This window comes from Rattus rattus, chromosome 11 (assembly GCF_011064425.1).
Source record: "Rattus rattus isolate New Zealand chromosome 11, Rrattus_CSIRO_v1, whole genome shotgun sequence".
NCBI lineage: Eukaryota > Metazoa > Chordata > Mammalia > Rodentia > Muridae > Rattus > Rattus rattus.
The window spans coordinates 73,104,181-73,233,602 of record NC_046164.1 but is presented as its reverse complement, the minus strand read 5'-3'; the positions used below and the strand labels follow the sequence as shown (position 1 = coordinate 73,233,602).

The following is a 129,422-nucleotide window of genomic DNA, read 5'->3' as shown; positions in this document are numbered from 1 at the left end:
TCCCACGGAGGCCACAAGGGAGTGACAGATCCCCCTAGACCTGGAGTTGCAAGCAGTTGTGAGCCACCATTTGAGTCCTAGGATCCAAACCTGAGTCCTCTGCAAGAGCAGCAACTGCTGCCAACAGCCGAGTCCAGTAGTCTCTCCAGGCTCAGCTTTTGTGGGATAGAGATCAATGACTAGGTCTGTGACTATCACCCCCTCCCCAAACCTCTTAGCACCCCTTCCTCCAAAACCCCCAGAAACCTCAGCTTCAAATTGGCTGGGGTTCTTCTGTCTTCTTGAGCTTGGGACTTGCTCCCTGGAGTACACTGAGTGCTCTGTCCCTTCTCGGGGCCGTGGAGAGAACACCAGTGTGTTTGTGTAAGCCACCTTAGAGGGGCTCATCTTACCCTGGGGCACAGAAGCAGTTGCTTAGAGTCCTGTCTCTCAGGTCGTCTTGAGTGTCCTTACACACATGTCCAGGGCCTGCAGCTTGCACTCTGGGGGTGCCAGCAACTGGGACGCTCCAAAGCCCTTCGCTTGAGGAGGCCAAGGAGATGGGGTTACTTAAGCTGCAGAAGGAGGGGGATGCACCACTAGGAAATGGGGGCAGGCTTGGAGAGAGCAGCTGCAGGGCAGGGGTGTGCTGGGCCTGATGAGAGGTCAGGCTGCAGGGTAGGGGTGTGCTGGGCTTGAGGGGAGGCCAGGCTGCAGAGCAGAGCAGGGATATGCAGGACCTAAGGGGTGGTCCATGTACAGAGTAGGGATGCTGTGATGGTTTGAATGAGAATGGTCCCTAAGGATTTCTCTCTCTCTCTCTCTCTCTCTCTCTCTCTCTCTCTCTCTCTCTCTCTCTCTCTCTCTCTCTCTCTCTCTCAGCTTGCTGTCTGTGGGTCAGGATATAAAACTCTCAGCTACTGTTCCTGCACCCTGCACCATGTCTGTCTGCTTCCCACCATGATGATCACGGGTTAACCCTCTAAAACTGTAAGCAGGCCCCCCCAGTTAAATGCTCTGTTCTATAAGACTTGCCTTGGTCGTGGAATTTCATCGCAGCAATAGAATCGTGACTAACACAGATGTGTGGGGCCTGAGAGGAAGCCCGGCTTCACGGCAGAGGAGGACTGAACCTCCCTCCACAAGTCTAAAATGGAATCTCCTGGCTAGAAAGCAGGAAGGTGCTGTGGATTTTGAGAGTGGAAGAAGATATGCTGACCCTGAGGTGTCTGAACTGTGTGGAGGAAGCTAGACCCTGGTTGGGGAGGGAAATGGGGGCTGAGCATGGAGCGAGAGGAAGATGAAGGGTCGGGGATGTGGGGAAGGTGCACTGAATAAAGGATGGAGAGTGACGGGATGGGCTGGGATTGCTACATTGTGGGTGGGGCAAACAGAAAGCAGATGGTGGACTTGGACGGTGCTGGCAGAGGTGTTGGCAAGCTGGGGTTTAAACCTCCCCCATGTCTCCCGGAGCTGGGAAGGAACGAGAGCCAGCTTTGGGAGACATCAGCTTTGTGCGTGACTCAATGAATGATTGACTTGGTCAGTGTACCTAGGACCCCTGCTCAGACCCAGGAGCATTCTCAGCTAATTGCTGGGATGGCTGCTACTCCAAGCCATCACGAAGCCCTCCCCGATAGGGGTACAGAACTCAGCCAGGGTGGGGCAGCCACAGGCCTCCCTGCCCTTCCTCTTCAGACCAACCTCTGCCCTCTCTGTGGGTAACCTCAGCGCCTGCCTCAGACCAGCTCCCCTTCTGCTTCAGGAAGCTGGGGGTGCCTGTCTTTCTGTGGGTACCACCTCCCTCCTACAGCTTCCCAGTAGCCCAGGTCAAGGAAAGCCCCCTTCTCCTCTGTGGTCAGGGCAGCTGTGGGGATGTTGGGATGGGCAGAGTGGATCTCCCGTTGGCTCCTGAACAACTATTCTCCATCCTCTCTGGCCTGAGGGCTGGGCCTATCCCTTGCTTCTTGCTAAACGCGTTGTGTTTATAAAAAAATAAAGGGAGGAAGAGGGATATGTTCTATGGAGGTGTGGGAAAGGGGGTGCCTCGGCGGGCCCATGCTCCGGTATCCATTCCCCCTGAGGGATCAGTCACTCGACGGGACAGTAAAGAATAAAGTTTATTCAGAACATGGGGAGGGGAGTTAAGAGGGTAGTAGGGCAGAGAAAGAGAGAGCGAGAGTAAAGAAGAGTAGAGAAGGAGAGGCTGGCCATGAGCTCCTGGGGAGAAAGGGGGAAGAGAATGGGGAATGAGGGGACAAAGGGGGAAGAGGGGAAGAGCAAGAGAGGAGCGAGAGAGAACAAGAGAGTGAGGAGGGGGCAAGCAGCCCATTTTATAGTCTCAGGTATACCTGGCTGTTGCCAGGTAACCGTGGGGGTGGAGCTTAGACAGAATGCTAACAGAGCTCCTATTGTGCATTGGTGTGCTAGGCTAGGACCAAGTGAAGGCAGGTGAGGTCTCTGTCCTCTGTCACCTCAGGCCTTTGGAGAAAGTACTCAGGGATGCAAACATCACGGAGAGAAGGCTTCCACATGAACTAGCTTTGAAGAAACGCACAACCGACTTGGTGGCCCTGGGAAGGAAAAAAAAAAATCTAAGCTTTTGCTTTTGAAATTTATTTTCTCTTTAACTGTGTGGGTGGGTGTGTAAGTGCAGGTGTCTGTGGGGCCAGAGGCGTTGGGTCCCTCTCTAGCTGGAGATATGGGCAGTGCAGACATGGTTGCTGGGAACCCAACTGGGGTCCTCGCCAAGATGCTCATAACCTTGGAGCCATCACTCCAGCCCTATGCCCTTGAGCTGACAGCTGTAAAGAACTAAGGTTAGTTTAGCAAACGAAGAGACCAGAACAGCGTTCAAGATAGCAGGGATTTGGGCTGGAGAGATGGCTCAGTGGTCAAGAACACTGACTGCTCCTCCAGAGGTCCTGAGTTCAATTCCCAGCAACCACATGGTGGCTCACAACCGCATGTAATGGGATCTGATGCTCTCTTCTGGTGTGTCTGAAGACAGCGACAGTGTACTCATATAATAAATATAATAATAACAGAAAAAATTTTTAAAAAGAGTTAGCAGGAATTGCATAGGCAAAGACTATATCATGGGAGGGAGCCCTAGGACAGCCGGTGGGGATAGTGGATCTCCCCAGTGCAGGACTTGACCAATAGGCAGCCGTCCTCCATGACTACAGGCCCCACATCTGGTTGTACCTTTGCACAAGTATTCTCTGAGCTTGTGTCAGTCTGGGGTTTGTGATTAAGCACAACCCTTTACTTGCTCACCTCTGACCCTTAAATACTGGGGGCCTTTGCCCTAGCTGTCCCCATCATACCTACACGTCATTCAGACCACACTGAGGACGTCACCTCTCCAGACACTTGCCTGACCACTCACACGGCCTGATCCTCTCTGTCGGTGTTACATCATCCCCTTCGTTTGCCCGGTTCATGCAACCTCATAGGCTCCTGTTGGTTCCTTTGTTTGTCTGCTGTCTGTCTGCCCCTTGCCCCGGAGCTCGTTGTCTCTAGGGACTCTTGTGATTGTCTCCCAAGATACATGGGGAAGAAATAGGACCAGAAAGACACCTTGTCTAGGGGCCCAAGGGGCTTGAATTTTAACCTTGCCAGCCCACAACTACTTGCTGTGGAACCAGCACTAGACTCTCAGGCATCAAAGCTGCAGCCTCAGATACGTAACTGAGTCCCACGGCAATCCTGTCGTGTCCCCTATTTCAGGAAGTGGGGGAGACAGGGACTGTTCCCTTCATGTTCATGACTCTTTCTAGTAATGCTGGAGGTCAAACCTGGAACCTTACTCCTACTGGGCAAGTACTCCACCACTGAGCTACATACTAATTTACTACATGGCTAAGGCATACTAAAGGCCGAGCTCAAAGTCTCACCCACATGACTGTTCAAACATGAGCGGAATGAGGATGGCACCAGTGAACAAGCCAAGGTGGTCTCAACCTCACACAGAACTGTAGGCAGCTGAGGAAAGATAGGAGTGGGAGACGAGATCTTTCCCCGGGAAGAGCGCACCAACTGGTCGACCAGTGTCAAACAGTCAGCCCTGAAAACATACACACAAGTAACATTATACAGACTCAACACGTATGTACATATACACACAACGGGTTCGTTAAAAAAGAAGCCGTGAATTTGGAGGAAGGAGAGGGGGCGTATGTGGGAGAGGCTGAGGGGAGAAATGTAAGTAAATTACAAACTCAAAAAGAAAAAGAAAAAGGGAATTCCTTGGCTTTTGTTCATACCTCCCCTGCCTTTGGCCTATAGGCATGTCCCTCTCCCAAGGAAGGCTCTGTAGGCCTGGAGGGGCCCCTGTTTCCTGGGCCTCCAGAATAAACGCTAATGCAAACACAGCAGGAAGCAGGTTAACCCACATCAAGTCATAAGCTCTGCCTTGTGCATTGCACAGATGAGATTGGGGTTCTGGGACCCTGAATTTGCCTACTGTCTTACAGACAAACCTGAAAGGAGAACTGGCTATATCGGCCTGGCTATACACTGCCAAACACTGTGTCCTGTGTGCTGTGTCTTCTTGACCTGCCACAGAGCCAGCAGGGTGTTGGTGGCAGGGGTGTGGCTGTGAATCATTCCAAGAACACTGACAGCACTTACTGCGATCCAAGCACCAAGCAGACCTGTGCCCTCTGCTCCTACACACACGACGGTAGTACACCTGGCTTGGGCACATGACCAGCCAGCATAGGAACACACCCTATTCCCACATACGTGATCACAAAAAACACATTTCTAAGTGTCCCTTTCAAAACTAACATTTAGGCTTCAAGACGAGGCCAGAAAAATACACAACACATATTAGCACACACAAACTTATCAACACACACAGACAGACAGACACACACACGCATACATACACATACACACATACACACACACGCACACAGACTCATCATAAGCACATACACACACATTCACACACACACATACACACACTTGCACACAGACTCATCATAAGCACACACACATACACACACTCACACACGCCCACACATATGCACACACAGACTCATCATAAGCACACACACACACTCTCTCTCACACACACACACACACACACACACACACACACATACACACATTCACACAGACTCATCATAAGAGCTCTCCCTCTCTCCCCCCACCCAGGATAAAGTTACACCATCAAGTTGAAATTACCTGATATTTCCACTAATGTATTTGAAATGTGTCTTATTTATGACAGTTTAAGATTTATTTTTATTATTTTAAATTGTGTGTATGCGTAGGTCTGTGTCTCCAGAGGCCAGAGGAGTCCAGCCCCTGGAGCTGGAATTACACCTGCTGTGGGTGTTGGGAATTGAACTTGAGTTCTCTGGAAAACCAGTATCTGCTCTTGACTGTCTATCTTTCTTCGCCCTGTTACGACTTCCACATGGCATTTATAGCGACGTAAGTCTGCGTTCCCAGTCCACGCTCTCTCATGTTCATCTTGCAACACCTTTGAGACAAGAACTGCATTTCTGTGCTGGTTGTTCTGCTACCCAACATGGCGCTCTGAAAATAACCAACGCTTTACCAGAGGAGTCGCCTGGATAGACACATTGCTCTCTGGTGTTCCTAGTGGGTTGCAGTGAGCTCTTCCCTGCGTTCTCTCAGATTTCCCGTGGCTTGGTCAACGTCCGTTTGTTTATCCTGGCCTGCTTATTTAAGGACCCTGTTTGGTAAACTCTTTCCGCTTGGTTTAAGGCATCTATTCCATTTGTGTCCTTTGGAAGGCTGGGTTTGCTTTTTGTTTGCTTGTTTCTGGATCTCCAAGGCATCCTTGAATGCTGACTGATTTGTTTTTGCCTTCTGTTCACATTCAAACCTTTGAAGACATTTTGGGTTGTATTTTGGTAGTATTTGATTTACCACCATTTGGCCTTCGTTTCCTAAGACTCTTCAAATACCAAATTTTGCATTTTTCTGTGGCCTCCACCGGTGGCAACCTTGGTGACTTTAACTTAGGAACATATGAGCTCCATCACAAAGACACCGAAGACAAGAAACTCAAATTCCCTCCAGCCAGACAGGGCAAAGGAAATGGCCTTATGGGAAACCCAACAAACCTCATTCCTGGGTCCAAGGGAACCTTGGTTACGCATCTGGGGATACACACTTAAGACACGATCGCCCCATGTCTTGAACGCCCTTGCAAATCTGTGCAGTGCTACCCTGAGACCCAGTGGCTGGGAAGGGGTGAGGGCCGATGGCCATGCCAGTGAATGCAGAGAGAGTTGGCCCGCAAAGCAGCACCTTAGAAACAGCAGCTTCCGTGGCTCTCCTCGCCTGAGGCTTCCCGCCTGCCTCCTGTGCTGTCTGGGAAGCCAACACCGTACACAGGGAGGACTCCACTTGCTTCCTCCCTCACAGAGTTCTGGATGAGAGGTTGACTTCTCTCACTTTTGAGGTCAAAATATGTAAGTGTAAGCTCCATGTGTTTCTACTTTATACGAGGTTTTTAAAAAAGGTAGCTGGGGAAATGGCTATACGGGGCTGGCCAGTATCGCCAGGTCTAGATTAAGGAACCAAAACCTGGATGGATACTGGGCAGCGGATGGTGCCTAACCCAAAAACCTGCGTTTCTTTCATTTCTTTTCTCTGCTTTTTCTTTCATAGGTAAATACAGTCATGAGGAATATGATTTACCCTCGATGTAAATGAAGTGTGTGTGTGTGTCTGTATACACACACACACATATATATATATATGTATACACTCACAGTTTGGCTTAGGAAAACCATTTTCATCAGTAAAGGCATCTCCCTCTGGGCTGTTTAGCTTTTAAATGAGGAAGTGATCTTATCTTAAGCCTGCATGACAAATGCCATCGTTTGATCTTTTATTCTACTATCTTAGTTTGGTTTCTATTGCTGTGAGAAAACACAGGGACCGAAAACAACTTGAGAGGAGGGAAGGGTTTCTTCAGCTTATACTCCACACTCCATCACTAGGGGGAAGTCAAGCCAGGAACTCCAGACAGGGGCTGATGCAGAGGCCATGGAAGGGTGCTACTTACTGTCTTGCTCCCCCATGGCTTGCTCAGTTTGCTTTCTTACAGAACCCAGGACCACCAGCCCAGAAGTGACCCCATTTGTCAATGGATGACTTTCCCAGCTGTGTCAAGCTGGCAAAAAACTGAGGGCACAGCTGCCCACTTTTTCTCACAACTGGGAGAAATGTTGGGGCACATTGTGTGAAGATGGGGCTCTGTAATTCAATTGTTAATTCTGCACTGGCAGAGAGCTAAGTGCTAGCAGGGCCTGGTATTGTTATGTCTATGGCCCATCAACTGTATCATATTTTGTAAATATCTGTTTCTTCCTCACCTGCCTGAGGCAATGTAGAATTATATCTGATTGGCTTTAATAAAGAGCTGACAAGCAGTAGTTGGCAGAAAATGGAAGACCTAATATCCAGACAAAGATAGGGACTCAGGGAGAAAAATGGAGACACAGGAGAAGGAGCCAGCAGACAGGAAGGTGAACAGAGGAGAGAGGTAGACCCCACCACGTGGCGGGGCGCAGAGCTCGGATCAGAGTAGTCAGGACACCGCTCGGCAAAAGGCCTAAGCTTTAAAATATCCCTAAGTCTCTGTACTGTTATTTACATTGGTGATGGGTCTGAGAAAGTCCTGTTATAGAACCCAGGTCCCCTGGAAGAGCAGCCAGGACTCGTCTGTCACAAATGAGCCACACCCAGCCCGCTTCTCAGGTTTAAAGATACGGGGATAGAGCCTGCTGTTTTAAATGCGTGCCCTGAACTCCGTGTAATGTCATGTGTGCTTAGGATAGTCGTCTCCATGTACTGCATGCGAAAAACAATTTAACAAACTCTGACCACCTCATTTTTTTTTTCTTTTTCTTTTTTTCGGAGCTGGGGACCGAACCCAGGGCCTTGCGTTTGCTAGGCAAGCGCTCTACCACTGAGCTAAATCCCCAACCCCTGACCACTTCATTTTTAAAAACTCGTTTTTATTTGTGTGCCAAATTATTTTTACTTTTGGCGTTTCTAGTTAAAATATACATGCGAAGAGTCGAGGCCTGTATTTCGAAACCCCACACCTTTAATCCCAGCATTCCCAAGACAGAGGCAGGGGGATCTCTGAGTTAGAGGCCAGCCCGGTCTATAACATGAATTCCAGGACAGCCAGAACTACACGAAGAAACCCTGTCTCAAACAACAAATGACTGAAAATCAAAAATCAAAGTCTGGTCAAGACCCGGGTGTGATTCCCAGCGCCCACACGGTAGCTCACTACCATCTGTAACTTCAGTTCCCAGGGATCTGACACCTCTTCTGGCCTCCGCAGGTACCAGGCAAAAGTGGTGCACAGACATATTTGCAGGCAAAACACTCCCACACATAAAATCAACACAACAAGCATAATAAAAATTTAAAGGCCTGATGCTCTGAACTTCTTAAAATCTGTCAAAACGATGTCATTGAGTCTATTAAGCGTTTTATAAAACCTTAAAATTCTAATTATTTATATAAAACATTCGTTAGTCACAGAATAAAGATTTTATTTATTTATTTTTATTGGATTTTTAAAATTTACGTTTTGTTATTCCCTTTCCCGGTTTCCCATCCGTAGGCCCCCTATAGGCTCCCCCTCTCGGATAAATATTTTATTAATCTATAAAATTTAGCATTATACGTGTGTCTGTGTCTGCATCTGTGTGTGTCTAGAGAGAGAGATAAAGGCCACATTCCAAAACAGGTTCTAACTGCATTAATTTAAAACTTCAATTTCATTTGTATATTAGTCATAGATTCTCTCTCTCTCTCTCTCTCTCTCTCTCTCTCTCTCACACACACACACACACACACACACACACACACACACACACCACCACCACTTAATTTTGCCTGCCTCTGCCTCCTGAATGCTGGGATTAAAGGAGTGTGCCACCACTGCCCAGCCAAAATATTCTTTTGTTTGTTTTGTTTTGTTTTTCAAAACAAGGTTTCTCAATATAACCAGCCCCGGCTGTCCTGGGCTTGCTTTGTAGATCGGGCTGGCTTTGAACTCACAGAGGTCCTTCTGCCTCTGCCTCCCGAGTGCTGGGATTAAAGGTGTGCACCACACACCCTGCTGCCAAAATATTCTTAATATAAAACAGTCACATGGCAGGGTTTTATTATGTGGATTACATGAAAATAAATAGTGGATATATTGATCAGAATATAGTGTATAAAAATTTATTTTTAATAAAAAGTTTTTAAATGAATATATGTTTTAAATGTTTGCTGAAGATCTTTCTGTTGCTTCCTTTTTACAGTGAGGCTTACAGGAGATAATGGTTTCATCAAACGAGAACATGAAAAATCTTGGCCTTCGGTTTTTCAAAATTTGTCTTCCGGCCAGGTGGTGGTGGTGGTGCATACACCTTTAATCCCAGCACTTGGAAGGCAGAGCCAGGCAGATCTCCGAGTTTGAGGCCAGCCTGTTGTACGGAGTGAATTCCAAGACAGCTAGGGCTAAAAAAAAGAAAAAATGAAAGAAAGAAAGAAAAGAGAAAAGAAAAGGAAGAAAGGAAAGAAAGGAAACTGTACAACCAAACACAGTCTGTCTTCTGCACGGTTATGTACGTGTACTGTCCATATGCACTTATATTTTACACCATTTACTTGATGCGAGATTGACATACGAGTGCCCAAGTTTCCTTTCGGCTCATAGCGAACCACACGTTTTGAAGAGAAAGTTCCAGCTACCACCTTTGGTCACATGTCCAGTATGCCACTCAAAAGTACAAAATTACGGCAAGGTCTAAGAGGAGCTGCTTAATTAAGGTAACCGCCTAGACTAAAGAAATAGAGCTGGTGAATGGGATAATTTAAAAACTAAATTAAAAATTCATATTAAAGCTGGGCATAGCGGCATGTGCCATTTATCCCACCACTCAGGGGCAGAGGCAGGAGGATCTGTGAGTTTGAAGCTCGTCTGGTTTACAGAGTGGGTTCCAGACCACTGAAGACTGCACAGGGACACCTTGTCTCAAAACCAACTCTAATAACGCTTGTGATGTTTTATATTTTAAGGGCTCTGTTTCTTAATTAAATTAATATCTAAGATGTCCTATGATGCAGCTAGCAAAGATTAAAATGTGAATTAAATAATATGTATACTTCGCTAATAGAAATGAAGTGTTTAATCTTCCCGTTTCCATTTCTCATCGTGAAAATAATAAAAAGATGGCGGACGGTGGTGGTGCATATACAAATTCCAGTACTTGAGAGACAGAGATAGAAACTCTCCATGAGTTCAAGGCCACCCTGGTCTATAGAGTGAGTTCCAGGACAGTCAGAGCTACATGTATACATACATACATACATACATACATACATACATACATATACATACATACATACGAAAATTTGGTTGCTGGGCAGTGATGGTTCATGCCTGTAATCCCAGCACCCTGGAGGCAGAGCCAGGTGGATCTCTGAGTTTGAACCCAACCTGGTCTGCAGAGAAAGTTTCAGGACAGCCAGGGCTACATAGAGAAACCCTATATCAAATCAACCAATCAATCAATCAATCAATCAAATCTGGTAATGCCTGCAAGGACTACAAAATCCTGATTTCTAACAGTTCTAATTTCATTTCTATTAATGTTATTAATATTTCATAACATAAAGAGGAAGTTATTTTCTAAAGCTTGATGGAATTCTATATTGTTACCTAATTTCTTTTGTAATGTGGCTTTCTATTTCCTTTTGCAAACTAAATCTACTAGTACCAATGTCATCAAACAGATAGTATTTGCAGATAAGAGCCCAATACTGTATGTATTAAAAAAAAAAAAAAACAGGCTTCCCTAGACTTATAGCCAGCCACACCACATGAGGTCATAGCTATAACCCAAAACGGACAAAGGAAAAACTAAATTGAAAGACAAACAACTCGTTTAAATTCTCCAGTCATACATAAGACAGCCATACAGTACACACTGACTGTCGATATGGGGGAATGCATCCACCTAGCTTTTATTAAATGTGTAAATTTGGGGGTGGAGATGGCTCAGTTATTAAAAAGCACTGACTGCTCTTCCAGAGGTCTTGGGTTCAATTCCCAGCAACCAATGGTGGCTCACAACCATCTCTATCTGTAGTCTCAGGTGCTCCTGTACTCTCTTCTAGCTCGCATCTACACATGCAGATAAAACACCATATACATAAAATAAGTAAAACTTTTTTAAAAGACATAAAGTTTGGTTGTTTAAAATGTATGTTTCCAAGGTTGGGAAGATGGATCAGTAGTTAAGAATACTTACTGTTGGGCTAGAGAGATGGCTCAGTGGTTAAGAGCCCCGACTGCTCTTCCAGAGGTCCTGAGTTCAATTCCCAGCAACCACAGGGTGGCTCACAACCATCTGTAAAGAGATCTGATGCCCTCTTTTGGTGTGTCTGAAGACAGCTACAGTGTACTTATATACAATAAATAAATAAATCTTAAAATAAAATAAAAAAAAGAATACTTACTGTTCTCGCAAAAGATTTGGGTTTGGTTCCCAGCACCTGTATTCTCTCTTCACAGTCTACAACTTCAGTCCCGGGGAATCTGACAACTTCTGGCCCCCACTAGCACAGCACTCACGTGTGCAAAGCCACACACACACACACACACACACACACACACACACACACACACTCAGAGAGAGAGAGAGAGAAATAAAATCTTTTAAAGCGGGGGACAGGTGGCATGTGTCTGTAATCCCCCACGCTGGGCGGGAAAAGTCACACAGATAGATCTCTGGGTCTTCCTGGGCAGCGACCCTAGCGAACACAGCTCCAGGTTCAGACTGACAAGCTCAAGCAAAAGGTGAGCTGTGATTGAGGAAGATACTTGGTATCCACTAGCAGCCTCCGCAGGGTGCTGTGGCAACTTCCTCAGAACGGAAACGCTCCTCAGGAGACCGGAAGCTCAAGGGGTAAACAAAAGCTCATAGGTCAAGGAGACTAAAAACTTGAGTCTGGGGGATCTCTCCCAAGTAAAGAACAGAGTACTTCCGGAGAAGGGCTGCCGGCTGACTACACCCTGCTGTAACCCGCCCTGTTACAGCTGTCAGCGTGCTGAGTGGGCTTTTCAGAGATTCTGCTTCTTCGGGGCCATCCCTGCTCCATAAGCCCTCACCAACATATATAACATAACAGGCCATTAACAATTAACAATTGGGGCTGGGGATTTAGCTCAGCGGTAGAGCGCTTGCCTAGCGAGTGCAAGGCCCTGGGTTCGGTCCCCAGCTCCGGGAAAAAAAAAAAAAAATCAACGTGGACTTGGACTTTAGCCTGTCCTGGGCTCACTTTCTGGGATGAATTGTGACCAGGAAAAGCCTATCACACCACACACACACACACACACACACACACACACACACACACACACACACAGCTAAGAAAAAGGAGATACCCCATGTGTCATGTGACTGCTTTTCCTCAATGATGCTCAAACCCCTAGCCCAGCTTACAGAAGTGACATCTTTGTCCTGGCCACCTTGAGACCAGAAAGGCCACAAAACCCTCTCCCATAAAAAAAAAGACTGACACCGGCTTTAGAAACAAGGCAAATTTTAAATATGTTAGCAAAATATTAACATTAAATATACATTATAAATAGACCTTATAAATATAAAACAGATTAAAAATGATAAAAAAAAATAAGACAATAAATTAGTCATGTTCTTCCAAGTAGTTGCTCACCAGAGTCTTCAAGAGGACTGGTTCAGCCTGTGAAAAATTCCACAACACACCACCAGAGGGAGCACCAAGCAGCAAGGACTCAAGATGGGGCTACCAGGCACTGGGAGATCTCCCATAAGCCCACCCCACGACCGTTTGCACCATAGGTTCCCATTTACAGACTTTGATGTCCACCCTATGTCAGAGACCAGCTGACAGGAGGAAGGGGGGCATTACATAAGGACCCACACACACAACACTGCTGACATTCATACATTATATATATATATATACATATATATATATATATAATATATATATATAATATATATATAAAGTCTTGTTCACAGTCACACAGAGAATTAGGGAACAAACTAGGCTCTGAGCTCTCTTCCTTTAAACTTCCAGATCAGTGCTCCTTCTAGGACACCCTGCCCCCACTGCAACTGCCACCAATGAGGTCACCCAGATGTCCAGGTATCTGGCCGGAGTGGGACGGAGGCATGAGAGAGAGAGAGAGAGCATCAGACCAGACCTCTCTTTGGAACCCAGCCACAGGGAAAGGAGGAAGTCTGGAGGCAACGGCTTCAAGTCATAAGAGGAAAGGACCAAACATCCTGAGGGGTTCAGCCCGGGTGGTGAATCAGCTTGTGTCATCAGACCCCTGAATCGATGGAAAGCCTCTGGTCACACGTGGCCTGACCCAGCCACCCCACTGGGACTGGAGGCTTGGAGTGGGATCACCACGACCTGACTATCCTTGTGGTCCAGAGTGGTAGTAGGGGGCACTCAACGTCACCCTTTAAAGTGCTCTTCCGCGTGGCCCTGATCACAGGAGTAGCTTTGAAAGCCTCTACGAGGCGGCATCCCGTCTCAACAGACTACGCTGTCTGTCAGTGTGTCTTTAGGTCACCGGGGCACCAGGGACCTGAGCATGGCGCTCTGGCTGCTCCGGGAGGGTCTGATTCTGCGGTCTCCCTTGAGCCAGGCCCAGAGTGGGCTGTGTCTCCGGCTGCGCCTGGAGCCATCCCCCCACTCTTCGAAGACTCTCCCCACTGAGCCCATGAAGCGATGGTAGCCCGAGAGGAAGCGGCAGCTGTCTATCTTGATCTGAAAGATGCCTGAGGCTGTGGTAGTGGGTCGTGAGGCCCCAGAGTCTGCCTGTGTGGGCTCAGGGATCTCCAGGGGTGGGTGGAGCAGCCGAGCCATGCAGTAAACATTGTTCCTGATGCCTTGGATGTTCTGCCTGGCCCTCTCCAGCTCTGGAAAATCCTGAATCTTGGGAAATTGCTGTCTGAAAGCACCCAGTTGGTGCCAGACTCTGCCCAGCGTGGCGTGCACGGTGCTCAGGAAGTCAGGCTTAATCAGCTGCCGGAGCATGTCCTCACTGGGGAAGGCCACAGGGTGCTCCGTGCAGGCAGCTCTCAGGGAGAGCGTGTTCAGGTTTTGGTGGAGGATCTGAGGAAGGAAGAGATCGAGGAGTGCATGACAGAACCCCCCACAACACACACACACACACACACACACACACACACACACACACACACACACACACAGAGAAACCTGCCTTCGCTGCCTTTGAAATGTGAGCTCTTGTTTGATCTTCCCAGCAAAGAAATGAAAAACCAGGAGAGATGGGCTCAGCGGTTAGGAGCACTGGCTGCTCTTCCAGAGGTCCTGAGTTCAAATCCCAGCAACTACATGGTGGCTCATAATCATCTGTAATGAGATCTGATGCCCTATTCTGGTGTATCTGAGGACAGCTACAGTGTACTCATATATAATAAATAAATACATCTTTTAAAAAAGAGAGAGAGGGTCCCTAGGTGTGGGTGTGATGGAGGCTACAGGAGCTCTGACAGGCTCACTCCCTGAGAACAAAGTGCCAAACCTTCCAGACACTTAAGGAATGGAGATGGGAATCGAGCAGCTCCACCGTCCCTAGAATAACTCAGTTTCCCCTCCTGCCCCTTCCTGGTCCTCCATGTGCTCACTCTCACTAGTCCCAAGATTCTCTGAGGTTCAAGTGCCCTGAGGGCTGAAGCTTACATAGGGCTCCAAGAGCGATGCCGTGTTCCCCGTGATGTTCGCCTGACTCTTCAACTGGCTGAGGAGCTTCGGGGAAGAGCTGGAGCAGCCACGCTTGGCCCATGACATGTTCAGGAACAGGAGCGCAAGGGCCAAACCTAGGGCAGAGAAGGGCTCCGTTACCTGGCTGGTGGTAGGTACAGTCCCTTACGTACGCCCAGGGGAGAAGCTGGGCATGCAGTAGGCGCTGGGTTTGCATAGGGGCACTCACTGGGGCCACCACCTTCCACCACAAGCCAAACAAGGTGAGGGAGATGATGATGGCTGCAATGACCCAGCAGCTCTTAAGACAGAAGTTGGGTGTTAGCCCGCAGCATCCCTGTCCTGACCTTAGGGCATACGGGACAAACAAGATGAGTCCTCTATGGGATGTCTAGTTTCATACAAGGGTTAGTTCTGTGCTAAGACGGACACGGAAGTCCCTGACTCCCGCATAGACTTTAACATTCCCTGTAGGCAGAATAGAGTGGACCAGGAGGCTGGCCTGAGGTGCAGCCCCAGGGTAGCAGATCACCTGAGCTTTGTTCCTTGAGCCAGAAAAGGCACCTCTCCACTCACAGGGCAAGCTAGTGCTGACACCCATTCTACTGAAAGGCAAGCTAGGTGCAAGAAAAAAATCCTGCCCAGGTCACACATGCCCAGCACTACACACACACACACACACACACACACACACACACACACACACACACACACACACACACACACACACACACACACACACACACACAGGGAGGGATACTGGGAGCCCATGAGAAGGTTGTGGGGGTGAGGGCAGACAGACTAGCATAGCAAAGTTCCAGCTCGCCAGCCCCCACCCTCACAGGCACCGGCAACCACGTGGTCGGAAGGGGCCTGTGGCGCAATGGCCCGGAAGGCTGTGACACCATCCTTCCCTTCCTACAAACCAACCAGCCCCCTGGGGAGGGCCAGGAGCCCAGGCGTGCCAACCACAAGTCCCCTCCCCATCTTCCCCAGGTGTCTGCAGCCACACTACGGGTGAGGGCACACAGTGAGCGCGTAACAGGTGCACGTGGACCAGTGCGCGTAGGGGTGTTGCCACAGACCTGGGTGAAGCCCTGCGGTACCTGCCCTGTTCACTGGGGGTTCTGGTCCGCAGGTGAGCCTTCCTATGTTACTGGGAGGGAGGACCCTCGCCACATTGATGGCCTGTCCCCCTGTGGGTGTGGCTGTGTGTGCGGTGGGATGATCGAAGGACCTCTGACTTGGTTGGCTTTCCATCTACCCCAGACCCTGAGAATTGAATCAGAGCAAGAAGGCCCCATCCCAGCACTTGCTCCTTTCCTCACAGATCTGGAACTTCCTTTTCTGCTCATCCCCTACCTGCCTCAGGCTTCTCCAGCTTCTTCTCACTCTTTCTCCTCTTCTCTCGTGCCCTGGTCCCCTCCATGGTCTCTCTCTCTCTCTCTCTCATCTCCTCTGCAAACCTCCCAGAAGTACCCCATCTCCACCTGTGGGTGAGCTGGGGCCTCAGTTCCTGACCCCTGACCTTCTAGTTTTCTCTCTCATCGAATCCTTCATTTGATGCCAGGTCTGCTGCTCCCAAGGGCAGAGGGTGCCCACAGCAGCCACTTGGCACAGCTGTGCCCTGGGATGGCAGAAAGGAAGGAAGTACTTACTAAGCAGTGTTCTCGGTGGAAGCTGAGCCCGCATGCTGGGTCCTGGTGATTCGGCCCGTGCCTCTCAGGGGTGACACGGCTTGGCTGGGTGTCCTGCGGGCTGGCAGCCACTTTATGCCCGACGGGGCGATTGGCCAACACCTCGTGAGGTGGGTGGGGAGGGGGAGGGGGGAGGGCAGGCCTTCTGGGAACATGACCCCAAAAACCAAAGTCTCCCCAGGCGGCCAATGGGCGCCAGGCGCCATGACATGCCCGCTCCTCCTCCCGTTTTCTTCGAATTCGTTCTTCGAGGTCAGCCCCACGCCCAAAAATGATGTAAACCGCAGCCTCAGCCTTCTTGGGGTGAGCAGGCAGCATGGGGGTCCGTGTCATCTTCAGGGGCCAGTCCAGGAGTAAGAGAAGAAGTTGCAAGGTAGGCCACCCTTGGTCCAGGAACCACTAACCTCATAGGACACCGAGGTTTAGGACTAAAGGGAGCCAGACATCTTCCTCGTTGAGTGCCCTTCCCACCCTCTCGCTTGGGCTGTCGGGACATCTGTGAGCGGAAACCACCAGGCTCTGGGCACAGAGCCAGACTCGGGCCCCAAGATTGTGGCTCTAATCCCAGGGCAGCATCTTTTAACCCAACTCATTCCCACCGTCTTCATTAACTGCCCCCTACCAGCCTTCCCAATCCCAGGTTCCCTCTCTCTAGACAGAATTCTTTAGGGCACTTGGAGCAAGAGAAATTGGTGACCAGGTTTCAAAGCTTCTGACATGCTGTGTCATCTGAAGCACGTCATTCAGCCACTTTGAGCCTCCTCACCTTTGAAACAGAGAGAGAAAAGCATTCCTCGGTTTACCTTACAAGGTCACCCCCAACATGGACATATAAGGCAAAAAAGCCTTTGAGGAAAAAAGAAAAGACAACTTGAATTCCAAGTACTAGTGTTCCGGGGGACGGGATGGAGGGGGGCGGGGGAGACGGGGAAGCTGTGAGCTCAGAGGGGAAGCTGGAGGGGTGGGGGTGCTGTGACAGTTGGACACAAGGTTTCACTTTCTCTGAAAGATAGCGATCCCTCACGGGTGGGTCCTCTGCTTCTCAGCACTGACTGGATGTGCTGACTTGTGGCCCCGGAGAAAGTGTCTCCGAGTCGATCTACTGCTTTACTGTGGTAAACTGAGGTCCAGGCTGACCCAGATCCACAGGCCATGTTTGGAAGCACAGCATGTCTGCCAAGCTAGAATTTGCCAAGCATCCTTAGGTTGTAACCTCAGGAACCAGAGGTACCGCCTCTTGGTCCTCATATATTCATTCAACAAACCTCTTCTCTGCCCCCAACTCCCTGTCCAGGAGGCGACTGTGGCCTCATCCGCCCATTCTCTGCACCCAGCAGAGTGTTCCCCTTGTTAGCAACCCACCAGTGCAGCCTGGTCTAGATCCTCCTCCTGAGGTTCATTTCCTCCTCCTGAATTCCTCACCTCTGCCCACCCCAGGGTGCTGTTCCCTAGGGCCCTGGCCAGGGATCCTTCTGCATTTCAGGTCCCTGATGTCATCCTGGGGCAGTCCCTATACCCCTACCCTCAAGCCCTCACTATGACAAGGAGACAGAGAGAAGCTCCGAGTAACTCTGGACCTGGCTGGAGAGTCCTACACAGTGCTGTGCTGGACCAATATGTTGGCAAGAGGACATATTCTCCTCTCTTCTCTTCTTCTTCTTCTTCTTCTTCTTCTTCTTCTTCTTCTTCTTCTTCTTCTTCTTCTTCTTCTTCTTCTTCTTCTTCTTCTTCTTCTTCTTCTTCTTCTTCTTCTTCTTCTTCTTCTTCTCCTCCTCCTCCTTCTCCTTCTCCTTCTCCTCTCTCTCCTTCTCCTTCTCCTCTCCTCCTTCTCCTTCTCCTTCTCCTTCTCCTTCTCCTTCTTCTTCTTCTTCTTCTTCTTCTTCACCTCAGCGGTTCCTCCTTCCCTCCCACGGACCATACACTACCTCCTCTGTTTAAAACAGAGCTTCAAAGGGGTGCGTTGGCCTGCTGGAGGCCACCTGCACAGTTGAGAGGGTGTTCAGAGCTGGGTGGGGTGGTACACATTTACAATCCCTATTTCTCTAGCGGCTGAGACAGGATTGTGCATCAGAGGCCAGCCTGGGAGAGACAAGGAGACCCGATCTCAAACAAAATCAGAAGCTGGGCATACAGTCCCAGCACTTGGGAGACGTGGCAGATCACTCTCTACAAGTTCCAGGCCAGCAGGGAGACTCTGTCTCAAATAAATAAATAAATAAATTTAATTAAATAAAGTCAAAGGGGCTGTCCTTATCCACCTAGGCCAGCGCCTAGCCTCCGAGCTTAATGCCCTGAGGGTGTCCTACTCCCGGAGAGGAGGAAGGAAGATCTTTGCCTTTATTTACCCGGTGTTTAAAGGCACATCTTAGCTCCAGGCCGAGTGTCGTGCTGTACAGGCTACTGGGACTAAGGTCATCAAGAGCAGGGCCTGTGTGCATATTTATTTCCTGGAACTGTCAAAACGGCAGGCAACAGACCCACAAGGGACTGATTGAGGGAGGAGGGAGGGGGTCCTCTTCCCAAAGATACCAAAATCTATGAAACCTCAGACCCTTCTAAAAACAGTGTAGTGTATGCATGGACCCTCCACAGGGCCTCCTGTAGACAGAACCCTTCGCTAGATGACGTATAATCTCCAGCTCATGGCAAATGCTCTGTGTAATCAACTGGGGAAATCACAAAAAGAGCGCGTGCACATGTTCCTTACGGAGGCGTTTATCTCTGCCTGCCTTCTAGTTCCGCACTCACTCATTTGAGTCCTCTGAGGTGGGGCCTATGGATGAGGGGGGCTGTGCCACAAGCTGTGCATCCTCCACGACCCAGTGCATCTCCTGCCACTGTAGGGGCTAGACATTCGAGTAAGCTCTCTCTGGGGCTGGAGCCTCCCACACACCTCTCTCTAGCTGTTGATTTATTCAGGCCAGCTCTCACCTGTGTAGCCCAGGCTGACCTCCAGCTCACCCTGTAACCCAGATTGGCTTTAGAGTCTCAGTCTTCTTGCCTTGGCTTCCCTGTCTTGGGATCATTGGAATGTGCCACCCCACATTCCAATGTTTCTCTGTGTAGCCCTGGCTGTCCTAGAACTCATTCTGTAGACCAGGTTGGCCTAGAACTCTGAGATCTGCCTGCTTCTGTCTCCCATGTGCTGGGATTAAAGGTGTGCATCGGGGTTGGGGATTTAGCTCAGTGGTAGAGCGCTTGCCTAGGGAAGCGCAGGCCCTGGGTTCGGTCCCCAGCTCCAAAAAAAAAACCAAAAAAAAAAAAAAAAAAAAAAAAAAAAAAAGGTGTGCATCACCCAGTTATCCTGAACTCTTTGTATGTGGTACGTGCACACATGCTTGTGTGTGTGTGTGTGTGTGTGTGTGTGTGTGTGTGTGTGTGTTTATGAGGGTAAGTACATAAACTGTACATGCAGAGGCCAGAGTCATAGTTAAACAGAGTAGAGTGTTTTCTATTACTCTCTACTTTTGCATAGTGTGTATGTGTGTGGGTTGTATGTGAATATGTGTGTATATATGGTATCTATATATAGTGCATATGGTGTGTGTATACGTAGGGTGTGGGGGTGTGTATATGTTTGTGTATATATGGTGTGCGTGTTCATATGTGTGTGGTGGAGGTGGTATGTGAATGTGTGAGTATATATAGCATCTATATATAGTTCATATGGTGCATGTATGTGTGGTATGTGTGTATACATTGAGTGTGGGTTTGTGTATATATATATGGTGTGTGCGTGTTGGATGTGGATGTGTGTATATGGTGTGTATGTGTAGGTATGGGTGTATGTATGGTGTGAGTAGTCAAAGTGGATGGTGTGTGTGTGTGTGTATATATGTGTGTGTGTGTGTGGTAGATGTGGCTGTGTATGTTCATATGGTGTGTGTGGTGGAGATGGTGTGTGGATGTGTGTATATATATATGTGGCATTTCTATATGGTGCATGTATGTATGTATATGTGCATGTATGTGTGTATACATGGAGTGGGGGTATATGTGTATATGTGTATGTATATATGGCATGTGTGTGGTGGATATGGATGTGTGTATGTGGTGTGTGTATGTGTGCAGGGTATGTGGTAGATATGTTTGTGTGCATGTGGTGTGTGTATGTTCATATGGTGTGTGTGTGGTGGGGGTGGGGTGTGGATGCATGTGTATGTGCATGTAAGCAGAGGAGGACACCATGCATCCTGCTCTGTCCTTCTGTCTCATCCCTTGAGATGGGAGCTGTCACTGGTCTGGAGCTAGGCTAGCCTTTGGCACTTCCTGCTCCACTCCGTCCTCAGTGCTGGGGTCGCAGGCCTGCACGACTACACCTGGCTTTTCTCATGGGTTCTGGAGCTTAGGTCCTCATTCTTGCACAGCTAGCCCTTTACTGATAGAGTCATTTTCGTGCCTCCTGATTTCTTTCCTAACCCAGTTGCACTGAATCAGAGCCTTCTTTTGCTTGCCTCTTTACAAACCCGTTCCCAAACAGTCACATCCGAGATACTGCGAGTTGGGATTGTACATTCTTTCTAACTTGGGGAACAGGCTCCAGCCCATAACAGAAGTGGAAGGTGCTATACGCAGGGGCAGTGGGTGTGGCCTGCCTCGCTACCATCCAGGCAAAGCGTGAGGGAAGATGCGTCAGCGATTCTGGTGAGGTCAGTGCCCAGTGACGTCCTTGTCACCATCAGGAAAGGCTTGCAACAGTCAGTATAAATAGGATTTCAACCACAGGGCCCAGGATGTCCCCTCTTCCTGGGCCACGTCAGCCAGGTCCGCGTGATGTGGAGAGGAAGAGAGGGTGGGTTTGCTTCCTCAGAACTGCTATCTCCCGGCCTTTCCGGCCCACCCTCCGGCTATGAGGGCCCTGCCTCTTTAACTGCACAGACTAGATCTGCCCTGGCTTGAGTCGTACTTGCTGTGACAGAGGTAGACACTGATTCAAGTTCTGGCCTCGACTGCCTGTGAGCCTGATGTTTTCAACCCAGTCACAGCATCTCCCAGGGCCTCAGTTTCTCTCCTCTGTAAACTTCAATGGCACAATTAAACGAGGAGCACAAACAGTCCAATTAAAGATGGGCAAAAGGCCAGGTGCGGTAGCACATGCCTGTGATCCCAGCACTTGGGATGCAGAAACAGAAGGATCGGGAGTTCAAGATCAACCTCAACTCATAGTGACATCAAGGCAATCTGGGGTACACGAGAGCCTGAGAAAGAAAGAAGAAGGCATGGGAGCCAGCAGGCAATCTGGGGTACACGAGAGCCTGAGAAAGAAAGAAGAAGGCATGAGAGCCAGCAGGGAAATGACCTGGGCAGTGTGCTGGGGAAACACTGGCCGCACAGTACAGGTCTGAATTCCATTCTCAGAACCGACAGGAAAATGCCAGGTGTGGTGCCACAGGCCTGTGATCCAAGCACTGATGGGGTAGAAACTCAGGGTCAGGGTCAGGGTCAGGGTCAGGATTAGGCATAGGGTCAGGTCAGGGTCAGGTTTAGGGTCAGTGTCAGGGTCAGGATTAGGGTTAGGGTTAGGGTTAGGAGCCAGCCTAACTGGAGAGCTCTGGGCTAATGAGAGACTCTGCCTCAAAGGAGGTTGAAGGATGCCACCCAAGGTCGTCTCCAGCCTTCATGTGCATGTGCACATGTGCACACAAGCATACACACACACACACACACACACACACACACACACACTCACTCACACCATTGACGAAGCATTTGATCAGACATTTTCTACTGAAGAGAAGGTGCTGGAACTAAATGGTAGATGCATACATGTTGTTCTCAGCACTCAGAAGGCAGATGCAGGTGGATCTCTGTGAACTTGAGAACTTGAGGCCAGCCTGGTCTGTAGAGTGAGTTCCAAAACTATACAGAAAACCCCTGTCTCGGGGAAAAAAAAAAAAAAAAAAAGGATGGGCGTATATGAAAGATTGCTCAATACCGAGAGGTTCTATGGAGGCACAGAGCCGCACTGCACCGTTCTGCACTGAGTCAGAGACAGATAGCAACAGGTGTGGGCGAGGATACAGAGACACTAGAAGCCTGGACACTAGGGATGCAAGACACTGCCTGGGAAGCAGTTTGAGAAGCACAAAGAGTGTGACTGGACAGTTCACTCCTAAACTCAGGCCCCAGACACACCGGAGAACACCTCTCAGTTATTTTTCTGAGCTAAATTCTTCCTCTTTACCACAGGCTAGTCCTCGATCTGTAAAACAGGCTAATCTGCAGGTCACTGTATAATCAAGGCTGGCTTCGAACTCATGGCAACCTTTCTGCCTTCGCCTTCCAAACACTAGGTTTATAGGTGTGCACAGCAGGCAAACAAAAACAAAACAAAACCCTTGTTCTAATAAGAAGCAAAACTAGGCCTGGTGGTCATAGCCCATGCCTTTAATCCTGGCACTTGGGAGGCAGAGGCAGGTGGAGCTCTGTGAATCTGAGGCCAGCCTGGTCTACAGAGTGAGTTCCAAGACAGAACTTGGCTACACAGAGAAACCCTGTCTCAAAAAAACTAAAGGAGGGCTGGAGAGAGGGCTCAGCGGTTAAGAGCACTGACTGCTCTTCCAGAGGTCCTGAGCTCAATTCCCAGCAACCACAACCATCTGTAATGATATCTGATGCCCTCTTCTGGTGTGTCTGAAGACAGCTATGATGTACTTATACATAATCAATCAATCAATCAATCAATCTTTTTTTAAAAAGAGGAGGAGGAAGAGGAGGAAGAGGAGGAGGAGGAGGGAGAAGAGGAGGAGGAGAAATTGAGTGGTGATGCTAGTGCTCATACACGATGTCAGGATAGACAGCAGAATGGTACCAGGCGTCTGGGAATCAGGATGGGGAGTGACTGTTAGAGTCTGAGGAGGAATGACAGGAGATGCTAGAATTGGGTGGTAGAGACTACCTCATAACCCTGGGTGAGGGAAAAGCACAGAACTCCGTACATTGGATGATATAAAGGCTGTATCTGAATTTTTTTTTCTTTTTTTTTTTTTTTTTTGGTGCTGGGGACCGAACCTAGGGCCTTGCGATTGCTAGGCAAACCCTCTACCCCTGTGCTAAATCCCCAACCCCGTCTCTGAATTTTTTTAAGTGTAGTAAGTGGTACAGGCACCGTTTAAGATACTTAGTGTCGGGGTTGGGGATTTAGCTCAGTGGTTCGTCCCCAGTCTGGGAAAAAAAAAAAAAAAAGAAAAGAAAAGAAAAAAAAAAAAAAGAGATACTTAGTGTCACTCAAGGACTGAGCCTGACCCTCAGTGGACATTTAGTAAACATGTACCTTGCAGTTCCTGGGGTAGACAAAGGCGCACATTGGCTTATGTCACTGAGTGGCTTTGGGGCAGTTGGGAAAGGCAGGGTTACGTAAGCCCCAGTGAGCAAGGACATGCAGGGTCAGAGAGGTCGTGGGGCCCAGGAGATCCCTTGTTGTGTGGTTGCCATGGAGTTTTCCTGGGACCTGGCTTGCCAAAAGGTATGTTCTATGTTGAGTAATGGCTCCTCCAGGGGTCTGAAGTCTGATTCAGAGAAGGAAGGAAGGTGGCCGGAGAGTCCTCTCAGATCTGTGACTCTCTCTGTCCCCGCCACCCAGACTGGTGAGCCATCTGCCACAGAGCCTTTGACCAGACCTGCCCCAGGGAAACCCAGACTGAGGGAAGCCCCGGGGACAGTGACAACAGACAGACTGACAAGCTTACAACAGAGCAGAAGCTTCTCTGTCCAGCAGTCTCAAGGCTGCTTGCCCCAATGACACCACCACTACGAGCCCAGGTTTTGCCTGTGAGGTGAGAGGCAGGCATGATCACAGAATGTCCAGAGCCCCATCCCCAGAGCTGTGTGGCTTCAAGGGAAACACTGTGTCGCAGAGTAACATGATGGGAGTTCAGCTGTGCCCCCACTTTTCTGTCATGACGACCTAGAAGACACTGCCCGTTTTTGAAACAGGGTCTCATGAAGCCCAGGCGGGCCTTGAGCTTCTAGGTAGCTGACACTGAAATTCTCTTCCCCCTGCCTCCACTACTAAATGTAAAGGCCTAGAAGGTATGGGGGTTGAATCCAGGCCTTCTTGCATGCTTGGTAAGCACTGTACGATCAACCTACCTGCCCAGCCCTTAGAACACCTGTTTTGAAATATTTTTTTGAAATATTTTGAAACATTTTCCTAAAATGTTTAGGTTCCTGGCCGCAATAAACTGGGTAGGTTTCTAGATTTTGCATTACACACTCACAAACAGCACACCACCGGTTCCTCATAACCACTTTAGGAGCCAGCTCCATTTTGCAGATGGAGAAACTGAGGCAGAGAAGGCAGAGTCCCGGAATGGGAGAAAATGCAGGCTGGAACCCTGATAGCCTCTTCCTAAGCCAAGAGACCCACCAACACATTCAATGGATTGTCTAGAGCTGATGGCTCAAGGAAAGCAAAAAGGACAGCCTCTCCACAGGGGGAGGAATGGGTATCACACCGAGCGGGGCTAAATGGCACAGGACCAGGCGGGTCCCGAGAGTCTGATGGGGGTGGGGAGAAAACAAGGAAGGGAAGTGTGCCCCGGTGCTTACACTGCAGACAGGGCCTGGGGGTCCAGCAGGTGCTGGAGAAACATCAGTTAACATCTGCACAGCCATCCAGATGTGGCCATCTGTAGAAGCTGCAGCACAGAGGATTCATGGCTCCCAGCCCTCAGGACCAAGGCACTCTCTGCCGGCACGTGTGCACCAACACGTCTGTGGCCAGGCTTCCAGAAGGACGACATCCGGGTGGCTGGTTGGAGCAGCTGATCTCAGGAAGTCCGTCTGGCTCTTAGGTTCCTTTCCCAAGGAATGGAGTTTCTGTCACCCTTGTCACACCGGTGCACATGATCTTGCTTCTGGGCAGCTTTGAAAACATGCTGACTTTTTCCTTGACTTTTCTTCTTCTTTTTTTTTTTTTTTTAATAGCATGTTCAAAAATTTGCTTTTTTGCCCACTCTAGATTGCAACACTTTCCAGGAAAAGTAACTGAAAAAAAAAAAAAAAAAGACCAAAACGTGCCGCACGTTCCCCTCCTTTGTAAAGTTCACTCGGCCATGCATTTCCACAAAAGCAGTACCTGCTTACCTCTAAAAGAAGGGAGCTAACGGTGGAGGGCTGACTCCCACAGTGTGTGTGTGCACCTGCGTGTGTGCGTGTGCGTGCCTGTGTCCATGTCCAGTGTCTTCCTCAGTCACCGTTCACTGTATGTATGTATGTATGTATGTATGTATGTATGTATGTATGTATGCATTTATTGGCAGGGTCTCTAAGTGAACTTGGGTCACTAGTTTAACTGGACTGGCTATCCAGCAGGCTCTAGGGATCCGCCTGTCTCTGCCTTTAACACTAGACTACAGATCTGCCCCACAGCCCTCAACTTTTGCCTGGTTACTGGGCATCTGACCTCAGATCTTCATGCATGTAAAGCCGGCACACATTACTGCCCTTTTACATTTAGGACTTGAGTACCAGAGACAAACAAACATGAAAGAGAAGTTATAGCTGGGTGTGGTGGCACACGCCTTTATTCCCAGCACTCAGGGGGCAGAAGCAGGTGGAGCGCTGAATTTAAGACCAGCCTGGTCTACAGAGTGAGTTCGAGGGACAGCCAGGGCTACACAAAGAAAGTCTGTCTTAAAGACACACACACACACACACACACACACACACACACACACACAGAGAGAGAGAGAGAGAGAGAGAGAGAGAGAGAGAGAGAGAGAGAGAGATGTGGAAAGGAGCGACTCCCGAGGCCTATCAGCAAGTCCACTGAGAAAATGACTTGGGGGGAGGGCCGTAAAAAGCCACCTTCTTCCATGTGTGTTCCTAAGGAAACCCCAAAGAAACGCCACATGATTACACTGATACAGAAAAGAAGCTCATCCGGTGCTCCAAGGAGAGGCCATCAAAACACCCTGTTTCCAAGCACTTCCTGGTGGCTGTCAGTCAGTGGATAGGAGGGTGTTAAGGGAGTTCCTGGTCACTGTGTTCTAGAATGAACTTAACATCAGGACAGAGGAGCCATTCCACCTGACTTAGACTATGAGTTTAAGGGCCCAAAGTGGACAACTCCCAAATTTCTTCAAAAGATAATGAGCAAACAAAAATATAGCATGCTGTACAATGAAGATTAACACCCAAGAGGAGGGCATACTGACGCATGCCACAATGCAGAGGCCACTCGGGAACAGTAAGTTGGGGCTGGAGAGGTGGCTCAGTGGTTAAGAGCACTGACTGTTCTTCCAGAGGACCCAGGTTCAATTCCCAGCACCTACATGGCAGCTCACAACTGTCTGTGACTCCAAAACCTGACACCTTCACAAAGATATACATGCAGACAAGACACTAATGGACAGAAGGAGAAGGAGAAGAAGAAGAAGAAGAAGAAGAAGAAGAAGAAGAAGAAGAAGAAGAAGAAGAAGAAGAAGAAGAAGAAGAAGAAGAAGATTAAACTAACTGGAAGCAAGGACATAAGTCACACTTTAGTTATAAGGTTCCATCGAGATAAACCACAGAGGACAATGCAGAGAGAGGATATGGACTGGTGGTGGGCAGGGCAGGGAGGAATGGGAGTGGCCTGGCTGCTAATGTGTTGCAGGGCCTCCTTTTGGGGTGGTGAAAGATTTTGGACCAGATGTGCCAATACTGTTGAATCCCTCGCTTTCAAATAGCTATGAGCACACCCATCGCAATCCCAGCACTTGGGGGGGGGGGACTGAGGCAGGAGGATCATGAGTTCCAGAACAGCCTGACCCACAAACAAGAACCCGACTCAAGAAAGAAAAAAGACACAGTAAAATTATGCAAATGCTATGTCGACCTAAAAATTGGGGAAGAAACTGGCGAGATGGCTCAGCAGTTTAAGAGCACTTGCTGCTCTTGCAGAGGACCCAGATCCAGTCCTAGGATCCACACAGATTCACAGCCTCCTCTCATACCAATCCCTGGGGATCTGACGGCCTCTTCTGACATCGGCAGGCACTGCACGTAAATAGTGCACAGACATGCACGCATGCAGGCAAGCAGGCAGACAGGCATACACATAAAAATGGAATAAACAGCTGTTTCAATAAGTTAGGGGACCCAGGAGATGGTCGTGGGTAAAGAGTTTGCTGTACTAGCGATGGCCTGAGTTCAGCTCCCCAGCATCTTGGAAAAGCTGAGCATGCTGGTGGCCATTAGAAGCCCTAGGGCTGGGGGTCAAAGGCAGGCATGTCCCATGGACTCACTGGCCAGACGGTCCAGCAGGAACATGGAGCTCTAGATTCAGTGAGAGACCCTACCTCAAAAATGAGGTGGCGGGGCTGGAGAGATGGCTCAGCGGTTAAGAGCACCCGACTGTTCTTCCAGAGGTCATGAGTTCAATTCCCAGCAACCACATGGTGGCTCACAACCATCTGTAAAGAGATCCGATGCCCTCTTCTGGTGTGTCTGAAGACAGCTATAGTCTACTTATATATAATAAATGAATAAATCTAACAAAAAAAAAAAATGAGGTGGCAAGCCATAAAGGAAGACACCTGACTTTGACCTCTGTCCTCCACACGGATGTGCATTCCTGCATGCATCCACACACACACATAAGTACATGGAAGCATACAGCACGCGTACACACACACACACACACACACACACACACACACACACACACACACACCCCAAGAAAGGAACTAAGGAAGAGCTTAAAAGCACAGCAAGAGGTTGGGGTGTAACTCAGTATGTGAGAGGCTCTGGGTTTGTCTTCAATACGGAAGAGAAGAAGGAAAGAAGGGTGGGGAGGGAAGGAAAGATACAGGACAGAAGGACGGAGGGAGGGAGACATTCAGCCACCTCAGGAAAGTCAAGAGGTCCCCAAGGTTGCACGCGTGAGGGGGAGGCCCAGGGTTTTCCTAAGGAGAAGAAACACAGCTGAGTGGCTGTGTTCCTCAGGGGACATCCTGGGGGACACTCACAGGTACAGTGATAGGACAGGGAAACTGGGGCACTGGTCCCAGGAGACCAGGAACAAGAACACCCAGAAGGTGCTGTGTGGTGATGGGGGAAGGGCAGGGGCTGGAGAGTAGGTGACCTTTTGGGGTCTAGGCAGAAAGCCACACACACTCGCTTCAGGGCATATCAGGCAAGGAAACGGTGGTGGAGATGGAGTCAATTAGAGCTGGAGCAGGCAGGAGAGCGAGAGGCCAGCTCTTCCCTGTGTACAGGGTCCCTGGAGAAAAGCAACAGGGGCAGAGGGCACATGTGATCATATAAGCACCAAAGATGATAACCCCGGTACACACACACACACACACACACACACACACACACACACACACACTCACATACACACACATACACTCACACACATGCACACTTACCCACACACTCACACACACTTACATGCACTCATATACACTCTTGCATACACACTCACACATATACACATATATACACTCACACATGCACTTACACACATACACTCACACACACTCACACACACATTCACACGCACATACACATACATGCACTCATACACACTCTCAAACGCATTCATGCACACACACACATTCATACATGCACTCGCACACACACATACACACACATGCACTCACACACACATACACACACATGCACTCACACACACATATACTCACATACATACATTCACATAGTACCCACATTCTACATGATGCTACAACTCACCCCCTAAGAAGAAGTCCTGAGCACCCCTAGAACTGGCACTCATGGCTCAGAAGCACAGCACCATGATCCTCTTGGGAAAGTGACACAGACGGGGGCCATTGCTCAATATCTCCACTCTATCCAGCCCAGGGTCAGGGAGGAGCCAGGGCCAGACCTCGCGTGCCTGCCCACACAACTACGGTCACCAGCAACAGACGCCCAGCCACCAACGCAGACAGCTGGGATTACAAGGGGTCTTGCAAAATCTTTCCCATCCTTCAGGGCTCAGCCTAAAGTCAGTCAGTGTCTGTCTGTCTGACTGTCTGTCTATCTCGGCCTGGTGAACACATGGACCCTTTTCTACTTTGTTAGCCCTGTGTGGTGACCTTAAACAGTCACTCTCTGGACTTCGTTTCCACCTATGCAAAGTGAGGCTAAGACTGTATGCGTGTGAGCCAACAGCACATCCCCCTTAGCAGCCTTCCTCAGAGGCAGGCACTGAGGTCAGTGAGAAAGGCAGCCTTCCTTGTGCTATGCAGTGCTAGCAGCAGACAAGCTCACCTCCTGCTCCTGCCCGAGCAGCCTGAGTGTCCTGGCCCACCTCCAGTGCAGGCTGCCCACCCCCACATCTGAGCCTACACCAGTCCCCCACTATAGGAGACAGGACTTCTCCATCCCACTCCCAACCATAGACAAACTCCAGATAAATGTCCCTTCCCAGGGTTCCGGAAGGAACTGTTTCCTACACATGGGGAAACTGAGGCTGAAGAAAAGGACAAGCCAAGGCCTCTGACCACTCACTCACCATGCCGGGCTGTGCTCTAGGCTCATCTGATCTGCAACCTGAGGCTCTAGCCTTGGGGGTCCCCAGAGCCAGGCGGGCATACTGCCAGAAGCCTGCCTGTGTGGTGGCTTTTCTAGGGAGTCACTATGACCTGGGTACACAGAAGTCACACCCTTCTTCTGGTCCTGAGCATGGGTGGGTCCGAACTGAAGGTACCTGATAACCTCCCAGGGTATGTGTGGGGCCCTGGGCCCTGCAATGGAGTCCTGGTTTTACTGAGCAGGAGGCCCCATGACAGAAAAATCCAGGCGCAGATGTGCCCATCACATAGTAGCAGACGACAAGGAAGGCTCCAAGGGGTTCCCGATCTGTCTGCATAGCCCTGCACCTCAGCAGCAAAAGGCCTGGCCACCATTCCAAGTGTCATAAACTGTGTGACTTCTCCAAAAGAGGGACAGAAGAATTGAGGCCAGGCCCATAAGAATGCAGAATAAGAAAGGTGCTGTGAGACCTCCTGGAGAGGTTCTCTGGTATCCAGCCAGCGGACTCTTAGGTAAGAGGGATAGGGAATTTCTCCCAGTGTCCAGAACTCTAGGTGGTTTTGTATAAGTAACTGAGAATGAAGGGACGCTCCGGGTTAGAGATGAACAGCCTTGGCTGGGAACCACATGACTTAGTCACAAATATGTTAGAGGCTTCAGTTCCTCATTTGTCACACACATATACTGCTGGAAAAGCCAAGGAGGTGGGGACAAGTCTGGGAGAGACCAAGATCTGACACTGGCTGTCACTTGGAACCAGAGGGCACAGCCCCGCAAGTCTTTTATTTATTTAAACAGTCACGAAAATAAAAGTGAGATGTAATTCTTCTTTCAGAGCCCCAAGAAGGGAGTGCACTGTGGGAACTCATCTGGCTGGGTCCCAGGCTGGAGATCAGAGCCCAGTCCTGGGGGACATGAGCCTTAGCCAGGTGAGAGGCAGCCCGAGCTGTAGACAGGCACCACAATGCTGAGGTCACATAGAAAGTGTTGAGTTGAGGGTCTAAGCCCCAAGCACCAAGGTGTCTTCTGTGGGCAGACATGTCCACAAGTTCCAGCTTCATACGGCTTACGTACAAACGGCAGAACCGGGGTCCCTTGGCAGAATCAGGGGCTCATTCTGAAGCTTCAGGAAATAGCTCAGAAAAGCTCTGAAAGCCCAGGGGGGTAAGACAGTGTTGGGAGTCTGCTGTTCCCTATGGATCTTTGGCAGCCAGGCCTTCCTGCCTTCGCTGGAGTATATCGATGACACAGCTGATCTCGTCTTCAGGAACCTAGAGTGATCGACCGCACGGCATGAAGGGCTAGGCTGACTCTGGCCAGGGACACCCAACTCCCTAAGCCAGCTGCGGTGTCTCCCTTCCCCCACCACCAGGACCTCGATGTGTTTGCTGGAACCCCCATCCCAACCCAGGTCCTCACCAGTGCATGGTCAAAGTTGAAAGTGCTGATGTAGTAAGCGGAGACATCGACAGCCGCCAGGGGGCCCGCGATCTGGGCCACAATCCCACACTCATCTGAGGGTTGGAGACACAGGCGGCTTACCCTAGATGCTGTGAAGACTCACAGGCCCGCCTGCCCTTCTCCTCCCTCCCCTCCTATACAGGGAGTGAGCGGTCCTCACCGAAGCCCAGGGGCTGTCCCCCGATGCGCACCATCCTCCACAGCTCCCCGGAAGAACTGGTCAGCAGGAGGTCACTGGGGAACCTGGGGAAGCAGGTGGGTGACGGGAAGGGCACCGAACGCATCCCCACATAGCCTGATCCGTGCGGCGTGTCCTGATAACCTCAGAACCGGGTGACCCTCCTCCACCTTCCCTGAGGCTGGCTGAGGGTCTATGGAAAATCAAGGAAAGTTTACATACTTTTTCTGGGTCTCTGCGTCCATGACAATGGAGATGTAACCCTCAATGAGGGAGAAGGCGAAGAATGGAATGGAAGTTGACTCAGGACCACCGGAGGCTGCCTCCTTGGGGACACTGAAGAGGGGTGACAGGGTCAAGGGCTCTGTCAGGCACATGACCCTCTCCACTTCTCGATGAGCAGATCACAGAGGGGAAGCCGGAACGGACAGCTCTGGGAAGGCCCTTGAATCAATATGCATTGTGACACCCCTGATTTCTTGAGTGATGAACCCTAACTGCCAGAGACCACAGGCCTTGGGCAATATGGCTGGAAGTGGTTCGGCCTACACCTCTGGCTGAGGGCTAGCAGGCTGTCAGGACCCTAAGGCACTGAGCAGGACACAGAGTGTCAGAAGGGATGAGACAAAGGTCAGAGGGTAGGAAACGCTAGTGGGAGGCAGAGATCAAGTGCACACACGACCCACCTGTGCGAGTAGAAGAGGACATCGATGAGGGTGGTGGCAACAGCCGGCAACGTCTCAGGGTCCAGTGTCAGGACACAAAAGCGGTTCTGTGGGCTCTGAATGGGATGCACCGTGGGACTGGGCCCTGCTCAGGATACAGGGGCCACAAGGTGAAAAGGTTATCTTGGACTGGGGCGACCCCTGGTGGCAGGTCAGGGAAGGGCTCCATCTTATACAGTGAGAGACCGCGTTTTCCCCCCTTTTTTTTTTTTTTTTGGTTCTTTTTTTTCCGGAGCTGGGGACCGAACCCAGGGCCTTGCGCTTCCTAGGCAAGCGCTCTACCGCTGAGCTAAATCCCCAACCCGTTTTCCACCCTTTTAAAAGACGATGGCTCAGCAGTTAGGAGCACTGACTGCTCTTCCAGAGGTCCTGAGTTCAAATCCCAGCAACCACATGGTGGCTCACAACCATCTGTAATGAGATCTGATGCCCTCTTCTGGTGTGTCTGAAGACAGTGACAGTGTACTCACATACATAAAATAAATAAATAAATCTTTAAAAAAAAAAAAAAACCCTCCTGTGGGAAGAGATCTCACTGAAATCTGGGTGTTGGGAGGGCAGACCTCACCGTGCTGGGCTTGGGGAAAGCCATTGCTGGAATCGTCCCCCGTGACAGGCACAGGCTCCCCGCCTACTTCACGGTAGATTTGAAACTCTTGGGCCAGCGTGTGGATCACCACAGACAGGTCCTGCTCCCGTACCTGGGTCAAGACAAAGAAGACATATTATGCAACACCAGGCCCCTCTGCCTATGTCCTGCATCAGCACCTGCCCAAACCCACCAGGATGAAGTCTGTCTGGTACGTGGACAGCATCAGAACAGACACGTGGTGTTCAGCCAGCGGGGCAATGACAGACCGGGCAATCTTCGTAACTCCAGCAGCCTGCACCACCGAGCCACTGTGAGACACGTTCATCACCAGCCACGTGGCCTCCGCCACTTGCAGGAACTCAGATGGGGGTAGCTCTGTGGGCAGGAGGTACATGCCTGGTTAGCGGGCTCCTCTCGGCCTCTGTTTCTCTGTCTAAAGCTTGTCCAGTTCCAATGTAGATCTGTTTCCTGACAGACTTGGAGCATAGGGCTGTACCAGATCATTTCGCCTCAGTGTGTGTCGTGCAGGCATTCTGAGTGAGCATTACTGCTCCAAACTCCAGAACTAAGTTCAAGGCCCAGCTTTCTTTTTCTTCTTTTTTCTTTTTTAGCATTTTGCTGTGATTTGGGACAAGTGTGTTTGGGGGGGGTGTGATTGTTTACTTTGAGGCAGAGTCCTACCATGTAGATTAAGCTGAGATTTAACTTAAACCGATCCTGCTGCCACACCTCGTCCGTGCTGGGATTATAAACACTGTTCAGTCTCAGTTTCCTATCTGCAAAATGTTTAGTCCTCAGGACTTTTTGGCTTAAAGGGCTTCACAGCACCACCAGAGGGCGCTCGGTGATCAACGGATGGGGAAGTTCCCTTGCAGACAGGAGATTTCCCTACACAGCAGGGAATCTAACTCCTTTGGGAGGCAGGCTCGGCCAAACTCTAGGTGGCTAGCTTGAGACTCCAAGCCTTAGAGGCTGAGCCAAACAGGCAGAAATGGGAGCCAGAAGTCAGCTCCCCGGTCCTAGTCCTGAACAAGGGCCAGGGTAGCTGTTGTTTGCCCAAGCACAGCCAGGAGGCCCCAGGACCCTGCTCTGGGCTTGCTGCCTGCTCCTGCATTCCTTCCCTAACCCTCAGACTCCTAGACTTCCCAGGCCAGTAAGGGAGGAGCTGGCTTTCACTGGGGAGACAAGTCCAAGAAGAACTAATGTTCAGGGATAAAACAGCTGCAGAATAAGAGGGCTCTCTTATTCTCCCCTAAAACTGTGAGACACCACCATCACCCCTGCTGGCCTGGGATTCATATCCAGCTCCTTGTGGGTTTTACGTTTATAAAACTCTGACAAACACTGTTAAACTGTCACGACTACACCCTACACAAGAGAAAACAGTCCTTAAGCAAGTGAGTGAAGATGTGAGCCCAGACCGATACTCCTTTGAGGTCTAAGCTGTCTAGGAAGCCGGATCCCTAAACCTAGCAAGAATACTGCTTAGAGGTGAGTGAAAAACCAGTTCCCACCTTTAAAGCCCTCTTCATCCACCATGAGTGTGTAATCTTCCGGAGTCTCAGTCAGGCTGAAGAACTTGCACCTAGTAGGGAGGGAAGGGGTGGGAAGACTTTCAGCCTAGAGTGAATGGGATGGAGACAGCAAGTGAACTTTGTTCCAGCAGCACTAAAGGACCCCCCGCCAGGAGCCTTCCGGACCCGCACTCAGGCCTCAATTTCTTCCTTGGATCAGTGAGTCTAGGTCCCAAATTTGGGATCTCCCCTCCATTCCATAACCTAGAAGTGTCAGGCTTTGGGCCCCCTGGACAACTCTCAAACTTAACGCGAGGCGTCTGGGAAGGGGCTACCTCCTGGCAAGGAACACATGCCTCCACTACACTGCCCACTCCAAGAAGTTTGCACCTTGACAAGCCCGGGAAGGGGAGCCCTCCGGGCCGGATAGGCGGCGTCCCAGAAAGGGTAGGCCCAGGCCGGATGGAGGCCAGAGTGGCTAGCGTCCCCACCCGGTACCCGCTGCTTCGCGGCGAGTCTAGTCCTCCGCCCCTGGCCCAGAGGGACAGAGAAGCCTCCACCCGCCCGACCTGCGCTCGTGAACCCGGGTGCGCACCGGCTGCGACTGGGCAGGAAGAGCAGCTTGATGAGCGGGTGGGTGTAGAGCCAGAGGCCCGGACGCGCGAGGCTCAGTACTCGCACCCGGTGCTCTAGGATGTGAAGTTCCATCGCAGATCCCGCAGCCCTGGCCTCGCCGCCAGCTAGACCTAGGCAGGAGGCGATGCGGAGGCTCCGGGCTTAAAGAAGCACCGCCCGCTACCGGCCCTCCCAGCCAGGGATCCACTCTTCGGCGGCCACGCCCACAGCCACTGAGAAGTGGCCACGCCTCCTCCTGAGCCCTGCCTACCCGACGCTGCGGGCTGCCTTCGAACTTCGCCAAAACCAGCTCCACTCTTCTAGCCTCAGCCTGAGGATCAAGGCCTGCCCTCACCCATCTGTGGCTTCCAGGACCCGCCTAGGACACGCCCTTTCCGCTGGACGCCGGCCGTGTTGGGGCTGGGAACGTGCTAGGAGCTCCCGGTCTCATGTCTATCCTCCAGGCTCGCACGTGGGCTGTATAGTTAAAGCCATTAAGACTCGGACCCTGGCGGCGGTAGTGCGCATTTTTAATCCCAGCACTAGGGAGGCAGAGGCAGGCAGATCTCTGTAAGTTTGAAGCCAGACTAGTCTACAGAGCGAGTTCCAGGACAGCCAGAACTACACAGAAAAAACCTGTCTGGACTCCCGTCCTGTACCCACCCCCACCCCCACCCCCCAACACACACACACACACACACACACACAGACGCAGAGATCTCAAAGCCGGACTGGAGCTCTTTTGGGGCCGAGCTGTCCACAAATCTCCGGAGTGGGGAGGTTAGGTTGGAGACCCGTGGTGGAGCCCTAGTATCTTCCTTTTACTGCGGAGATCTGTGTGTGTGTGCGCGCCGGGGTGGGGGGGTGGGGGGTGGGGCGGGGTGGGAGGGTTAGGGGGAGGGGTGCTGCAGAGCTGACAAGGCTGGTAGGGACTAAAGACTCATAAGAATGGGCTGCTCAAGGTTGGTATTGCCAATACTGCATCCCTACCTTGTCACTGTTTAAACCAGCTGAAATCTGGCCTGTGAGACCCAGTTTTTAGTCAACCAACTAGAATGTAGAAGGTGCCCCATTAAGGAACAGAAAAATGGTCCTCCTCACCTGTCTGAGCAACATACTGTGGGTGCTGAATCTTATTCCAGGGACAACCCAGAAATATCTGAGGTGAGAAAGCCCAGGCCTCGACACTGAGGGGACAGGCCATAGTATTTGAGGTTCCCTGGTGTTCAAGCCAGAGACTTGAGCCTTGTTGAAGTTTTCTTAAAACTTGTCATTATTAGCAGAACTCAACTGACTTGAGCACATCTAAATTAGCTACAGATCCAAGAAGGCCCCCAAGCACTGGCAGACACCCCAGGTATGACCAAGCGTCTGACGGTTTAAGAAAACCTCAAGGCTGCGCAGGAATGAGCAAGCACAGGTTGATGGCATGGCAGGATGGGGCATGCTCCCAAGGGCCTTCGTTTGGCCCAGGCACTGGGCTTCAGGTTGGAGGCTTTGAACGAGGCAGTTTCAAGTAGGCCTTGGCTGTGATCAAGACCCAGCAGGCCCATGCAGGACTTCACGCTCTGGGCCCTGCATCGCAGGCAGAAAGAAGCTGGGCTCGGTCCTGTTCCTGGCTTTGCTAGCTCCAGATGATTCTCATGGAACAGTGTGCAACCGCCACATCCTGGCCTGTCCCCTGGAGAACTGGGGGGGGGGGGGTGTCTTTCAAAGGCTGGGACCATCTCATTACGGCAAGTGTGGGCAGAGTGGGAAAACTCAGGGGTGAGAGGCAGGAGGCCGAGTGTGTGAAGCTGCCCAGAGCCTCGGGTCAGCATTCGCCTCTCGGGCCTCAGTATCCCCGGCTGTACCAGGAGGACATTCTAGGCCCAGGCAATGCCTGAAAGTTCCCTGTGAGTCTGCCTCTCCCTCCCTGCTCCCTGCTATGGTCTGACCCAGCTTGGTCTCAGGCCAGGAACAACCACTATTGTTTGACTAGAAAAGCTGCTTCCTCAGCAGAAGGGGGGGCCCTCTCCCAGGGACACCCTGTTCTCGTCACTGCCAGTTATCAGGTTGTCACTGAGCACCTGCCTGCCCCTCTACGGCAGTCTGCTCACTTGGGTGAGGGGCTCGGGGTACAAATGTGGCTCTTGGAGGACAACATAGAATTCCTCTTATGTCAGGCACAGGCCCAGCCTGGCACGTGGACTGTGTCAGCAGATGGAAAGTAGCATTGTATCAAGGAGGCCAACTTCTCCCCTTACCTGTCTGCCTCAGGTGGAGGCCTGTGTCAGGCGTCTGCAGTGCCTTGCCCTAGTGGCAGCCCCTGATGCTGTGAGAGTGAGTTCTCAAAAGTTACCTGGGATCTGAAGTGAGCAACGCCTGAAAGTTCCTACCAAGGCTGTTTTTCCCTAGTCCCTGCTATGGTCAGCGTCTAGGTCTGGTCTTGGTGGAGGAACAGCTTTAGGCTACCTCTTTAAGGTCTACTCCCCACCCCCAATAAAGAAGCACAGACCAAGGTGTTGGGGACGGACGATTCCCTGCTCTGACCCAGGGGTGGGCTTCAGCCTGGATTGACTCTGTCAGGAGGTGGACATGGAAGCAAAGATGGGTTGAAAGAGAAGGGCCAAGAAGAGCAGCTGGCTCTGGACTTAGTGTCTCCTGTACGTTTCAGAGGGGCTCCTGCTGAGGGACGAGGGAGGATATCCCTTTGGGTCCCTAGCTACACGTCAGCTCTATATACAAGCCTGTTTATTTCCGTACAAAACCATATTTTCTATTTTACAAAGAGTACCCCACCGCTTCCCCGCATGTCAGCACCCAATCCTTGGGGAACATCCCCCAGAAGGATGGGGCTGAGACCCAACCCCTTCGGCCATAGCTTCTGCCTATGCTGGCTGGACCAGCTCAACTCAAGAGAAAATAAATAAGGAGGCTCAGGTAGAACCTGTACTGGACCAGCCAGATTCTATCCCAGCCCAATGGCCAAGCAGTTGGTTCCTCAGGTGCAGAGGACCTGGAGTGTTGTCAGTCTTTGAACCGTGTAAGACAAGAGAAGACCCCGCCCAGAGGCTTGAGCTCCTGGGGTTACAAGTAGGTGTCCTCACTCTCCTGGGAGGTCAGGCTCTCTTGGGAATGGTGGTAGGCTAAGTTCTGAGAAGTAGAGTCCTGGGGAGCCGGGTCCTGGGAGACTGGATCCTTTGGGGGCGCATCCTGAGGAGGACATGCATCTCCTGAAGCAGTCACCACTGTGGCTTGATTGAGGCCTGGGGACTTGTCCGGTTGCCCACTGGTCTTTGTCCGCTTCTGCTCCTTCTGGGCCTGCTTGTGTGGCTTAGTCTTGGAGCTGGGGAGGGCTGCATCTGGGGGCAGGCGGATGGATGGTGAAGGTTGCAGGGCAGGTCGGGGACCGGGCTCTGCATCCAGGATGGCCTTGGCACCATGCATCCTGGGTGGAGAGCGACACTCCAGCTCACCGCGGGTCTCTTGCCAGCGCCGCAGCTGGATGAGGTGCTCCCGCTCAATCTGGCGCTCCGTCACAGGCAACTCTATCACCTTAGGGGCAATGAGGAACATGTGAGCACCAGAAGAATGAGACCTTTCCCTTCTGCTGTCCTGCCCACCAGCATCCCTTAGCTGTCTGCTAATGGCTGACTCCACGGAGGATATAATTGTGCTCTGAGTGCCAGACATGGAGCCAGGGCCTCAGAAGGGACAGCTGGAAGTGGGCACAGATGACCTCGAATGTTTGCCCCTGCAATGTGCACTAGCATGAGCCTGGGTGTGGGGTGTGGTCCCCACAGAAGCTGGCCATATATGTATCTCTTAGTTTGTAGCCTCTGAAAACAAGTATCCAAAAAGAAAATAAGGGGCTGTAGATCGCAGCTCTTCTCTGTTCCCCAAGTGGAGTGGACCAGCTAAGGAAGACACTGCAAAGTGCCTCTTGGGCCCAACCCTCCTCACCTAGCAAAAGGATGAGGTCCAACCACCCAGCCCTGGCCTGACCAACCCGCCCTTGGGGCGGGGCCATGCAAGGCTTCCTCCAGAGTCAACTGCCAGCTCCCCTTCCCTCCCATAGTCAAGTGGGAGATGCTGGTCCACACCTCCTGAACCAGGAAGGCTTCCTGCATGATCTTGGGGCTGAGGCTCCGCAGCTGCTCGATGGTTTCATACTGGCCCTGGCAGGCTCGGAGCTTCTCTGGGGAGCCTAGGGCATGCTTCAGCAGTACCAGCCCCACGCGGAAGATGATCTTGACTCCTGTATGGGGGCAGGTGATGAGTCCAGGGAGGCTTTGGGGCTTCTCTTGCGCCCCCCTCACCCCCCACAATCCAGCATAGTCTGGTACCTTCACAGAAGAACATGTCCCAAACTCGCAGCACAGAGCTCCAGGGGAGCGTGCGGGCAAAAGCACACATGAACCACTCCGTCATGTACAGCAGGGGGTCAATCTTCTGGCGGCTAAGGTGCTTGTGAGCCACAGGGGACACCTTCTGTAGCAGTGAGAAGAGGATCTCGCCATCCAGCTGGATTGCCTCCTGAAGAGACATCAAGGCCACAGCGCCATGACCACAGCCCCTATGAGTTCCTAGTACTGGGTGAACATTCAGTAATTCATCAGGTAGCTAGAACCCTAGAGCACTGGAAGACAGATGAACAGACCAGACAGACGGTCCCTCAGGAAGAGTGACACCAGTCCATGGACACAGAATGGGGGAGGGGACAAGGGGGCTGAGTGTCCCAAACACTGCAGGAATAGAACTCCTGCCTGTCAAGGCTGAGGAAAGCTCCAGGCATGGGGCGAAGGCTGAGGAAGAGGCGTCCTGGTGAAGCAGCATGGAGCGTCAGACAAGCTCTTAAGCCTATGCCAAAGTCAAGGAGGGAGGGAGCAGGAGCCCTGAGGCAGATGGAGGTGAGTGTGTAACTGGTATGTGAGTGCCCTCTATCAGGACTTGGGACTTTAGCCTGGAGTGGCTATGAGTGAAGTGAGAGGGCCTTGGGAGCATCCACAGAGGGCATCCAGCCTGGAGCACCCCAGGCTACGTAGTACTCACCAGTTTCTCACTGTAGTAGCCAGGCAGGTACTTCTCACAGACTTGGACCAGACACCAGAAGGCTTGCTGTGGATGAGAGAGGCATGAGCCCTTGAGCCTGGGATGGGGTCCCAATGCCCACCCGCCTGCCCACCCAGGTCTCAGGTACCTCAGCAGGCATGTGCATGAGCAGCACCGCAGCAATGGGCGCCTGGGCCTGGCAGTAGCCCTCCTCAGGGCGGTACAGCGTGTAGGCCTTCAGTACACGGAACAGGTCCTGCTGGCTATGAAGAGGACAGCAGGATAGGAAGGCAGGAGTTGACTACTGTCCATCACCTCCCCTGTACTCCTATGAATGCTTACAGACCTGCCTTAGAACCTGCCCATCCCGGAAAAGGTTGTACTTGTGGTCATCAATGGGTCAGTCTCTGACCTGTGACACAATGACAGGATTCAAACAGAAAGCAAGGGTTGGACCAGGGCTGGATGCCAGATAGATACAGACTGAGAAGGGCTAGAGAGGGCCACCCTGCTGGGTTCTTCTGTCCTTGCCCACACATCACTCTGCTCCCGTCTCTCACCAACCTCACTTACCCTTTCCCCTACACATCAAGAAGGCCTGGCCAGGAAAGTTCTAACAGTCTAGAGAAGAAATCATGCAAGCAGCTACAAGAGTCAAAAGTGGGCCAGCAGACCACCAGACCACAGAAAGTAAAGGGTAACTGGAGTTTTGCACACAGGCAGCTAAGCTCACTATACCTTTCCTGACAGCTTCGAGCCAGCTTCGAGCCAGCTTCCAGCCCACATACTTAGGCTGCTTACCCGTGGCCTCCCCGGGACACGAACATCTCATGGAAAGGGAACTGCCGGTGCAGGTCACGCTCAATCACATCCAACCACTTGGGGTCCCCAGGAGACATGTCCAGCTCCTGGGAACAAGAGCATAATGTCAGGAAGCAGTGAGGAGCACCCTTGGTAGGCGATGACTGTCTCAGGGATCAGGGTAGGCAGCAACAGCACCCAACCGCATCATGAGCCAGGCCACCCCAAAGACAGGTAGGGAATCGCACAGAGTCAAGAATGGCAGAACGTGGGAAGCCTGAGAGGAATCCTAACTCCTGGAAGAGTCTTAGGAGCTGTGGCCGAATCACAGTGGTCAGGACTCAGTTTACCTAGGGATGTCTTGTCCTTCAGACAGAAGGCTTCTTCTCAACAAGAGCTACAGGTGTTGCCACTGCTTGGAGCCAGATGGAGAACTGGGTATGCAACACATATGGGACTTGCTGGCCCCTTCCCTACCCCAAAACAGACCCTGTCATCACACCCTGTTCTGTCAGAGACAAGAGAACTGAAGGGGTAAATCAAAGTCTTGTCCCCAGGGCCTCCTGACTAGAAAACCAGTGGAGCTGGGCCCTGAGAGCAGATGAGAATCGGAGCCACCAAACCCAGCTGCTCTGCTGCCTGCATCCTGTGTTGCAGGTGTCACCTTTCAGGAAGGGAGTGTGACATCTGTCAGGCATTAAGTGCTTGTCTAGGTACCAGGGTTCATCAGCAACCTACCAGCTATCTCGGGGCGGCCAGTTCCTCTCTGCACACTATTGTACACACACAAAGCTCTGGGCGTCTGTCACGGCAATGGTGACACCATCCTTTAATCCCAGACCTTAGAAAACAGAACCTCTAAGTTCAAGGCAGTCTGTGCTACAGAGTGAGTTCCAGGACAGCCAGGTCTACACAGAGAAACCCAGTCCCAGAGAAAGAACCCCAGCCCCCAAAAAACCAATCACTCCTCCAACCCAGACAAAACGAAGTTCTGTGCTTCCTTGCACTGAGGAACAGAGGACAGGTCTGACCAGAGAGAAGCTATTCACTGAAGTATGAAGGATATCAACAAAGGTCTGGTGGCTGGCAGCTGTCTCACTGCTTGTCATTAGTCCCAACAGCCTGGGCAGAGCCCTGATGCCTGGCCCAAGTGTGGCGGGTAAGCTGGGGCAACCCCAGGGAAGCCAACTGCTTCCATGCTACTCTCCAGGGGAACAGGCTTCGCAGATCAGCTTAGTGAACTGAAGAATATTGTAAACCATGCCGGCCATCAGGAGGTAGACAGGGATCAAGATACAGAAGACATGGTCTTTGAGCATTGATTGACTGGCTTCTGACCCCCAAGTAGACCCCTGAAGACCACCTAGTGGATCATGTCTAGTTCGCTTAGAGACAGGAGGCAGAGTACAAGATGGAGGCCTAGAAATGTGAAGGCTTTTGTGGTCCTAACACGCAGTCCCCTAAAGGCTACAGCACACGTTGGGTAGGGCTAGGGTGGAGAGGTGGTCAAGAGCGACTTCCTGATGACCAAGAGCTGTGTGGAAACGTACTGTGCTCAGCCATGGAAGCAAATTGACTCACTGTTGAGAGAAAGGGCTGGGTAAAGGTGGCAGGACTGCAATGAAGTTTATGCTATGGAGAAAGCCTACTAAGGGTAGAGCTTAGGTGAACAGCAGCTTCCAGCCGACATGGTCCACGGACTGGGACAATATGGTTCTCGAGCACTCAGGCCTGTGAGTAGAGATCCTGTCAACTGTCCATCTTACTGAGGACCAGGAGAGTACATGGAGGATCCCCTGCCAGGGGAAGATGCTCAATCCAGAGATACAACAGGAAAGAAAGGAAAACTCACATCAAATTTTCCAGGATTCTGCTGAAGTTTCACCTTGCCTCCTGACAGGTACTGCCAAGCTCGTCCCCGCAGAGAAGGTGGGATGCCCTTCTGGCATCGAAGACGAATCTGAAAGTCAAAGAAGCAGCTGTGCCCATGCGCCTACCCTGGTAGCTCCTGTGCGAAGGCCTGGTGGGCCTTCAGGGAGCCTCTGCACAAGAGCAGACAGGGACGAACTGAGGGCTTTCTGCCCTGCAAGGCGGAGCCCATGGAGGGGATGGGGACTGCAATTAGACATGCTGCCACCAGGTGATGGCAGAGTCACATTCTCTAATGGCAATGCAGGCATTCCTGAGGTAGGCCACAGAATTCTGGACCCCATAACTATAGTCAACCCTTAGTATCCACGGGAGATGGGTTCCAGGATCCTTGCAGACACCAAACTTTCCTCAAACCCCTCAGACATACAGGTATGACGGTGTGTGCTGTCAGATCTTAAAGAAACCAGGATAGACAGCTAACTGTGATGCTATTAACCATCAAAGCAATCGCAGGGCTCCAGGCTCAGTTAGTACCTGTGGCTCCCCTCAGCTCTTCTCACCGCACTCCCTGCCTTATACTTCTCCAGTCCAAGAGCTTTGCTGTGTTTCCCTTCTCCCAGCTTCTCTTCCCTATATGACCTGCCATTCCACCACAAGTTCGGTTACTCCTCTGCTCTTGCTCCCTGGTCCCCACTCTTGCCCCTCTCTCTTCTCTTTCCCTCTCACCCCTACCTCCTCCACTGCCCAGTCCAGTCTGCTGGCCATGTTCAGACATCTTCTTTCTCTCCCCACTCTGGACTGTTCCAGACAGGCATCCCTGGCTGTACTCTCCCTCATATCTACAAGACAATCCTTCTCCTCAGCCATACCTCGGCGTGGACACACAATATTATTTACATGCCTTGAATCTGAACACTCGGAAGGCATATCGAGGTTAGGCTGGAACAGGCTGGCCTTGAACTCTGAGATCAGAGTAAAGGCATGTGCTGTCATGGGCAGCCTACTACCATGTCTTTTAAGAAGACACAAAACTGTTTAAGGGAACAGAAGGTATTAAAGGGGCAGAGAGAGGGGAGGAGAGGGGTACAGGTGGGCATATGCTCAATGTATAATCCACACTTCTATGACAATCTGAAAACAAATAAAAAATAAAGAACAGAACATTTCCCTCTGAATAGGGAGAACTCCTCACACAATCAGAAGCCCTGCCCTCCCACACTGTGCCAGGGAGGCTGGGGATGCAGCTCTGGGTACTTCCTACCTCACCAGTCTCTCAGAGCCTCACAGAGGGGAGGAGTGGGCTCTTCCTGGGACTGATCCTAAGGGAAGTGAGTGCAAAGGCAGAGGGCCTGAGCCCATGGGATAATGGCAGAGAGGGTAGAGCTGAGTGACAGAGACCCTCTCTCACCCCTGCACGGAGCAGCCTGGCCTGAGATCAAAGAAACAAGTACTTGTGGCATGAGAACAGCTGATGTGGTTTTGAATCCCACACTGACCTTGGGTCAGCCACTTCTCGCCTGCGTTAGATCTGAATGACAGTACATATTCCTCTTAAATGCGCCGTAATGAAGCTTGAAGAGGCTCATCAGAGAGACAGCCCTGCTTACTGCGGGGCTTTTCCTCCACATCATCCCAGAAAGATACTTGTCACAGAAAGGACAAGGGCTTCAGCTGCTGCCTAATTTCTCCTCAACTGGAAAGCCCCTCAAATAGTCCCACCTGAAGAAGGGCACAGAGGACCTTCCTGATGACCAACAAGGCAAGAGAGAACTTTCCAGAGCTTGGAGCAGGTTAAGGACTAGAAAGGAGACAGGCAGCAGGCTGGAGAATACAGTTAGTAAGGAAGAGCAGCTGGCTACTCCTGAGAGCCAAGCTGGGCTTCTGACTGCTTGAAAACTGGGAGAGAAGCAGCAGGAGAGAAGAGCAGCAGACACTGAGGACAGCTTCCTGTTGCTGTGAGACAAGAGTCATCTTAAGGAAGCCGCTTTGGGCAGGCTTTGGCAGTGGGACATAGGACAGCCCAGAGCCTCAGGTCCTACAAGATCACCGTGCCTTCTCCCAGCCCCTCACACATGCGACTGCAGGACAGTCATGGAGCACATTCAGACCACTGTGGTGCCCTCACGAACGACAGAGCCAGGGCAGGGGTTGGAGAGTCAAGAGGACAGCCAGCCTTTCTCAGACACCCAGTCATTTGCAGAGGTGCTGGTCGGCCAGTCATCAGCCTGCCTTAGGGAGGACGGGCAAAATGAGTTAGGTAACACATGAGGAAGTGCTACCAGAATACTCCAAAAATTACCTGTCTCTACAGCAAACCTAAAGGAGGTCACTGATGACAGCTAGGTGAAACCATACCCTTGCCTGCTGAACTCTGGGAAGGCAGATCCCCGACTCCCTGCAGGCCCTCATGTCTGTCCTGAGCACAGTTGGGAGGTGGAAGAAGACAGCCTCCTACCAGGACTATGGATGAGTCCAGGAGAAATGCTGGGCCTGAACCCACTTCCCAAAACAGTTATTATCCTTCCTGTGTCATGACTTCCTGCACTGGAAGAAACCACGCTTCCAAAGTCAGGCAGGAGTTAGCAGGGGAGAGCCAATGTGGCTCCAGCCGAGGCAGCAGTCTTGGTCCGGGTCTCTGAACACAATGAATTAAAGCGTGTCTTTGAAGGCCTCTGCTGGGCAAAGGCAGCCCTTGGCCTCTACCCACAGTGCAGGGGAAGCCAAAGGGCAAAGGAAGGGCTGCTGAATGCATGGTGGCAGGCACTGCCCACAGCTACAAAAGAGAGACACAGAGCTAGCTACATACGGCTCAGGGTAAGAACTGGAGGAAAGATAAGGCAGGACCCAAAGTTAGCCAGGGAACAACGGGAGAATAAGTGTTCTAAAAATACTGATTTTGTCAGTTATGGTGGTGCATGCCTATACTCCTCGCACTAGGGAGGCAGACAAAGTACAATAAGTTGGAGACCAGCGTGATCTACAGAGCAACACACACACACACACACACACACACACACACACACACACACACACACACACGAGCACACAGGCAAGCAGGCACTCTGTGGGTGAAGAGAGAGGGGAGAGAAGAGAGGAGAGAAAGAAAGGGAGGGGGAGATTCTCTCCCTACCCATGCTAAGCACATAGTCTACCACTGAACTCACCCAGAATTCTACTCAGAACAGCAAGAAAGCGCTCAAGCCTGGGTGAGCTTCCCCCCCTTGGCAGTCTGTGAAGCACTTCCTGTTACCACCTTGTAAGGATCCTCATAAAAGGCTTATTACTCCCACTAGACTAATGACTCTGTGTCTGAAAAGAGGAAGACATCTTCTCCTAAGTTACACAGCTCTCACACAAAGACAGGGTGGGAGGCAGCCCACATTCACTCCAGACTTTCAGTCCTGGACAAGGAGAACTAGTCCGGGCTAATGGGCTAACTCTGTAGACTGGAATATGCAGAGACTGTGGCCATGAGTGGCCAGTCAGTGAGTAAGTGTCACAAAGGGCTCCCAAAGACACTGACACACAACTTCAGAATGGCGAGTGAGTGTGGGGTTCTTATAGGCTAAGCAAGCCAGTACCTAAGGACATTCTAACTAGACAGGGAATGGGTATTCTCATCTTTATTAAACTACTGTAATTGTAGGATTGCTTTTCTTTCTTTCCACTCTGCCTAGGAGACAAGAAGAAAATCACCAAGCTGTCTAGGTGGTGAAAAAGGCCCTTCCTATGGTGGTCAATGGTGTAGACACTAAAGTTTCCTGCCTGTCTTCAAATCTTAGGCCACTGGTAAAGCAAGAGTGTCCCTAGAATTAACTCTATTGGGGTGTTAGCCAGATTATTACAGTCAAGATATGAACTGTGTCTCACAAGTTAGCTGCACTAACATTAGGAAACTCTTTGTCCCTTCTTCAGGCAGGGGTAAAATCACCTATGAGGGCTGCTGGTTTAACTCTAGAGTTCTGTGTGACTCTTCTCGGAAGTCATGTGCCGGGTACAAACCTTGACCCGTCCTAGAGTCAGCTTCTGCAGCTCACTTGACCAATGGAGGACCCCTCCGGCAGACTGACAGTTGGAGAAGCCCCTAGTTTGCTGCAGTGAAGTTCATCCCCTTCCTTCTCCTCCCAGACTGTTGACTCCCAGCCCTAGGCCCAAGGCCAGCCCCGGTACCTTTTTGTGCTTCTTGGCCATCCATTTGTCCCAGTTGTTGAGCATGTCCAGCCACTTGGACTCCCTCTGCCTCAGCACCTCCAGGGGAACTTCCTCCAGCCTGAGGATCAGAGGGCAGGGCATCAGATGTGTCAAGAGAAGGAAAGACCCTGGCTTTGGCCCCAGCCACCAACCTGGCCAGCCCTGCAGCCCAATGCCTATGTCTCTATACCTCCTTCAAGGCTGCAGACTGACTCATCGTGCCCTACTGCAGATGAGCGGAGTGCTTGCTGCCCCCGCCACAAAGGTCACAGGCCAGAGAGAAAAGGGGGCAAGGGCCTATTCTCCCGACGTGTCAAGAGGCCAGGGATACCTTGCCTCTCTGGGGCAAAGGCTGAGTGTGTGCCTCTGCACTGAAGTCAAGCATTCCTGTCTTGGGCTTGCCTTAGTAAATAAGCCTCTTCAGGGGGCCAGCAGCTATGAGTAAAGTTGGATGCAAAAACTAGTCAAACAAATACAGAAATAACCTGCTTGCCTCTTCGCCTGAGCCAAGCTGGTTACTCAGCCTTTCCCCAATTACACCCTTGCTCTTCCCCATCACTCAACCTCTACTCATGCCAATCCCAGAGCTGCCTCCACAAGCTAAAGTCATACAGACACTCCAAAGTCCCTTCAAGTGCCACCGTCTACGTCGACACACCTACTGACTGAGCAGCTCTGTCACTTCTGAACAGGCTAAGAAGACTCTTGTTCCCAGGCCCCTTGTGGAGCTGACATTTGAGGGTACCGAGGCTGAGCTGAGGCAGATCAGCACCAAAGAAGGCGGAGGAGGGCTGGGGAGGAATCCCTGTCTTATGTAGAGCGCATAATCACCTCACTCCTCTGTGAGGCTTCCAAAGGGAGATGGCCCTGAGGATCCCCACGTTCACCAAACTCTCAAAGACAGAGAAGAAGAGACGGACATGCAGGCATTCTACATACACTTTCTTATCCCGCCTACAGAGAGAGGGCAAAGTGGACAACCATACAACACGAAGTGTACACATGCAACCCTCTCTCACACAGGTTCCTTTAGTGCATTTTAAAGCATTAGATTATCAAAACCTTGTATTTGTTTATTTCTTTGTTTTGCTTTTGTGAAGTTGTTTGTTTGTTTGTTTTGTTTCTTCAAGTCTGGTGAGATGTAGCTCAGTGGTAGAGTACTTGCCTAAATTGCCAGGCACTGTGTTAAATTCTCAGAACAACCAGAAAGAAGAAAGAAAAGTAGTATTTTATAAACCGGACATAATGTCAGCTCTCTGGAGGTACAGGCAGGAGGAGTTTAAGGCAAGCCTGGGAAAGATGACATCCTGTAAACAAAATAAAAAAAAATCAACAAAATAAAATAGGTTGGAAAGATAGCTCAGTGGTTAGGAGCACCAGTTGCTCTTTCAGAGGACCAGGGTTCGATTCCCAGCACCTATATGGCAGCTCCTAACTGTGTGTAGTTCCAGTTCCAGAGGATCAGACACCCTCATGCAGACATGCATACACATAACATAAAAATAAATAAATCATTAACAAAAATTCAAAGTACTTGACAGTATTAAGAAAGGATTGATGTGAGGGGGCAGGGAGCGAAATGTAAAGTGAATAAGTAAAAATATAGAATTAAATTTAAAAAAAGAGAAAGAGGGGTTGGGGATTTGGCTCAGCGGTAGAGCGCTTGCCTGGCGACCGCAAGGCCCTGGGTTGGTCCCCAGCTCGGAAAAAAAAAAAAAAAAAAAAAAAAAAAAAAAAAAAAAAAAAGAGAAAGAATTGAGTACACATGACAGACTCAGAGAAACAGGCTCAGAGAGGTTAAACACTCGGGGAGAGAATCCCACTCAGAGTCAAACAGAAACTCAGTAAGGAACCTGGGACTCAATTCCAAGCCAGATCCTACATAGCCTAAAGATGACATTCGGCCCAATAGGCCTTCCTGAAAGGGACACGGGGTGGGAGGCACTTGAGGCAGTTCCAGGGAGCTCTCAGGAACAGGACCTGGTAGAGCTGGGCCTGGCCCAGGGCTGGAGTTTCTGATTCTCTGTGCCGGAAGGAAACACGTTGCTGTGACTTTTACTGGTTACAAGAACAGAGGGAGGGGCCCTGGCAGAGCTGAGGCCTCCAGGACACAAAGAGGCAAATCCTCTCGTTCAGTGCACTTTATCTGAGGAACTGAGCCTGAACTCAGCCTTGGACTAGAACGGCTAAGAAGGAACTTGCCCAGGATAATAAGCTGGGCCCCTCAGCACAAGGACACAAGTCACTGTGCTCCAAGCTGCTATCTGTCACCATCGAGAGGCAGAACCAAGGCACAAAGACACTTTCTTTCTTTCTTTCTCTCTTTGATATAAAAACGCAGCGCTCAAACCTCGAGGTCACATAATTTACAAAAGGATATGTGAGTTCAAGCAATCCCCAAATACCCAAGACGCAGAGACCAAAGGATCCTACACCCCAGTAATGACAACATATATACCAAAAAACAGCATTCACTTACCCAACAAGTCAGGGATGAGCCTTCTAGTTAACTAAACAGGGGTAGGGTGCCCACATGAGTCAACAGGAAGTTTTAGCAGTTACGAAGATGATAACATCTGATTGAGCCCTCTGTGCAGATACAAAACCAAGGCTCCGTGAGGATGAGCCTTACAAGGGAAACTGCTAGTTGCCAAAGACTCCACACGTGATTAAACCTGGGCCTGTACGACACCTCAACCCTGGGGTCTGGTTTTGTTGGTACAGTATGATTGTAGGCCGTAGAGATCCCTATTCTTTCAAGTGCAATCAGAGAGAAACATGCTGAGAGTTCTTTCAACTGACGCCAGCTGATAGCTTTGGCAGTTTCAAAACCCCAGTGTCAAAACATCAAGGAGAATTCAAATAGGGAAGAAAACAAAAGGTCATGTTTCCTAGATCCTAAGACAGCACTGATTCTAGGCTGTATCAATGATTAGACAGGATCTCAGAAAGACAAACAACTGCTACTGCTCTCAATGTGTATATTAATTAGAAGATATGTTTTAAATTTAAAACCTTAAGCTGGGAAATTTTTGAGGAAATACCCTCATTTAAATGGCTTCTCTTCCAACAGAAGAACCTAGTCTGGATGTTGGCAGGGCAGAAATAGACACAGTCCCTAGCACTCAGGACATTCTCTAACTACAGGTGGGTATCTCTTCCCACACAGAATGTCCATTTTTTAAAACTCAGAAGGTTAAAGGACCCTTCAGTGGAGTCGGTCAAGATCCCTGAGAGTATCTGCTCTGGATGAAGGAATTCTCTCTACCACAAGGAAGTGTGATGCGGGCTGGAGAGATAGCTCGGCAGTTTAGAGCACTGGTTGCTCTTCTAGAAAACCTACGTTTGGTTCCCATTACCCACCTGACAGCTGCCAGATGTTTACAGTTTCAGTTCCAGAGGATCCAAAGCCCTCTTCTGCCATCCACAGGCACTGGTGCATAGACATACATGTAGGCAATACACCCATACACAGTAAATAAAAATAAAATCTAAAACCAAAACAAACTGGAGACAAACCAACACCAAAGCCACCAAGCCACCCTCTTTCCCTTCCTTCTCTGTGTTTTTTTTTTTTCTTTTATCCATGGACAGGCTACACTGTGAACTGACTCTGAAGGGATGCCAAGTGGGAGCCGTGGGATGAAGCTGGGCGGACAGGAGTACCTCAAACAGCAGGTCGGTGTGACGCCTTCCCCTGGCAGTACAGAATGTGTGAGCCAGCCGCTCCTACTGAGAGAGAAGCTGGGTGGATTCACTCACTTTCCAGAAATCTCTCTTTCCTGAGGTGGCCAGAGGCGGGTGGGGGAGGCTTCTCTTTATCCAAAGAGCCTACTAAGACTCTCTGGGGTCAGCCCTCATTGGAACAGCACTCGGATAGTGCTTTACCTCAGGGTTAGCCAGCACTGACCAGCTTCTACTGCTAAACCTTCTTTCCCATGCTTGGAGAAAACATTTCTGTCATCTTCTCCCTGTAATTTCAACCTGCCTTCTGGTGCTACACAAGGCTTAGGCCTTCCTATTCCACACACACACATGCTTATGTCCTGTCCCCCATCCACCCTTGTCCGGAATGTCCTTTCTTCTGCTCCCAGCCACAGCACTCTTTCAGGGTCTTATATACTATCAAACCCCAATAACAGTGGCGCCAACCACAGCAGTCAGCAGTTATACACCATTTACTCTCCCATGTGTATATCCCATGGACTTTTCCTTAGTAACCCCCAGGACAACATCACTGTCCCCACCAGGAGTAGAGTCCCAGACTTAGTAAGGTTAAGAACCTTGAAGAAGGGCGTACCTCTAAGAAGGAAGCTGAGACTACACCCAGGGCTGCCTAACTCCACAGCCATATTCTTGACCCTTATGCTACAGTCCTACCCCACGAGAAACTAAACCCACAGAACCCTCACAGCCTGCCCATCTGTGCGCCCAGATGCCATTCACTGCCCTCCAGCTTACAGACCTTCACCCTGGCCCAGAACACAGTTATTCATACACTGAACTGAGAGACCTAGAGTCAGATCCACATTTTAGACTTTGTGTACACACAGATAACTAACTGAAATGCTTTATGAAATGAGTTGTCCTTACATGTATAAATATGCACTCCAAGTTTTCAAGTCAATTTCATAATATTTCTTAAAATTAGGTAAGCTGGGCATAGTGGCATACATTCCAGCACCTCGGAGGCTGACCAGGAGGAATGACATGAATTTGAGGCTAGCCTGGACTACCCACTGAGACTTAAGCAAACAAAAAAGCTAATTATAGGACAGTGAGATGGCTCAGTGGGTGAAGGTACTTGCCTCCAAACTTGACAACCAGGGTTCAATCCCTGAGATCTACATGTCAGACTCCTCTAAATGTTCCTTTGACCTCTGTACACAAGTGTACACACAGACACATACACATACACACACACACAAGAGGGAGAAGACTAAATAAGTATAAAAAAGAAAATTTAAGTTAGGTATAATTCTTTGAAATGGATTGGTTCTAGTACTCAAGCATGAATGGATGAAGACGTTAATCTGAAATGAGTGTTCACTACACTGCGGGCTTGCTCACATTGCTTAGTCCTATCCCTCCTGACTGAATCAGGACTTGACTAACTCTAATCATGGCTTTCTCTAGGATTCCATTACTTTCTTGTGTATTATATTCAGACATAGAAGACACTTCGACCTGTAGTGATTGTCTTTGTCTTTCTAATGCCCAATGAAAAGAAACCCTCGTAGATTAACTATAATCTCCATTTGCTCAATAAAGAGAGTTGACTAGATCAGAGAGGTTCAGGCAAAGTCAAGCTAGAAAAGAAGCAGCTGAACCAGAGCTTCTCTTTGCCAAATAACTCAGGCATTGTCTCTTACTCCCTGCAGGAGTCTGTGGGGAACTACACCCTTTTCCAGATGCTGTTGCACGTCTTTACTGGGTCCTAGCCCATGCGGAGTCTAACTGCCACCCCGTGTTCTTACAGCTGTGGTGATAGTCTGCCTGTGTATAACGCTGCTCAGTAAGGCCAACAGGACGGACAGGCACTGCTGGCAGGTCCGCCCGCAGGTGGAGACGGTAGGCCTCGGCAAGTGCTGTTTGCCACTAACTGTGCCTCCTAAGGAGGGAACTCAGAGAAGACACAGGTGGTAACCGACTACACACCCGCCAGGCTCCTAGCCTACCAGACCGAGCTGTGCTTAGCCATTCTGTTGCCCAAGGAGGCAGGAACACTTCATGTACCCCACTGTCTATAAGCTCTCCCAAAATTCAGAAGCTAGAAGCTTCCAAAAGCTCAGAGGGACAAGCCCACGTCCCTGGAAGTTTCTTTTCCCTGTTGTTTTAGACTTCTGCTCTCAACACCTTGACTTGGCCAACTCAGTAAGGCTACTGCACATGCCTAGGACCCTTATGTCCTTTGTGGATGATATCTGTGGTCCCTCTCCTACAAGCTTCACTCTGTGAACCTGAAGCCGACACTCTTCCTAAAGTCACAGGTCACAGGACTGATGCTCTTCATCTCACTTGCCAGGGACTAAATGGGACATCGAAGAAAATAAAGAGTGAGGACACCCTGAGATCAACTGACCTAGGAATGTACTTTAGCTCCTCCATCTGTTAGCCGGAAACCATGAGCAAGTGCTTTCTGATAAGCAACCTGATTTCTGCTGGCCTTGTGTATGATTTAAAAAAGCTCTCATCACTGAGGTGCATCCCCAACTCTACGTCATCTTTAGTGGAACCACAATACACACCTGTATCACACAGGACCACAATGAGGAGTAAACACATACTGTGGATAGTCAGAAAACAGCATCGAGTTCACAACTTATACTTGCACAGACAGAATGTTTGCACTCATTTCCTCATCTGACCAGTCCCCAAATGCAGTTCCTGGAGGAAGGCAGGACAAGATCACCCTCCTTTTACCTGGGACGTCACAGAGGTCCAAGAGATGATGTCATTTACTCTATGACGCACAAGTACAATTCCTAGCTTCTATCACTTCTTTCACAGCTGTGTGAAACAGAGACAGCTTCTCCACTCTCTAAGCTTCCTGTCTCTCATCTGTAACTCAGTGGCTATGTCACCTGCCCAGGGAGCAACTGTAAAGATGACATGTTTCAACAACTGGCCATGTGCTAACTTGGCCAAGCCACTACAGGGCATACTTCCCTAGGGAAGTCGTTCTTATTACCACTACTCAGCACAGTTGAGTAATCCGCCCATATAAGATATCCTAGAAGGGGAGGTTGCCACTCAAGACCCTGACCTGTCTATTAGATATAGTGTCCCGGACAGAACACAAACGCTGTCTTTTTCCCCACTCTTCTCTACCCTTTCAGTTAAAAAAAGACAGAAGTATATGACAACAGCTTTTCACAACTGGGTCTACAGGATAAAGACGAGGTCACCTGAGGAGGTCCAACCAAAGTGTGGAAAATTAGGAATATGCAGAGAAAGTATGGTTAATCATGAGTCCAGAGACAGTGAAGAAAGGGGAGTTGGGAAGAGAAATGAGGATAAAGAGACTGGCCTGCTCTACACATTGGGTGACAACTTCTAGAGTTCATTACTGTAAAAGATGGTAATGCCTGAACCTTTACAGTTAGTTTCTTGGAAAGGAAACTAGAATATGGAGAAGGTAGGTTAAGGTATGCAAATGGCTGCTAGTCAGGCCGGGCAGACCACACAGTTAAGAATACTCTTTCCAGGGGTTGGGGATTTAGCTCAGTGGTAGAGCGCTTGCCTAGGAAGCGCAAGGCCCTGGGTTCGGCCCCAGCTCCAAAAAAAAGAACCAAAAAAAAAAAAAAAAAAAAAAAAAAAGAATACTCTTTCCAACCAGGTGGTGATGGCATGAGATTTTAATCCCAGCACTCAGGAGACAGAGGCAGGTAGATCTAGGTGAGTTCAAGGCCAGCCTGGTTCCAGAGCTAGTTCCAAGACAGCCAAGGCTATACACAGAGAAACCCTGTCTCTAAAACCAAAAAAAACACACAAGCAACAAGAAACCTCTCTTGACAGTTGGAGAGGTCTGGTGCCCAGAGGGTAAGTGACTTGCCCAAGGACACGCTGTGAGTGGTAGGGAAAAGGTGATGTCTGGAGTAGTTTAGTGCTGGCCTCTGTGCCTTGGAGCTGGCTGCCGGTGGCTCCTGGGTCAGAGAGTCCGGCTTGCTTCACTCTCCCTAACTCTCAGTGGAGGCAAGTTCTGGGCCTGCCTCTTTTTCCCATGAGGCATTTACTGGCTCTGTTCCTTCCGGCTCTGGGTCACTGCACAATGGTAAACAGGTTCTCTCCACCCTTCACTGGCCTTGGCATCCTGGGCCTCTGCCCAGCTCTCCACTTTGCTCAGCTCCACCCTGTTGTCTTGCAGACTCCAAAAAAAAAAAAAAAAAAAATCAAGGAATCCCTCTTCTGATCCATTGAACTGGGAACAGGCACAGATAGCAGAATCTCCCAGGGCAGCTCTCCTTGACAACTACAAGAAGTGTGGAGACTTTTTTAGCAGAACATATCATTTCCCTAAAACCTAACCGTAGCCAGACAGAGCGGTGCTTGGAATTTTCTGCCTGTGACTGGCTGGGTACCTGGCTCACAATCCCCCTTGCAGACGCCCAGAGTCCACCCTGATCTGTACGAGACTCTCCAAGCCATCCTTACCAAACTGTTACCCCTTACTGATAGATCTCACCTAACTGTCCTGACTCCCTGTGTCCACAAGGTCCCTCCTTTCTGGAACTTCTTCATGGCTCCCTTTTGTCCCCCTTCTCCAACAGAAAGTGTAGGCCTTGGCTCTCTATTTCTCCTGCCCCTTTCACTCCTGGTTTTACCTCTGGGGTCCCCTCCCTGAGCCACTCCCCTCAAGCTCCCTCCATTTCTAACTGGCTCCCATTCACCACTGAAGACCTCATGTAAAATGGCATCGGTCTCATCTCTACATAGCCTCTAACTGCTCCAGGGACAATATGATCAGCCCAGGGCATTCTGTCCACAGATCTCCTCCACAGCCCTGCTACAGAGATTAAGGAAATGCAGCCCCTGCCCTGAGGAAGCCAAAGTTTCAGCACGGCAGCTGGGTGGATTAACTCACGTGCACACCAAGTGCTAGTACAGAGCTTGTGAAAGGTTCGAGGAATCTGCAAGATGTCTCCAGGGCGAGGATGGAGATGATTGGGGAACTGACTTTTAAATTGGGGTTTGAAGGCTGACAGGAAGTGGCTAGGCTGAGAGAGGTGGGAAGAACATACCAGGCAAAGGGCCCAGTATGCACAAGTGCAAGTTAATAGGAAGGGCATGGCTTGTGCGGGGACTGTGAGCCTCCCCACCTGACCTCTGCTCTGCTGAGGCAGCCTTCCTCGAGGAGGTATGCCCCTCCAGAGTCCCATCAGGTCATTCTTTGCAGTGTGTCTCAGGCTAAGGACATTTCCTAGTACCTGGCTGGCACCTGATCAACACACAGTGACCCATTTGTGTCGTGACCTCATGCCTGAGTTCTCAGCAACAAGCGGGGAAGCCTGACCTCTGCCTTGCGCCCGACAGATGAAACACAGTAGGAGTGCTCCCTCTGTAGCCTAGCAGCAGCTCTAGGTCGAGTGAGGGCTGAGCTCAGATCTGCTGCAAGTGGCCTTTTACAACATTACAGCTTTCCTATTCAATTAACATAACTGAATGTCTGTGATGACGCTTCCCAGGCACTTGCTAAGCCCCAGCCACCACTCAGCATCCAACTGATATCATTTCATTTAACCCCGGAAACAAAGCCCAAGAGAGTCATTCTCCAATTACCAACGCCACTTGGCAGATGAGAAAGCTCAGACTTTCAGCAATCTGCATTTCATAATCACTGCCTAGAGTTTATGGCAAGCAAGCCCTGGCAGGTGCGGCTAGACCCTCTGCTCTTCTCTGACTATGCCACCCAACTTCAGCACTCAGTGTTGTCTTCTCGGTTGGGTGCACATGAGCTTTGATCCCAGGAGATTAGAGGGCTCAATGAACAACTCACGAGCAATGTGACACTTTGCAAGTCACTTTGGCTATCTGGGACTTGGCTTCTGATGATGTAAAGCAGGGGTGATACTGACAAGCACATCTCACAGAAATAAGTGAGAAGAGGGGAGGGACAGCCTGGGCTACATGTGAGCGCCTCTGTAAAATGGCATTATGACAGCAGAGGTGAGAGAATGGAAGGGTCACCTAGGAAGTACAGGGAAGCCAGGACGAAGGATCACAAGGCACAGAGAGGGAAAGTGCTGGTGGTAATTAGGAGGCAAATTGGGACTCTTCCTCAGGTGACTACTAATACAAGACCAGGCAGCCCTATGGCCACACACTGGCTCTGAAACATTCAGGAAACTTCTATTCACTTCTGCTTTTTCTTCACAGGCCACAGAAAAGAAAGAACCACCCCAGAGTCAGGGCTGTCAGGGGCCTTGCTGCAATGACTCAAGAAGGAAGACTGGGGGATTCCCACCCTGCTCTGTAGGTCAGGGAGCTCCTGACCTCAAGCTGAGTAGAACTAGCCTCCTGCCTTGGCCCCAAGACCATGGGGTGGGTGAGTGAGTGCATGAGAGAAGCTGACTCTTCATGCTATGCCGCCTTTACAACTGCACTAAAAGCTCAGACGATTGAGGGGGAGAGTGGGGGAGAGCTGAGTCTGGTTTATGTATGTGTGAACCTCAAGACCTCCTCACTACATAGACCAGGCTGGCTCCTGTGGTGCTGGTGATACGTGCCTTTAATCCCAGCACTTGGGAAGCAGAGGCAGATGGGTCTCCGAGTTCTGAGGCTACCCTGGTCTACAGAGTAAGTTTCAGGATAGTCAGTGCTACACAGAGAAACCCTGTCTTGAAAAACCAAAAATAAATTTTGAAAACTGTGTGAAAGTATGAAAGTCCATGGTGCACCAAGGACACAGAGCTCTTCCACTGTGGCAGGTAATGTACTGGACACTTTTTAAGTGTCCTCTTCCTAACACCTCCCTCTCCAATGCCACCAATGTCCTATTGAAGGACACAGAGTAGCCACATGCCTGCAAAGTGTCAGCAGGAGGACTGGAAGCTAAGTTTGCTGATGTCTTAAACTTGGGCTCTCCCAGACCCACATCCAGGTTGCCCTTCCTTGTAAGTCAAGACAGGAAGGAAAAAGAAAAAAAACAGCATCTTCCAGAGGGCAGAGTAGGAAGATTGCTCTGTGCACACAGTGCCCAGGGCTCAGATGCACTGAGGAGGAGCAAGAGCTCCCAGAACCTAGGTTCCCTCCCTGATCCCTTGCACTCAGCCATACCTGTCTCACATTAGGGGTGTGACATGAGACAAGAGCTGCACTCTTCCTTGTAACGACTCAGCTACCAAAACAACACAGAAGACCTGTTAGGAAGAGTGAACATTTGGGGCTGAGCTGAAGTCCTAAGACTGACAGCAAGAGGGATGAGAGGTCACAATGTGACCAGCTTTAGTGGGATAGAAAATTGGGACCCCAGATAGCAGGTCTAGTTTCATCCCTTGCTCAGTCAGTTTCCCTGTCTGTACACAAAGCCAAATAACTCTTAGCCCATCAATGTCCCTTTACTCCTGTAACTGCTACCAGAGACTAACATGATAAGGGCCAGCCCAGTGACACAGGCCCTTGACCCCAGTACTCAGGAGACAGAATCAGGCAGAACTCCCTGAGCTCAAAGCCATCCTGGTCTACATAGGGGTTCCAGGACAGCCTTGGATACATAATGAGACACTGTCTCAAAAATAAATAAATACACCCAGGAAGTACCACCAACAAGCTGTTTAAAAATGACCTGAACAAGGACGGCCCTGACACCAAGAGACATGCTAATAAGGAAGAAGGAACACACACAGGGACCCATCCCTAGACGAAGAACCACAAACAACTAAGGAGTGCTGAAGAGTGGAATAGTCTTTCCCAGGCAAGTGCTCACCTATTGGTTATCCAATACCAAATGGTGAGCCTGGAAAACATACATATAAGTAGCACTCTACTGACTGCAGGTTATTTCTATATTTAAGAATAAAACACACACACACACACACACACACACACACACACACACACACACACACCCAAAAATTTGAAAAAGGGTTGGGGTATGTGTGATGGTCTGAAGGGGGGAAAGAGAAAATAATGTAATTCTATTATAATCTCCAAAACTAAAAGCTTTTTAAAAATTAGATTAAAAGACAAATTTGATTTAAAGAGATAAAACACCCCTCAATCTGATCGTATTTCCACATATATGAAGACCACTGGTCATGTGCACAAAGGGGCATCTCATACAAGACAGACAAAATACGCTGGAAGCACTGGCTTCTGCAGTGTGCCGTAATAACCGTTGTATTGGGCTACCTACCAAAACATTCTTCCAAGGTCATTTCTCAGAACGTTTGGGATAGATGAGCTCTAGTTTCTCTGCAGGGAAACTGAGACTTAGAAAGACCAAGCAGCATTCTCAAGGTCACATAGCTACTTATTAGCTCAGGGAGGCCCAGGTCCTGGGTCTCTTGATCCTCGCACAGAAGCCTTTGTCTGTACTGTTGTTCTTAATCCAGTTATCTTGTTTGAGTCCCACAATCCTTTGTACACTGCTGCACCTGTAACTACTTGTCTAATGTATGACTTCCCTGTTAGACTGTAAGTCATTTGACTGGTTTCTATACAGAAGCTGACACAGGGCTACACATATAGTAAGAGCTGGGAACTAGCCCTGTGACTGAATGAGGGGACTTGCTTAGGTCATGAACCACAGGAGTCAACTGGGAAGCTGGTACCAGCACCCTCACACACTCCTGTGCTTAGGTAAGAGTACTTCTCCATATTGAAGCCTAAAGCCATGTTTCTAGTCAGAATCTCTAATCTCTAAAACTTGGTGCACCCCTGGAGCTTGCTTCTCATAGGTGCAGGACTCGCTCATCCCAGCCAAGAAAGCAGGTAGAGGAAAGCCATTAAATCAAACTGACCTTGGTTGTCATCTGTCCCCCCTTGATCAGTTCATGCTACTCTAAAAGCCCCAAACCCCCAGTTCAGCTGCTATACCACCCTAAGGTGGGACCCCTCTGTCCTCAGGCTCACTCCCAGCCTCTTGGAGAGGAACCTGGCTCTCCTTGCAGCTTTTCTCACCATCCAATTTGTTTACCAGGCAGCAACCACAAAGCTCTATGTTACTCACCATCCTGCCTCCCCGAGTCAGGTCAGCCAACTCTCCTGCTAAAAAGACACAAAGAGCCCCTTCATGTGCCCTGGCCATTCCAGCTAAGCTATGCACCTTAGGGATATGACACAGCTGAGTCAGCAGCAGCCCACTGCAAAGACTCTGGGATAGGCCCTGTAAGAGGCCTTTCTACCTCTCACTCGGGGCCAGCCACAATTCAAGCGCTAATGATTTGCCAGGCTCCGCCTCCCATTGGCTATAGATTCCTACCAAGTCCCACCAGAGTTCTTTTGGCCTATCTTAGATTCTCATGACAATCTCGAGATCTAACTCCTTTTTCTGCCATCTTCAACAACTAATCCCTCTAAAACACAGGTCGTCTCAGGCTGACATTCAAGGCTGTTTGTCTAGCTTCTTTTCCCAGCCTACTCTTTCTTTCTTTTTTTTTTTTTTTTTTCCCCGGAGCTGGGGACCGAACCCAGGGCCTTGCGCTTCCTAGGCAAGCGCTCTACCACTGAGCTAAATCCCCAACCCAGCTAAATCCCCAACCCATTCCCAGCCTACTCTTGCTTCCATCCTGCCTGTCACCTAAGCTCTTAGCACATTAGACTTCCCTAACAGCTGGCTTTTGGATGGGATGTTGCACATAAGTCCTTCTCTGTTGCTTCTGAGTGCTGGGATCAAATGGCCCTTCTTCACAGGCTCTGCGGGCAAAGCTGCTGCTTCCCCTTGTTGACTCTAAGGGCAGCTGCACACCTCAATACCAGCCTTTATCTCTCAACATTGCGAAGACTTGTTTGTGGTTCTGTCTTCCAACCAGTCTGAACTCCTTGAGAGCGGGCAACAAGACAGAGAAGTCTTGTTCCACTCGTGTCCCAATTGCAGCATCTGGCAGAGTAGGTACTCAAAAGGGGATCTGGGAAATCAGCTCACTGCATGAGTGTTAGGCTAAGCTAGCAAAACGAAGCCTTTGGCTGGCTCCCCAGGCTGCTGCATCGGCTGACTACCTCACCACCTAAGCAAAAGTAAAGAGCTAATCTATGCCGGCCTCTGAAGAGCCAGACAGGGAACAGAGTAGGGTAGGATAAGGGTAGGAAAAGTGGAGAAAGGAAAGACGAAAGAGAAGCCCAAGGTTTGACAGCTGCTCTAAACCCTGGGTAAAGGAGCTTCTAAGCAGGAATGCTGCTTTGCTGGTGGGGCAGCCAGGCCAATTTTCTTCCTTCTAGGATCCCCCACAGAACCTACCTAGGAAGAAAAACCTACCTGGCTGCTTCAGGATTTATCAGGTGATAAATCTGGGGTACACTTTTCTGAGGTCTTTAGGCGCTTAGGTTCAGAATGGAGACTGGCACCCCTTCAGGGAGAGTGAGGTTCTCTCTTGCCCACAGTGCAGGGTCTCACTGTAACCTGAGATGGGAAGTAGATCACTTCTCTAACTACTCCAGTCTCTATGAGGGGAAGACTATTCACTGAGCACCTACTCTGTCCCAGGCTTTTTGTACACATCAGTTCGCTTAAACGTCACAGCAAGCCCCAAAGGTCAGTATTAGTATAACCTTTCCATGGGCGAGACACAGAAGAGAGGCAACATGTTCAAGGTCAGACAGGCAGGCTCCAGAGGTTGTAGAGGCGAGGGACTGCCACCTGATGGGAACAGATTAGGTGATGGAGCCTTGGTCAGGTATTGCTGTCCCCCGTCCCCAGGTCATGTTTCAGGCCAGATGCTGGGAACACAAAACATCAAGCAGGTCCACTGCTTATCTCTTTCCCACAGCTTAGGGTTTCTAGCAAGTGGACACACAGGCACCTTCCCAGGACAGCAGCTGGTGAGCTGGCTCCTCCTTTACCAAGTCAGATCTTGTCTGAGAACAGGGCCATCGAATTGGCTTTTCCTTAGAGGCCAAGAGAAGAAAACAGGAGACAAATGGGAGGGCTCATGGTCTAGAGTCAAAGACGTGGGCCCTACACATTCAGCTATATTCTTCCAAACGGACTAGCCATGGAAGCTCATTGCCAGCTCCATGCTCTCCTGGGACCTGTCAGAGCCCAAGAGAAGTGGGTAGTCTGGGCTTACGAGGTGAAAAAGGCGGTGGCGGCACGGCAGCAAACAGGCAGGCTCTGGCTTGCCAGGAGGGCCCTGGCCCCACCTCAACAAAAACTGGCATAGACCAATCTGTAAGGATGCCAATTAAGCCAGTTCTATGACTTTCAAAGTCACTGGGCTGACATAATTGGTTAGAAGTAGAGGGAACTGGGGGGTTAAACATGCTGTTCCAGATGTTTCTCCCTGAGCTCAGCTCAAATCATTTGCTCCCCTAACAGGAAGCCAATGCCCACAGGATCCCAAAGAGCATAACTTCTGACTCATCTGGCCTACATACTGAGCAGACTGAGGCTGGGTGGGAAGGAAGCTCCAGCCCCAGGCTACTGCTGATCACATGGAAAAAGGAGAGGAAGATTATTAGGGTTACCTCTCCAGCTAGCAGGGCTTAGCTTAGGTCCTTTTCTGCTCCTGACCAACTGTGAGCTGCAGAACGCCCATCAGACAGGTTGATCTCCCCCTCCTACCTTTCCCTGCTCTGAACACCTGGTCTTCTTGGGGTTTCATTGCTCAGCTAAGTCATGGGCCAACCCAGAACTAATGCTGCCAGGGCTTCTGCCAGCGCCTGTGCCACCCACAGGGTCATTCATGGGCTAGCTGCTTTCTTGCCTTTGGCTAGTGCTCAAGAGCAGACAGGAAGACTTCAGTCCCACTTAAGGTCCCTACAGAGTGGGCTGAATGGCAGGACGACAAGGTGAAAGAGCACAGGCAGCTCTGCGCTCAACCCCAGCATTTCTCCTAACAGCCTGGAAAAGAAAGGCTAATACTTGTTTCGCACCGATCTGTATGACAGTGGCCATCTCTAAGTCTACTTTCAGTTCTCTGACTTGGGATAAGACTGGCTGGTCCAGCCCTAAGCTAATCAGACTAATGACAGCATGCTCTTACCTTTCTGGCCATTCTTGTCGGCCTCCTACACTGCTGAGGGAGTAGGACGTGCTGAGGAAGCGAGGGAAGGTGACAGCAGGCAGATTCCTGCTAGGTACCTTCACTTTACCTGCCTGCTGACCAATTTCCTGCTGGGGCACAGGGCCACAAGGATGGAGGGTGACGCTGGCCCTGACTTGGGATTCTGACATCCTGCATCCCATCTCTAGCTTTATGTTATGCGATCTCATGTATGTAATATGTTATGTGCTCTGAAGCAAGTTTTTGCTTCTCTGGCCTCTGTTTCATCTTCTCCATAAAGGCTACACTAGTCAACCTCTTAAGATCTGTTCCAGCTCAGCCCACAGTCTTATGATATACTTCAGGCCAATATGCAACAGGCATCAGAGTGAGGAAGTCTCTGTTTTGTTTTGTTTTTTTCCTATTCCCACAGACCTTGACAACCACCAAAGCTGACCTGTGCTGGGACAACCTTTGGTCCAGGGTGTCTGAAATGGACCTTTAGTCTGGAGACAGAGTCTCTGGATTCTGCAGGCTGTTTGTGCTAATGTTTCACTTCTCTGGGATAGCACATGCACTCCTAGCCCTCAACCACGAGACTAGGTTCAGGGCGGTCACCCTGAAACTTCCCACAACTTCCCCTCCTAGGGCCTTGGGCAGGGACTTACTTTTGGCTTTTTTAGAACCACAGTATAAACTAAACAAGGAAGATCCAAGCTCTCTGATACCAGAGATTTTGCTGACGGACAGGCTGAAGGAAATGAGGTAGGGAGACAGAAGTAGATTTGGGATCTCACTTCAGACTTGGCCTAACAGACACCAGAGATGTAGAGTGTATGTATCTGTGGGGCCATATCCTAAGTGTGCGGTTGGAAGGTGGAGAAGATGGATATCTGGCTGAGATCTGGGGATGAGAGCCAAAGGGAGGTGCTCCCATTGGGTGTCTCTTTCCACAAATACCAGAGATACGCCCTAATTTTTCTCTTCATTTCTCAGACCCTTAGAAGGAGAAAGAAAACTATTTCTTGGGCTATTACCTGTGCCAGAATGTTTGCATAGATCCGATTTTCCTCAGCAGCGATGGACATACACACTACTTTTCCCTTGACTAAACAGGCTAGGGACTCAAGATGTATCCAAGGTCACACAGCCAGCAAGTAGGATCCCTAAATCTGGCCCTTCCTCATTTTATCCTATCACCCTGTTCGATGAAATCTGGGTAAACATCCAATAACCATGGAAGAAGTCTCATACTTTAGAATTTACCGGCAAATTTGAGCTGTTACTTCCAAGACCCCACAAATAAAACCAAGAATTCCTTTACCACCCCCTCAAGACCTCACCCTTCCCAGGCCCCTGATCCCTGATGACTGTGCCCCACTTGAAACACAACCTAAACCCTCTCCAGGTTTCCACAAGCTCATGCAGGGTGAAGGGTGAGAATGACAGCTTCTAGTTCGGAACTGGACTAGGCTTAGTCTAATGTGAGCATATGGAAAGGTTGAAAAAGACAGATCCAGTGGGTGGGAGGAAACTCCATCTAGGCCAGAAGCCTGGATCTGAAATTTTCTCCTTCTAAGGAGGAGAAGGCCTGGTGAATAAGAGACTCTTGGGGAGGGAGGGTGATATTATGGAAGTGACATTTTATATGGGACAGCTTTATGGAGTGGGTTCTTAAGATAGTCAAGCACTTCTGTAGGGCACAAGAACAGCTGGGGACACCTTAGGCAGTCACAGTCAGTCAGAGGAGAGGAAGGTATATTCTGGAGTAGGGTTCCCCTGGTGACTGGGAGGCTCTGTCTCTATAAACTGGGAGGTACACTATGAAAGGGAGGCTTGTCAGTTCTGGGTATGACACTAGATTCCTATCACAGGACAAGTGGAATTTAAATGGGATCTAGAGAACATCTTCCTGAGGGGACCATCGGATTGCACGCACGCTTCTAGGGGTTCTGTCGTGCATGCTCAGCCTTGAGGGAAGGGACTACTTCTCTGTCTCAACTTTCTTTAATGTCGAGCAGGGTGCCTGGGTGCTCAAGGATGGGGTGCTCCGTGAGTGGGCCCCTGCTGTCTCCCTCCTACTCCAGTCTGAGATCTGGATTTGGGAAGGAAGCACATATACTGAGCAGCCTAGGAGTCTACTGGCTGGCTCTTGTAGTGATGAAACTGACAGTGAGTCCTAGGGTTGAGGCACTGTCACCCTATAACTACTAGGAAGAAGGAGTGTATCTGCCCACCTGTTGCCTGTGACAATGGACAAAGCCGCCTTTTGGCAGAGGGTGTGTCTGAGGAGAGACAGTCACTCTCTGACCTTTCTGTGATGAAAAGAAACTGTGGGTGACAAGATGGTACTCTCTGGGAGGGAGCTAGCCAGTGTCAATCCTTCTGAAATCTATGTGTCTGGATATAAGTGAGGGTTAGTGTGACCTGGAATGGGGTGGGGCCAGCCGGGAGTCCTGAAGTCTAAGATTTCCTGGGGTGGGGAAACCGAGGTGGTAAGACAAGGATTCTGTAGGGTAGGGGCATGAGGGAGAATAGCTGTAGGCAAAAAGTATGGGGCAGCCATCTGTGCACATGTCAGAGGGTGGCAAAGCCTTAAGGTCAGAGTGACCTGGTGAGTCTATGAGCTGGAAATGGGAAACCCCAAGTCGGGAAGGCACTGGGTCCTCCTTGGAGGGTACGGATCAGTCGGTCTGAGGGAGATCGGGAGGAAGGGGGTGGCCTTTCTGTCCGTAGGTAGGAAGTAGACGACTGCTTGCGGCGGGTCTGTAGGGATGGGATAGTGGAGACGACACGTTGGTGGGTCAGGCCCACGCCTGTGCTGGTCCCGTGCCCGGCCCAGACCCCAGAGCTACTCACGCGCCCTCAGCGCCCTGCGAACCCACGATGAAGCCAAACTTGTCGATGCGGCGCTCGGCGAAGCCGTTGGCCTCCGAGTCGGAGCCCAGGGAGCTCAGCTCATCGGCAGTGGCGGCGTCGGGGCCCTGGGCCAGGCTCTCTCGGGTCCCGGACAGGCTCCCGCCCGATGCGGGCGCGCGCGGCCCATTCTCTTTGCTGCTTTTCGCCATATCGGCCGCGCCCGGACCAGAGCGCCAGCGGCCACCTCAGCCGCCTAAGCCTCCCGGCCTCCGCCGACGCTGCCGACGCCCCGCCCACGCACCGCACCCATTGGCTGCCACAAAGCTGGGGGCGGATACCCAGGGAGCTCCCACCACGCGCCCAATGGGTGCCGAGGGTCCCGGGCCCCGCCCCTCTTCCAGCCTGGCGCCAAGTGGACCGACGTGAGGGGGCGGGACAACCGTCACCAGGGACCCGCCTTCCTTAGCTGCCAATCACAAAAACTCACCTGGACTAGCTCGTCTGGCTTTTCCGGGTTGGCCCGGAGCTGGTGTGTCACCTGGTGCCGCTCTCTGGCAGAAGGTCCAAGACTTCCCTGGAGGTCCTACTGGTGTCTGCCTCCATGGGAAACAGAGTCGTGGGTAGGGCTGCTTCGCCGGTTCATTTTCAAGAACAGTGATGAGACGCAGGTGGGTTTAGGGATCTGAATTACTTTGCTGCTCTGCTTAGGGGGATGTAAATTAGCTCGTGGAAGACCCTTTAAGAATAATACAGACCTAAGCTCTACTTTTTTCTTCCCAACACCTTTTTTGGTGAAGGTTGATTTGTATTGTTTTTTGTTGAGATAGGGTCTCCAAAGTGGCTTTGAGTTTACTATGTAGCCCAGGGCCAACCCCGTCTCCCAAATGCTGGGATTACAGATGTGGGGCTACCATGCCTGACTTCCCAATGTTTTTATTGGGATACAATTAGCATACCACAAATTCCATCTATTTAAAGTGTATTTAAACTTCCTAAGTTTGAATCCCATTACCCCATCGACACACCTACCCATGCACAAATAAATAAAAATTAAAAATAAACTAGGCATGATAATAAATGCCTGCACTCAGTAAGCTAAAATAGTTTACGAGTTCTGGACTGACTGGGCTACAAATAAAAACCCTATCTCCAAAAAAAAAAAAAAAAGTTCAATACTGTGGTTCTTTATCATCCTTACAGAATTGTGCAAACATTGCAATCCAATTTTAGAACATATTTATCCCCCAATGAAACTCCTATTCAGTAAAGGTCACTTCCAGTCCTTCCTCACTGTTTCTGGTAACCATTATTCTTTGAACCTACAGACTTTTTTTTTTAGACATTTCAATATCTATGATTATCAATGATTTTGTATGTCCACTTTTTTGTTTGTTTTGTTTGTCTTGTCTTGCTTGTGATACAGGCTGGCCTTTAGCTTTCTTTTTGCTTTCAAGATATATCCACACTGCCTACTTACTAGTGCTTTATTCTTTTCAGCTGACTTATATTCCATTACACAATACCACACATACACTATTCGTCAGTGAAAGTCATTGGGATATTTTTTTTTCTCTATTTGACCAGGTAACTTTGTTTTCATTTTTCAAATTGCTGTGCCATCTCTTGTAATCTTTTAGTAACTTTATACATACCCTATTTTAAAGTCAAGTCCGTTGTCTAAGACCTCATGTTAGTTTATGGCAGTTCTAGGACCTCAGTCCTCACAAAATGCTTGTATTAGAACTGGGCCAATTGCACTCCTATGCACTGGACCCCAGCATACAACTTTCAGTGCTGAAGTTTGTCAGTTCTTAGAGTGGTTCCTCATTCATCTGGTTTTGTATCCTTTACCAGTGTCATCTGACTCTCCCTGGATAGCTAAGTGAGAAAGAAATACAGACTAGAGTCTGGAACAAGCTCCAAGAAAGAGATTTAGCCCAGAGTGACTCACCAGCCATTTCCTCGATGCCACACAGCCTGACATTCTGGAAGACCTGCAGTTTACATTCCAGTTGCTTCTGGTTTTCCATACAAAGAGCAACAGCAGACAGACACAGACATAGGCAGGCACAGGCCATTTTGCTCTTAAAATGCTATCTGGGAGGACATCCCTCCTTCCCATAGCTGAACACAGATCCCAGGAGGGACGGAGTGCCTACCCAAGGGATGGACAGAGGAATCAGAATGAGTGGATAGTGAAGTATCTATGCTTGACCTCATCATCTCGGTCCTAAAGTTCTATCTCCCAAACATGTTATCATCCAGCCCTTTAATGGCAAATACACAGATTGGACTTCTGTTGTGTGGCAAAATACCTGACAAAAGCAATTGGGGAGCGAGGCTCATTTATCTTGGCTCATAGTTTGAGAGTCCAGTCACCCGTGGGATACGAGGCACGTGTCACCACCTCATATTTCCCTGCACCTCAGCTCCATAGTATGGTTCCCCACTTTGAAAAAAAAAAAAAACAAAAACAAAAGACAAAATAAAAACGGGCCTGTTACCTGGGCTGCCCTCCAACTCCTGGGCTTAAACAGTTGCCCTGCTTAATCACATTCAAATAGTTGGAACCAGCATGCCTGGCTTCTTTTAAACTATTTCCTCATCAGTAAAACACTAGAAGAAAAAAAACAACCTTAATTATTTTGAGATTTTAGTGTGACGTGTCCTTAAGCATTTGATCCATGGTAATTCCCAGTAAACAGTGGGCACAAGTAATAGCACTCATAATTTTCAAGCTCACGATTGTCTTGCTCCCCACCAAAGGCTACAGCTGTAGGGGTGGAGTTAACAGCTTAAACCATGGCGCATGGGTGGTTTCACGGCTGTCCTAAATTACTGTGTCCTTGTGCAAAGTTGTTGAAAAAAATAGGGATGTCAGTCATTTGGAGAAAGTGTGTTTTGCTTCTTAAGCCTTGAGAATATTTCAGGCACACTTGGTGTGTGTCAGGGTTCACGTGTGTACACAGGTGCATATGAAAAGCTACATTAATAGCAAGTGTCTCCCTCAATTGCACTCCACCTTATTTTCTGAAATAGTCTCAATAAATTCAGCAGTTCAGCTCCTGGGATCCTGGTGTCTCTGCCTCAGTGCTGAGGTAACATGGTGACTCCCAGTTTTGTACGGCTTAGGGACCCTTCCCATGCTTATTTGGTAAGCATCCTCACAACTGAAGCCATCTGCCTCTCAATGTTAATTTCTTTAAACGCCAGAGCACTTCCGAAGTTTTTTATTTCTATGTATGTGTCTGTGTATATTATGTGTGTACATGTGCCCTAGGGCCAGCTAGTTAAAGGCAATTGTGACCCACCTGATGCTGGGAACTGAACTAGGGTCCTCTGAAAGAGCAGCAACCTATCAGCACTTCGTGTGTGTAGTCCAAAGGAGTTATCATGACTGTTGTATCCATGAACTCACAGCACTGGGCCTACAGGAAACTGGACCTATCATCGTGAACCCAGGATGACGGGGCAATCATAAGGCCCTACCATCCCTGAGGACAGGCAGGGATCCCTGTTAGAGTTGCTGGGTAGAGGAAGGCATATTTTTTAGTAAGTTACCCTTGATCAAATACACAACCCTAATTAAAGCAGTGAACCACAGACCACACAGAAACAAGCTCAAGGAAGCTTGTTGGAAAGAAGTGTTTTCAGGGAGGAAAAGACGAGGATAATGGAGGGCATATGACCAAAGTAGCTTATATATAATACATATATACATATATTTTTAATAAAACAGCTTATTTTTACAAACATTTTAAAACTTAAGTTTGGATAAGCACTGTTCAAACTTACAAGGCTGTAGGACATGCCGTGCTAGAAAACAATCTTGGTCTGTGGCCACCAAAGGTCACAAGGCTCTGTGGTCAATGAGCCTCCAAGTCAAAGTGAGGCAGAGCAGGCATTCATTCAGGAATTCTGGGAACTGTGAACTCCGGAGTGTGGATCAAAGGGCCCATTCACTTGCATTCTACCCAGCCACATTCCTAGTCTCAAGTCATAGCCTCAGCCACAGAGGCACTGTGGGGTTTGCCAGTCTGCAGAGGCATATGCCCTGACACAATGCCATGTCCCTAATACCAAAAAGGAGCTCTTGGGCCAGGGATTCTCTGAGCCTTCCTCATGCCCCTCCCACACACAGCACACCCTCCTCCTGGAAATGCCTCCAGGGAATTTCTGGTGCTGCCCAATTAGTGTCTAGCAGTGAGCTTGTTCCAGGCCCCTAAATCAGAAAAGCACACCAACAAACCAATTTTGCACTAGTCCCTAGGCAAACTTCTAGCAACCAGGTGAGAGGTCGATGTCACACAGGTTACAGAGTACGATGACATCAATGATGCTAAATGTGAGGCCCGGGTGCTGTAAGGAGCTGCCTAAGCCTAGGCTGGGAGGAAAAGGTGGAGTAGGTTGAGGAATAGAATATTGCTTCTGTGATCCTGAGTGTTCTTTTCCTGAGAGACCACAAAAGAAAAGGTCCTGGGAACCCTTAAAAGCTTTCAGCTTGTGTAATCCTCTAAAAAGAAATCAGTTTTGTTTACAGCTCATTAACACGCTCTCACCTCTCCCTGCTCCTCCTGAACACACAGCAGCACCTATGCTTCTGCAAGAGCACAGTTCCAAAAATAATGGCCTACATCAGGACCGCGGTTGGAGACCAAGAGTAAGGTTTTGGACTTACTCTTCATCCTTGAACCATGGGATTGTGGGCATGTGACTTGCCCTCCGTGTCTCAAATAAGAATAATCACAAGGACTACACAAGCGCTTGAACAGGAAGCAGTGTCAAGCCTGATGGCCCATGCCTTTAATTCTAGCACTTGGGAGGCAAAAGCAGGCTGACCTCTGTGTGTTCAAAACCAGCCTAGTCTACATAGCAAGTTCCAGGGGAGCTATTTCAAAACCAAAGAAAAAGGAGGGGTGGGGGGCAAAAACAAAACCAAGCACAATACAGAAGTAGTGAACTAGATGTGAGGCCCTCAGGTCAGCACGTGGCATGATTAACCACACACGTAAAGAACAGCCTTTGCTCACTCTGGAGCAAACCAAAAACTACTATGCCCATCAGGTATGAGAAAAGCTACTGGTCCTTGCTCTATGACTACTGTATGCTGGAGAACACCAAAGCTTTAACTATCTCTATAAAGCCACGCTGCGGCAAACACATGAACACAGCCATGGGCATTTGCCCTTGCTGCCACCTGGCTTCACGGAAGGTCTTTCTTGTGCACTGGCCTGCATAGGATGACTCTGGCTCAGTCTTCTGTCTCCTAGAGCACAGAGGGAGCAGTGGCTTGTTCTAGTGGCTTTTACATCAATTCTTACACCATGAGCACTTTACTCACCAAGCCCCCTCCCCAGCCATAATGCTTTTTAGAAGAAATACTTAAAAGACACGATGACAGCAAAAATGTATATGTAACACCAGGACTGCAGAGACCCCAGAGCGCAACAGCATTGTGCAATGGCACAGCTGTATCAAGGACAGACCATGTTTCCCTCTTAATCAATTAGGAAATTCTCTTTGTCCCCAAGAGATTCTCCACTATCCCCGGCCTAGGTAAGAATGGCAGCGCTTTCTAAGCCAGTCTGTGGATGGCAGGACAAACTGCTTCTGTGACGGTTTACTTTTTAATTAAAAAAAAAAAAAAAAAGAATTAACACAGTATCTCACACAGCGCAGGCTGGCCTCAAAACTGTACAGCCAAGATGAACATTTAATCCTTCTGCCTGCCCCCCAAGTCCCGGGATTACAGGCATGTGTGTACCATGCCTGGCTTCAAGAGGTTTATTAGAGGCCAAAGCATGATACACAATGATGAATGGTAGTAACCATACTCTATTAGCCAAACATTACTTGGTATTATGAAGCTCTCCTGTGGGAGAACCCTGGGTTTTCCATTCCTAATGGGCTTCCTTGAAGGACCTCCAATCCAAATCTAAACAGATATCCATTCCATAGACTGCCTTAGAGAGAGACAAATGCCCAGGCTGTGCCCGAGGTCCCAGGGAAACTCCCGGAATTGGTGGTGGAAAGAGGTACAATGGCAGGAGTCCACTTGCAGTATCTCTCAAGGCTACTTCTTCCGGCCGCCTCTTTCCTTGAGGGCCAAGTGGATGACAGCACCACTGGCCATGTTGTAGTAAGCCAGGGAGTTGGAGTCCTTGATGAAGATGCCCTGGAAGACAGACAAACGTCTTAGTGCATGCCACCTGTCTGTGACCACATGCAGCCTCACACAACTGAGCTTGCTGCGAATGTTCTAGACTTCACCAATATGGAGGCTTAGGGGAAGGTCAGGTGGTCAGTGAAGTGTGGAACTGTGGCTTCTTCACACAGCCTTCAGTGATTATCCCAACACTATTTCACAGAGGAAGAGAAGAGGCTCCAGAAAACCTGAAGAGCCACTGCATCGACATAAACAACCAGGCTGTCTAAGATTACGTCACTGGCTGGGCCCCATCCAGCTTCACATACCGAGACAAAGGTTTTTAGACACTGAATTAGACTATGCTCTCGGAACCCAGCAACATCAGGTTCATCTGCCCCAGCACTCCAGCGGTATCATTCTAGGACGGCTACATCCAGGTCTCTCCCCATCACACTCTGTGCAGATTGTTTCAGGGAGGGTAGAGGAGTGGGAACCTAAGGGGCAGCACCAGGTCACCCTTGCTTACTTCATACTGTAGTTTCTGCTTCCCTGCAGGCATGCCCGTGGCTTCATGAATCTTCACTTTGATGACAGAGACCTGTGAGATCAAAGAAAGTCATTCATTCCCTTGTCCATCCCAGACCACCTGGAAAAAGCTGGCCCAACCCACTAACTCCAAAGCACCCGTACCAATTGAGGGTGGCAAAACATACCTGGTCTGTGAGCGGGAGAGTAAAGACCAGCCCCTGCCCATTCAGCTTCCATTCCGTCTTATCCTGCATGTTGGGTACCTGCACCTTGATGGATACTGGACCCTGTAAAGTGCAGTGCTCATTATGCTTGGAAAGCTCCACGTCAATCAGGAACTATGCTGTGCTACCAGTGGCTTGTCCAAACCACGACTCCTGCCACTCTTGCCCATTTACTTCTGATGTGTGTGACCACACAAGGCTTCATTTTTTCTTATTTTTCTAGACAGGCTTAAAGGTAGGGGTCAGGGCTAGCCCAGGCTGGCCTCAACCCTTCTGCCTCTAGAGTTCTGAGATTCTAAGTGTACATTATCATACTGTTTCATTCCCGCTCCTTAAACAGACCCATTGTGCTTTCCGGTGAATCTTGCAATCTCAAGGACCAGTAGGGTAAAGATAAGGTCTGTGATGTACTGGGCTCAAACTCAGCGGACAAGACACCTGAGCTCAATGCTACTTGCCTGTGTGAAACAGACTGGTGGGAACACAAAGAGAATAGTCTACCTTTGGTAGGTAGGTACTTAAGGAAAAGACAGACATTAGTCTTGGAAAAACCAAATTTTGTCAAATTTATGGGCCAAAGCTCTTGGAAGCTGGGACTGTTACTGCCTTCTCACTGAAGCCTAACAGCTTTGTCAGAGACCGACAGTGCCAAGGATCCTTGTTCAAGAATGCCAGCAGAATCCTATCCTAATGGGTACCTTCCTAGGGTTGAGGAAGATCTGAATTTATGAACTGTGCCCAGCCTTCCCATAGCTGGTTTAGTGATCCTGTCACTTCACTCATGTGATAATGTCTCAGCAGCTACATCTCCTCGAGAGTCCACACTACCAGAATTACCACTAGCACCTTCTGACCTCCCAGCTACGGACTTCACATTACAAACATACCAAAAAGCTTTTTATGGCTGACCAACATCCCACAGATCCAGTCACAGACTGGACCACGATTGGGACTTGAGTAACCATGCTGCTGCCAGCTACTACAGGGCACAGGCAGCATTCTGGGCCACAGACCTTGTTCCTACGCAGGAACTCTTCCTCAGGCATGAGGCTGTCCTCGGTCTTTAGTTTCTTGGATGGAGGTTCATCTTCCATAGGAGGTGGGGGGTGTACGGGAGGCATTGGAGCTGGGGCTGGCACTGGAGCCACAGGGGGAGCAGGCACAAAGGCTACAAAGACATGGTACAGTCGCTCAGTGACTACAGAAGAGCTGAAGAGGCCCAAGAGGCAGGACTGGGGAGATTTTGCTGGGTGATTTTGAGGCTTTGCTCCTTAGTGGTGTGAAACGCAATGCCTTGATGAACCTGTCCCTCAGCACATTCCCTGGCAGGGAGCCTTGGAGGCTGCCTGGATTAGGCAGCAGGGAACGAGAGGCAGGGCAAGTTATGTCAGGCTTCTGGGCCTGTCAAGGACCTGACCACCAAATGTAGTCACACTGGGTATGCCATCTCAGTCTCTTGTCTCACCAAGAACTATGGCTCCCAGTTCCCAGTTGAGATTTTCTCTGGGATGGATACTCAGTGGGAATAACTAAAATAAATCACGGCTCTGTGGACTGACCCATTAGATGAGAAAGCAACACTACAGACTGACCTGTTGGCACAATCATGGGAGGTGGGCGGGGTGCCATGATGGGAGGTGCTGCAGGAGGCATGGGTACCACGTTGATCCTGGGTGCGTGGATGATGGGTGGCATCGGGGCAATCACTGAGCCTGGGGGCAGCCGGACCACAGATGCCATGGGGGGCCGAGGCATGACAGGCACTGCAGATACGACAGTGGTGCGGACTGGAGGTGGCATCTGAGGGTGGGAGCAGACACATAAGTCACAGGAAGCCAAGGCTCAGCTTCAGTGACACACATCAACTGGCCACTCAGAATGGGGGTTGGGCACTTAAGATTCTGCTTATCATGGAGACTGAAGTTTTACCTCAGGCCCATCATAGAAACTTGATGCTGAGAGTTCCAGGTTAATATTCTTTCTACTTGGAACTCAGTGGTTCAGATTCACCCAGCAATTCAGGGCAGACAGTACCATTAAAGAGGCTGGCCTTGACCTCATTTCCTGAACAGACCATCAGTTCTCAAAGATCCATTAGCCCACAGCCCTTCTCTGCCTCACCCAGCTCACTCCCTTAATCCAAATCTCTGCAGTGGAAGATCAGCCTGGAAGTTTCCACTTTCAACAGCATCTGGGCCTTACACTTGCCCTTCCCACAGGAGAACACCACCCTGCCCTAAGGACCAAAGTTTAAGACAATTTAAAGTCACAGGATGGCCTCTGACTCACCGCAGGTGGCCGGGGAACTGACGTGATGGGGGGCGCTGAGCTGGGGATATTGGTGGCTGAAGATGGAGGCGGTGGCTGCTGAGGGATTTCATTAGGCTTGCTAGGGCCAATCTTCTCTTTGGTGTCATCTTCTGGCACCAGGCCCTTGGCCTTATGGATGGCCTCAATCTGCTCCTGGAGGGTGATGTTGGCCTGGGCAGCCTGCTGGGTCCGGGCCATGCTGCCTGAATGGCCATCCCAAGTCACCTGCATGGGAAAGCAAGGACATAGCTTGTCATGAGCCCACGGGTGGGAGAAGAGGGCAGGGATGCACCCGGAGTCACTGGAATTGCACCTTTTCCTCCGGCTTCTGGATCTCCTCTTCACCAATCTTCTTACCAATGGCTGTCTCTTCTACCCCAAAGATGTCAGTACGTCGCTCAGCCAACTGCTTTAGGCTGCTCTCAATATCCAGACCTGTACCCAACAAAATAGAAAAAGGGAAACTAAGCATGGTGGTCTTCTGACAAGTCAGCAGCTTTGTGGGAATGGAGAATAGAAGCTGGATCCACAGCACAGGCTGTGGGCCTCAACATGTCACTCATCCTCTCCGTCTGGGGAGGGCTGCCAGCATAGCATTAAGCCTAAAGACATGGTGTCTGTCCCTGTCCCTAGGCAGCACACCCACCTCCCACCCCACAAAGGCAAGGTCTCTCTACGTGGTCCTGGCTGTCCTGGAATTCTCTATGCAGACCAGTCTGGCCTTGATCTCTTACAGAGATCCTCCTGCCTCTGCCCCCAGAATGCTGGGTTTAAAGGTGTGCACCATCTAGCCCTATCCTGCTGCTTTATACTTGGCAATGAGACTAATTAGTGGAGTGTCACTCGAGGAGAGAGAATTTAATCATGAGTTCAAGAGAACAAAGGAGTAAGTATTCCTATTATCAGATCTTGTTATTGGATACGAGCAGACAAGTGACATCCCTGCCAGTGCCAGATTTTGGAGGATTCCTCTACAGAGTCCTGGAAAACACACACATTTTTGCAATACCATAGGATTCACCTACCTCCCAAACTGTCACTGACCTCAACCATTCTGTGACTGCATGAAGCCAGCTAGGGGTTGGGCACCTCCATCTCACCTGGTGCGTACACCTCATCATCGCTCTGCTTCTCTCGGATGGAGCGATCCCGTTGCTCCAGCCAGCGGGGGTCAAGAAGCCCGATGCGCATGTGTTCTTGCATTTTGCTGGCAGGAATCTTCTCCCCAGTTATGGGGGACACAAGATACTCATCAGGAGCAGGAGCTGGAGGAAGGGGCTTGGAAGCTAGAGGGAACAGATGTCGAAGTGAGAATAGGACGGGAGCTGGTGTATTCAGACATCGTTCACTGAAAACATCCATTCGTTGCCACTCCTACACCAGGAACCCGAAACTAAACATGACTACACTCTTTCCCACCATGAGGCCTGTAACATATGGGTCACCTCAAGCTCGCCTAGAACAGCCCATCTGAAAAACACCCAAGACCAGTCAGGACTTTCTTTAACATCACCAGGGCTGGGAGGCAGGGCCATACCTTTGGGATCATAGTCCTTTCGCACAATGACTTGGTCTGGTGTTGGGGGCAGAGGTGGAGGCATGGGTGTCTCTGGGGGTGGAGGCACTTTCTGTCCTTCTTCTTCATCGTCTGAACCCTAAAAAGCAAAGCAATATCATGACCCAGGAGATGAAAGGCCACTTCCCCAAAGCTCAAAACCATGGCAGCTCTCAGGGTGGCAAGGAGCCTTGGTCCCTGCCAGCCAATCCATGTGCTAAGTCTCTTGGGGCAGCTAAGGTCAGATGGCAGAAGGCCAAGCTGCTTCCTCACAACATGAATGGGAGCATCAGAGACCATGGTGCTAACACTCCTCCCAGGCATTTCCAGCAGCTGGCACCAGGCAGTCCCAAGAGGCCAAGTGCACTTCCCATCCAGGGGAGAAATACAGGAGCCAAGTCAGCGCTAAATGGTAGCTGCTCCCAGAGCAGTGCTGGGAGAAGGAGAAAAAGTCAATTCCCACAGACACTGGGGCCCTTTCTTCTCAAGCTGCACACAAACTCTTTCAGAGCGGGGAGAGCAACTTGGCTCAGGATTCTGGGCCAACTAGAGGGCCAAGCTGGAATGAGTCTGAAAGGATGTGTAGGCTACATTTAGACAAGCTTGGGGACTAGTGATCCTTTAGGCCGAAGAACTAGAAAGGCATCGAAGAAAGGGTGATATGATTCCCTAGTGGGGCTGGTGGAGTGTAGCTCGGGACCAGGAACGCTGAGCCAAAGGGAAGGCCATAACTACACAAGGCTGCACAGCTTTCACATGCTTCCCACGACTCAATCTTTGTTTCTGGAGCTTCAGAGAAGTCATGTGCTGCCTGGGCTTAAACAGTGAGGCTCTCCCGAGCCCACAACCTTTTGAGTCTGACATGAGCAGAACCTTGGAGAACACCAACCTCCTTGCCTCACTCGGGAATTACCTCATCCATGTCCTGTACTTGAGTATCCTGGTCCAGCTGGGAAGGAGTCTCCTCAGCCTTTTCTTGATCTTCCTCATCAGACTCAACCTCCATCTCCACCTCCTCGCTTTCCCCAAACTTCTCGTAGCGCTCCTGAATGAGGATCCGAGCTCCCAGTTCCTCCGGTGTTGTTGGGGGTGGAAAGTTTCCTAAAAGGGGTAAGTCAGAGAGAGAGCAGCACTCAGAGCTGGGTGTGATGCTTTGACTCCAACACTTGGAGGGCTAAAACAAGCGGACTTTCTGTGAGTTTGTAGCCAGCCTGGTTTACACAGTGAGTTCTAACTTAACTACATCTGGAATTATCTACAATCCAAGCAGCTGGGCACGCCCGAGACTTTATGTAGAAAGGCCCATCCTAATCTGGGCCATCCACATTCTGGTGGTGGCCTATGTGAGAGGACATAGAAGCAGCTTTTGCTTTTCACTTCCTTGCCCACTCTTGGAAAGTCTGTGTATCCTGCTGCTGAGGTAGTCTTTCCCTAGTTAAGTTTCCAATGAAGACAGGCTGAGACATCCAGCCTTCTGGAATTTCTGTCACAAGATCACAGCCTGTAAGTCCTTCTAATCCTCTTTTTATATACACATATTCATTCTATGAGTTCTGTTCCTCTAGAAAACACTAACATGAGCTGTCTCAAAAACAAAGAGTGAGAGAAGAACAAAGAAAAGGTCATCCTTACTCTGTCTGAGAGGATATCAGAGTCAGTAATTAGCTGTTGAATTGCATTTAACTAGGGTAAATGAAGCCTTCTGAAATAGAGGAAAACAAATACTAATAAAGTCCTATGCCTGATTCTTTTTTTTTTTTTTTTTTTTTTTTTTTTTTTTTTTTTGGAGCTGGGGACCGAACCCAGGGCCTTGCGCTTCCTAGGTGGCGCTCTACCGCTGAGCTAAATCCCAGCCCCTCATGCCTGATTCTGCTGCTCCCATCTGGAGGCACTCTCTTGCCAGACCAACCTTGCTCATTGGGTTGAAAATCCACTGTCTCCACTACCACAAAGTCATGCCAGTCGATCTGAGCATAGGCTACTCGCTCCTTCTCTTTTTCTTCTTCCTCCTTCTTCCTCTCACGTTCCTGAAATTTGGCCCATTCTACTCGGTAACAAACCTATGGAAATAGAAAAGCACCTACAATAAGGCTTCCTGACATCTTTCAGACAGAGATGTACCTATGTTCACAAGGGGAACTTCCTTCACCAGAGTTAGAAAAGGATTCCGTGCTCACAGCAGCAAACTTTCTTACAGTAAAATACATGAAAACCTAATAACTGGTACTGTAAACCTCGTTACAAGTTAGTGGCTGCTACAAGTGGCTGCACAGCACAGGCCCTAGGGGAACCAATCACATCCTCCCCAAACCCCACACTTTATTTTTTTCCGAGGTGACCACGTTATTCCAGTGTTCAAAGTTTATATCATGATTAGTTCTCAGCAGAGGACTTGTTATACCCTCAATCAATGCAGAGACTCATGCTGGGGAAACATGAGTGACATGCTCAGCACAACGGGACATCCGCACTCCAGTGCAGTGAACATTTGTACAAGAGAGAATACAAAGAGGTAAGACCAGAAGATGGGAGAGGTGCAGAAAAGCCAGCTTCTGGACACAGTGCAGCCACTGCACTCACACTCACTGCAGCTATGCTTACTTGCACACTACCAGACCCACCGTGGGTCACCAAAAATGGAGCAGGGGCATCCCTCCTTGAGGGACAGCTGGCAACTGAGAGTGGCTTAGGGTAGGGTGTCATTTTGTTCAGTGGTGTAGTCCCTGACAGTGGGCCACACTCCAGTAAATGTCTCCTCCCATGTTTGTGTAAACAACTCCACTAAACTCAGTAGGTCACCCCCCAAATAAGATGTCATGGAAGGGGGAGGGGAGCAGTGGAAGGGGAAATGAAAGAAAATAAAGGGGGAGGAGCAAAGACATCTAAAAGACTTTTTTGGAGGAGGGGGTGGTATTTGTTTTTGAGACAGGATCTCTCGCACTGTAGCCCTGAGTGGCCTTCAACTTGTGAACTTATGCTTGGATTAGAGGTGAGACACTACATCAGGCAAACCTTTTAAAACTTTAAAAAGAAAACCTGGCATTTTCAAAAGCAGCTCCAATCTGAGAGTCGGAAAAACAGGCGTCTCAGTTAGCTAAGCAGCACCGATACGGCTGCTTGACGGTGAAAAGCTGCTAACTTCAAACGCACCTATCGCCTGTCACCAGAGACCTGCTTGGGGAGACAGGTTTCTGCTTAGAGCAGGGAAGAGAAACTAGCTAAAGCTTCCAGAGAGAACATAGCAGACATGGCCTTAGTGGTCACCACAAGGCTTTTCTTCTCAGCCACCCAGGCCTAGGTTCAGGCTGACTGTCCCTCACCTGAGGCTTTGGTCTTTATTTTTAGAGGTGTTTCTAATTTCGGACTATCTTTATAGACGTGATAAATTAGATACCCTGGGGATAGAACCCATGTCTAAACCTGAATGCCAGTACACACAATAGGTACATATGGTACTTGATCTCATGCACATGGCCTAAAGGTTAATTTTATATGACATTGGTGTATCTGCATTTTGGAAGTGCCCCATCACATGAGGTCAGAGGTGGAATTTGAATCTCTGGTGTCATGCAGGTGCTCACAGAGCTTTAGATTCTGGAGTGTTAACATTCTCAGATTAGGGAAAGTCAACTTAAACTGCTTCAAAGATGGTTTCCAAACAACAACAAAACCCACACATTGAGAACCCATGCATTGGTTTCTGTAATAGGAAATCCTGTGTTTACCTGGTCCAAAACTTCTCGGGGATTTTCAGCCTCTTTCTTGAGCTTTGCAAATAAGCCTTTGGGTGGAATCAAGATCTGAAAGAGGATTAGAACAACTGTCAATGTATCTCACACAGTTTAAGACAAAGAGGCAGCCTTCCTGGGCCCATCAAAGGACACAAGAGATGGATTCCAGATGTGGGGTTTGGGGCAAGTTATATAACTAGAATGTGCTTTTCCTTCTCCAAATGTTGACGCTACCACTTAAGAAAGTACCTCTAGAGAAAGCCATTTCCAGGATTCCTAGTTAAGTACTCAAGCCATAGGCAGGTTTCCTAGAACATGCTATTTTAGCTGCTTAAGTGACACTGATGTATGCCCTGCTGTCCTGTTCAGGACTGCAGCTACCTCTTCCCTTTCTTCCTAGTATTTCCATGCCTTTTACCCAGAGTACCTATCTCCATCTGACACAGGCTCCTAACCTATATGCTCCTACCCACTAAGGATCTCCATCAAGACAGATTCCTGTCTTCTTGTGATTAGAACCACAAATAATGTCTAATGTGCATTTCCTGAGGAACAGAACACTGACTGCCTTTATTCTAACAGCCATTCCAATCCTCCCACAATATCTACTTCTACTCACAAAGCAGCACAATTTTACCTTCCCGTCCTTGGACTTCTACCCCCAGAATCTATCTAGAACAGCCTTCTCTAGTGCCTTCATGTTATGAGTCAATACCAATATCCAAAGTTAGAGGAAAAACCAAAAAGGAACAAAATAGATATCTGAGAACTTCTAACTATGGAAGTTCGAATTGGACCTAGACCATACTTAGAACTGATACTATGGGCTACAGAGAGAAGCAGCAGCTAAGGGCCTGTTCTTCAGAGGACTGTGTGTGCTTCTCAGAACCCTCGAGGCGGCTCACAAACACCTGTTAAGTACAGTCCCAGGGCATCTGATGATCATTTTCCACTCCCATGTCACACACATAAAATAGAAATAAATAAAACAAAATTTAAAAAAATCCACAAACCCGAGACTGTATACCTACAGATTTCTGTGGCTTAGGGTTTCAGTCATTGTTCTACTGCTCTACTAGATTCTAGATTTGGTCATTTTCTAAAGACACATTTTTAAATATTTCTAACTTTATTCTTCAGAGCAAATCCTTATGAGTCCTTTCAACTTAGATCTCTAACACTGTTTCTAAATATTAACAGTAGATGTAGACCATGCCACTAAAAAGAAAAACAAGAAAAATGTGCCACTGGTAAACCTAAACCAGGTGAATAGCCTTTGTAGCATATCAAACATTTTATTGTTAAAGCGTAAAGTCTCGAACTCCTAGTAATCCTCATGCCTCAACCTTCCTCGAGCTGGGATTAGAAGTGTTAGCTTCTATATCCAGCTCTCTGATTAACTTTCAATATTAGATTACTGTATCAGATTCTTTTTGTAAAAACAGTTTCAGTCTGTAGGCAAGGCTGTTCTAGAACTCACAGTGCAGCACAAACTAGCTTTGAACTCGGCGATCCTCCCTTCTCCAGAGTGATGAAATTTCAGCACTCTGGAGGTAGAGGCAGGCAGACTGTGAGTTCAAGGCTAGCCTGGTCTACATAGTGAGTTTCAAATGAAACCACACTACATGAGGAGACCCCAGTCTTTTGACAAACAAACAAGCAAGCAAACACCACTACTACCACTACCACCACTACCACCACTACCACCACTACCACCACTACCACCACTACCACCACTACCACCACTACCACCACCACCACAGAGTGCTAAGACTAAAGATGTGCACCCCATGCCCGGCTTGCTGTGTTGATTCATGACTGCAGCAGTGCAACCTAGGGTCAGGAGTAATAAAAAAGGGCCAGCTCTGCAGCCTGTGTGGCTCCAGCCAGGATAACTGAGAGGCAGGATAACGGCCTTAAACAGCATCAGGCCCTTTGGGAAGATGCTGCAGTGATAGCAGAGTCATACTCAACGTTTCCTCATGTAAGTTACTCCACAGGGTCAAGACAGCAAAGACTCGAACCTCAGCGACCCTGCTTACAAGCTTGAACCCGCAGATATCATGACTGATTTCACACCACATTCATTTTTGGTCTTTTTTTCTCCAGCACAGTGCTGAATCCCGCACCTTATGCATGCTAGAGAAGTGTTCTACTACTGAGGGACAATTAGAGCCCCATGAAATCATCTTTCTTAGCCTGTTTCTGCTTGTGAAAAGTTGAGAAACACCACTTTAAAAGTTCTGTGAGGTTTAATTAGATAACAGGATGCACACAGCAGATGGCCACCTAATAACAGCAGTTTATAAACACATCTCTTCAACACCAAGAAGTATTTAAAGAGATAACAATACAAGCTGGGTGTGGGGGCCCATACCTTTGATCCCACAAACAAAAGATCTCTGAATTTGAGGCCAGATTGGTTTAAATATTGAGTTCAAGGGTCAGTCAGGGTTAGGGTTACACAGTCAGACCCTGTCTAAGAAAGAAAGAGAGAGAGAGAGAGAGAGAGAGAGAGAGAGAGAGAGAGAGAAACGAACGAAATCAATACTTAATCCCAGCACTCAGGTGGTTCTCTGAGTTTGAGGCCAGCCTAGTCTATAAAACTAGTCCAGGACAGCCAGAGCTGTTACACAAAGAAAATCCTGTCTCAAACAGAACGACAAACGAAAAGACTCAGAGCCAAGGAGATGGTTGACAGGGTAAAAGCACTTGCTATGCAAGCCTGATGTCCTAAGTTTGAACCTCAATGGAAGGAGAACTGAAAGCTGTTTTCTGATGCCAAGTGCGCTCCATGGCAAGGCACAAAAGCACCTACACAGTCGTACATTTCCTCCTCCTCACACACATAAATATATAAACTTTTAAAATCAAGACTCTGCATCAAGCTGGGATTCACATTTCCCCAGATGACGCACAAAGCAAGTATCCTGGTTGACAGAGAGTGGACGCTGCACCACCCTGTACCCAACCCAGCACCTTGGTATACTGCTCCACCAGCTTTGTGAAGTAATTGAAGAGGCTGTGCTGGGGTCGGAGAAAGTCAAACTGGTAGTTGCGCTGTTCTTTCTGCATCAGCTGGGTCAGAAACTGACGCCCATTCCTGGCCACAAACTGAGCTGTCAACTTCACTACATCCAGGTCGAAGGCTGAGATGGAGGGGGGATCAGCGATGAACTCAAACTCAGGAGGGGGCTCCTTCGGTACTATGGTCTCTTGGATCACCTGGGCTTGGACCTAAGATAGAGTGTAGAGCAAAACACAACAGCAGTAAACTATGAAGCAGAACAGCCACAGACTCTAATGTTTTTTTTTTTCCTTTTCTTTTTTCCCGGAGCTGGGGACCGAACCCAGGGCCTTGCACTTACTAGGCAAGCGCTCTACCACTGAGCTAAATCCCCAACCTCTACTGTTTTATTAATTGTGAGCATCACTGAAACTGGCTTAAGACTGGCAACTGTGCCTCAACTCCCTAATCTGCTTCAAGTGAGACAGTCTATATCTCTGCTCTAGTCCTGACATCAAAGGCCTAAAAAGGTGGCAAATATATCTAGGAAATCAGCTGTAAAATCTGACTTAAGAGGCTGGAAATACAGTAAGGTCTATGTGTGTATAGTGATTTCTACTGCAAAAAAATACATCGACGTCTTCCAAGAGAACCAGGAGACAGAACAGGCACTGTGAGTACTTTTTACACATGAGAAAACCACAGCAGTCTTAGGCCATACAAGCAGCAATTGTAATACAAGGCTTCAAACATGACTTCAACTTTTATTTCTCACTGCCAAATAAAAAGCTGCCTTTTCCACAAAAGTCTGAGAAAGGTGCAAAATGATGAGACCAGGCCAGTTCCACCCAGCAGACAGAAGGCAGTGGTCCTCTGTCTTCACTGACACTCTTGACCGTCAGTCAGCACTCCTGGGCCCCAGCCCCAACAGAAGGGAAGAGATGACACAAGGCTACATCACCTCCTTCAGCTCAGCTGGGCTAAAAGGTTGCTCATGCGCTACAATTAACCCTCACTCCTTGGATCAATAAATCACAAGCCTTGCTTAAACAGTTGTTCTGCTGGGCTCTTTAAGATCTGAGCCTGGAGGACAGAGGTTCACCAACCAGTGTTCAAGAAGTGCTTCTGGAAGCTGAGGGTAACTTCACTTCTGCCCCTGGTGGTTGTGACTGTGGATAGTAGAGATAATTATGCCTGCCTACTCTGCCTGTTCTCACTTCCTCCCTAACCCACAAAGAGGGGCTGGGCTCCAAACCTTCTGGGGCAGCTGTTGTTGTGTGGCTTGCTGCTGCTGCTGCATAACCTTGGGGATGGCAGCTGAGGGTTCCTGAGCCTTCCCCTCCTTGAACTCGCTGACCTTGTGGCGGTAGTAGGCATGGTAAGGGTCATTGGGATTTAAGAAATTGAACTTGGGGTTGTTGATCTCATTCTGTCGAATCCTAGCTTCAAACTCAGGCCCATTTCTGTAAAAAAATTAAAATAAGAGAATACAACAAAGAATGAATCCCACAATCTGTGACTACTCGGACCCAAATCTCCTTCTATTTCACTACCTTTGTCACCATCCACTCACCAAACCAGCCCATCCCTCAAGATAGCAGAACTGCTCCTTGAGCATCTAGGAATCAGTCAGCGTCATCTGACAATGTGAGCCTGGCTGCTTCCAACACAGCCATTCCTTACCCCACCCCCCCACTTCTGTAATACCCACAATCGGCTGAGCAATTGCTTAGTTCTTGTAACATTTATTTTTTTGGCTGAGAATGTGGCATAAGTGTAGAGTGCTTATCTAAGGTCCACAAGACCCTGGATTTGGTACCAAGCTCCTTAAAAACAAAAGGGAAAAAACTCAAAACAGCTAATATGTATTAATGCTTTGTTCAGATACTGCCTAAAGTAATTTCATTTATTACTGGGAGGCTCATGAAGGAAAAATTGCTCTGCAAGATTTCCATGTTCTGTACATATACTAGATAAGGTATGGTGTGTGGCTGAGTGGGCAAAGATCTTTGCTGACAATATGGACACTCTTATGTTTGACCTCCTGGTTCTACTTGGTAAAAGGGAGAACTGACTCTCACCAAGATGTACTCTGATCCATGTGTATGTGTATGTGCGTGTTCATGGCATGTATACAGACAGATATATATCCACACTAAAGGAATGCCATCCTCCAGGATAATGAAAGAATATTTGGAGAATCCTGATTTTTAAAGTTCCAGTAGATAAAACTCGAGGCCGTAGTTTTTTCTTTTATTTGTTGAGATACAGTCTCACAAGTCCAGGCTAAGGATTGGCCCTGAACTCCTCATTTGCCTGCCTTTACTTCTAGGTACAGTTAAGTGTGCCACCAAACCTAGCTTCAAGTATCACACTTACATATAACATCTGTGTCAGCTAAAAGGCACACAAGCCTTAAAAGGCACGAGCTACGGACACCTTCAGTGTCTCGTTCACTAGTCTCACATACAGCAGGATTCCACAGGGTTTGTTGCTTTGACTTTCCCAAATGTCAAATGTGGCTAATACCACTTTTCCACTGTATCTTCAAATATCTGAAAAGGTTTACTAAAGTAGCATTTAAACAGATGCTCAGGACTCTTGAATACGATGCCCACAAACACAGAGGACAGTTACTACTGTGGAGCGTAGAAGGGGCAGTTCCACCAACACTGGAGATGACTGGCCTATCAGGAAATGCCCATGGGGCTTTCCCGGATTCTCTGGCCAAAAGCCTGCATTCAGAGGTGTCCCAAGCCAAGGCTCCAGGAACTCGTGCCAGACAGGCCACTCTTTCTCTAGACTTTCATACCCCTGGCTCTGTCAATTAAACAGAGCAGAAGATAAGATGCAGGCAACTTTATGGTTAAGAAAGCCATCACAACAGATCTATGACACAGGCTTAGCCTCTAGCAAATTCTGGTTACACCCTGTAGTGTGACTAATACCATGAGGTCTCAATTTGACTGTGTATTAGTCCAAGCAGAACCTCATGCTTTGGAAAGAAGCATTTTCCTACCTCCTATGTAACACACACCATGCATATACAGGATGGATACAGATTTGGGTCCTGCCAGATCAGGTCACCATGCCTGGAAAATGCCCATGGAGACTACTGGCTTCTAGAAAAATAGGTCTGGTTGTCTCTTGCAGTACTGCCTCCTAAGCCATGGGTCTCTACACATCAGGGAACACTTAAAAAGACATGCGAAGGCAGATGTACTTATTCCAAGAAATTCCAGCGCTCTAAGTTGGCTTCCTGTTAATTTTAGAATTAGCTCCTCCAACACAAGAAAGAGATTTCAGCAGAAGAGCCTGACTGTCATGTAGTCCAGCTGGCAGAGCCTTTTGAAGGTAATTTCATCTACAGAGAAAATGCTCCTTTTACTCGGTCAGACTTGGCTGCAGACACCCACTGCCTGCCTCCTGAGCATGCGGCCTAGCAGAGACCTGAATACCGGCTCTCTCCAAGACCAAGATTGTGACCTGTCCCTTCACTGTAAAGCATGAGAAGGTGGGGGAAGAACATGCACATGTTTATGGTCAGGTCACGTGGAGACCAGAGGCCAACACTGAGTAAGTAACCTCCTCTATCACTGTCATTCTCATTCTTTGACGCAGGGTCTTGCACTGAACCTGGAGCTCACCACTATGGTTATGTTAGCAGGCTGGCCAATCAGCAAGCTCTGAGGAGTGGCCTACCTTTACTTCTTAGGGCTGGGAAGAGACAGACAGACAGACAGACAGACAGACCCCGCTTTTGTGTAGTTGTTGGAGATCCAAGCTCAAGTCCTAATACTTGTGTTGCAAAATTACCCCACTGAGCCATCTCAAGGTCAGATTTCAAAATTCCTACAAAAATGATCACCATGGATAAATACCCATCTGGAAACATGGTGAGATTTTTACACTACTAGAAACAGAACTCATGTCCTATACATGGAGACATATACTCACTCTACCACTAAGCTACACAATCAACCCATTTATTTTTTTTCAGCCTTGATAAAAAACTCACAAGCCTAGGCTGGCCTTAAATTCACACATTATGGAACTTGAAGGTATCCACTTCGTTTTCCTTTTCTTAAAAAAAAAAAAAAAGAAAGAAAGAAAGAAAGAAAATTGACTCTGTGTGCACGAGTGCATATTAAAGGGCATGCATGCAGGTATTCAGACTCTGTAGCTGTGAGTTACCTGACATGGGTCCTGGGAGCCAAACTCAGGTCCTATGTAGGAGCAGAAAGTGGTCTTACCTTCTGAGCCACTTCTCCAGCTCCCATTTCCCTTCATTAAAATAGAGTCCACCATGTAGCCAGGCTAGTCTCTCTAACATTCCTTGCTAGCACCAAGATTACAGGTATGTAACACTATGTCCAGTAACGAGTATTTATTTTTAAGAGAACATGGTCAGTCTTGTTTTTTTTTTTTTTTTTTTTTTGTTTTTTTTTTGCTGTGGCGGCAAAGGATGACACAATTATCAGAAAGCTACTTGGGAAACTGAGATGTTTCTAAGTGCACACTTGTGTGCACCCATATCCAGAGGCCAGATACTCATGTCCATTGTCTTCCCCAATCACTCCCTGCCTTATTTAGATTTATCTACCTATTTATTTTAGGTCCCTGGCTCACCAGAATGCTGTGTAGACTAGGGTGGCCCGAAACGCACAGAGATCAACCTGCTCCTGCCTTCAGAATACATGAATACACTGGCCCCACCTTAGTTAATATGAAGCACAGCAATTTGCTGGCCACTGAGCTCCAGGAATCTGCCAGTCTCTATTCTCCAGTACTGAGGTTACCAGATGTAGCCATTGCTCAATCTTGCTTTAACATGGTTATCTGTGGGTTATACACCATGAGATCCAAACTCAAGCTCTTGTTTACTCTTGTGACAGGAACTTGACTGAACTAAGCTGTCTCCCCAACCCCTGAAGCTTTCCATGTTCTCTTAGTCACTTTTGTTTCAGTTTTCTTCTAAAGAAACCATCTAAGAGGGAAAGGTAATGTTCAAACTCCTCGTACAGCTTCACTGACCAAGTGGAAACACTGGAAACAGTCTCAAAGAGAACACAGCCTGGACACTCTGCACCCTCGCCATAGAAAGCATACAGCAGGAGGAAAAGGTAATTAGGAAATGTTTAAAGTTTAGCATGCAAAGAGAATGGGGACATGACAGTACTTGTGTTATTACCGTATTTAAAAAGGGTGCCAAGGGCAAAGGACTAATGAACGGTGAACAGTGACAACAGCGGGCAGGAGTTGCCCTCACAGTAAGACTGCACTTATTCCTTATGCAACAGCCCTCCCCGATTATTAGCATTATTATTAGGAAAAGGGGGAGACATTAGGGTTGCTGTGAAATACTAGCCAATCACACACAACACTCAATGCCCTATCTTAGGGCATCTTTTAAGTGAAAATCCAAGTTAATTAAAGCCTGTCCAGTGATGGGAAAATATATCAATCGGAATCTTTATTAGAGAGGTGCTTCACTTTTATTAGGAAGTTTGGAACAAAACACTGCAGTCTGGTTCAAGAAAAGCCAGAAATCCAGACTGCTGGTGAGATCACCTCATTTTTAAGTGTGGCAATAGGATTTTTCTTTTTTAAGGATTCTAAGGACAAACCAAACTCTGCAGGCTGGATATCGACGCTGGTTGCCAAAAGAATACTCTCTCTCTATAAATGCCCTAAGCCAGGGGACGTGTTGACCGTTGGGAGTCAAGTGGTCCTCAGAAAATAGCATCCAAGAATGTAGAAGTGTGTGGGATGAAGAGGCTGAGAGAAATCCTGACCAGTTTTAACAGCTTGCTCTTAGCTCATCTGTAACAGATCATTTGAGTCTCTGTGGAAAGTAGTCCTTTCACAATGAGAATAATCAACTCATTTCCTCAGGCCAGCAGCTCAAACACACAGCATACACACAGTATCAGTCACAAAGGAGCTACCAGGAATTCCTCAGATTTGTTTTGGAAGCAGAAATATACAGCTAGATGGGGCTTTCACTGTGATTACTATCATGGTATGTCAATGATACCAGTCCTGTCTATCGCCTACCTCACTGCTCTATACTGTGGTTTTGGAAGCCTAAGCTAGAGCCTCTAAAACACCCCATGGTGCCCTTGTGCCGATTCAAAAGCCCTTTATACTACAATTCCCCTGACCCACTGTGCAGCAGCAGCTGTTACCTGGCCACAAAACTGGCGGTCTTGTCGACGATATTCCTGACCTCTGGAGGAGGGTAAATAATCCCCACCACTGGCTTGGATGGGGTGGAATCCTCCTTTGATGATGCTTCTTCTTCATTTGGCTGTGAAAACAGAAAAAGGGAGTAAGGTCTTCAAGTCCCTGGCTTGGATTAGGAGATCATAAAAACTACACCAGCCCTCAGCGTTTCTCCATGATACCACTGACAGGACTGTCTGTCCTGCAGACTGCAGACTCTCTTGGGTTAGCATCCAAGAAGCTAGCATTGGGAAGCAGTTAAAAACAAAACAAGCTTTCTTAACCATACGGTATTTATACAACCATTCCTAATCTAGAGAAAAGAATGGTTTTCTTGGCTCTCCTCCTTAGAATGGAGGTTTCGTGGTTCAAATAAGCCCCCAGGGGAAGCCGAGGCTGCAAGTCCGCAGGCTAGTTTTGAAAAGTCCGGTTTAGGGAAATCTTTTTGAGACCAGAAGGCAACGCGGCGCGCTGACTCCTGGGACTTGCAGTCCCACCAAGTCCTTCAGGGTGGCCTGTGCTTCCAGCAGGAGTGCCACAGCGCCCGCGCGGGAGTGGAGGAACGAGGCCTACAACAGGACTGCAGGCGGAGGAGCACGGGGCACGGTACCTGTTTGGGCTCAGTGACTACTGGCGGCGGCGGGGGTACCGCCTGCACGGGTCCGGCCTGCATGACTGCGACGCTCAGGGCTGCCAGTCCGCCTCGGTGTGGACAACCGGTACGGCGACAAGGTTAAGCTCACCACACGAAGTCTCCAACTCAATGGCAAGATGGCGACGACCCAGAGAATAGCCGCGGAGGCACTTCCGGCCCCGCCCCCTCTCCGTGTCTCACTTCCAGCCCCGCCCCGCGTGCACGATGGCACGGTACGCCGTTGCTATGGCATCGTCCTGGGCGCCCTGCTTAGAGTTTCGAGGGATCCCTGGAGCCGCAGGCGCTCCGGAGGAAGTTCTGTGAGCTTGCCAGACACAGAGCTGAGGCTGCGACGCCGGAGACAGGTAAGCCATTCTACATCATTTGCTGAACTCCCCTCCCGACCCTGGCCGGTTCCTCAGTAACCCCAGCAACCCCCCTAACCCCTACACCCCGAACCCCTGCCTCCGTCTTGTTTTCTGTTTGGCCTGTCATTTTGAAGAATTCTTCTCCATTAGACCCGTTGCCATAAAGCCCCACTTAACTACACCTTTAGACCTGTTTTTCGGTTCAGCATTACCTCCTCCTGATCCCTCCTTGCAGAGCCCAGGACATGGTGCTAACATTTTTAGTCTCAGGAGACAAAGCTATACAGATCTCTGAGTTCAAGGTCAATCTACTGAGCAAATTGCAGGACAGTCAAGCGTAGGCAGTGAGGGAGTTGAAAAACAGAAAGCTGGTAATAGAATAAAGGGCGGCCAGCCCCAGCAGGCAGCAGAATTCAACAGCTTTACCACATGGCCTTAACTTTAGAGTCAAGAATAGAAGGGGTTACTGGGACAATTGATGCTTTTTATCTGGAGCTAAGAAATTAGTAGGGATTAAGAAGAGACCAGCATCACTGAGGTGAAATCTTCTGGGAAGTGTTTTCTGAGAGCACAAAGAAGCTGTACTTAATAATGTGTAAGAGTCACCCAGGGTACTACTGGTTTTGAAGACGTGAAGGGGTCATGAAGAGCAGCTGAGGCTTGGCACTGTGAGAGCCGAGGAAGGCCATTGGTGAAGATGCAGTTACAGTTGATGGCCCAGGACTGAAGAAGTCATCCAAAGTAGTTGAGGCTTGAGACCATGAGGAGAGCCTATGAGAGGCTATTGGTGAAGCCTAGTTGCTATGGAAGACTCCAGCGTATTGGAGATGCCAGTACCATGGGCTGGTCACCAGGAACAGCAGCAGCAGGGGAGTGGAGTCAACCAGAGCCTAGAGTGCTACAGAGGGCAGAGCTGGAGAGGTGACCTGAGCCCTTTGGAGGAGCCCAGAAGATGCTGTGTGGACCCCAAACATTGGAATAAGAAGCTGTAAAGTTGAAGTTGCCTTGGAGACCCCAAACTGTTAGAGATGCCAGAGTCCTTTTCTCAGTTACCTGCTGAGAAAAGCTGCTAGCAGTGGAACCAGCCCAAGAGAATGAAGTGTGCTGCCATTGAGGGCCACATGGGCCAACAACACTCAACAAGGGTGAAAGGAGCTGGAGGTCTGAAGGATGCTTTGACATTGGACCTGGAGACATGGGTTTTGGAGTTTGCCCAACTGGTTTTCTATCTTGCTTTGGTCCAGTATTTTTGACTTTATATGGGATTACAATTAAAAAAAAAACTGCTTGAATCTTAGAAGAGACTTTGAACTTTGGACCTTTCTTTTTTTTAACATGGTTGAGACTGCTGTACAGTGTAGGGACTCTTGATGTTGGACTAAATGTATTTTGCATTATGCTATATTTAGGTATGGTTCCCATATGTTTGAACAAGCCTATGGGAGTCAGGGAGTGGAATGTGATGGTTTGTATAAGCTTTGCCCAGGGAGTGGCACTATTAGGAAGTGTGTGTGGCCTTGTTGGATGGAGTAGGTGTTGCCTTGTTACAGAAGGTGTGCCACTGTGGGCATGGGCTTTACTGTCTTGCTTGGAAGCCAGGCTTCTGCTAGCTGCCTTTGGAAAAAGAAATGGAACTCTAAGCTCCTCCGGCCCCATGCCTTCCTGGACTCGGCCATGCTCCTGCTTTGATGATAATGGACTGAACCTCTGAACCTGTAAGCCAGTCCCAATTAAATGTCATCCTTATAAGAGTTGCCTTGGTCATGTTTTCTGTTCACAGTAGTAAAACCCTACCTAAGACAGTCAGAGGCTGGAAATTGCCGTGTAGATGGTTTTAGAGTTTCAAAACTGTTTTCTTTTCTTAGTGGTGACCGAATCTCAGTGGACATAAACAAGCATGGACTTCAGACATGGCGTTAGGTGTTCGACAGAGGGGGACTCGAGGGTTGAGTAGAGAGGAGGAAAGGCTCCTACCCTTCTTTGGGAATCACAAAGCATCAAGTAACATCACTAGCTGCTGCCCCTTTCATGATAATGTTGGTTCCGTTAGAGCCAGCGCCTGTGCGGTCACAGGTGCACTAGAAATTACAGAGGAAGTCCATGTCACACGCCCTTCCACTTGACACCCACGGTCAGTGCTTCCCACACTATGCATCTGCATACGCTCTGGTTTTAAAGGAATCGATAGGAAGTGACCTTGGATATTCTGTGCATATTTATGTTTCTGGTGCTGTCGATTGGCCTAGGGCTCCTTACATTAAGTAAGTGCGCTACTGTCAAGCCACAGTTTCTGCGTAACTTTGAATATTCTTGATGTTTTGACCCAGAATCTCATGGGAATTGGTATCCAAGGTGGCCCCAGTAGACAGATCAATATTTTTTGGCACCCAGGAGCCTAAAGTGCTTTGCCTCCTAAATGCTTCTCCCCAGCCTAGGATTTCTTGCTTGCTTTCTTTCCTTCATGGCCTTTTCAGGATGTTTCCTTCTGTTGCTGCTCTCCCCGTTGCCCCCACTTCGTTCCTTGGAGACACAATCTCTTGGGCTGCTGCACTATCTCCCCAGAGGCAGTTGCCAAGCCAACATATGAGTGCAGTGTGTTTGTTTGTGCCTGAGTATTATTCCTTGTGGGGAAACTCAGATATAGTTAGTGTTCCTGAAGGATCTCTCTCCCTTCCTCCCCAGTGTCACTATATAGCCCAGGCTGCCCTTGAACTTGCATTCCTCCTGCCTTAGCCTCCTAAGTGCTAGGGTTGTAGGCCTATGTCGCCAGGCCCTGCCTGACCCTAGCAGGTAGTAGATATTCAATTTTATGTCGATGCACATGAAGCACTGAAGCCTTTGGCTGTACTTTAGTCACTAGCCAGCCCCAAGTGGCTTTCCAGTATTTGAAATAGGGCCAGGTGTGGTGGCAAACATCTTTAATCCCAGCACTTGACAGGCAGAGACAGTGGATCTCTATGAGTTTGAGGCCAGCCTGGTCTACATAGTGAGTTACAGGACAGCCAGGGCTATGTAGAGAGACACTGTTTCAAATCACCAAAAAAATTATAATTTGAGATGTACCATGAGCATCAAATAAACACTTGATTGGTGGCTTAATAAATTTTAAAAAGGTTAAAGGGCTAGGAGGTCTAGCTCAGTAAGTACAGCATTTACCTAGCACGCACAAAACCCTGAGTTCAGTCCCCAACACCTGTAGGATATGATGGTGCACACCTATAATTAATCACAGCACTTGGGAAGTACAGGCATAGGGATCGGAACCTGAAAGTCTTGAAAGTCACCATCCTCAAGGCCCAGGCCAGCCAAGAACACGGGTGTTTCCTTTTTGGTCTTTTGAGACAGGATTTCTCTGTTTGAAACTCACATTATAAACCAGGCTGGCCTTGAACTTGCAAAGGTCTGCCTGTGTCAACCTCTGCTTCCTGAATGCTAGAATTAAGGCAGGGTCCATCATGCCCACCACCAAACTGTCTTTTAAAAAAAAAAAGCCAGACTGGGGCTGGAGAGATGGCTCAGCGGTTAAGAGCACTGACTGCTCTTCCAGAGGTCCTGAGTTCAATTCCCAGCAACCACATGGTGGCTCCCAACCATCTGTAATGGATTCAATGCCCTCTTCTGGTGTGTCTGAAGACAGCTACAATGTACTTATATATACATAATGAATAAATCTTATTAAAAAAAAAAAAAGGGGTTGGGGATTTAGAGGCTGGGGAAAACCAAAAAAGAAAAAAACCCAAGGGAACCTACAATGTAAAAAATCTTTAAAAAAAAAAAAAAAAAAAAAAAAAAAAAGAAGCCAGGCTAGAGAGAGAACTCAGCAGGTAAGAGCATGTTTTGCTGTTTCAGACAACCAAACTTGAGTTCATTTCCAAGCACTCGTGTCAGGTGACTGAGCTGCCTATAACATCAGCTCCGTGGGATTCAACACTGAGACTCCATGGGCACTCATAGACAACACACATACACAAAAATAAAAATAAATAAGTTAAAAAACAAATAGCTGGGCATAGTGATACACATCTTTAATGCCAACACTTGGGAGGCACAGGCAGGCAGATCTTTATGAGTTCAAATTCAGCCTGGTCTATGTAGTGAGTTTCAGGCCAGTCAGGAGTTCATAGAGAGAACCTATCTCAAAAAATTAAAAAATAGGGCCAGAGAGATGGCTCAGCAGTTAAGAGCACTAACTACTCTTCCAGAGGTCCTGAGTTCAAATCCCAGCAACCACATGGTGGCTCACAACCATCTATAATGGGATCTGATGCCATTTTCTGGTGTGTCTTAAGACAGAGACAATGTATGAACATTCATTAAGTAAATAAATAAATAGAAAAAAGAATGTATGAACATATTAATTTCATATTGAGTTCATGTTGAAATAATATTTTTAGTAATTTATGCTAAATAAAATTAGTCTCTTTTTAGTGTTTTTTTTTTAAACACTAAACAAGCATGTTTTTAAATCTTTGGAAAATACTCATTTATACTCATATGTGGTAGGTGTGGGTGTTTTGCCAGCAGGCATATCTGGCTACCACATGTGTACAGTGCCTGCAGAGGTAAAACAGGGCATTCCATTGTCTGGAACCAGAGTCACAGATAAATGGTTGTGGGTCGGGAGAGCCACCCGGGTTCTCTACACGAGGACCATCTCTCCAGCTTTCTTTTTACTCCTTTTGGTGTGGCTTAGGTGAGGGAAAGTAATATTTTAACCTACTCATCACTGGTTCGTGACTGAGAACCCTACAACTAATAAGACATATATTCAAAGAAAAGAAAAGCAGGGCCAGGTGCATATATCCTTAATCCCAGCATTTGGGAGGCAGAGGCAGGTGGATTTCTGAGTTGAAAGCCAGCCTGGTCTATATGTTCATAGTGAAACCCTATCTCAAAAAAACAAAAACAAAAAAAAAAAAAAAAAAAAACAAAAAAAAAACAAAAAAAAAAAAAAAAACAAAAAAAAAACAAAAAAAAAAACAAAACAAAAACAAAAACAAAAAAACAGGCAGAAAATCGTAAAAATTTATTTTATAATAGTCTTGCTATGTGGGCTGAAAGATACCTCAGAGGTTACTGGCTGCTCTTGCAGAGGACCCGAATTTAGTTCCTAACACCTACACGTGGCTTATAACCACTGGCAACTCTAATTCTAGAGGATCCACAGTCCTCTTCTGAACTCACAGGCACCAGGAATACACATGCAGGCAAAGCCATCATAAACATAACATAAATTAACTAAAACATTTCAAATGCTTTGTCTTAGTTTTATTGGTGTGAAGAGATGCCATGACCAAGGCAGCTTATGGAAGGATGATTTAATTGAAGCTAGCTTAGAGCTCCTGCAGATGAATCCATGACAGGCAGGCAGGGTATTGGAGCAGTAGCTAAGAACTCACATCTGATCTGAAAGATGCAGGCAGAGATGGAGACTAGGCCTTTGGAAACCGCAGAGCCTACTCCAGTGACACACCTCCCCCAACAAGGCCACACCTCCTAATCCTTCCCAAACAGTTCCACTAGCTGGGAGCCAAACATATGAGCCTATAGGGACCATTCTCATTCAGACTATCACATTCTTTAAAAGATATTAGTTAATTAAAAATAGATAAATAAATTTTTATATTTTGGAGTTTTCAGAAATAAAGACCCAAAAGACACCAGGAAACTTTTCAGACAGCCTATGCTCTACAGTAATAAAGAGGGGAAACTTAGGACGTCTTTTCTTGTTGCCTAATGGAAGAATCATTTTGGCTCTCTGGTTCAGAGACTCAAGTCCCCCATTGACTCTGGGCTGGTGGTGAGATGTAGGAGCATGTGGAAGAGGAGGCTCTTCACCTGTTGGCAGTCAGGAAGCAGAGAATAAAAGCAGAGGGAGATCCAGGGCAAGGCATAGCCCCCAGGGACACACTATGGTGACCTACTTCTTCCAACGAGGCCCCACCCTCTACTTTATACTACCTCCCAGAAATGCCATCATATTATACATCTATGAACCTAATAGTACATCAAAACCTTTGACATCAGTTACCTCCCCAGAGCTCACCAATGGTAGCCAAGCCACCAATACATAAGCCAGTGCAAGATAATTCACGCACCAAAATAGACTGTTCAGTTTTATTCTTTTTAAAAAAGTTACCTGTTTACTAATATAATATGTGTGTGTTTATGTATGCGTATAAAGTGCATGTGTACAGTGCAGTGTGTGGAGGTCAGAGGACAACTTTTGTGGATCAATGCTGTCCTTGTACCACAGGATGAATTCTGCAGATCAAACTCAGGTTGTCAGCCTTGGTGGCAACTGTTTTTCCCTTCTGAGCCACCTCACTGGCTCCAGGTAGTTTTTCCCCCTTCTCCTGTGATATTCCTTGCCACCTAGATTTTCCAGAGGATGCTTATCATATGAGGTCTTCAGTGAAGAAGGGAGGGCTGTCAAAGTTCCTGGTTTTACAGCCTGTTCAGGGAAGGGGGAGGGGAGTGGAAAAGTAGTCTTGTGCTTCTGCTGTTTCTCTGTTTCCAAGTTGCCATTCATTGCGTTATAGGTGTCTTGTTTTGTTTTGTCTTGTTTTGGACATGGCTGCTCTAGAAGCAGCATGGCTAAGGATGGAAGACAGATGTCACACTGTAAATTTCTCCTGCCTGGGTGGCTTCTCTGGACTCCAGTGTTCGCCCTTCTGTATAAAAGGGGCAGCTTTGGGAAGGGGCAGCACTGAAGCTTACCCACCCTAGTTGGGCTAAAGGCGATGCGCTCCAGTCTTTTCCTCATCCTCTTCCTCTAGCCTGGGGCAGATGGCCCCCACCCAATCTTCAAGGGCGCCTTCTTGACTGTATCCTCACTCACTCTCCTGGGTATCCATTTCCAGGGATGGGAGGGCCGCTTGCGGCCAGCCCTGAACCAGGAAGCCAGGAGCCAGAAAGCCAGGCACCTGTATGAGTCCCGGACCTCACAACCTAGTCCAAAAGCTGGACATAGTCGGTCACTCCAGCTTCATGGGCAAACATCTGTGAGAGGTAAGGGCAGAAGAAGTCTTATGGGACCCCCAGAGTCTGCTACAGACCACCTGGGTATCTCTGAGTTTCTCAGAACCTCTGGGTCCAAGCTGGTCCTCAATTCTCACTCGGTGACCAGGTCATGTAGTAATGAGCTCAAAGGGCACGGTGCACGTGCTCACTGGGGTGGGGTGACAGTAGGGTGGGGGTGGATTCTAGCTAGCATTCCGTCATGCTGAAGCTATGATGTGTTTTGGCTGTGTCTACTACCATGGCTCATTACTTAGACCTGACTGGGAGCAGAGATGGGATGAAGAAAATACAGACACAAGGAAAACCAGAGGTTGGAAGAGAGAAACCACAGCACTCCAGAGGCATGGTGTATTTATTGGATAGAGTTGAACAGGAGGCAGCGTTAATATGGATAAACAAGGAGGCACAGTTTTGGGGATGTAGCTGAATCGAGGGGACGGGTTAAGCTAATCTTGTCAGGCAGTCTCTGAGGTGGGTGGTCTTCAGGCTGCGACTGTCCAGCTATGTTGAAACTCAGCAAGGAGCAGGGAGAAAGCGGTGGTAGACATGGTCTGAGTGCACTGTGAACACGTGTGCTCGGGGCCCCAGGATGGCTGACCCTTGCCTCTGGGTCTGAGGCTCTGCAGTCCTTCATATTGCTGTGCTCATTCCAGTAGTATGCACCTAGTCGGTACTTCACTCACGCAGGGCGTCCTCTGTTCCCCACAGGTAGGAGACTCACCCCTGCTCCCATGTAGCAAGGGAGGCCTGGGGCAAGCAGGCTCTCTGGAGGTAAGGTAGTCACAGAGCTGGGTAGGTGAAAGGGAGGTTGACCAAGGCATCCAGAACCAGGTCCTAAAAGGCCGATCACTCAGGATTTCTCCCAAAATTCAGAGGTGCAGGTGGAACGCCTAGGCAGGACAGGGTTTATAAGGTTCTCCTGGCAGTAGCCACACCACTCTGGCTGGCCTTGGCTCCTCTCTCAACCCCAGGAGCTGTGGGGATGGCACACCTGCTAGGCAGCCAGGCTTGTATGGACAGCCTGCGCAAGGACCTCACCGACCTGCAAGGCACCATTGTGGATGTGTTCTCCCGTGCCGGGCCTGTGCGCTTCCCCTCCTGGAAGTTCCCTGACCGTGTGGCCTGTGACCTTGACATGGTGGCCCTTCTGGAGCACTATGACCATGTGCCAGGTGACCCTGAGTTCACACAGTTGTCCCATGCCGTGCTGCTGGAGCTGGTCATTGACAGGTGAGGCCTGGACCAAACCTGGACGTCTAGAGATGTTGAAACCTTGAGTTTTTATTCTGTACTGTGTTATGCTGCCCTATCCTGTCTGCTTCAGGGAGTGTTTGCCCTTATCCTCACAATACCACAACTCTGCCCGCTTTCACCTCAGGTTTCTGTGTGTCAGGAACACTATAGCTACTGCATAGCATTTTCATCTGGCATCTTATGAGCTGCCTTCTCTCTCTGCATCACAAGGCCAGAAGTGGGAGGTGTCTTTTCCCACCCCAGCCCTGCTAGAAAGAAGCCAGTTACTTCCCTTCACCCACTCTCTATGCTGTGAGGACCACAACCCAGGCTTCTGGCACTCAAAACCCGTCCATGCTAGTAAATTGAGAGGGGACCAATGGGCATCAGAAATGTTGCAGGGTGGAGATAGAGAAGGCAAAGGAGTTCTGTAGTGCCTCGAGGCACTCTGGGTATGCAAGCCTCCAGGCACTCTGGGTATGCAAGCCTCCAGGCACTCTGGGTATGCAAGCTGTGCTTGCACCCTCTACAGGGCTGCTGGATATTAGTACAGAACGCTTCCTCTCCCAGGCTTGGAACTGTGCTGTTCTCATCTAGGCCTGCCCTGCTGGCAGAGCACCCCTCCACCCACCAAGGCCATGCTCTCTCACCCCTTTCCTGTAAAAGGTGTTGCTGACATACCTCCCCCACACCCGCCCAGCTGAGCTCTGCCTACTTCTGAGTTAGTACTAGCTTCCTCTGCGTATAAGTGACTCCTGTGTATTAAAGTAACTCCTGCTAGGGGGCCAGCCTGGGAACCCTAGAGCAAAGGCCATGGCCTCTATCCAACAGTGTGGCATGTTGAGATGCTCAGGATATATCAATAGTGGGCCCCGGCTAAGGGTACATCTGTCACAGCATCTCCCACCATAGGCCACTCTCAGAGAACACAGACTGTTTCCAGTGTTGTCCACATGGCCCACAGATTGGACCTGCAGGCTGTGGGTACCTCCTCTTAAGGCCTCAGGGTTGGAATGCTACTCCTACCCCAATCCCTTACCTTCCAGGTGTGTGTTACAAACATATAGTTCTGCCTTTAAGGTAAGTCTTGGCCATGAAAATGTATACTTTCATGGTATCTTTTTTTTTTTTTTTCTTTTTCTTTTTTTCGGAGCTGGGGACCGAACCCAGGGCCTTGCGTTTTCTAGGCAAGCGCTCTACCACTGAGCTAAATCCCCAACGAAAATGTATACTTTCCAACACCTGTGTTCCCTAACATTAGTGCTTACTCTAAACTTGAACTTTGAGCTGAGCATAAAGAGGCCTAGCTGCCCTCACCCCAAGTCTCAATTGTCACAAAGACTGCTGAGCCTGAAGGAGGTGCCTCTGACTGGAAACAGGAAAACGTGTGCATGCCCTTTCGCTGCCCTGCTTGCCCCGGGACATACGGATGCTCTTGCTCTGCCATCTGTAAAGGGAGGCAGCTACTCACCCAGAACTTTCCAAGCCAGGCTGCCTTTCCTCAGCTCCTTGGTCAACCGAGGAGTAAAGCAGAGAGCTCTGCCATCCAGGAAGCCGCAGGGGCATCCTGTGGGGAGTGGGCGCTGGGTGAATCAACATGAAGCTGGCATGGACTCTCTCTAGGTTCTTGACGTCCAGGTCAGTCCCCCAGAACTCAAAGCCCCCAATTATATGAAGACTGTATTTGTACCAGCCGTGGCCTCAGCCCACCCTAGCAACTCTGCCCACAGGCTCCTGCTGCTACTTCAGAGTTGTGCCAGCTACATGGAAAACCTCAGTTTGGAGCAGATGATGCCTCCTGCCCGGGTTGCAGGGCCATGCATGTCCGTGGGGCTTACAGTAAGGCGCTTCTGGAGCAACCTGCTTAGGCTGGGCATGCACTACCAGCAGGCAGTCCCCCAGGTGGGTCATCCTGGCCCTAACTGTGGTTGCCCTCACACGCCGTTACAATTCTAGCTTCTTACCACACCACCTCAAGTCCCCCATCTGCTGCTGCCCACATGGAACATTCAAACTCTAGAGTCTCCCTTTCAAGGCTTGCTGGCTATGCAGTTAAGAAAGCAAGCCTTGGGAGCCATGTATAGTTTCCCGGATTTGCCCACTTATACAGGGAGATTTTAGAAAATGCCTTCCCATTCTGAACCTCAATGTGTTCAAATATGGGTTTTATATGAGCCTGATTTGATAGCAGGGCATCAGTCTCTCACAGTCCCCGAGTGAGAAAGGACACTGTCACTGCAAGGGAGAGGGGCCTAGCACAGAGAGGTTAGAGTAGCATAAGAGCAGGCAAGAACCCAGCAGCAGGTAGCTGTAATGCTGCCGATTCCCTTTTAGTCCCCTGCATATTTGACCAGGTAAAGCCTAGAGAAGAGGCCAGGCCTTGGTTGAGTCAGAGAGAAAAAGGAGGTTCTCTGTGATTTATGCAAGTTTACTTAGCACCTGAAGATCCAAGCATTGGACAAAGCTGTCACCAATATCTCCCAGAGCTGGTTATCTCCCATGCCTTTCTCTCTCACCTGCCTTCCCTTTCTTTTCCTGACCCCAGAAAAGAACAAACCAAGGGGAGATTTCTATCACCAAGCCCACAGCTAAGGGTGAACCAGCCAGGAGCCCTGAATGTATGACTGCCAAGTTCATCAAGCCCCCCTCCCCCGTGCCAGGTTTGCCTTTGATCTGCCAAGGGCTGCAGAGCCTCCCTGTCAGAGTCTCCCTGCGGAGCCCAGGTGGGACCTCTGAGAAAACTAAGAGCGTCTACTCCCAGACCGTCGAGACAGCCTTGGTACCCTGTGATGCTTGCACCAGTGTCCAGGGCAGCCTATGGGAGGTGGGCAAGGTGATTATCAACCTATGTCAGAGCCAAAACTTGCCTTCATCCTTGGGCCAGTTCCAGAAATTGGTGCAGGACAGCCTGGGGCTTAAACCACTGCCTGCTGCCACCGTGGGCCACTGGGCAGCAGAGCAGAGCAAAGACCTGACTCGTCTCAACAAACACGTGGGAGCCCTCACCCAGCTTGTTGGGCCCCTTAGGGCCCAGCTGGAAGAGGCTGAGGGGCAGAAGGATGGACTGAGGAAGCAGGTGAGCAAACTGGAACAGACCCTGCAGCAGGAGAAAGGGGAGCGGCAGCGGCAGACAGAAGAGGCTAAGCGGACCCTGGCCCAGTTCGAGCATGACAGGCACCAGCTGCTCACAGGTCTACTCCCCAGAGGCCAGGCACTGGCATGACCTTATGATGACCATCCCTCCTCCCAGTCAGACCAGGCTTTGAGTCCCAATAGTCTGCATGGAAGAAACCCAGGCTGGGGAATGGCCAGAAGTGCCAGGACAGGAAGGCAGCAGGAAGGGTGTAGATATCCAGCTGGGGACATTGAGCAGCTGGAACTCTGTCCTCTTAAGGAGTAATTCCTGGACCCCAGCCTCAGACTTGTCCCATAAGAAGGGGAGAGGGTTCTCACTACCAAGCCTACCCCACACCCCTCCCTTAGCAGAGCAGCCTCTTGGCTTTGGCAAAAGCTCTTGGCAAAAGGAAGGCATTGGGCCCACTGTTGCTGGCTGAGGACTTAGGGTCAGAAGTCACTGTCATTTCTGAGTCTCACCATTGTCTCCATGGAGAGCACTGAGTCCAGAGAAGCATAGGTAATGGAGCCACCAGCCTGTGGAGCATGTCAGGGCCCAAGGCCGCCTAGGACTACCCCAGGCCTCCCTTGACCATACAGGCTGCACTGGGGCTTAAAGGCCATGGGCCCAAGTGATCCTCTGAAAGGCCTCTCTCTTGGCTGCTATAGAAACATGTGACCTAAAGACAAAGGTGGCCATTCTGGAGGAAGACCTGAAACAGCAGCAGAAGTCCATGCAGGCCATGGGTAAGAAGCCCCTTTGTGTGACCCCCATCCACATCTCCAACTCATTGTCTAGCCAGACAAATACCTCTGTTTCCATTCCAAGCTCCTAGAGCAAAGAGAATGGGAACCATAGGAGGAAGGGCCTCACTTTCTATGCTTTGATGATGATCCCAACTGGAGTCACAATATCAGTGGGCAGAAAGTGCCTTCTTTATTCCAGACCCACCTCATGGGGTCCTGAGCCCCATGTTGTGATCTGGGCTTCAGATCTGTGATGTGACCTCCCATAGTCCCAGTCAGAGGTGTTTTAGAGACTCCCACCCAGGGCTTCCTTTTGTATCTGCTCACTCAATCCTACAGAGGCAAAGGCCCATCAGCTGGAGGAGGAAGGTGAGCGTAGGGCGGCAGCTGAGAGGCAGGTGCAGCAGCTGGAGGAGCAGGTGCAGCTGCTGGCAGGGCGGCTGGATGGGGCTAGCCAGCAGATCCGCTGGGCCAGCACAGAGCTGGACAAGGAGAAGGCGCGCGTCGACAGCATGGTCCGTCATCAGGAGGTGAGGCCTATGGTCCAGGCGTTGAGCTTCAGACTCTGCAGCCCTCTAATCTTTACTCCCTGTGGCAAGAGGAGGAGGTAGATAATCCTGTGGTCTCGCATTAGGTGGAGAAACTGAGCTTGGTGAGGTTAAAGAAGTTGCCCCAGGCAGTGCCAGGGTTTCAGGGTTTCAGTGATACAGGCAGATGTGACACTGGAGACTTAATGAGAAGAGTTCTGTCTGAGTGGGAACTGTGTGACTGGAAAGAAGTTGGGTTATCCACTACCTTCTAAACAGTGGGTCCTGGTCTCACCCCAACTGGGTGAGCATCCACCTGCTGCCTTCCTTCCACACTTTAACATCTGCGTGCTGATCTCTGCATCCAAACATAACACAGATACCAACCACACCGGAGCCTCCTTAGTCCAAGGTGGCCAGTTTGGCCACAGGGTCCTTACATCTGCCCTGCCTATCCATCCCTATTTAGTCCCTGCAGGCCAAGCAGAGGACTTTGCTGCAGCAGCTGGACTGTCTGGACCAGGAGCGGGAAGAGCTGCGGGGCAATCTGGATGAGGCTGAGGTCCAGCGGTCTGAGTTGGAGGAGCAGCTGCAGAGCCTCCAGAGCGAAAGGGAACAGGGACAGTGCCAGCTGCAGGCCCAGCAGGTGCAGTGGGGTAGGGTGAGAGGGAAAACAGTCCTCACCTCTGAGGAGCTGCTTACCTTGTTGAGTGTCCCTGGGCCTTTTCTGTATCCCAAGGGAGCTTAGAGCCAGGTCTGAGCTTTCTTTGCCCCCAGGAAGTGCTGCAGAGCCTGCAGCAGGAGAAACAGGACCTGGAACAGGTAATTACAGACCTGCAGCTGACCATCTCAGAGCTGCAGCGGCAGCTGGAGGAGCTGAAGGAGCGGGAGCGACTGCTGGTGGCCTTCCCAGACCTGCACCAGCCAGTGGAGGCCCAGATCCAAAGTAGGGGTCTGGGGGTACTGCTGAGGGTAGGGTGGGGCCTAGGTGGGCATGGAGCTTGCCTAGATGTGACTGCGGTTTGCTACAGTTCTTACCTCAGTAAGTGGAGGTGGGGGCAGGAGGGTAAACTGTGTGGCTCTAGAGCCACCATGAGCCACAAGCACTTCATCTGTTGCTCACCTCCCTGGAGCTGACATACAGAATGCAGGGCAAAGTGAGTGCCCTACTCACCAGGAGGAGGCCTGTCTCCCTCCTTAGTGGACCAGGAGGAGGCCTTCCTCCCTTCCTGGTGGACCAGGCCAAGGCCTGTCTCCCTCCTTAGTGGACCAGGAGGAGGCCTTTCTCCCTAGTGGACCAGGAGGAGGCCTCTCCCTTCCTGGTGGACCAGGCTGAGGCCTGTCTCCTCCCTAGTGGGCCAGGCCGAGGCCTGTCTCCCTCCTTAGTGGACCAGGCCGAGGCCTGTCTCCCTCCCTAGTGGACCAGGAGGAGGCCTGTCTCCCTCCTTAGTGGACCAGGAGGAGGCCTTCCTCCCTTCCTGGTGGACCAGGCCAAGGCCTGTCTCCCTCCCTAGTGGACCAGGAGGAGGCCTGTCTCCCTCCCTGGTGGACCAGGCCGAGGCCTGTCTCCCTCCCTAGTGGACCAGGAGGAGGCCTGTCTCCCTCCCTAGTGGACCAGGCCGAGGCCTGTCTCCCTCCCTGGTGGACCAGGCCGAGGCCTGTCTCCCTCCCTGGTGGACCAGGCCGAGGCCTGTCTCCCTCCCTGGTGGACCAGGCCGAGGCCTGTCTCCCTCCCTAGTGGACCAGGAGGAGGCCTGTCTCCCTCCCTAGTGGACCAGGCCGAGGCCTGTCTCCCTCCCTAGTGGACCAGGAGGAGGCCTGTCTCCCTCCCTAGTGGACCAGGCCGAGGCCTGTCTCCCTCCCTAGTGGACCAGGCCGAGACCTGTCTCCCTAGTGGACCAGGCCAAGGCCTGTCTCCCTCCCTAGTGGACCAGGCCGAGGCCTGTCTCCCTTCAGCACATGCTCTGCTCACATGCCAGGCTTTGCTCAACTCCCCCAGATTTCCTTCCTAATGTGATGTACAAGGGGCCATTTTCAAGGACACAGCGCGAACTGTCCAGTTATCCTGGACGCCATGGTCAGGAGCACTAGGCACCTACCCTGGCACAGAATCCTGTCAGATGATCTCTGTTCTCCTGTCAGCATTTTTAGAGTTCTAAGGCCCTAGGTTGGATGGATTCCTCCCACAGCTGTCAGGAGATCCAGTGATGCTCAGCTGGTCACAGTGACTCGTCACTGCTGAGCGCTAAGTGCCAGCCCCGTCTGCTGCTCACAACTGCCTCCTGAGGTTGACCTAGACCCTCTTCTTTTAAAATGAAAGCCTTTTTGTACATTTTAGTTGTGCGTGTGCACCTGACACAGCAGGAGTGTGGGCAGAAGACAAATGTGGAAGTTGCTTTTCTCCTTCTGCCATAGGGTCTAAGTGTCCAGGAACTAAGCTCAGGTGGGTTGGTGGCAAATATCTTTCTTTAGCTGCTGAGCCACCTCACCTGCCCTACAGATTTTTTAAAAATCATTTTTTTTGTGTGTATAGATGACTTGGGTATATCTATCTCTATGTACTGTGTTGGTGCCTGGTGCCTGAAGGCCAGAAGATAGGGTAAATCCTCTGAACAGGAGTTGTGGGCTGCCATGTGGGTGCTGGGAATTAAATCCTGGTCCTTTGGAAGTGTTCTTAACCACTGAGTCATGTCCAGCCTGTCACCCTTTGTATAAACTAGGAAACTGAGATGTAGCATGGGCAGCAACTTACTTGAGTTTATAGAGCTGGGCACTTTCATCCATTTCACCACAGTGTAAGGAAGACCACACATGATGACCTCCTGTGACCCAAGTCCCAGTAGTACCATTGCCAAGCCTTCAATAAGGAAAATCCATTCTATTTTTTTTTTCTTTTTTCAGAGCTGGGGACCGAACCCAGGGCCTTGTGCTTCCTAGGCAAGCGCTCTACCACTGAGCTAAATCCCCAACCCCTCCATTCTATTTTTAAAGGCTTATTCATGTATTTTATGTATATAAGTGCTCTGTCTGCATCTATGTCAACACAGCAGAGGAGGACATGAGATCCCATGACAGACGGTTGTGAGCCACAATGGTTGCTAGGAATCAAACTCAGGACCTCTGGAAGAGCAGCCAGGGCTCATAACCACTGAGCCATCTCTCCAGGCCAAGATCCACTGCTTTACTCAACATCCAAATCTGCAAATTCTAGGACTCACGTAGCTCTCAGATTCTAAAATGTGCCTCTCACTGCCACAGCAGGTTGACATCAGGGTGGGAAGAAAGGCCTAGGGAGGAGGAGGATGTGCTGGATGCCTGGGGTGCTGCCTCTCCCCCTCTGAGGTCCTGTCCAATCGGACAGAGGCAGATTAGTGAGGTGGGACTCCAAATCTGTCTCTGCAGGCTCTAGCAATGTCACCCATGACATGGAGAGGCAAGTGCAAGCCAATGACATCCGTATCCAGGTCCTACAGGAGGAGAACAAGCGGCTCCAGTCAATGCTGACCAAAATCCGGGAGGTGGCCCAGCAGGGAGGCCTCAAGGTGACCTTTGAAGGGCTTGGTATTTTATTTGGAAAGGGTCCCTACCAGGCAGGATTTGAGATTGCGCCACGTGAGCATACCTCATGACTGTGGCTTTAGGCTACAACTGAAAAATTACTTCCATACACGAAAAAGTATGAGACATGAAAGGCAAGCCTTCCAGCTCGCAATCCCACCACAGCCCCTCATTAGTTTACTTCAAGAGTCAGCATATATTGCCTGCCCAAGGGTTTGCAGGTGAGGATGGCCTTCGGGTGGCTTCCCAAGCCGTCTCTTCGTGATGAGGACTTGTGAGTTTGGTTTGGGATTCTGCCTTCCTGTCTACCTTGAAGCTCTCTATAGTATAGGGAGGGGCTCCTGGGCCCTTCTGAGCTTTATCTTTTTTGCAGATGGTCTCGCAGGGCCAGCTCTGGTCCTCTCCCTACAAGGGCATCCAGGGAACAACATCCCCAGCCCAGGCCCAGAGTGCATTGTCAGGGTGAGTAAGACTCCTGGAGGCTGGGCAGATAAGTCATAAGAAGTATGGCGCCTTTGATCCAGGGGATGTTGTTCCTGTCTTCCCTCAGACCCACAGGCAGACGGCAGTCTCCTGGCAGCAAGACCAGCGGTTCAGGCAGGACCCATCCAGGCGGGCCCCGAACATCCCCCTCTCGGCAGTCTGGCAGCTTGCCCAGCAAGTCCTCTTTGGGGGATGGAGCCCATTCAGCCACCTGCACCCAGAACCCCATAAGGGCCTTGGCCAGGCTGAGGAGAAAGCTTTCACCGAACAGAGGTCAGGCTGGTTCTCCATACCAGCCCCAGGAGCGGCCCATGTAACCCGCAGCAGGGGTAGGGCTGGAGGGTAGGTGGCTAGCAACCCCCCATGGAATAAAAGCCCCAGCCATCTGCCCGCAGCTATCTTGGCCTCAGCGTGGCTGAGCTGGGGGAACAGACCTTCCCTTCTTGTTGGGTAAGGGCCTCTGTGATCCCACCATGCAGGTCGCTGGCCAACAGAAGCCTGGCACTGAGTTGGGAGCTTCCTGTTTGCTCCAGATGGGCCTGTGGGAGGACCACACTGAGGGGTAGCACCTGAGCAGAGTGAAGCACAGCCTTCCCATAGAAAGGGCTGAGGGGACTGGGCTTCCTGACGGGCACTCAGGTTAGGACTTGGGGTGTGAGCACACGTCTGAAATAAGAGCCAGAGGCCAGGGGCTTGCTGCTCGCCCTCGGGTTCAGCAAGGCAGGCAGAGAACAGTGTTGTTTTTGCCTTTGCCTTCCACCCGGGCTCTGCATCTCACGCAGACCAAAGGGCATCAGGCAGCTCACCAAAGAGCTTGCTCCTCTAGGAACTGCTGCGAGGTCCCTCTCAAGCCCTACAGGTCAGAGCCCCACCAAACCATGGGAGGAAAGTCCAGGACTTTGGATACCTTAGCCATCCATGGTTTGATGAAAATTAGACTTTGGGGCTCACCTAGTTCAGGATGACACAAGATCAAACAAGGATGCTACCGCCACACCATGTACATGTGGTCACTTTTCTAAGGAAGCCACTAGCCTGTGTTGAGTCACATTTGTGATGGACAGGCTCTAAGTTTTACTGAGATTTCCTCAGGGCACACTAACCAGTGTGGGTGGCATTATTTGTTGTGTAGTAGGGTTGAGTGCCTAAGTTTACAGTGAAGGATCAGTGGTCAGGTCTCCCAACTTGCTTCTTTTTTTGGGAGTGGTGTATTTCAAGACAGCACTTCTCTGTGTAGCCCTGGCTGTCCTAGAACTCTGTAGACCAGGCTGGCCTTGAACTCACAGAGATCCACCTGCCTATGCCTCTCAAGTGCTGGGATTAAAGGTGTGTGCCACCACCGCTGGCCCAACTCTGTTTCTTGACAGCCCAGGGGGTCTGGGGCAGACTGAATACTCTGAGTCACTCTACCAGGGAGAGCCTGCTTTGGGCATAGCTCCGAGAGAGGCCTTGTGACTGCTGAATATTCCAGGCCTCTGCTGACCCAACATCCTCTTATTAGCTCTCACTTGTGCCAGTTAGTAGGCCAGACCCTTCTCCTCTAGGGAGGCTGAAACAGGAGGATTGAGAGCTTGAGGCTAGCCTATGCCATATAGTGAGAACCTAACTCAGACAAGAGATGGACAGGCATAGAATAGGAAAAATAAAAAAGTCCAGAAGTCAATTCGACCAGGCCCTTTGCTCAGAGGGGAAAATTAAGGTATCACTCAAGATGTCTCCTTTTAGATGGCTCTTGGCCAGAGTCCTCCTGGCTGGGACAGAGCTGGATGCTTAGACCTGTGCTGTGGTGCTGAGGTCCCTACCCCCTGCTGCTCTTGCCTGGCCCTGACTTGTACCACCCACCTTCAGGAAGGCAGCAGAGGTGAGCATGGTAGCACACCTTTAGTCCTAGTACTCAGGAGGCAGAGGCAGGAGGATCTCTTTGAGTTTAAGGCTAGCCTGGTCTACATAGCAAGTTCCAGTACAGCAAGGGCCACATACAGACCCAGTCTCAAAAAGAAAAGAGAAAGAAAGAAAAGGGGGTGCAGCAGAGAATGTGAGAAAGGGGGTGCAGCAGGGAATGGTGTCTCCTGCATGGAATCCCCTTCAGCCCCTGACCACCTCCTGCTTTCCATGGGCTCATGTGTTGGCCAGTTGCTTTTCTCATTTCTATTGCTATCGTTTGGCGCTGGAACAGAGTTCAGGCCCCTTGTGCATACGAGGCAGGTTCTCTACCAGTTCGCCATGCCCCAGCCCTTGCCTCTCATCTGAAGATCACTTTACATAACCTACTCACAGGGGCTAGAATTTCTAGAGTCAACATTTTAAAGACAGTGCAAGGCCTTGAGGAATGTAAGGATTCTACTGTTCCCAGCAAGAGACACCAGGTGATTGGATTTCGTCTGTTTTTCTCTTTGCGAGTAGCCCAGGCTTATCTATGCAGCCAAGGATGATCGAGAGTTCATGACCCTCTGGTTTCCCTTACCAGAGGCTACAGAGCAAGGGGATTACAGGGACTGCCCAGGAGCCCAGTTTAGCCTTGAACTTTTTGTTTTGTTTTGTTATTTGAGACAGGGTCTCTCTGTGTAGCCCTGGCTGTCCTGGAACTTACTATGTAGACCAGGCTGGGCTTGAATTCACAGAGATCTGCCTGCCTCTGCCTCACCAGTGCTAGGACTAAAGGGGTACACTACTGTGCCCAGCTGGCCTTGAACTCTTAATCCTCCTGTCTCCAACTCCAGGTTTCTGGGATTATTGGCATATGCCACCACATATCCATCTTTTCCTTAACATCTTAAAACATCACACAGATTTATGTCTTATGTTAAAATATATTCCATGTTTATTTTACTATTAAAACTTCCCTACCCAAACATTTGTTTTTGTGTTTTTGTTTTTTTCTTGTAATGATGCCCTTGGCAGATGCACCACATGTATTCTGTGGCCTCAAGTATCCTGCAGTAACATTTAGGCCAACCAAGAAATACAGCACTAGATGGTTTCTAAGGCCTCTGATCCCAGCCAGACTGGAGGAATCCAGCTGGACGGGCAGCAGGGAGTGGAGCAGGCTCACTTTAACGTCATCTTTGATTTGATCAGGCCATGGCCCGAAAGACACGGTCATGCCAGTGGGTCCCATGGCCACACATATTCTCCCCCAATAAATAGCATAAAATTCAACACCGAAGCTCCAGAGTGCTGTGGACAGATGTAGTGGCCATATTTTCTTTCCCAGAGTTGTGGGAGCTGCCTATGAGGACAGACACAATACCCCAGGTTTGCAGAGAAGGGCTCTAATGATTTCTCCTTGCTTGCTGGGTCCTGGCTCTGTGTCTTCAGCCTGGAGGTGTGAGTCCCTCCTATCCATCATGGGCATGGTGGGAACCTTTCCTTTGCCCACAGGGCTAGCTGGTCTGCCCATCCCACTCTCCTGTAGTATAGGCTGGGAAAGGTCCATCCCGAAGTGCAGACTCTCCACTGGGGAGTTAGTCATCTGAGTAGTGGTTCCCTGTAGGGAAAGGAAGGACAGGGAGAGAGGTATCAGGTGGGGCTTAGGGAGTTAGCCCAGGATCCCACCTGGCCCCTGGTGCTCACCCAGGACGTTGAACTTGCATAGTGGGCAGGTCTGTTGTAGCATCAGCCAGGGGTCTACGCAGTCTCGGTGGAACTCATGCTTACAGGGCAGTACCCGGAGCCACTACAGGGTGGGAAGAGGGACACAGGCTCTAGATGGGGGCTAGACCAGTGCACTTCACCGGGACTGTGCAGAGCACTTTGAGGCCATCCTCTGGTATGCTCTTGACAGCCACAATAAGGACTGTAAGAAGGTTCTGGTTGGAGATTTGACTAACCTGCTTGTTACAGAAGTAATCAAGACAGACAGCGCAAGTCTCAGCACCAGGCTCTGGAAGGCTGTGTGCTGCCCTGCTCAGCCGGCAGCGCCGGGTCTTGAGGGATGCTAGTCTCCGAACCACACGGCGTTTGAACAAATCCTCCTGCGGGAAGAGGATGGCCACAGTCTTGCAGGCCCAGGGGCAGTGGGCATGAGGGCTTCCACAGTGTGGCTCCCACCTGGCCTCCAGGCTCCTGCTGGCTCTGTCTTGATGCCTGCCGTTGGGCCTGAACCACAAGGCCTGTGCACAAGAGCATGACCACAAGCAAGATGGCGTTCCATAGCTGCTGCAGGGGCTTCTGGGGAGAGAGGCAGATGTCAGGGGCACTGAAGCTGCTCCACATGCTTTCCGCCAGGAATATCTACCCCCAGAAACACTGAGGGTCTCTGTCTGTGGGGGCTCCCTGCTTGCTCTTCTGAAGTCTCCACCCCACTGGCCCATGTGCTCCTCCGGGTCTGCCCCAGCTCCATGGAGTCACATGTCTCCCTAATAATACCCTGCTACTCTGTCCCCAGCATAGATTTCCTCCTTGTCTGTTCTCAGTCCCTATATCCTCCACTCACCCTCATCTAAGCTGCTGTTCACACCTGAAGCCACAGCTGGTAAAAATGCTTCCGTGCTATGATCATCTCTCTCCTCAACCAGCAGCACCTCCCACCCCCATTGCCAGGACTTCACCAGCAATCTGACAGCCATGCCTGCCCACCCTTGTCCCTTGCCATATTTCCCATTGTGGAAATTGATTTTCCTTGTCCCTTCTCACACCTTTAGCCTACTGCTCCAGGAGCATCCCCTGATGCTCAGGGTGAATGCTTCCCCTGGCCAGCCTTCCCAATACTCTTAGGCCATGGGCTCCCTCACCGCTGTCCTGGGTAGTCCTCAAGGTCCTTTAGAATGACACAGTCATATTGTAGACTCAGTCTTTGTGGAATGGAACTGAAGTGACTGAAGAAGCAAGCCACAGGGGCTTTCCTATACAAGTACACAAGTACTCCTCACACAGAGTTTAGATATGCTGTGACTAAAACAATTCACTTCAAAGCTCTCGGCTTTCCCAGTAGCTCTTGGCCACAGCACGCAGGGCAGGATACCTGAACGGTCCTATAAATCCTGGGACTGTTCTTCCTAACAGTGGTTCGACTCCCATCACAGCAGAGGAGAGGGGCCCGAAATGGTTGGACAAAAGAGCCATCCTAGACCAGGCTGGGAGCTGTGAATGCAGGTAAACTAACCCTGGCTTGGGGTGAAAGCATTGGGGGTCATGAGAGGTGTCTGTAACCCATGGGGGTCATGAGAGGTGTCTGTAACCCAGCCTCTTGCCCCTGTAATCACAGTGAAGTGGCGGCGTCTATTCCAGGAAACCCTCTGAGCCCAGGGCTGGGCTCAGGTTCTTTGTGCTGTCCTGGAAGAGTCTGTGCCTGCTGCCAGCTTGTGGTTCAGCCCTACAGAATGACCGTGTTTACCTGCCTGAGTGCTGGCTGGAGCTACTGGGCAGGGCCCTGTGCTACAGTGTGGCAAGCCTATCAGTGGGCCATGCTGAGCAGCCATCCAGGCAGAGCCTTCCCAAAGCCTGTAGCCTGGAGCAGCCAGGACGGAAGCCCCAGCTAAGGAGACAGGCAGGTCTCCTCCGTTCCGGCAGCCAGGATGTTGTTCAGCACGGCTTCCTCATTCCCAGCTCTGAGTGGTCGCTAGGCCTGGGGTCCACTGCTCACCAGGGCAGTTCCGAGAGATGCCCAGCTATCACTCGGACACCTCACCCGCCATGGCCATATGACATTTCACTGGTCACTCCATCTTGCCCAAGAGAGAGAGTGTATGTGAGGAACACAAAAGTACTTGGCCTCTGGTGGGTCACCTAAAGTTTAGGAGCTGGGGTCTTAACCCGTCTGACTTGAAACTGGCCCACGTCGCAAACTATTGGAGTCTGTGCACCAGGAGAAGACCATCTCTCTGCTTCCCTTCAACCTGTACAGACTGGGGTTCAAGAAATGCTGTGGACCGAACACCCTGGACGCCTGGAAGCCAAGCACTGGACGATCTGGACACAAAACACAGCCAAAGCCACGAGGACACAAAGTCACTCTGCCCACCATACAGGCTTGGGCCTCCTATGCAGTGTGGAAGTCTGGCAAAGCCCAATCATGCTGAGCAGACAGTGGGGCTAGGGGCAGAGGAGTGAGGGGACATCCAAAGCAGGAAGGCAGGATGAGGGAAGAAAGGTCCACTAGCCAGCCGAGGACTCGTGGACAGAGAAAAGGAACGAAATCCGATCACTGGCTAGGCCCAGGGGCAGGAGCTGAGGAGTAATGCATGCAGGTAGTAAGACAAGACTAGAAATACAGATCAATGGGGGCGACAGTGTCTATCAGAACACTTGCTCAGCCTGTACACAGCCCTTTGTTCTATCCCCAGTGGGGGGGAAAATGGGACAAGTGAAGAGAGCTGTGAAGGCCACCGAGCAGAGAACATGAAGGCATTAGCTGCTACCACTGCCCACCACCCTAGGCCAAGTGTCACGGCACTGCTAATAATCTACGACTACATGATCAACTCTACTAAATGATCAAGGTATGCAAGGCTGTCCTAGAATCCACAGGCACCTACCTGCTCCTGGGCTTGAGCACCTCCCAGGCACACCAAGTCCTGCCAGCCACCGTAGCCATCCTTGGAGAGACCACAGGTGGTCCACAATGTCAGCTTCCACTCGATGTTGGCTGAAAGGGACTCTCCACTGCTGATCTCAGCAGTAGCCTGGGTCCTCCTGAGAGGAGAATCATGGGTGGAGAGCAGACAGGAGGCCTTTGGGAAGGGAGGCCTGTACTCATCTACCTGGCTTTGCAGTGGATACCTGAGGATATTGTTGCCACAGGCCTTCCGATTTGGCTCCCAGACTTTTCCTAGATTTCTTTGCCCATGTTTTTAATCCAGCCAGGCCAAGGTATAGCCTGTCAACCAGGTACCCAGCTTCCTCATGCTGGGCTGGTCTCCTTTGCCCAAAGAGCAGTTCCTTTCCCAGATCCTGCCTCTCCTCCCCTCCTCTCCCTCCCCCCAGCTTTCAACCTTAGACAACAGTTTAAGGGCCAACAGGTAAGGACCTTCTTCAGAGACACCCTCCTCCCCACGGCCCACTGGGAAGCGAGAGACCCACAGCACCAGAGCACCCAGAACAAACTGGACTCACTGCAGAAGCGCTTCCAACAGCTTGGTGACATTCGAAGAGTAATGGAGAACAATCACTGGCCTGAGCAGGAGCTGGGATATGTCCAACTGCAGGAGACAGGCAGGGTCAGCGGGCTTCAGTCCCCTGTCCCCTCGCCTGCCCACCCGCACAGCCCAAGCCAGTTTACCTCTCGGACCACACTGTGGTTTAGGATGAGGAGAAGCAGGGCAGAGGCTCCCAGGAAAAGGGCTCGGCGCATCTGCAGGGGGAGACAGAAGGTGAGAGGCTGCCACACACCTGCCTTACCTGTGGCCCTAGCTCCCCGGAGCCTGACCTCTGGGTAGACTAGCTATAAGCTGCCTGAAGTCAAGCCAAAGCTGAGGGATGGCTTTAGAGGCCAAAGAGACAAGGACAGTCGAAGGAGACACACGGTGAAGGTTGTGGACTTAGGCAATACTTAATTATGAAACATAGATTACGGGGGTTGGGGATTTGGCTCAGTGGTAGAGCGCTTGCCTGGGAAGCGCAAGGTCCTGGGTTGATCCCCAGCCCCGAAAAAAAAAAAAAAAGAAAAGAAAAAAAACAAATGAAACATAGATTACAACATTTTATAGATGTTAACTTTCCTACTTTCCCATACCATAGTTACATAAGGGATATTCCTGATTTTAAGAAATTTGCACCTCCTCATGTGTGTGAGAAACTTACACTCCTTCCGTTCTGTAGGATCCAAAATCCTTGTCATTTGCCCTAGTCCTGGCAAAGCTGTTCTCCACCCTTGCTGAGTCCTGTCACCAGAACAGGTCCACTTTCCCCAGAGAATCTTCCCGCCTCCCCATTACACTGCTCCGATGCTCCATATTGGTGTCTGCTAACCCCCTCGGACCCAGGGCTTCTCTGGAAGGCTCCTCATAAGCCACTTGTTAGCCTGGCTCTAGCAGATGTTTTGAAAGCACTTTCCTTCTTCCCTTCCCTCAAACACCCTTTGCACCTGCTGGACCAGAGCCTTGGGATATGCCTTCTGGCTACTGCCTTGATTCTCCTGGTGGAACTGGGCGACCTGCTCTTTGCCCACATATGCCACTGCAATCCAGCCATCTGCGGGTATCTCTTGCTCAGCATCCACGACATCCATCTGTGGAACAAGGAACCATGAGGAGAGAGGCAGAGGGAATGGCAGAGGCAGCCAGGGTTTGCCACAAAGCACACAAGGTCAGGGTGTAGGAATGAGTGCGGAAGGGGCATGTGGATCTCAGATTTGCGAACCTCTGAATGCTGGGGAGCAGCATTCTGGGCTGTCAAGGACTAGCTTCGGGAAGAAGATAGCGGGGGTCTATACGAGGGTCATGGCAAGTTTAGGCAGGACTGAGCTCACCAGCAGCAGGCGGCCGCCCAGTAGAGGTTCCGGACTCGCTTCGGAACCGATCCTGACACCCTCCAAAACCAGGGCGTCCTGCCGCGGCAGCTTCACATCCACCCGCACTGCGCGGGCTCCGCCCCGCCCAGCCCGGGCCTCCGGCTCGCTGCCGTCCGCCGCGGCTCCGGGACCCATCAGGCCCAGCCACAAAGGCAGCAGGGGCAACAGTAGCAGCAGCGGCGGCGGCGGCGATGGGGGAGGGGGCGGCGAAGATGGCGACCTCAGTGCCGGGCGATCGGCCGGGCCCATGACCGGACCGGAGAGGTGGTGAGGCCGTAGTCTAAGGTCCGGGGGGGCCAGGAGAACCGAGTGAGCCAGGCCGCGCCGGACGGGGCGGGGCGCGGCACCGGGAGGGGCGGGGCCGCAGCCGGAGGGGGCGGGGCGCCAGGAGGGCGAGTTAGGTGCTTGGCAGCGAGAGCGCCTCCTTGTGCCTCCAGAGAAACCTAATGTAGTGTAATGAAGTGGGGCGAATACCTAAGAGCAGAAGGCCTTGGAGAGTTCACCAGGTTGTCAGTGGAGACAGGTGCGGGTTGTCTCAGGATCAGAGAAATGTAAGGGCGAGAGAGGTGTAGGTGTCTGGGCTGATTGACCTACGGTGTGGCCAAGGCTATGTCCCATCCTCCTCCGAGTCAGCGTCTCTTCATGGGATCAAAGAGCAGGCAGCAGAGAACCAGAGATGAAAAGCAGATGCGAAGATTGAGGCCATGGTTTTAAGGGAGCAGGGAGAAGGTCTCGGTACACGAGGCTGTACAAAACACGCAGAGCCATAGTGGAACAGAGAGCTGGACTGTCCTTGTCTGTAAAATGGGCTTGATCTAAACCTGCACTACCTTACTTCTAACATGATTTCCACTGCTTACTGGGATATGAAGGTTCTGTTTTTGTCCTGAAATTTGTCCTTCAACCCAGAGGGTTGTGGTTGCTGGGAGCTGGCTCAATCTGAAACCCGAGCCTTTTACAAACTGTTCCCTGATAAAGGGGCAAAGAGCGGATGAGCTGCAACACCTCCCCCTCCCCACTTTCTAATAAAATATTAAAACCTACAGAAAATAGAAATCTGTTTAGCCACCAGTATGCAATGACCAAAATATTTCTGGAGAAGACAGAGATGTAGAGAAGAAACTGGATGGGCCTGCAAACAAGGAATTGACGTAAAACCAGCCGGTGCACATATAAACTTGGTCTGCGAGAGGAGGCATTGCTCCTGGGGACCTGGGAGGAGATGCTATGGCTTGCTCTTTGATAAATCACTACACAGTTAGGTACCACAGGGGAAAGAAGTGAACTTGGACCCCTACTGCACCACGCACAGAAAGAACCGATTCATTTGAATTAATGACCCAAACATGAGAAATACAATTTTAACATTTTAATAAAGAACAAGATTTGGATGATTTCAAGTGCATGAGAGTTTTTGTTTTTTGTTTTGTGTGTGTGTGTGTGTGTGTGTGTGTGTGTGTGTGTATGAGTACACTGTTGCTGTCTTCAGACACACCAGAAGAGGGCATCGGATCTCATTACAGATGGTTGTGAGCCACCATGTGGTTGCTGGGATTTGAACTCAGGACCTCTAAAAGAGCAGTCAGTGCTCTTAACCGCTGAGCCATCTCTCCAGCCCAAGTTGGGTTTTTTTTTTTTTGTTTTTTTGTTTTTTTGTTTTTAATGATAGAATAACTACATTATGGCTATAATCCCAGTTCTTGGGAGGGTGAGGCAGGAAGATCATGAGTTTGAGGCCAGCCTAGGTTATACAGCGAGACCCTGTTTTTAAAAAATGTTAAATGATGGAGGTAGCGACTGGAGAGATTGATCAGTAATTAGAGCCCTGGCTGCTCTTTCAGAAGATCTGGGTTTAATTCCCAGCACCCACATGGACTGCTAGTTTATAATTGCCTGTTGACTCCAGTCCCAGGGAATCTGTCACCCGCTTCTGGCCATAGTAGGTACACTGTATGCCTGTGGCTTGCCGGCCAACACTCATAGGCATAAAATAAAAAATGAAAAAAGTTCTTACATAGAAAATTGGGTTGGTAGGATGGCTCAGTGGGTAAAGCCTGATTACATGAGGTCATGTATTTCACCCCTGGGACTCATGTGATAGAAGAGGGGAGCGAGCAAACTCCTGCAGTGTCCTTTGGCCTCCACCCATGTCTTGGCACTCCCCCAATCACACCCACATTTTGACACACATTTCCACACATGTGTCATGACACACACTGTCTCCTTGCTCACAGAACTAGATGTAGAAATGTGCCGGATGCTTCTGTTATCAACTTGACCCGAGCTGGAGTCGTCTGAGAGGAGAGAACCTCAGTTAAGAAATGCATTGAGGGGTTGGGGGTTTAGCTCAGTGGTAGAGCGCTTGCCTAGCAAGCGCAAGGCCCTGGGTTCGGTCCCCAGCTCCAAAAAAAAGAAAAAAAAAAAAAGAAATGCATCGAAGCCAGGCAGTGGTGGCACTCGCCCTTAATCCCAGCACTCAGGAGGCAGAGGCTAGATCTCTTGTCCCACGCCCAACGTCTCGCCAGTAAGAACGACACGCGGCAACAGGACTCTTCTGCGAACAAGCCTTTACTGTACAGCTCTCTTGAACAGGGACAGGGGACCACGAGCGGCAAAGTTGCTCGCCTTATATACACAACAGTATGCTAATAATCTCTCAGGGATTGGTGGGGCACGGGTCACCCCACTACTTGTCCTCCAGGGATTGGCGGAGAATGAATCACCTCACTAGCATGGTACCGCCCCTCATTAGCATATTAACGGCCAACTGACACCAGGTGCAAAACCTGCGCATGCGCAGTACCGTTGTTCACCACTGGAGGGCGCCCTACAATCTCTGAGTTCAAGGCCAGCCTGGTTTTACAGAGTAAGTTTCAGGGCACCCAGGGCTCTGCAGAGAAACTCCATCTCAACCCCCTTCTGAAAATGCCTCCATAATATCAGGCCGTAGGCAGGTCTGTAAGGCATTTTCTGAATTAGTGATTGACAGGGGAGAGCTCAATCCTTTGTGGGTGGTGCTATCCCAGGGCTCGTAGTCCTGGGTTCTATAAGAAAGCAGGCTGTGCAAGCCATGGGGAGCAAGCCAGTAAGCAGCACCCTTCCATGACCTCCTCATCAGCTCCCGCCTTTAGGTTCCTGCCCTGACTTCCTTCAGTGCAGTGAGGGACTAAGATGTGGGAGCGGAAGCCAAATAAACCCTCTCCTCCCCAGTTGCTTTTGGTCATGGTGCTTATCACAGCGACAGGACCCTGATTACAACAACATATTAATAAATAAATAGTACTTAAAATAATGTGTCCACGATAAAGTGAAAAGTAGCACACTAAGACAAAAGAAGGGCTGGGGAGCCTGCTCAGCCAGTGAGGCTACGGGCAGTGCAGGCGTGAAGACCAACGACCACCTCTAAACACTGGTGTAAATATCAGGTGGCCACTGGGCTACCGTCGCAGCCCCTGGAGCCTGACACAGAGAACCCCTTCAGCTAGCTTGCTCAGGTCCAAGTGAAAGGGCTGCCTCAGTACATGAGTGGAGATCCAGCTAGGAAGACATGTAGATGTCGTCCTATGGCCTCTACACCTATACATGCACATATGTGCTCTCCAATATTCTCAGGTACCTACATACATGAGCAAAAAAAAAAAAAAAAACCCTCCATGAACACGTATGTTAATAAGTAGAGTGATAGAAACCTCAACCCTAAACTGAAAGAAAATATTTGTAACCAAATGACTCATTCCCAGAATACAGAATGCACCAGTAAGAGAAGACACCACCGAAAGGGATTGGACGGATGAGGGAACAAAAATGGTCCATAAATGTGGGAAGTCTGCTGAGGACGTTCCTCACAAACGGAACATATGCTCGGCATACATGAGGCCCTGGGTTCAGTCCTCAGTGGTGAGGTAGTTTTTTTTTTTTTTTTTTTTTTTTGTTTTTTTTTTTAAACTACAAGTAACTATTTATTTGGGAGGTAGCATTTGAGACAGGGTTTCTCTGTGCAGCTCTGACTGTCCTGGAACTCACTAAGTAGACCAGGCCACCCTTGAACTCAGAGATCCACCAGCCTCTACCTTCTGAGTGCTGGAATTAAAGGCGTGCACCACTGCCACCTGGCAAAATTAATTATTGAGCAAAAAAAAGAAGAAGAAGAAGAAGAAGAAGAAGAAGAAGAAGAAGAAGAAGAAGAAGAAGAAGAAGAAGAAGAAGAAGAAGACAAAGAAGAGGAGGAGGAGGAAGAGGAGGAGCAGGAAGAAGAGGAGGAGGAGGAGGAGGAATAATTTTAAGTCCTCAGGCTGGAGAGATGGCTCAGTGGTTAAGAGCACTGACTGCTCTTCCGGAGGTCCTGAATTTAATTCCCAGGAACCACATGGTGGCTCACAACCATCTGTAAATGCAATCTGATGCCCTCTTCTGGTGTGTCTGAAAACAGCTACAGTATACTCTTATATAATAAATAAATAAATCTTTTGAAAAAAATAATTTTAAGTCCTGTGAGAAAGTAACTGGAGTCTGACAACGTCAGGTGCTGTTAAGGAAATAGCATTTCCACCCAGTGGAAGGGTTAGGGTTTAGTTACTTTGTTCTGCTAGCAAGGTACATACAGCCATACTAGAAAACTATTTTCATCTAAGGAAACTGGATGCATACATTTTTGTAGGTATTCTAGTTCTACGTTTATCTAGTTTAGAATGATGACTGTTCACACAGACAGACTATTAATGCTATTTTTTAAAAATCATGGGCTGGAGAGAGGACTCAGTGGTTAAGAGCACTGACTGATTTTTCAGAGGTCCTGAGTTCAATACCCAGCAATCACACGGTGGCTCACAACCATCTGGAATGGGATCCCATGATCTCTTCTGGTGTGTCTGAAGACAGCTACAGTGTGCTCATAAATAAAATAAATAAATCTAAAAAATACCTTAAAAAACAAGCCCAACAAATCCTAAAACTCTGGCCCATCCTGTACACTCAGCATTTTGGAGGAAGACCCAAGCAGATTGTGGCTTCAAGGCCAGCATGAGCTGCAGAGTGAGATCCAATATGCAAACAAACAACCCTGTAATCCCAGATCCTGAGGAAGCTGAGGCAGAGGGACTGGTTGAGCCCAGAAGTCTAAGCCAGCTTTGACAACATAGCGACACCTGTCTCAAATAAATCCAACCCCCAAACCCCTGGCTCCTAAGCCACACTTTAAGTCAGTATCAGTACCACTAGAGGTAGCTTTGTTTCTGTTAGTTGTAAAAGGTTCCCAGAGAGGGAATTCTCATGTATGGTTTTGGCTGAAAACCACCCCACTGTGATGTACAAAATGAGGTTGCACTGTGGAAGACTGGACATAGCCCAAGTCTCTATAGCTAGCAGAAGAGAGGAATAGTGGATTCCTCATATGTACACTATCATACACCAGAGACCAATGCTTTGCAGCAAAAGTGATTCTTACAGGATGCGAAGTACAAAGGGCGCCTTTTTGTTTGTTTGTTTGTTTGTTTGTTTGTTTGTTTTGAGACAGGGTTTCTCTGTGTGGCACTGGCTGTCCTGGTACTAGCTTTGTAGACCAGGCTGGCTAAAACCTCACAAAGAGCCACCTTAAAAGGCAACTTCTTAATAAGAAGCCTAACAAACTCATCGGGGTATCTAAGATCAACACGCAAAAGTCATCCTGCTTTTATACGCCAGCAAGAGTCGACTTTAAAAGGAAAGGAAAGCGGTAACCTGGTTTATAATAACATCATACAAACTAATGAGATATCTTTGGATAATAATACAAACAAGGCGGTAAACGACACGCATGCCGCTAACGCCAGCCCTGCTGCAGTCTCTACCTCCAGCTCGCCGTCAAGACGCGACCTCTGCTGCCGCTCCAGCCAATGATCGATCGCTGCCGCTCCAGCCAATGATCGATCGCTTTGCTTTGCTCCAGCAACGCGGACTGGAGTGCTCCAGATGCTTAGCTCACTTAAACACGTCCTTTTATGGCTTACTTCGGTCATGGTGCTGTCTTATTACAGCAATAAAGAGTAACCAAGGCAGAAGCTGATAGCAGGGAGTGGTCTTTTGCTATGAAGGGCCTGCCTGTGCTATTCGGGGGAAGAACGTAGAAGCCTTTGAACTTTTGGACTAGGAGAACGGTTGAACCCTGTAAGTAGCGGTTGATGGGCGACCCTAGTAGAAGTTTGGGAGACAGTAGTACTGAGAGCAATGGGGACTATGGTGTCCCATGACAGAGGGAATAATATTAGCAACTGGACTAGAGACCATTCTTGTGACATTTTGGCAGACCGTGGCCATTTTTCTGCCCTTATCCTAAGAATTTACCTGAGGCCTATTTGAAAAGTAATGGACTAAATTTGTTGGCCGAGGAGATCTCAAGACAGCCTAACATTGACTCTGTTGTGTGGTTGGTAGCGATCACTCTTATGTGGGTCTATAATGAAAAAAAAAACAAGGCAAAATGTACAGCTTTAAAAGAAAAGGGGCACCAGGAAACAATGTTGGAGCCAAGGCTGAAAGAGGGAAGGAGATTAAGGAGAGGCCTGGTCTGAAGAGGAATGAAGGGAGAGGAGCCTTGGGGCAAGATCCCACAAGCTAAGCTCCCAATTGTGAGAGGAGAAGGTCCTTAAAAAAAGCTTAAATGAAAGCTACTGTTAGGTTGGGGAGTCTCCAACCTAAATGCACAGCATTTAAGCAGTGCTAAGCTAGGCAGCGCTGTCCATGTGTGTCTGGTTTCAGCGTCAGAAAGGAAACACCAGTAAAGGGTTTGTAGAAAATTCCTCTTTGCTTATGGAGAGCTGCTGAGGCCAGGCAATGTGTGGCGGGGTAGTTCCTGCCTTGAAGACCCTGAGAGGCCATTATAAAATGCTGTAAAGGTAAAGCCTGGGTTGCACTGGAGACCCCAAGATATATGAGGTGACGGAGCCGTGGGATAGCTGCAAGGAGAGCTGTAGACAGGAAGTGAAACCAACCCGGGGTTGGCAGGGGATGGGATATATTGCAGGCAGCAAAGCCAGAAGGACAGAGCCGCAGAATCTGAAATTTTCCCTGCTGGGTTTTGGTTGCCCTGTGGTACAATTTTTCCTCACTACGCTCCCTTCCCTCCCTTTTGGAATGGTATTTTATATTCGCTGCCATTGTACATTGGAAATGTGTGATTTTTCTTTTAGATATTATAGGGGGTACAACTAAGAGATTGCTTTCAGTCTCAGAAGAGACTTTGAACTCTGGACTTTAAAGTGAACTAAGTCCATTTTCCTATGATATGGCCACAAGCCTATGTGGTCAAGGTGCTTTGAATGAGAATGGCCCCATAGCCACATACATTTAAATGCTTGTTTCCCAATTGGTGGAATTGTTTAGGAAGGATTAGGAGGTGTGGCTGTGTTGAAGAAATGGACTGGGAGTGAAGCAGACCACCCATTCCCAGGAATGGACAGACAGGAAGCTCAACTCTTTTGGTGCCTTTGAAGGAGTCAGGTCTATAGTGCCAGCTTGCTTGACTTCTGGAACAGGATGGGGAGCCAGGAGGGACAGGACATCCATTTTCCCATCACATGCTTCCAAGAAAGCCATTTTTTCCTTTGGTCAGCTCCTATGGATCTTGGATGAAAAGATTTGGGCCACACATGCTCTGATTCCAACCAGCTTGTTTCTGGTTATACCAGGTTTCCTGACCCTGGCCTGCATGCAGAGGGGACCCAAGTTTCTTTCTTTCCTTAAATCCTAAAGCTGTAGGAGGATCCAGGGCGAGGCAAGAGATAGATATGTCCCCCAGTGGCAGATGGGACTGGTGTCAGTAATGGGGAACACAGTAAGGTCAATGAGGCCCTCGGAACTCACTTCTGATCACTCGCGTAACTGTGAAACGAGGTCTTCCACCAGGTAATAGGCTGTGTAAATGCCACTGGGGTAGGTGAGGCATGCCACGGAATGTGGTGACCGCCTGGGGAGGAAGGGCAGGAAGAGCAAATTGCATGCAGGTTAAATGTTCTGATAAGCAGGAGGAGCCATGCGGCACACGGCCACCAGGTGGCAGCCTAGCCCCAGGAGAAAGGTAGAAAGAGCCTCAAGGGAAGAAACTGCCCTGCTCACCGGATCAAATCCCAAGCCTAGGGGCTTGAGATTCCGTATAACAGGAGACATTCTGGTTCCAGAGTTGGTGGTAATTTGAGACTCTAAGGGAAGCACTCAGAAGTCTCTTCACTTTGCAGACATGAGTCCCAAACCAACACAGGAGAATCGTTGAGGGTCCCCTTGGGTACATCACAGCTCCCTCTACCCACCTGGATGCCCAGAGAAGGTTACTGAGGCAGTCAGCCAGGGCCACACAGGCCAGGTGGATCGAGCGTAGCAGCAGGCAATTGTCATAAGGCGTGAGGCGTCAGGTGTCCTTCCACCTGAGGTCCAGATACTGGACACACCGCTATGGCTCCGGTCCTTGAGAACAGAGAGAAAACCTAAGCACGTACACTGCCACACCGTTCCAGACCACAGTTGAGCGCCACAACGAGAACAAAGCAGAACGAGATAGGCCTGGGGGTCAGGGGCAACTTCAGTCTGGAGACGGGCACAGGAAAGCCACTCCCAGATGGTGTGTGGGTAGCCGCCTACAGAAAGTCTGGGGCAGGAAACAGGAAGTGTGAGCGGACAAAAACTGCTGCGTTCTCTAGGTTCTAGGTATTTTTTCCCATAAGCTAATTTACTTAACCCCAGCAGTGAGTGTGAGATTTTCACACCCTTTTCTCAATAGGAACCTGAGGACGGTGTCAGCTAACCTTGTTAGGTAACAGAACCAGGTGGTCTGGTTCCAGAGTCGTTGGGCCACCATTCTGTCTCCCAAGTCCCCGCTATGGGGTGAACAGACCTGGTGCTGAGAGCTGGCCTCCATCTTGGATGCAGGGTAGGACGCACATTCACTCGGGGAAGTTCCTAGCCTCTTGCCAACTAGTACCAGACTGAAGTAAGGCCTTCAGGGACCCTTCAGGTCTTCTCTTCTGAGGCAGTCCAGAGGCCCCAAGATCCCTGCCCCCAGCCTCTCCCTTGGCAGCTAACTGGGCCACCTCATTCTAAAGGGATTTGATTCTCTGAGACAACCGGAGACTGGTGAGAAAGGACTTAAGGATTAGACAGTGATACCCGGGAAGGGACTTAATCAGAGGGGTTCAGGTGTGGGAAGTGGGGCTGGGAGAGGATTTGTATCTCTTGACAAAGCCAGGGTGGACTGTGGAACTGAGGAGGAAGTGGGGACCTAGGGGAGGAGAGGGGTGGGCTTAGGTTCTCATTTTCTCTTTGCTTTCAAATCATCCCTGACAACAACAACAACAATAATGATGATGATGATACCTTCCCCTGTACATTCACCACTTTCCCAGCATGTCACTGGGAATTATCACGGTGGCCCCAGGGAGAAAGGCAAGGATTAGTTTTCACTCTAGGCAACTGGAACTTGGAGAAGAGAGGTAACCAGCGGCAGCTGCAGCCCCACAAGGCAGGCTTAAGAGGAGGGGACCTTCCTCTGGGGCTGCCCTATGAGCTCAAGAGCTTTCCAGAAAATTCCTATGGCCCTGGCATTGTGGAAGTAGAGTGTTCCACAAATATTTGTTGAAGGGTTTAAAAGACCTGGCTGTGTTTCTGTCTCACATCCCCGTGCCAGTCTTTGTACCACTTTGCCTGCCCTGGGTATCGGGAGACCTGAGGTCAGGGCACCAGGGGAGGGACTTTGATTCTGAGGCCAATGTTCTCCATTGGATGAGGAGGCCCGGGAGACACGAGCAAGTGGCCATGAAGGGAACACAGTGCCCCTGTTCTTACTCTCACACCCATGCATGCCGGTGCTGAATGGCTCCTATAACACATTAGTTCTGGGACACAGAACAAGGCTGACACTTCCAGTCCAGAGCTCTTCCTGTGCCCAGAGCTGTTCCCTAGAAGAATTTAAAACCCAATGCCCTAATTCCTAAAATTAAAGTGCCCAAGCTCTTCTTTTCGTTGTCCATACTTCCTCTCCCTCAGTTCCCAGCAAGGCGCACTCAGAACCTCACACACTGTGTTACGAATGCTTACGTCCAGGCTGCCTTAACCCTAGGGGTCAGGTCCTTCCTGTCAGTCCAGTCACAACAGAGAAGAGTCCTGGTGAAGGTCAAAAAAGGGCTTCTGGTTGGCAAAGGTCACATTTCAATGGGCAGATAGGGGAGAAGTTTCTGAACAGGGCTTTGAGGGCCAAGGAGGAGCTGGCTGAAAGAAATAAGAATACAGGGGGAGAGAGGAGAAGTGTGTTTGGGAAACATTGGGGAATATCTCTGACTGGTAAGGAAGTGTGTGGAAAGGGGGATTTTTGGCAGTTCAGGCCACAAGGGATGCTGGGAAGAGATGGAGCAGGCCTTGAAGCAAGACAATGGGACTGGGGTGATTTCTGAAGGATCAGCAAGTGACGGTTCTTGAGCAGAGGGAAGCAATATATTCTGCAGGAAGGGAGAATTGTAGGGGAGGGGGAGGAAATGTAGAAAAGGTAAGGTAGGAAGGAGAGAGCCTCAGTAACCAGCTCAGAGGCGTTTACCAGACTGTTCATCTAGGATTTATATTATCAGATTAACCATTGGCTTTCCGGTGGTCCGGATGTGGCAAGTCTCTGTAGAAGCAGTGGGCGGCTGGAGGATGGGAAAGGGGCAGACAAGAGAGAGAGTTCCTTGCTCAGTCTTTTTCTTGGGTATCCACAGCTCTTGGGTTCAGGGAGAGATTTCAGGGACTAAAAGTTCCTTGGAATTAAACATGCCCCTTGTGGCTTATCGAGTGGCCCCTGCAGCCAGGTTTGTCTTGACTGCAGGTGCTCGCCTGTAATGACCCCTCACCTCAGCTTCCTCCATACATCATGTGACTTGTCACCTTAGAGGACTGGCTAGCCCTTCTAGGAGAAGCCATCTGTATGGGTGTTTAAATTGTCCGGGGCTGCACCACCAGAAGGGGCTGACCTACTACTCTCTTTTAGTAGCCTCTACCCAGTGAAGAGCACACTGCCCCTGGGAAGCTCTTAAAGCTCTTGAAGGCCTCATATCCAGTGAGGAAGACCACTCTGTCCTGTGCTAAGCCTGAAGTCAAGAAGCCATAACTGGGGAAGGGACACCTGCATTGTGTGGAAACTCCACGGAGGTCAGGCTAGGGGCCTGCCAGCCACATGCTGCCCCTCAGCCCACCCTTCATCAGATCTCTTAGGAGGAGGCCACAGCAGGGGCATAGCTGGGTCCTTTCTTATGCCAACCAAGAACAGGCCTGTTGCCACCTGCCTTGACCCTGGGTGAGGAGAGAGAGACAGGTGGGGCATTCTACTTCCTACAATCCTGAGACCCGGATTTGAGGCAATCGAGGGGTTACCTCTGCATTAATGCCAGGCAGGAAGGAGTGGGTCCAAGTGAAACCTTCTCATTGCCCACGCACTGGGCACCCTACACCTGTCCTGCTATTAATGACTTTGGGCAAGCCATGGCCTCTTTGAGCCTGTGGGCCCCCTCCCCGCTGTTGCTGTTAGGTGAGAGCCATATGAACTCCATGAGATGGAGCTTCAGTTTCCTTCCAGACCATCAACAGCACAGAGCCTCACTTTGAAGCCCCTCCCCCCACCCTCTCCTTCCTCTCTGCTTTCCTCCAATACTTGTCATTCTTTGAGCCCAGGCTGGCCCAGGCTGGCCCAGGCTGGCCCAGGCTGGCCCTCCTGTATCAGTCCTGAGTGCTGTATGTATGCCACCATGCTCCACCCATGTTTACAGGAGCCTGTACTGGGGGATGCAGGGTTTGCGGGGGACTCTGGTAACTGAAGCAAGGCAGTGTGTTCTGTGAGCCTCACGGCCTAGAAGGTCAATGTTCCTAAGGAAGGTCACAGCGAGGTTTTAAGCGTCACCCACTTTGCCCCGGGCCAGCCTGCTGCCTCCACATCTCTGACCGTTGCTACACTTTGCACCAACCGCCACAACTCAGCTCAGGCTACTGCGCTGATAGAAGCTGAGGTGTCGCTTCTGTTTCTCCCACATCTTTAGGTGCAGGGCGAATTCTGCTCTCTCCTGGAGCCTTCTAGGACCTGTCATCCGAGAAAAACATCATCCTCTCTAAGCCCCTACTGTTTGAGTCCTCTTCTTGGCCATCTGCCTTGCTCTTGCGCTCTCTGTGGTATGCTTGGGACCAAAAGGTGGTATCTGAATATTCCTGGGTTCCAGAACAATGCCTCCTGGGGAGGCAGTCTGATGGTGTAGGCTGGACAAGAAGCTGCTAGGCTACAGCTGCCAGAGGCCACCCACCAGTCAAACTTGTCACTAGTGGGGAGCCCACAGGCCCTTCGCCAGAGCTGGGAAGCAGATAAGCCACAGCAGGGCTGCAGTGGGCCCTGGCTCCCACTGTGGTTTCCTCCCTGTCTAGCCTACGGCTAAGATCTGGTTAGGGAGCCAGAAAATGGATGACTGTGCAGGGCCGGCTAGGGGGTAGCTACGAGAAGTGAAGCCTGAGAATTGTGTACACTAACTCCGTTAGCCCCGAGTTAGTGAGGCAAAGGGCCCTGTGGACAGCCGTGGAACATGGGCCCTCAGACGGAGTCTTCCGTTTCCACAGAGGAAGCACAGTGTGCCAGCTGAGATGTGAGAGCTTTGGGTGTGGCTCCCAGAGAGCAGGGAAGGTCAGACGCAGAGAACTGGGTCTTAGGTGGGGAGGCTGATCTTCCTTTCCCCTCAGCTACATGCCATGGTCTTCACCATGCAGGCATGGTGACGGTTCTGCAGGTAGAGGGAAAAGGCTGTCCACTCTGTTTGGTTGACTCGTTTGTATTCCGGACTTGCCTCGATCCCAATCAATAACTAAGGGTGATCTGGACTTCTGATTCTCCAGGCTCCAGCACCCCAATGCTGGGATCACAGGTATGGGCAGGGATGTGCCACCATGACCATCAAGCTCAAGGCTGTGCATGTTGAGCAAGCCTCCTGCCACCAACTGAGTTACATCGGCAACCCTGGGGGTCACCTCTCACCCCCAAGCTGAGCTGGTAGTAGTGGCCATAAGCAGACGGAGAGAACGTCACAGTTCTTACAGGCAGAAAGACGCTTAAGGGGCATCCCTTCTCAGAGAAGCTCAGCTCCCACCACAGAGCTGTCAATGTTTTTGAGGTAAGGAAAGCGATGAGAGCAGCCCGGCCCAGCCTTGTGGAGTCGCACCTTAGAAGATGTACTTAGCTAGAGCTTTCCAGCCTCCTCTTGGTTAGGATGAGGATCCAGATCCAACTAGCTCCTCAGGTGTATGAGCAAGCATCCTGGCTCCACTCCAGGGCCTGTGCGCGTCTCGCCCCGCCCCTCGGGCTCCTTTAAGAGGCGGGTCTTGGCCGACAGCCCCGGGGCCTCGGCCAAAGACTGGGACTTTACTCCAGCGGCTGCCGCGGCTGCAAAGGAGTCGGAGCTTCATCAGCTGCCGCAGGCGCCGCGCCCCGAGGCTGAGCCACGATGAGCGGGAGAGTCGGTGACCTGAGCCCCAAACAGGAGGAGGCACTGGCCAAGGTGAGCCGGTTCTGGGCCTGGCTGTGGCCCTCGCCCCTGGCTGCAAAGCGGCTGCGAGGTACGGTCCCCACGGGCCGGCGACCGATCGCCCCCGCTTGGCTAGTGCCCAGCGGACTGCTTCTCGTTCAGGGTGAGGACCTCGGGAAGTTTGGTCATCGCGGTCTCCATCACGAGCAGCCTCGGAGGTTACCCCTCCTGGGAAGAAGTGGTTGTTTGGAAACCCTGGGAGGCAGTTGAGGGCACAAAGGCAACATTCATCCTCTGGGCTGGCAGGGACTGGTAGCAAGGCTGTGGGACAGGGGCAGGGCCCCAGGTTTCCTCCCATTTCCGGGAGGTTTTCCTCTTGTGGAGCAGTGGCATATGGAAGGGTCCCAGACAGCTCCTTGGCAAACTCCCCATAGCCCTTGCGAGGCACCAAGTCACTGTGTGACCTTGGGCCAAGCCCTGTCCTGTGTGCTCTTCGATGGAATTAGAGGAGTTGACTATTGGGTACCTCTTGTGTGTGAAGTCTAAGATGCCCCGGGATTCACTAGGTTGGGATCCTTTCGGAAAGAAGAGCTCGCCTCCCTCTGGCAACCCAGACCCTTGTCTGGCAAGA

General features: G+C 49.9%; 7 protein-coding genes across 9 annotated transcripts in view; 2 read left to right on the top strand and 5 right to left on the bottom strand.

The window, feature by feature from the left end:
- Nucleotides 1–13,223: 13,223 nt before the first annotated feature.
- On the bottom strand, nucleotides 13,224–16,516 carry Osm (oncostatin M). Its single transcript, XM_032916776.1, has 3 exons — nucleotides 16,431–16,516; nucleotides 14,752–14,888; nucleotides 13,224–14,160 (listed from the first exon to the last, which is right to left on the bottom strand). Exons 1-3 carry the CDS (start codon nucleotides 16,462–16,464, stop codon nucleotides 13,612–13,614), a joined length of 720 nt encoding a protein of 239 aa, XP_032772667.1. The 5' UTR covers nucleotides 16,465–16,516; the 3' UTR covers nucleotides 13,224–13,611.
- Nucleotides 16,517–30,674: 14,158 nt separating this feature from the next.
- Nucleotides 30,675–35,340, bottom strand: Castor1 (cytosolic arginine sensor for mTORC1 subunit 1). Its single transcript, XM_032916231.1, has 10 exons — nucleotides 35,314–35,340; nucleotides 35,023–35,173; nucleotides 34,428–34,498; nucleotides 33,104–33,288; nucleotides 32,890–33,022; nucleotides 32,283–32,406; nucleotides 31,819–31,932; nucleotides 31,579–31,661; nucleotides 31,377–31,471; nucleotides 30,675–31,228 (listed from the first exon to the last, which is right to left on the bottom strand). Exons 2-10 carry the CDS (start codon nucleotides 35,133–35,135, stop codon nucleotides 31,151–31,153), a joined length of 996 nt encoding a protein of 331 aa, XP_032772122.1. The 5' UTR covers nucleotides 35,136–35,173; nucleotides 35,314–35,340; the 3' UTR covers nucleotides 30,675–31,150.
- A 2,418-nt stretch (nucleotides 35,341–37,758) lies between these two features.
- On the bottom strand, nucleotides 37,759–65,727 carry Tbc1d10a (TBC1 domain family member 10A). The gene is made up of 9 exons (XM_032916439.1): nucleotides 65,441–65,727; nucleotides 46,920–47,019; nucleotides 42,730–42,837; nucleotides 40,878–40,984; nucleotides 40,225–40,339; nucleotides 40,077–40,142; nucleotides 39,371–39,560; nucleotides 39,128–39,282; nucleotides 37,759–38,579 (listed from the first exon to the last, which is right to left on the bottom strand). The coding sequence occupies exons 1-9, from the start codon at nucleotides 65,647–65,649 to the stop codon at nucleotides 38,112–38,114; spliced, it is 1,518 nt and encodes a 505-aa protein (XP_032772330.1). The 5' UTR covers nucleotides 65,650–65,727; the 3' UTR covers nucleotides 37,759–38,111.
- Nucleotides 65,728–69,142: 3,415 nt separating this feature from the next.
- Sf3a1 (splicing factor 3a subunit 1) lies at nucleotides 69,143–89,973 on the bottom strand. The gene is made up of 16 exons (XM_032917050.1): nucleotides 89,779–89,973; nucleotides 89,132–89,253; nucleotides 84,199–84,406; nucleotides 82,916–83,173; nucleotides 79,931–80,005; nucleotides 78,115–78,265; nucleotides 77,119–77,306; nucleotides 76,188–76,305; nucleotides 75,751–75,936; nucleotides 74,964–75,085; nucleotides 74,630–74,875; nucleotides 73,933–74,140; nucleotides 73,354–73,508; nucleotides 72,302–72,403; nucleotides 72,115–72,186; nucleotides 69,143–71,615 (listed from the first exon to the last, which is right to left on the bottom strand). Exons 1-16 carry the CDS (start codon nucleotides 89,839–89,841, stop codon nucleotides 71,514–71,516), a joined length of 2,376 nt encoding a protein of 791 aa, XP_032772941.1. The 5' UTR covers nucleotides 89,842–89,973; the 3' UTR covers nucleotides 69,143–71,513.
- On the top strand, nucleotides 89,914–108,394 carry Ccdc157 (coiled-coil domain containing 157). Its single transcript, XM_032917051.1, has 12 exons — nucleotides 89,914–90,167; nucleotides 97,034–97,181; nucleotides 98,165–98,423; nucleotides 100,157–100,328; nucleotides 100,972–101,617; nucleotides 102,210–102,287; nucleotides 102,627–102,817; nucleotides 103,284–103,460; nucleotides 103,592–103,760; nucleotides 106,217–106,356; nucleotides 106,746–106,834; nucleotides 106,923–108,394. Exons 1-12 carry the CDS (start codon nucleotides 89,940–89,942, stop codon nucleotides 107,170–107,172), a joined length of 2,547 nt encoding a protein of 848 aa, XP_032772942.1. The 5' UTR covers nucleotides 89,914–89,939; the 3' UTR covers nucleotides 107,173–108,394.
- A 1,251-nt stretch (nucleotides 108,395–109,645) lies between these two features.
- On the bottom strand, nucleotides 109,646–115,645 carry Rnf215 (ring finger protein 215). 2 transcript variants are annotated; one of them, XM_032917047.1, is made up of 9 exons: nucleotides 115,263–115,645; nucleotides 114,879–115,022; nucleotides 114,075–114,146; nucleotides 113,909–113,994; nucleotides 113,332–113,488; nucleotides 110,906–111,025; nucleotides 110,686–110,829; nucleotides 110,429–110,531; nucleotides 109,646–110,342 (listed from the first exon to the last, which is right to left on the bottom strand). In XM_032917047.1, the coding sequence occupies exons 1-9, from the start codon at nucleotides 115,551–115,553 to the stop codon at nucleotides 110,320–110,322; spliced, it is 1,140 nt and encodes a 379-aa protein (XP_032772938.1). In that variant the 5' UTR covers nucleotides 115,554–115,645; the 3' UTR covers nucleotides 109,646–110,319. The 2 variants fall into 2 exon arrangements, with proteins under 2 accessions (XP_032772938.1, XP_032772939.1); XM_032917048.1 differs by lacking the exon at nucleotides 113,332–113,488 and having other exon boundaries at nucleotides 110,686–111,025.
- Nucleotides 115,646–128,666: 13,021 nt separating this feature from the next.
- Nucleotides 128,667–129,422, top strand: part of Sec14l2 (SEC14 like lipid binding 2) — a 19,785-nt gene continuing 19,029 nt past the window's right edge. For both annotated transcript variants that reach the window (XM_032916428.1, XM_032916429.1), the window contains exon 1: nucleotides 128,667–128,824. In XM_032916428.1, coding sequence (XP_032772319.1) covers nucleotides 128,771–128,824 — 54 coding nt within the window. In that variant the 5' untranslated portion in view covers nucleotides 128,667–128,770. The remainder of the gene's footprint in view (nucleotides 128,825–129,422) is intronic.

Bases quoted from the DNA above. Each gene is read 5' to 3' on its own strand.
- Osm (XM_032916776.1), bottom strand. From the start codon at position 16,464: ATGCGGGCTCAGCTTCCACCGAGAACACTGCTTA. The intron at 14,889-16,430 runs GTAAGTACTTCC...TCTCTGCCCTAG, and splicing joins TCCACCGAGAACACTGCTTA to GTTTGGCCCTTGCGCTCCTG. The intron at 14,161-14,751 runs GTAAGCTTCAGC...TTCCTTCCTCAG, and splicing joins CATCGCTCTTGGAGCCCTAT to ATCCTCCACCAAAACCTGAA.
- Castor1 (XM_032916231.1), bottom strand. From the start codon at position 35,135: ATGGAACTTCACATCCTAGAGCACCGGGTGCGAGTACTGAGCCTCGCG. The intron at 34,499-35,022 runs GTGCGCACCCGG...CCTCCCTACTAG, and splicing joins TTCCTGCCCAGTCGCAGCCG to GTGCAAGTTCTTCAGCCTGA. The intron at 31,933-32,282 runs GTGGGTCGTGTG...ACCCCTCTTCAG, and splicing joins GTCCTCTTCTACTCGCACAG to TGTCCCCAAGGAGGCAGCCT.
- Tbc1d10a (XM_032916439.1), bottom strand. From the start codon at position 65,649: ATGGCGAAAAGCAGCAAAGAGAATGGGCCGCGCGCGCCCGCATCGGGC. The intron at 40,985-42,729 runs GTGAGTTTTCCT...TCTTGTTCCCAG, and splicing joins AGAATCCTGGAAAATTTGAT to GAGCTGGACATGTCTCCTGG. The intron at 39,283-39,370 runs GTACCAGACTAT...GCCCCCATACAG, and splicing joins GGACATGTTCTTCTGTGAAG to GAGTCAAGATCATCTTCCGC.
- Sf3a1 (XM_032917050.1), bottom strand. From the start codon at position 89,841: ATGCAGGCCGGACCCGTGCAGGCGGTACCCCCGCCGCCGCCAGTAGTC. The intron at 80,006-82,915 runs GTGCTGGGTTGG...ATCCTCTTTCAG, and splicing joins TGGTGGAGCAGTATACCAAG to ATCTTGATTCCACCCAAAGG. The intron at 74,876-74,963 runs GTGCAATTCCAG...TTTCCCATGCAG, and splicing joins TCCAGAAGCCGGAGGAAAAG to GTGACTTGGGATGGCCATTC.
- Ccdc157 (XM_032917051.1), top strand. From the start codon at position 89,940: ATGGCGACGACCCAGAGAATAGCCGCGGAGGCACTTCCGGCCCCGCCC. The intron at 90,168-97,033 runs GTAAGCCATTCT...ATCCATTTCCAG, and splicing joins GGCTGCGACGCCGGAGACAG to GGATGGGAGGGCCGCTTGCG. The intron at 103,761-106,216 runs GTAGGGGTCTGG...CTGTCTCTGCAG, and splicing joins AGTGGAGGCCCAGATCCAAA to GCTCTAGCAATGTCACCCAT.
- Rnf215 (XM_032917047.1), bottom strand. From the start codon at position 115,553: ATGGGCCCGGCCGATCGCCCGGCACTGAGGTCGCCATCTTCGCCGCCC. The intron at 113,995-114,074 runs GTAAACTGGCTT...TGTCTCCTGCAG, and splicing joins ACCACAGTGTGGTCCGAGAG to TTGGACATATCCCAGCTCCT. The intron at 111,026-113,331 runs GTAGGTGCCTGT...CTCTCTCCCCAG, and splicing joins GTGCTCAAGCCCAGGAGCAG to AAGCCCCTGCAGCAGCTATG.